The following is a 107,754-nucleotide window of genomic DNA, read 5'->3' on the forward strand; positions in this document are numbered from 1 at the left end:
CAGTTCTGGTGTAGAAAAAGCATCGTCTCCAGAATATCTGAGAGTAGTGCCGAATAGGACACTGGACAGTAAAGCATCCTGGCCTATGGGATGCAGGCAGAGTGAGAGAACACAGGACCAGAAGGCTTCGTTCTTCACCCTAAAAACAAGGGGGAGGCAGGGTGGCATAATGAGGTTTTTCTGTCCCTGACCACCCCATGGAAAATGGAGTGGACCAGTAATGGATGTGGTTAAACCAGTTAAACCAGTGAGTCTCAATCATAACTGTAGATTAGAGTTACCTGGGACATTTTTAATAAGGATGGTGTGGGGCCTACTACCAAAGATTTGTATTTAACTAGTCTGGGATGAGTTTTTAGCATTAGTGAATTTTTATTTTTTTTAAAAGATTTTTCATTTATTTATTTTTGCAAGAGAGAGCATGAGTGAGAGCATGCACGAGTTGGGGGAGGGGCAGAGGGAGAGGGAGGAGCAGACTCCTCACTGAGGATGGAGCCCCATGCAGGACTCAATCCCAGGACCAGAGCAGAAGGCAGAAGTGCGGAAAGCAGATGCTTGACTGACTGAGCCATCCAGGCTTCTGGCATTAGTGGATCGTTAAAGTCCTGCAGGCATATCTAGGGTGAGAAGCCTGCAGTATGAGGATATCCCTTTGAAGAAGAGGAGGAAAGGAAGCTCTCACTCCACTGCAGGTGACTGAAGATGGTGGCTTGGCCCAGCGGTGATGGAAAGCAAACGATGGGTGCTTTTAGGAGGCTGAATAGAGAGCAGTAACCAAGAAGTACAACCTACCAGATTATTGGTTTGGGCAATTCTCTGAGAACTAAAACAAGTTGGAGAAGAGCCAACTGTGGGGTCATAACAAATTCGAGTTTGGATGTGTTGGATGGAAGCTACCTGAGTGGACGGCAGGCAGTTGGATACATAGACCTGGAGCTCAGAGAAGTCTGGGCAGGACTGCAAATTTGAGTGTTAGGGACGTAGAGGTAGTATTTGAGATGTGGTTGGGATTGCCTAGCAAAAGGAAAATGTGTATGATGGGAGGAGACAAGAGGGCCTGTGACCCAGGCTGAGGTAGTCCTCAGCTGGAGGTTGAGGAGTGGCAACAGAATCTATCAATAAGAGGCTGGAGAGAGTCTTGAAGTCCAGAGAAGTCCAATGTTCCTGAAGACCAAAGACAATGAGATCTGGAAAATGTTGATTGGATTTATCAACCTCAGGGTCACGAGTGACTTTGGAAAGAGACGTTTTGGTGGAGCAATTAGGGCAAAAACCAGACTGGAGAGAATGGGAAGGAAGGAAACTGAGAGGTCACCATAAGAGTTTAGTTGTATAAGGAAGAGGGAGAGGATGGTGGTTGCTGGAGGGGTTTGTGGGATCAAAGGGATATTTGTTAAGATGGGATAGAACGGAGTGACCTGAAATGTTATTGGGGAGGAGAAGGAGGGGTTGCAGATACAGGAGAAAGATGGGAGAATTGCAAATATAGGAGAGTGATTGGGGTCAGTGATAGGGAGTCACCCTGTATCGTAAGAAGATTGAGAAATGAATGGTTGAGTGCTGAAGTAAATAGCTTTGTCCCTTTAGGGTGGAAACAGCAGAGATATCCCATCCGATAACTCTTGAAGTCTCTACAAGGCTGTCTACTGGGAGCAAGGGGTGTGTTTATTGGGAAGGAGTCTTCAAGGGTAGGTGGTAAGAGGCCTAGAATGCTGAAGAGAGTTGGGATGATCAGCAGTATTTATTGGGGAGACATGAAGGTTGACGTGGCCAGAGAAACAGAATGTGGGGTTGTAGGATAGTTCTGTGGAAAATGCTGGTCAAGAATTTATGGTAGTATTAAGTTCTAGAGTGCTTTTCTGAGACCTAGTGAGAGGGTATTCTATTCTTTATTACTGTTTAACAAGTTATCTCAAATTTTAGAACAACCAACCTTTACTACCTCAGTTTTGGGTTAGGAATTTGAGTACAGCTCAGCTGGGCGACTCTGCTTTGAAGCATCTCACACGGCTGCAGCCCGCGTGCAGCCTGGGGCTGGGGTCTCTTCTGAAAGCTCCACTAGGGAAAGATCCACTTTCAAGCTCTTTTGTGTAGTGACTGGGGGGATTCTCGTTTTTCACAGGCTCTTGAGCTGAGGACCTTAGCTTCTCCCTGGCACTGGGCCTGCAGCCTCCCTTTGTTCTTAACCTGTGGGTTTCTCTGGAGAGCAGCTCACTACATGGCAGCTGGCCTCCCTCAGGGCGAGAGAGAGGGAAGATGTGCAGGATAGAAGCCATTGTCTCTTGTGACTTAATCTCAGAACTGATACCCCATTGTTTCTGCCTTACTTTGATGGTAGAAGCCAATCATCCCAGCTGGCAACTCTCAAGAGGAGGGGATTACACACAAGTCAGGAACTGGGCTGACTGGGGCCATCTCAGAGGCCGCCTGCCACATTGCGCGGAGCATGCCAAACAGGGGATGAGGCTGGGGGAAGGGCTTTGGTCAAGTCACTTAGGGCTGTGGGTGCCAGACTAAGAAACTAGAGTTTCATCCCACAGACTATTTGGAGTCATGGGCAGTTCTGAGGCAGAAAGGGTTTAGACCAGTTTTTCAAAGGTCTTCTCTGAGGATGGGGGGATGATAGAAGAGGTTCAGGAAGAAGAGCCAGGAGCCAGTGGCAATCATCTGAGAGGATGGGGACTTCAACGGAAGGCGGAGAGTGGTTATGGGAAGGAAAAGATGGATTCCAGGGAGCAGCTGAGTGATATTATGTGGTTCTCAGCCAGCCCAACTGATTGTGGCCCAAGGGGTTGCCCCTGATGAGGAGTCAAGGAGTTCTTTAAACATTGGGAGGCAGGACAGTGGGGAATCTTCCCAGCATGAGATGCTAGCTGTTTACATCTTGGTGACATGAACGTGCACAGGGGTGAGGTAGCCTCCAAGTGGGTAGGTGGGGCTGTAGGTGAGCCAAGTCGTTCAGGGAGGGTGGGGACTTTCATAGAGCAAGGGAGTTTTAGGAAAAATGCAGATTTTTGAGAAGCCAGCGGAGGGTGGGCTGATTCAGAGTAGCCAACTCAAGAGAACAACGTACAGGGTAAGAGAAGGAGGAGACAGGAAGGAGAGCTGCTGGGTGGAACCCCGGCTGGGCTGACCGAGGTGGAGGCTCAGCCACCAAGCTGACTGACAAGGCACCGGGCCAGGAAAGCCACTAAGTCACAGCCCGCAGCTAAGGGAGCCTTGCCTCCTGAGGCAGGGTCATAACTACACGTGCTTCCATGGCATTTCCAACCAGCAGGACACTTGCACGTGGCCTCCACTGTCATTTCACAACAGTGTGGAGTGGCAGGCAGTGCAGGGAGGGTAGTCTCCGCACGAAGAGTGGAGAGAGAACGAGCCTTGGGGCCTTTGGATGATTTGTTCAAGGTGATGCAGCTAGGACGTGGCCGATCTGGAGGGCAAAGCTGGGCTGCCGAGTCCAGGCCCAGAGCCCTCTGCCTCACCGTGCTGCCTAAAGTCCTTGGGGAGCCCACACAGAAGGTCCCACCCCTGTAGGGATGCTGATGGCCAAAGGCAGGGTGAAAGAGTAGCATGAAGGGTTCCAGAGTTTGGGCTCTGGGGTTCACTTAGGAGAAATGAGGAAGAGATGGTAGTAATTACAGAGAAACAGGTGGATTCCAAGGGTAGAAACCGGAGGGGCGTGCTCTCCAGGATGTATGGGAATCAGAACCCCACAGCTGTTAGAACCCCGAAAGGCAGTCTCTATTCCTCTCTCTCAGTCCCTAGCCTCCCGTTTTCTACCCTTATGTCCCTCTGTCTGGTCTTTCACTCTGCCTGTGGGGACCCCTGTCTCAGAGCCTTACCCCTTTCCTCCCACCTACACATCTGCTTTACCATCTCTTCACCAACTGTTTTCTCTGCCTCTGTGTTTGTGTGTATAGGAGGGTGCCAGTGGGCCCACCCCGTGGCTCTTGAGGCCATGCCACAGCTCCCCCTGAGAACAGACCAGACCACTAACAGAACCCCCTGGAACAAAGGATCTGATATGGCCAGCCCCGTGACTTTTAGAAAAGGGGGTCCTTATGAGCTGGGGGTCCTTAGCAGGGACTCCAGTTTGATGCTGAACCAAGGAAACAACTCGTGGGGCCGCGACAGTGACTGTCCTCAACCAGGCATGCTCCAGCCTCAGGGCTTCACACTTGCAGTTTTTGCTCCCTGGACCACACTTCCCAGGTATCCATATGGCTTGGTCCTTCATGCGGCCGGGGTCTTTGCTGAAACGGAACTGGTCCCTGAGATCTCTCCGGACCACCTAATCTACAATGCATTCCCAGCCCCTTCCCACATTCCTTACCCCAGCTTTATTTCCCTCCATTATACATCACCACTGGGCTCATTAGAGGTTTGTCATTTACTTTTTGCGGTCTCTATCCTCCTCCTACAATGTGAGCGCCACTGAGGCAGGGAGTTTTTACTGTCTTGTCCACTTTTGTGTCCCCAGGGCTGAAGCATAGAATGGGTGCTCCATGAAGACTTGCCAAATGTACTCATTAATCAGCGAAATATATCCTGTCTTCCCAAATGCCCTCTGCCCACACCAGTGAACGTGAAATGATGGTCTCATGAACGGGGGGTGATGGGCTCCCTTGAATGGATGAAAAACCAAGACTGTGAACCCAGAGTAGAACTTTACGAAGGAAAGCTTTCCTTGTCTAGTGCTTATGATTTGGCAGAATGAGCTAACGGTTTGGGATTGAGCACGAACAGCAGCTTTCTAGGTAAAACAACTACAGATGTGACAAACTCGATGAAATGGAGGGAGTATTGTAAATGCTGTTAGTGAAGGTGGTCATGGTGTAGGGTTCACCACGATCCCTCCTGGTGATGGCCAATGGGCACACATCTAGCCTTTAAATGACTAAGCCTGGCTTCCCTTGGCTTCGATCCTACCCTAAGTAACACAGGTGTGCTACCAAGTGAGGAAAACTTGGCCAGAGACATTGTTGTCCAGAGTGCCAGCTTGGTCAAGACCCAGGGGGAGGGCAAGGCTTCTGGTGAGGGAAGCCAGGTGCTTTGGGCACAAAATTTCGGGAGGCATACACTCTGGGATCAGTGACAGTGGAGGGTTGGTCCTTGCAGGATTCTAGAGATGAGAGTCTCCTTAAATCCTGTGCTCTGAATAGGAGAGTAGCTCTCAGGATGGGAACCGTGAGGGCTTTCAGGGCCCTAGGCACTTTTTTTGCCTTTGTTCTTAAAATATATATATTAAAATTATATTTTCAAACTGAGTTTACCAAAAGACCACTATGATCCACACTAGATTTTACTCACATTTTTCTTCTGATTTTAAAATAAAACATTTTAATGGCCCCTAAAACTGCCCTGGGCCCTAGGCACAGTGCTGAGTGGCAAAGCTGCTCATGATGAGGGGTTATGCGTGCCTGAGACCGAGTCCTGCTGAATTCTGCACCTCAGATGCCTCACTTGCCTCCCCCAGTCCCAGCCCCAGGCAACGGGAGTATTTACAGTCCTGAAGTTAAAACCTCTTTCGAGTGATTTTATTTCCTCCCCTTCTCTGAGCTTCAGTAGCCTCATGTCTCAAATAGGTAGAATCAAGTAAGAGTTGTTTATTGCAACATAAATAGGAAAAATCAATAAAATCACCATGTGGCCCACAATTCCACTCCCAGGTAATACCCCAAAGGAGTGCAAGCAGCAGCTCACACTGATACTTATTTGCTCACATTCACAGCACCGTCAGCGGAAACCAGGTCAACATCTGGAGGCAGATGGACACACAAAACGCGGCACCATGGAATATTATTCAGCCATAAAGTGGAGGGAAATGCTGACACGGGCCAGAGGGATGAATCTGGAAACATCCGGCTCAGTGAAATAAACCAGACACAAAAAGGACAAATATTGAAGGACTCCCCTTATACGAGGTACCTGGAATAGGCAAGTCTGTAGAGACGGAAGGTCATTCAGAGCTTTTGCGTGGGATGGTGAGAAAGTTCCGGAAATGTATGGCAGTGATGGTTGCACAATACTGTGAATGTATTAGTGCCATTGAGCGAGACACTTAAAAATGGTTAAAATGGCCCATTTTATGACTCTACCACAATAAGAGAATATATACATAAGCACTTTACATGGGGCAAAATGTCCTACAGAAGTAAGACATCGTTTTATTACCATTGCTGACAATTACTGCAATGGCTGCGGTAGATGAGCATTCCGAAGTTCACAGACAGGCAGGCAGGCAGGCATGAAAGTGCTTTGTAAACACAGCCCTCTCCAGCCCAGACCTGTTGCTCACCACCCACGGTAGCCGCAGATTGCATGGATGGTAGCCAAGATTCTCAAAGCCTTGAGTATCACGGAGCGTGCACTTTCACCCTGGAAACCTGCCATTCCCTGCCTTCTAATAGCATTTCCTTTGGGGGACCAGGGCTATGGGCTTGGCTGAGAGAACTTAGATGTTCTTAATGTTGGTGGCACGAGGAATGACCTGTGAGAGGTCGGGTTACCCACCAGGCCCTGACAGTGGGCACTTTGTGCTGAGCTCGGCCCGATCCGGTTGCCTGGTTTGGAAAGAAAGTTTTGGTATGAAAGGAGAGCTCTGGGGGCACAACGGCCTGGAATGGGGGCCCACGGGCCTCAGTGTGGGAGCTCCTTCTCCTTCCATGAGCAAACCCTATTTGCCAAGATGAATCTTACAAAACATACAACAGGGGTGGGATGAGGGAGTCCCAGGACAGAAGGACACTTGACAAACTTGCCACATGGTTTCCCTGGATAACAAGCATGTTTCTAGGGACCCATGTCTCTTAGGGGAGCCTGTGAATTCCCTGGAAATGGCAAGCAATATGCTGGTATTTGTAGGGGAAAAGTTTACAGGTCCCATTGGATTCTCAAAGCAGTGCATAACTAACCCCACCCCACCCCTACCCCCCGGCCAAATGCTCTTAAAACCATTGTTCCTGTGAATTTAGGGACCAGTATTTGACCTATACCCAGTTCCCAGTACGTGTACAGAATGCTTCGAATTGTGTATTGAGCTGCACACATTTGGCAGGAGAGATATGATGCTTCAGGAAGGGTCACTGCTCGATCCTCCTTCTTAAGTGAAGCAATTGGTTTTTAAGCAAGCAAGCTTTACATCTGTGCACTGATGCTCGCACCAAGCGACAGCACATCGACTTGTTGACTGTGATCCCTCCTCTTCCTCCCAGCTTCTGTGCGTGTAAATGGCACACCCAAGTCACCACTGAGCCCAGAGAACCAAGCTCATAAAAGAATGACGCCCCGCCCCCACCCCAAGCCCTACTGATCCCAGTCTATTTTAAGCCCCAAATAGAGTTGTAGGCGATCTGCAGGGACTTCAGGCCAGGCTGGCAAGCATCAGGCAGATGGCAGCTTGCAGGGCCCTATGCTTCCCCACACGGGAGCCAGTAAGGAAAAGGGTCATAACGAATGGGTAATTTCAAGGCTCTGAAGAGTGACTCAGACATTCCAATGGGGTTTTTATTTTTCCTTTTTGTTGATGTGTGAAATGCAACTGTAGTCATTTTTTCCAATGAGCTGATAAACGGTGATTATCCGTGGCAGCCTGCAAGCTAGAGTCATCGTGAACAACTCCACATGCCACCATTTTTCTCTCTCCCGCCCCCAACAGCTAAGATAACCAACCCAAGGCTAAGGTCAGAGGCTTCTCCGTCCCAGGAATTGTAGCAAAGATGCAGGCACAAATAGTCATAGGGGGTTGTCTGGGAAGGGTGGTCCCATGGAGAGGTTGGAAGCTTGTGAGCTCAGGCCTAACCACCACCCGTCCCATCCTCCACTCCTCTGCCACCTGGTATGAAGAAAGAGCAGGGAAATGGTTCATTGTGCATCAGAGAAATGGTCATCCAGAACGGGTAAGAAACATAACATTTGGTGAGCTCCGTCTATGGGCCCAGAGCCGAGCCAACTGTCCCCTTCCTTCCACGTATATCATTTCATGGAATCCTCACAACAGTAAGAGCTGCTTGAACCTGAATGCATATGGAATGCCAGGTGCTATGCATACCCAATCTTTACAGGTGTATTGGGCTGCACACATTTGGTAGGAGAGATACGATGCTTCAGGAAGGGTCACTGCTCAATCCTCCTGGTGGCCCTGTATGCCCAGCTGTAGCAATGGAGTAGAGCTTCCCATGGATTTCACATGTAGCGGCTCCTGGTTTCCTCCTCACCAGCTGTAGAGACACAAGCTTCCAAAGCAAACTCACTTTACTGGTCAACCAGTTCCTGCCGGGAAATGACAATGGTCAAGAGGAGCTGGGAGGGGGAGGGGCCTGCTGGGTGTCACTGCTGCCTGATGGAAAAATCTGCCTTCCTCCAGGTAAGGGGACAGGAGGACAGACCCTCAGATTGGCATTGCACTATGGCATTGCCCTCACTTCTGGGGGGAAACTCTCTTAGGTGGCAGGATCCCAGAGCCTAAGCCTAGCTGGTGGTATTTGGGGAAGGACAGAAACACATAGCAAGACTGGGTGGTTCTTTTGTGGGCTGTTTAAAGCCATTCTCATTGGGCAGCCCTGGTGGCTCAGCGGTTTAGCGCTGCCTTCAGCCCAGGGCCTGATCCTGGAGACCCAGGATCGAGTCCCATGTCAGGCTCACTGCATAGAGCCTGCTTCTCTCTCTGCCTGTGTCTCTGCCTCTCTCTCTTCTCCCTCATGACTAAAAAAAAAAAAAAAAGCCATTCTCATTTTGGTGAGAAGCCCTACCATAGTCCCCGGGTGTGATGATGGGGCCAGGCTGGGGTGGGGTAGGGCAGTAACAGTGCTGAGAAATGGAAGGGGTGTTTGGGAAGAAAGTTCTGGTGAAGGTCTGACTGGGCAGGGCAAGGAATCAGAGCTCTGCATGTGAGCAAGAGACGGGAGGTGAGATTTTTAACATGGACTTTTTTCTGGTTCAGTTTGTACTGGAGACTGAGTGAGGTTTGCACCCCAAGGTCAATTTCATTTAGATTCAAAGCTTAGAAGTCACAATTTTAAAAAGGGGTGGGGAGAGAGGGATAGATACTTCACCCAAAAGAGCCTTGGTGCCTTGGATTTAAAACTGCCACTAATACTATGGGACTTGAGGGGCGCCTGGGTGGCTCAGGACATGATCCTGGGGTCCTGGGATTGAGTTCCACATCAGGCTCCCTACAGGGAGCCTGCTTCTCCCTCTGCCTGTGTCTCTGCCTCTCTGTGTCTCTCATGAATAAGTAAAATCTTTAAAGAAAAATCTTATGGGACTGAGAGCTACTTTCTCATTAAAATGTGGGCTATCACTCCTCAGAGTTGGCTTTGTTTTGGGTGTGGGGAGGGAGTTCAGGAGTCACTTTAGCATTAAATCCCTGGAAGTTAATGCTCTTTTTCTTTCCGGCTGCTTTTAGGATTTCCTCTTTGTCTCAGTTGTTCTATATTTTAATTTGTTGTGTCTGGGTGTGTATCTCCTTCTTTTGAGAGGGAGGAATTCAGTGGCCTTCTCAAATCCATGGGAGGCCGTAATCATTTATGACAAATTCTCATCCACTTCTTTGAACATTGTACCCCTCTCATTTTTTTCCCTGTGTGCTTCCGAAGCCCCAACTGGATGCAGACTAGATATTCCATTTCTGATATGTCTCTACTCCATAGTTTCATATTTTTCACTTCTTTATCCTCAAAGTTGTTGAGGACAATGTTTGGCACATGAGGAATCATTGCACCCTTTCCCTGGTAAAGGTGGGTAAACATATTTACTTTGGCGGGGAGGAGGGGGCGCTTTTGTTTAAAAGACAAACTAGAAAATGAATCACTGAGAAATAGATTTCTATGAAGAAAAATTGGGATGCAGAATGGTCCTCTATATTTTGCTCCTCCAGGCCGTTTCCCTGGACTGGTAACATTGGCCTCACTCAGCAGCTTGTTAGAAATGCAGAATCTCAGGCCACCCCAGGCCTCCTGAATCAGAATCTGCATTTTAACAAGAGCCCCCTCAAAATTCATACACATGGTAAAAGTCTGAGAAGAGCTTCTTCCTCACAAACTTGGCTGAGAATATTAGAATTGCCTGAGGGTTTTCTAAAAATACTGGCACCTGGGTCTCATTCCCAGCCACGCTGATTTCATTAGTGGGGGTGTGGGGTGGGGTGTGAGCCCTGGGCATTGAGAGGTGTTTTGGTTTTGTTTTTTTGTTTTTTTGTTTTTTAAGCTCCCCTGGTGATTCTAATGTGCAGCAAGGACTGAGGTGTTCAGGTGTGAGGGGCATCTGGGCAGGGGGAGAAGCAGAGACAGAGGATGCACACTCACTCTTTCCCAGGGAACAACCATCTAGCCAGCGGGGGTTGGTCCTGGCTTTCCCCCTCTGAAGGCAGCCGTGTGGCTTAGAGGAAGGAAGTTGCCCTGGGATTCTGGGTTCTTACCCCAATTCTGCCTCTTTTCTAAAGTCTATGTTCCTAATGAAGGACTAAGTGAACCATCTCTCTCGAATTCCTGGTGTCCTTACTGGAAAATGAGGCTACTTATTCCCTCAGGTCATAAGACCTAGTGTTTCCCCTGCATGCTCAGTCCTACCCCCCCATCCCCTCACCCTGGCTTTGGGGTCCTGCTGAAGGGGGCCTCTCCCAGCACTGACACCATCAGCAGCTTCAGGACAGGTGTGCCCCTAAAGGGTACAGAGTGCGCGACTCCCTTGACATGAAGGTAGCAGGGGTCAGAATAGTGGACCCATTGGAGTGACAGTGAAGGGGCACGCAGAAGCCTTCTGGGGTGTGATAGCACTCAAGATCTAGACTTGGGCGGTGGTTTTATGGGTGTATAAACCTTCACTGAGCTATTCACCTGGGAATTGAGCTCTTTATGTAAATTATACCCCAATTAAACACAAAGAGCCAGTGGTGCTCGCAGCAGGCCCCAGGGGACTGAAAAGTTCAAGTCACTTGACCCTCAGGAGCTGGGGACCTCAGCGAGCTTGGGAGCTGAGGCAGAAATGGGGTCGAGGGGGAGACAAGCAGAGCCAGAGACCCAGACAGACAGGCACAGATCGAGGTGGACAAACAGAGAAGGTGCTTGTGAGAAGCGGACCCAAGTTCCAGGCAGTTGACGTAGTCCTAGGAGAAAAGGGTAGAGTTTGGCTTCCAAGTAGGGTGACCGGTTTGCCCAGGACTCCCAGTTTTGCCACCAAAAGTTCAGTATTCTGGGAAATATCCCGGGCCAAGGCAGTGGGGACAGCTCAGCAGCAGCCTGCTCCCAGGCCTGACACTGGGCTGGCTGGGGGAATGGAGCAGGCCTCGGGAGAAGCCACCTGCACCCAGAGCCCCCGAGGAGGAGCCCATGATAGGTTAAGTAGGTGGGTGCGCTCCTCTTAGGCCAGAAGTAGCTGAGAATCCCCTGAGAGCCTGAGAGAAGGTAGCGGCCACCTCCTTCGAGGTCCTCGGGTTTCGCCAACCGCCTTCGGGCTAAACAGCCTCCACCTTCGCAGCGCCCATCAGGTTAGCTTGCAATTTTTAGTTGCTTATTGGTACTTTTCTTGGCCCTGAGCCCTCGGGGGTATGGGTGAGGCTTCCTTGCCTTTGCACACTCTTCTAGCTCTGCTGGGGGGTGGGGGCTGCATCAGTGTCTCTGGGGGTTCCTGATCCTTTTGTGCCACAGATCCTTCAGCTTGAAGTTTTGTTTTATTTTTTAAAAGATTTTATTTATTTATTCATGGGAGATAGAGATAGAGAGGCAGAGACACAGGCAGAGGGAGAAGCAGGCTCCATGCAGGGAGCCCGATGTGGGACTCGATCCTGGGACTCCAGGGTCACACCCCGGGCTGCAGGCAGCGCTAAACCGCTGAGCTACCTGGGCTGCCCCAGCTTGAAGTTTTAATGCTCATATCAGAAGGCGGCTTTCTGCATGTAAATAAGACGTGGAGAGTCCGAAAGAACATGCATCATGCAGAGAGTGCTATCAAAAGGTTTTCTTGGAAAGCATTCGTGATCCAGTCATGGACGCCCTCTTTCATTAACGCTTGACCTACCGAAATCCAGCAGCAGGTGGGATGTTGAGTAGCCACGAGGACAAGTGGTCGACTGCGAGGCCTGCAGCAACCATGGCTGAGTGGGCCCCCCTGGGATCCCTGCACAGGCCCTTGCACCCTCTAGCAGGGAATGCGAAGTTCCTCTTGGTAGTTAATGAAGACATAGGGCTAATTTTCACACCTAAGATATAGGGTGAATCCGAGTTCACCCACACCCCTGAATTCTACCTATATACTTCAGGTTAAAAAGTACTACGGAAGTGAAGGAAAGTCAGGAACAAACCGTAGAGCTGGTGCCTGTGAAGGCCTTAGTCCGTGAGGGACGTGGGTGCTTCTGGGATGGGCAGGGGAGCCTCCTAAGCCGTGAGGCCAAAGCAAGCAGGAGAGCCTGGCCTCTGTATTTCAGAGCTGGCTATGGGTTCTCAATAGGCTTTGTGATAGTAAAAATAACATTTGGCGTGACCCTGGCCTCCTCCCTCCATTCTCGTGTGTGGGAGGGCAGCCGGCTGGCAGTGTGGCCTGGGGGGGACCCGGGGAGCCTGTGTCTGCAGCCCGAAGCATGGCCTTTGGGGATCAGCCCTGGGTCAGCCCACCCCCTGGCCCACGGAGAGGCTTTGAGGGCTGCTGGGAAAGCCTCTGCCCTTAGGATTCCCTGAACATCCCCCTGTAGAAGACAAGCTCCAGGTAAGCCCTTCTCTTGTAAAGTGAGAGTCCACCTGAGAGAGGTGGTACAGCCAGGCAGACCTCAAGCAGGATTGATTAGCAGGAGTGATTTTTTTTTTTTTTTTTTTAATATCACCCCATGCAAGAGTGCAGGGGACAGAGACCCTTGGGGCAAGGAGCCCTGTTCCTGGCACCAGCCCAAGTGACCGCCAGCTGGAAAACTGCCTTCTAATTAGCAATCAGAAAATCAAGGCAGAGCAGGACGCCGAGCAGCACGACCCCAGCCGTAGCCGGTGACATCTCCGCCCTCTAGACAGCATGCCCCTGCCCTGCACAGCAAGGCTGCAGACCCCACGAGTTATTTTTATCTGATGGTGCTATTGTTGGTAGTTGAGCTGCTGCTGCTGCTGCTGCTGCGGTGGGTTCCAGCAGCCTTGAGCTCACAGGGACGGTTTCCTGTACGGCTTCCTCCTCCTCCCTCTTGTGAGGTTCCCTCCTTCCGCCAGTGCTCACAAGCAGGCAACTGGGGCTCCTGGAGCCTGCCCCTGGCCCTGGAGGCGGTCAAGGGCCTTGAGACCTTCCCGGGCTCATCCCTACTCCTCCACCCCACTCCGTGTGCAGGGAAGAGGGAAAGCTAGTTCTAGCAGCCTCTCTCACACCCCACAGCTCTAGGAGATAAAAGCACTGCTTTCTAGCAAGCCAGGTTCTCCAAGTCAGTGGCTCTCAAACTGCTTAGACTGTGACTGGTGGCAAGAAAAAGGTCTTTTCTTTCTTTTTTTTAAATGACCCAGTATACACATCCATATCTACATCAGAATGAAAGGTTTCAGAGAATAACAATCTTGCCATGTCTGCTGCACACTGATTTTTTTTTTTTTCCTATTCTATTCTAGTTTTCCCTGTTTAAAGATTCTGGTTGCAATCCACAAGTAAATCCATTTCACAACCCAATCAGGATTCATGATTCAGTTTGAAATAATACTGTACCAGATACCTCTTTCTGGAGCTGGTTCTCTTTTCTGGGTGAAGGACACTGGGGTTTCAGGAGGTCCTCTGAACTCGGCACTGCCCTGGTTTGGAGTTCTGTTCATTTTGCAGAAAAGGAAGCTGAGACTCCACCAGCCTGAGTAGCTTGCCCATGAATCAGCCACAGGAGAACATTTACAGCATGGGAGATGGCAAATGCTGCAACTCAGGGCTTTCCCTCCACCCCTTTGGAAAGCCAGCTCTTACTTACCAGCACTGTTGATTCCCACAGTGGGAATAGTGGGCATTCTTTCTGTTTTTTCTGGTTCCATAGTTGGTATATTCCGAAGCCTTCTGACCTCAGCTTCCTTATTTGTAAATAATATTAAAAACACCCACTTCATGGGGAAAATTATATTCACTGAGTATATTCTGGTAAGTAAGAAGGACAATGACTGGAAGGAAACAAAAATGCAAATAATTATTTGCCTCTGTGATGGGATCTGAAATGAGATCCCAAACTCCACCATCTTGTGTAATATCCATCACTGCTAAATGGAGTTTTTACAGAAAAAAAACAAAACAAAACAAAAAAAACAAACCCAGCTCTATAAAAACCCACACTTTGCAAAAACTGTTGAGAATTTGAAGAAATGAAGGCAACCTGTAGCCCACTTGTGAGCTGTGTAAATCGTAGCCAGTACCAGACAAAAGAGAATTCATGTTTTTCTAATTGGAAATGGCAAAGCAAGTATTCCAAATGGATTGCATTTCAAAGTGGAACCTTCCATGCAGACAGAAGAGAAGGGAGTATTTTGGTAAATAATTCTGCTTCATAGACTATATTGACAAATAACTCCTACATTAATCACTGATTTTCAAAATTGTAGAAATAAGGGCTTTACAGCTTCAAATTTATTCAGTCTGGTGCAGTGGTGCCTCCCGCCTCCCATCTGACAGATTCCTCTGCCTGGTGACACCCAGAGTAGACTCTGAGCCTAGGACTCTATGGGCTCCAGGGCCAGACAGCGGCCTTAGCCTGGCTAGGACCTTCTCCCGTTCATTGCCATCCTGCAGGAGTCTGTATCCTCATCATATTTACAATAACAGCTGTATTAGTTTCCCATGGAGGCTGTCACAAATTACCACAAATTTCATACTTAAACTTATTATCTTACCTCGTTAGAAGTCAGAAGTCTAGAATAGGTGACTCTGGGCTAAAATCAAGATGTTGGCAGGGCTGTATCCCTTCTGAAGGCTTCAGGGAGAATGATTTCCAGGTCTTCCCCAGTTTCTAGGGCCCCTTGCATTTCTTGGTTAGTAGACCTTCCTCCATCTTCAAAGCCAGCAACATTTCACCTTCGAATTTCTCTCTGACTCTGGCACTCACTCTTCTGCTTCCCGGTTTTGTGGTAAGAACCCTTGTGATTAGATTGGGCTCACCTGGATAATCCAGGGCCTCCCACGCCAGTCAGCTGATTAGCAGCCTTCATTCCACCTGCAACCTTACTTAAATGCCCCTTTTACCATGGAACCAGCACATTCATAGGTTCCTGAGATTAGGACGTGGACATCTTTATTCTGTCTACCACAATGGTTAATGTTTTGAGCACCTACTATGTACCTGGTATGGTTCTAAGCATGTTACTCGGAGAGAGGTGTTTAAGTCTCACCACAACCCTGTAAAGTAGGAATCCATTTCATAGAGGAAGGTGAAGCACAGAGAGGAAATGTAAATTGCCCAAGGTCACACAGCTAGTAAGAGGCAGGGCTGAGCTACAGATTCAGGAGTCTAGTCTCCCAGCCCTTTCTCTTAAGCCATAACCACACTTTTTAGGAACTGAAGTACAGACATACAAGTAGAACTCTACTTAATTTAACCCTCACTTGATGGTCCAGCTGCCCCTATAGGATGTGGCAGTGCCTCAGGTCAATTGATACTGACTGCAATTTGCCACGGGGTTAGACAGCTTTGGGTGGGCTGACCCAGTGGATTTCCAGGGGGTAGGATGTCTGATAAGTCAACCTCCTTCCCCCAGTGGGCTTCTCACAATGGGCAATAGTGATTCTAAACTCTGCTCTGTGGTATCTGACCTGAGCTACTTCTCTTTCCCTCTACTCCAGCCATGTTTTTCTGATACATCCCTCAGAAAAATCAAGTCAATTTTTGCCACAGGGCCTTTGTACTTGCTGTCACTCCCACCTGGAATCTCTCCCTAGTCTACACAAAATTCAAGCATCACTTCAAACAGGCTTCTGACCAAGGATCATCTCTTTAATAATGAGCCAGGCATCAGGCCTACCTTGGTAGGAGGTGTCTCCCTTTTCTCTCCAATACTTTGGTGGAAAGAAGATATTAACATTCTCTTCTTTTCCCTGCTTTCCCTCCCTCATGGTGATGAGGGGCAGACTGCAGGAGTTATATCTGCAGGTAGGGAGGTGTCTTCACCTTGCAGTTTCCCTTGACTCTATGTGTACAAGTGATTCTGAGCTAAAAGTAGGGGACAGGAAATCAAGGGTTGGTTTCTTAACTGCCAGATCTTTAAGGAGAAGAGGGAATAAATCTTGACTTATGGAGCACCTCCTGAGTACTCAGTCTTCACATCCCTGTGCAAGAGATACTAGGAAGGGATGCCTGGGTGGCTCAGCAGTTGAGTATCTGCCTTTGGCTCAGGTAGTGGTCCTGGGTCCTAAGATCAAGTCCTGCATCGGGCTCCCTGCATGGCACCTGCTTCTCCCTCTGCCTATTTCTCTGCCTCTCTCTCTCTCTCTGTGTATCTCTCATGAATAAATAAATAAAGTCTTAAAAAAAAAAAGAGGTACTAGGAAAACAATGCTGCAGATGCTGGACATTAAGAAATTGGCATTAAGAAATTGGCCCCAAGTTACATATGGAGGGGCTGAGTAGGCCTTGAATGCAAGTCAGCCTGAATAACATAGTGAAGTTGCTCTTCCTTTAGGGAGAGAGGAGGTGAACTGGGATAAAGTGAGGACAGTATTGAAGCAATTGGCCAAGTATAGAAAAAAATTTTTTCTAAATGATTAATTATTCTATTTAGAAACTTACATGGAGACAATGGGAAACAGAAGTGAAGACTTTGTTTCTGTCCCCAAGGGGTATTTGCATATGGCTACACAACTGTTTTAGCACCATATGTATAAACGACTCCTTTCTTCACTGAGTTGCCTTGGCAATTTTGTCAAAAATCAATGGACTATATTTGTGTCTATTTTTTGACTCCTTCGTCTGTTTCATGGATCTATTTGCCTATCTTGATGCCAATACCATACTGTTCTGATTACTGTAGATTTGTAATAAGGTTTGAATTTGAGATTTGGGTCCTCTAACTTTGTTCTTTTTCTAAGTTGTTTTGGATATTCTAGATCCTTTGTATTTCCACAGCATTTTTAGCACCAGATTGTTAATTTCTGCCAAAAAAACTTGCTGGATTTTGACTGTTAAATTTATAGGTCGATTTGGAGACAACTGCCAACTTAACATTGAATCTTCAGATCCATGAACATGGTATACCTCTCTGTTTATGTAGGTCTAATTTAATTTTTCTCAGCAGGGTTTTGTAGTTTCAGTGAACAGGTTTTGCACATCTTTTGTCAGATTTATCCCTATACTTTTCATTCTTTAATGCTAATATAAGTGATATTTTAAATGTCAATTTCTAATTATTCATTCCTAGTATGTGGAACTATAGTTGAGTTTTGTATAACAATCTTAGATCCTGCAGCCATGCTGAACTCCACTTAAGTTTTAGTAGGTTTTTGTGTTAGGGTTTGTGTGTGTGTGTGTGTGTGTATTTAGTAAGATTTTTCCATGTAGATGACATTATATGTGAATAAAGACCAGTTTATTAGGGGCTATCTTCAAGAAGGCTGCGTTCTAGTAAACTCCATCCTCAGGTTGTTGGAAGGAAATAGATAAACAATCCAAGATGAAGATGGTTGAGGGCTGCAAGTTGTTCTCAGGGCAGCAGGTCCATAAATATAATGGTTTTATTTAGGCTAATGTTAAAATGGATTCATATACCATCAATACTGGAAAATATCCTCAGTGTAGATCAGTTGATTATCTGTACTCACCATGGTTATGAGCACAGATGTGGACTGAGTGAAGGCAAAAAATATCCAGCCTTACGTTGGAAAATGTCAGAAAACCCCTTCCACAAAGCATCCTCCTCCACCTCCCTGAAGCCTCCTTCTTGATCTCTGGGCCTTCCACCTGGTCCCTTCCAATCTCATCTCCATAGGGTCAGATTGTGTAAAAATGTTAATGATACTGTTCTATACCCTGCATGTAGAATAAAATCCAAACTCTTCACCCAGGCATTAGCAGCCCTCCTGTCACTATTTCCCTGCCCTTACTAGATAAAGGACAGCCTAAACTATTCCCAGCCTTCCATCTGCTGAAAGCACTCTCTCCACCTATCTCACTCCCTTCCTCAGATGTCTATCTTGGCCCTTCCAATAGATATTCTCAAGGCATCTCGTTTTCCTGTGTTGCACTCATCATACTTGCTATTTAATTTTCCACTAAAGTAGTGCAGTGAGGGCTGGGACCACTGCTATGGTGTTTATACCAAACTCTTAACAATGCCTGACAAATCATAGGCATTCAGTAAATGTTTTGAGTGACTTCCAGAGTTCTTTTTAGCTGTACACACGCCCATCCATTCACCCCCAGTCTCTGTGAATGACCTTACATGATATTGTGGGTGTTTCTCTTCCCTTAGAAAGGTGGTTTAAAACTGTGGCTGTGTGTTAAAAGCTCCCCATGATTCTAAAAAAAAATAGTGCTTGGTCCTCGTCCTAGCCCACTGAAATCCAAGTTTCTGGGGGTGGAACCCAAGAAGTTGTAATTTAAAAAAGCTTTCGTGGTGATTCTGATGTGCATCCAGGGTTGAGAGCCACTGGCACAGAAGGAAAGGCTGCTTTCACTCAGCTGGGTGATGAAAAACCATGGATGGGTTCACCTGGAAGGGCCAGCAGCCAAGATACATCAGGAATCTTGCTTGGAACTCCTGACTCAGCCTTCCATGAAAGTTGCATCTTGGTGCTCTGCTGTGCCAGTTCCACTGGAGGTGGAAGGAAGAAGGAAACCAGACCAGGGTGGAAAGCATTTTCAAACTTTATTTACAACTGTCACAGTGACAAAAAGTAGTTCGGAAAAAAAAAAAGCTAGTTTCTCCCTGAGCCTCAAAAAAGAACAGATAGAAGTTACAGGAGGTTCATCTTACAACAGGCATTTTTACTGAAATACTAGGGTTTGTTTTTTTTTTAATACGATCAGTTAGAAATACACACAAGTTACTTTAAAAAAAAAAAAAAAAAGGAGGCCAGACAGGAGCTCAGCCACTTGTCCAAGAGTGGCTGGGTCCCTCCAACAGGCTCGCCGCTGCAGGTCCTGACTTGAGTGGTCAGCCCCCAGCCTGCTCAGACTCCAAAGGGTCGCACAAAGGTGTCTAGCGACCAGCAAAATAATAAGTCACCCCCATAAACACACATATACACAAAGTAGATTTGTTATGCAGTTTACAAGCACGTTCCCATCACACGGCAAGACCAAGACAGATGAAAGGGACACAGAAACACAGGATTTTAAAAGGCAAGACCCCATCCACCAAGGGAGGCAGGTGTGGGATGAGAAATGCTGCTGCGAGGGAATAAGGAAGGAGGGAGGATTCTCTGCAGCCAGAACAGAACCAGCGGGGGTACAAGAGAGATGCCCTGGCAGTGCAGGCTTCAGGCCTCTCCCATTCCCGGGGAGCTGGAAGAAGTTATTGCCATCAGTGTGTGGAACACAAGCAGACAACATAGGGGGAGGGAGTTGGGGGAGGGAGGTGAGCGTCAGCTTCCCAGAACCAAATCCTGCTGAGATGTCAACCGCGCACCTTCATCTTCCTGCCCCAGCTCCCCAGAACCACACTAACCTTGAGGTATTAAATACAGATCTATACACAAGACTCAAACTGGGGTCAACCGAGACCCCCTGGAGAACTCCAAGGGTGCCTCTGTTGGCCCAGTTTGGCCTCCAGGAGGATCTTGAGCTCATCTCTTGGCTGCACACACGTGCTGTGAGCTAGAGAAGGTTTGAAAAGTGTGTCCTGCAACCTGCTGCTCCAGATGGTTCTTAACTATAAGAAGCTCTAAGTCCAAGGCTAGCTTTCTCCTCAACTGTGCCCTTGCAGGGGACAGGTGAGGTGGGGAGGGATGAGGACAGAGGCTTAGTGCTCCCTCACCTCACCATGCCATTCACCCCTCAGAACACAAGGAGAAGCCAGGGATCTCACGACATCTTCAGTTTCAAACTTGATCTTCAGACTTCTGCAGGAGATCTCTGTTATCCCCCTCTGATAATTCCCAGAACTAGGACCTCCATTAAAGTTCACATCCCCATCACAAGAAACAGAGCCTCCTCTTCTCTCCACTCAGCTCCCACCAGAAAAACTGGCCAGGGGCCCACGTGGAAGTAGGCACCTCCTGACTGCTCCACCCAGGGGCTGTGGAGAAGGAGGGCCGGCCTGGTAGCGCCAGAGCTCTGTGCCTCTGCTCAGAACAGAGCAAGCCTGGGGGAGCAGTGGGGAGGGATCTTCATGTCCAAGCGTCCACTGCGCAGTCCTCCCATGGGGGTAGGAAGTGCTCCCTCTACTCCCAAAGGGTGGGGGTGAGGGGTAAAAAGATAAATCAGGAGAGAGAAGCTCAAGAGCCCTGCCTCTTAAGAAACCTCCAGATTATGGAGGGTACATGAACCTGCCACAGCTGGAGTGGAGGGTGGAGGAGGAACAGGGTGGAGGAGGAGCAGGGAGTCCTTTCCCACGCCTGCCTCCAGCCAGCTTTGCAGGCAGCCAGTTTGTACTGCTCTCCTCTCCCGGCCTCCTGTTAACAGACCCACACAGCTGAATAAAAGCAAAGGTGGTGGGCAGAACCGGAGAGAGAGATGAACGCGCTGCTTGCTGTCTGATGCCCCAGCAGCCGCTGGCGGGCAACTTCCTGGCTGCACTCCTCTGCTCGATGCTTCCTTTCAAGCGCATATTCTCTCTTCGGACTCCTGTCTCCTCTCTGTTCTCTTACCCCGAATGTTCCTTGCTCGCGCTGCACCCCCCCATTCCCCCCACCCCCCGGAGCCCACTGGAATCCCACTGCTGCCTCTAGCCTGCTCGGGTTCGGATACCAATTGCGAAGATGCACCACTTCCCCGCCCCCCACCCCTGCTCCAAGCAGCTTCCTTTCTCAGAAGGCCTTGCAAATTGTCGCAGAGGGCTCCACTGCCCAGCACATTTCGAAAAAAGAAAAGAAAAGAAAAGAAAACCAACTCGGTGATTTGCAGGTGCAAAACGGAAGCCATCATTTGACATGTTCGGAACTACTGTGGCTCACTCCCTTCTTCCATCACAATGGGAAAGAACACAGTTCAGGGACAGATGCCTTCTGGTGTGGCCCCCCCCAAGGGAGTCGACGGGGGGCTCTATTGCTCCTTGTTGTCTTTCTCTGTCTCTTCACAGTTGTCCTGCTCATCCTCCTGGACCAAGAACTCCTCCGGGGGCCACCGGAGCTCCCCACTCTCCACCTCGCCCTCCGTGGGCTCCACCACGATGGAGGGCAGACGGTCTTTGAGCTTGCAGCAACGGTCAAAGTCTGAAGGGTCAGGAAAGATCTGAAAGAGAAGCAGAGCAAGTCCCCGGTCACCTACAGTACAAGAGAAGAGAAATCCCATTCTCCATTGCACGTGGAGAACTGAGCCCCTGCCAAGTGCCAGCACCCGTGCCAGGCTCTCAGGACACCGGGAGGGAGTCCTAAGTAAGCCCTAAGCCCACAGAGCAAATTCTAAGGAAACTGGTCCCTCCGCAGACTTTAATCCTGAAGCTGCAAGTTTTCAGGGCAGTGCCCCCAAAATTGTGGTGTCGCTCTGTTAGTACATTTCCTTGTCTTTTATTTTCACATAAAAGAACTTAACGTCACATCACTCATGGTAAGCCACACCTGCCTGCAGCCAGCACTTTACCCTGGCAGTCCAAAGCGCACCATACGTCCCGTACCACTGAATTCCTTCTAGGGCAACGGTCGGTGCCTAGTAGTCAGCTCCCAGGTGCTTCACATATATCGTTTTGTACCAGTACGGTCGTGCTGGAAAATAGGTGTTGCTAATACTACCTGAAAGAATCTCAGGTTTGAAGGAAGAGGTTGCCTAAACCATACAGCCTGGAAATGAGTGGTGGTGGAATGAGATTCAAACCCAGATCCGTCTGACCCCCATGCCCATGCCCCAATAACACCTTGCCCCTCAAATAGATGGGTCCTGATCTTGCTGCAACCATAAAGTCAAGGCCAAATCAGGGTGGATTTGGGACATTTGCTGGCATGGCTCCAATCACAGGCAAGCCACAAACAGAATTCTAGACTCCTTTTTCACCTGTGAGCTGCTCTGTGCTCCTCGATGGTTCTATACCTGCAAGAGTCTTTTCAGCATCCCATCAGTGAGGCTCCTTTTTAAAATGCTTACTGTGTGTCCTGCCCGGACCTGGGAGAAACCCACACCAGGCTATAAAATTGAGGGCCTCAGGGGCCCTGCGGATTCCCTGTACACTGCCCTGTGACTACAGCTGACCTAATTCCTGGCCAGGCAGCTTAAGTACTTAATCGGATGGGTCCCTTGCCATCCGCAGCCCTCGCTGACACACCCAAGAGCCAGAGAAAGGAGCCTCTGTCTGGGACACTGAGGCTCACAGAGCACAGATGTTGAGAGCCGCATGGCACCTAGAGGCCACCTCTTTCAATCTCTCCATTTGGTAGATGAGGACACCAAGGGCCAGAGGGGTTGAGGGGCTTGCTCAAGGTCACACAGCTTGTTAATGGCAAGAGAAAGGAAGGCAAAATTGGGAGTGGGTGGAGACAACATTTGGAGAGAGCCTGGGCGTTGCCTGAGCCAGGCACGGAGCAGGATAGGCCAGCAGCAGCCGGCAAGTATCCTCTATTCTCGGGAGGTGGAAGAAATGCTCTCCTACAAACTCAGGCCTTCCCTACTTCTGGGGCGCCCAATCTGACTGCACCGCAGCCCTTAAGAGTGCTCAGTCACAGGCCACATCACAGGCCACGTCACAGGCCACGTCAAAGCCATGTGGGGCTTTCGGGAATCATGGGCTTCAACAAAACCTCCCCAATCCCTGCAGACAAGTGATTATTAACCATTTATCCAATAAAGCCCTATTGCTGAGGATTAAGCCTTAAGCCAGCTGCACAACCAGGCATCATTAAAGACTTAACAGGCTCATAAAAAGTATCGTAATGGCAGCCAGGAGGAAAACAAGCCAGAGGAGGGGCTAGACTAGTTGGGGTGACAGGACGCAGTGGGAGAATGGACCCCCACTCCGGGTTTTCTCTTCCTGCTGTGGCCCACCCCGTGGAGTCCTTGGACCATGCTCTGCGCACAGGCCTGAGTTGCTGAGCAGGGAGAGGCTCAAGGAGTTTATGTGGGCTCCTCCTCACTTCTCACGTGGAGCTGGGGCCCCTCCACGGGGGTGAAACACAGGTGCTTTCCACGCATGGGCTTTGGGAGTGAGCAAGGGGAAGCCCAGCAAGTGGAAAGCACACTCCAGTTTGCAAACCTCTTTCAGACATGGCCTCATTCAGGCCTTCCCACACCCAAGGAGCAGTGAGATCCTGGGCTCTGAGGGACACCTGTAAGGGCCAGGGTTCTGACCTAGATCTGCTCTTTCCAGTGCCTATGCCTTTTGAAAAGTGAATGGATGCCCATTTTACAGTCTGAAAACTGACCAGGGAGGGCAGGCAAGACTTTGGGCTTCAACAGCCCATCCAGTTCAGGTGCCTGACACGACCTCTGGGCAGCTAGGTCTAGAAAATGAGCTTCCCAGTCTGGAGAGTTGTCCTAAATCATCAGGACTTGAGACAGAGCTATGAAATATCACAAGGAAATGGACATTTGGCTTGGTGCAGACCTGGGCCCCTGCCTCTACCCTCTGCCCTCATTCCCAGGGTGGGGCGTACCTGTGATGGCCCAGCAACTGGACCATAATTATGATCACCCGTACCAGGTAAGAGTGAAAGGGACAAGATATAGTGAGGCCAGCTGCAGTGAGGACAGAGGAGGAGGACAGTCAGAGTGGACTTTTGTTTCAGGCTGGGAATAAGTCTTGAACTAAAATTAGGAGGGGAAACTGATTTTTTGATAATGGTAGTAATGGAAGAGAAGCCAGGCCAGATTTGCTGTTCAGAATCTCAACCTTCACAATAATCCTACTAAGTATGTAGTAGGATGAGCCCTATTCTATAGAAGGGGAGACTGAAGCACAGAAAAAGCAAGCGACTTACTCAAGGCCACATAGCTAGAAAGTGACAGAATGGGGACCTGAACTCAGACCTGTAGGACTTCAAATGAGGTGTTCATCTGATAACACATCGTGTAGAGCCACAGACCCCGTATTCTCACTGTCCTTGACGTCATCTCCATAACCCCGATCAAGTCCTCTCGACTGCCCATGACTCAGTTTCTCCTTTTGAAAAGCAAAGTGACCTTTGTGTCTCACTGATGGGTACAAGTTCTTGGCAAACACAAAGAAGATAAAACGCTTTGAGGACATATGCTGAATTAAAATCGGAACGTCCTCTTTGGAGCTGTTTCGATAGGATGACAGTAAGTATTCAATCTCTAAGCAAGAGGTGGTAATACTCACATGGTAATTAAAATAACTCCAAACAATGCCTTTCATACCAGGAGCTGCACAATTAAGTCTTTTAAGTCCTTGGGGAGAAGTCTGCACATTGAACTTCTGATACTGCTCAGTTGCCAGAGAACTTTGCTCCCTGGATCACTCAAAGCAGGAGCCATTATAAAGAAAAAAAAAAAAAAAAAAAAAAAAGCCTGCTCATAGCATTTTTTTTAAATCACCACAATAATCTCACCTTTCCATCAAAGATTTTATATTATTTTCAAATAATGCCAATTTATGCCTCTGAAAATTGTAGCTCTCTCCAAAGACAAACAAGATGCACCCAGCACCAATCAGCTTCTCATTTCCTCACATGCAGACAGACAGCCTTGCAAAGTGTTGCTGAGCATTCTGCGAGCACAATCTTATCTCCAACAGCTGCTTAAGAGGCTGACCCTAAGGAGGTTGAGATTTTTCCACTAAGTCATGCTTTTTAATCATCCAGGCAGCAGAAAAATGAGAGGTTGCAACTGCAGTGTGACAGGGTAGGGAGGGCAGTGGAAAGAAGGACTCAGGTCAGAGTTGCCAAGCACATGACAGGTAGGGCTGGGGCGGAGGCCAGCCCGGCATGCTGTTTGCCTGCAGGAGCTGGCAGGGAATAAAGAACTGCCCCTGCTCCAAAAAGAAACTGCTTTTGCTTAAACCTCTTGTTCCAATGTGCTCCTTCTCTCTGGACTGGGAAACAGAAATGAATGAATGAATGAATGAATGAATGAATGAATGAATGAATGTTCTTTTCTCTTCCCTCTGCACTAAAGACTCATCTCCAAGAGGTCCAGAAAGGAAGATGGGAGGCTCTGATAGTCATCTCTCACCCTGACCCCCACAGAGCCACCCAGGGCAGGGCAGATCTAGAAGCATCCATCCCCAGCTGTGATTCTCTCAGCCTTGCCCTGCCCTCCCTCTGCCAACACTGGACTTCTACTCCAGCTATCCAACTGCCACACTCGCTGCCAGGGCTGATGGCTTGGATGACACGAATAGACACCAAGTTCCTTCCTTTGCAAATGGAGTGAGGTCTTGAAGATCACACACAGCATCCCGGCTGGGTCCTGTGTGTCCCACTGTGTAGGAACAGCAGGCATGCAAACTTGGCACTAGTGAGTCTCACAGAAGACACTTCTTCAGAGGCATCCTTTGCCAGGTGGCTTCTAACCCCAACAGGCCCTGACATGTTGAGAACTCAAATGGGTTCACTTCAAAGGTCAAGGAGGACCTTCTATGAGGAAGAAACGGTCTATGAGATGAACTTTGGATGCCAATATACTGGAATTTCTCGCTGTCTGGATTAGAGCTGTCCATTAGAACTTTCTGTGAGAGTGGAAATGTTCTCTATCTGCACAAGCAGTAGCCAGTGGCCACATATGGTTAATGAGCACTTGAAATGAGTCTAAATTGTTTTCTCTCACATGTATTCATATAAATTTATCTGACATATGTAAATATGATATAACTTTAAATAGTTGCATGTGGCTAGTGGCTGCTGCACTGGACAGCACAAACATAGATAAATATGAGGACCATGTAAGCAGGCTGTCCAGGAAAACGGTCAGGAGGTTTGGCTGATGGACCAACATGGACAGCCTCCCAGCAGAGAAGTCTTGGGTTGGGGGATTAGTCAGAAGGCTTTTTGCTTAAGTATAAGAGTTGCTGGTCAGTCAGCTTCCATTTCACCCTTGGAGAGGAACTGAAAGGTAATATCAGATCTCCAAAGGCCTGAAATTTGGGGGCCTAGCTATCAACTGTCTGCCTTTAAGCCAGGTGACCTAAACCTGGCTGCCTCTGCGGTGGGGAGAGAAGAGAGATGTCTGGCACCTGGGATGGAAAATGTGAGCAATTCTGGTTGGAGCAGCCCTCCCCTGAGTGCATGCATCCCTCAGCCATCATTCCTGACAAACAACTCGAGCTGGCCACAAAGAGGGTGGAGGGCTTAGCAAGGAGCTGGGAGATGCTAATAGAGAAAGCTGATACCACCCGGAGCAGGAGATGAAAGGTGGCTAACTGGACACACAAAGGGCTAATTACCAGCTCTGCAAGATGAGACCTCCAGAGCGTGGGCATCTCGCTCCTCTTTGCTGGGCTGTAACAGGGGGATGAGGGGTGCTGGGGTGAGGTGGAGAGGGGACCTAGGGCAGAGGGCCTGAGATGAATAACCAGGCAGTCCCCAAGGCACTGAGAGGGATCTACTTCTCCGCTCTCTTGTTCCAGAGAAGGAATAATCAACCTCAAGCCTGCAATGGAAACTTGCCACTCCCACAGGTGGTAGACCAGGAGTCTGAAAGATTTGGCTTTTACTTTGTCCCTATGTCTTATCTCTGTGATTTTGGTCAAGTCATTTTAACTTCTCTGAGCTTCAGTTGCTTCCTGAGTAAAACTAGGAAAGGATTTATACTTTAGAATTGTTGGAAGGATTACATGCTGCTGCATGTCGAGTACCAGCACAGTACCCAACGGGCTTGAAACTGTGGTGGCCCATTTCCCTCCTCTCTTCATCTATAGATTGGGATTAACGTTAATTCCCATTTTATAGGGCTTTAGAGAGAATCAAACACAGGAATGTGTGAACATGTTCTGTAAACTTTGAATTCCTGAGCAGCCCTGGTGGCTCAGTGGTTTAGTGCCACCTTCATCCCGGGGTGTGATCCTAGAGACCTGGGATCGAGTCCCCACGTCGGGCTTCCTGCATGGAGCCTGCTTCTCCCTTTGCCTGTGTCTCTGCCTCTCTCTCCCTCTCTCTCTCTCTCTCTGTCTCTCATGAATAAATAAAATAAAATCTTAAAAAAAACACAACTTTGAATTCCTAATGATGGTTCTTATTAGGTAAATCTGGGGTGCCCAAGGAGCATTTAGAGTGAGGGACTGAAAAGTCAAAAGTCCCAATGGCTTGGGACAGGAACAAGTGAGTAGCGCTCCTGGGCTTGCACTCAACAATTCTAGACCAGGTTCTTTGGAGAAATGGGTTTGACTTCATCACTTCTCCCCCATGTTTCTGTTTTCCTAGGGCATGGGATAGGCCAGGAGGAACGAAAGCCACTGTCTTGTCCAGATCCTGGTCTTCAGTGGAAGCCCCTGCACTAGCAATCTTCCCATTATGCACCACCCCACCCCCACCCCTTAGCCCACTCCAGGGGCCTGCTACTGGGGCAATCAGACCCCTCCTGCCCCTCAGCTTCCCAAAGTCTGGGTTTCTTATTTTTCCTGCAGAACAACAATGGATTGGCCTTGTGTGTTTATTCCTTCCTAGGAGGGGCTGGTTTCTAACAATGGGCAGATCTCTACCAGCATCCTGCTCTGCCAAGGGCGGAACGAATGAGCTGCAGCTAATCTAAATGAAAAGTCATCCTGCTTTTTGTCCCCTAACAATATGTGAAGGCAAGGAATATATGTTCTTCAAAATACTTGCCTCAAAAAAAAAAAAAAAAAGAAAAAAAAAAAAAAGAAAAAGAAAAAAAGAAACAAAAAAAAAACACAAGAAAACAACTTGCCTCCTGCTAATTTATCATCATCATCATCATCATCATCACCATCACAATCATCGCTATTGTATTTTACTGACTTTTCAAAGTGAAATGTGGCTAGTAAGAATAGAAATAATTAGAGCAAAGGGGAAGAGAGACTCCTATCTGGATTCAGGGAGGAAGAAGAGAGGCATCTTCAGTCCAGTGCCAGTCACCTCATTCTCCATTCCTGACACTCTCACTCTACTCAAATCCCTCTGGCCTGGGGCTCTGGAATATCCACCTCACCCTCTCCTACCCTTCTCTGGTGTCTCTAATCCTATAGGAGACTTGAGGAGAGATTTAAGGCTTTGTAACAACTGTTGGATCTCCTTCCTCTGGATTAAAGATGCTTAAGCCTCCAGCCCTGAAACTTAAAAGAAAAGGAAATCCTCCAGATAAACACCATCCTTCATAAACATCTCTCAAACACACACCCATCCTGCAAGTCAAGAGTTCCAAATTCCAATTAATTAGCACTAATTGCTACTGATAACTCTGGGCCCAGTATGCTGATGGAGCTTTTGGAATGTTAAATAACATTTCTTAAAGTTCTCTGGGGCAATGAGAAAAAGAGTAGTTATCTGGCATAGATGATTTAAAATACCCCAATCCTATGGACTATATTATTGCCCTTTAGAAAGAAGACATGCTTCCCATCCCCTTTGGGACTCTGGGGATGACAGATCCCTTTCTCCATCCTCCTCCATTGGTACTAGCCAAACATCCCACAGCCACACCTCCCCTCTCTCAGAAAGCCCAGAATGGCACGGCTGCCATTTCCAATCATTCTCTCATTCTTTGTTCTGGAGCCACAAATCTTGAATGTTTGGCCTAGTCCCATAGCCTTCCCATCCTTGGCTGGAGTCCACCTTCCTAACCCCTACCACGTGGCTTCCAAACACATCCCTGCATGGAAACAACTCTTTCAAGTCTCTGAGGATTCCCTTACAGCCCTGCCCCATTGCCTTTGCTCAACCTTCACTCACCACCACCTCTGCAGCACACTACCAGGCCATTCCGCCTATTTCAGGCTTCATGGTCTCTCCTGATTCTTATACCCCTGCCCTGATTCACGATTCACTTGACCCACTATCTTCATCTTCCCTGTGCCCTCCCTAGACTAAGTGTCATCCTAGGCTTTTCTTCAGACTCAGCTTCCTGGCTTCACCTGTCGATCACAGGTGAAGGATTCCCCTATCTATAGCTGCACTTCCACCTTCCCACCTTCCATGAAATGTCTCCTTTTGGATGACATCCATCATCTCCAACTCATCTTGTCCCAAAGTGGGGTCATCAGCTAATAGACCCATCTTTCTTTAAGTTGAAAACATTTTTCCCCTCCCAAACAGGAAACCTTGCTTGACAGTAGGTGCCATAAAAGAGGCCTGGAGATTTTAGTAGGTCAGAACTGCAGTATTGATGCTACAACACTGAAATGAACAGGGCTGAATTCCTAGAAGCAGTCTACACCAATAGGGAGGTAATGGCCCTGCTGGCCTCTGAGAAGACTGCTTTCTGTTTGGTATAGAGCAGCGGTTCTCAAAGCTCAAATCCCAAGGCCCTCTCATGAAAGGAGTGTCTATGGAGTTGAAATACTTTCTTAATAATACTAAGATGTTATTTGCCTTTCTCCCTGTGTTGACACTTGCACTAATGGCATAAGAAGCACTGATGGCTGAAATTGCTGGCCCCTTAGCAGGGAATTAATGAATGCAGCAGCAGCAAACTGGACTTGAGGTCATTATGTTCTTTACCATCTCACACAATGAAAAAAAAAAACTTCATATCCTTGATAAGGTAGTTAAAATTAAGTTTTATTAAGTATTAACTTTTAAGTACATTTTGCTTTAGTATTCCACGTGATAAAATGGAAAACTAGCAGACAGCACTCTGCTGCATCTCAAAGTACAATGGTCATCTTGAGAAAAGCACTCGTGGGAAGGAGTTGCCAGCTGAACTAACCACTTTTCTGGTAGAACACCATTTTTACTTGAAAACATGATTACCCAACAAACCAAGTTTGTTTTGACTTGGGTGTCTGGGAGACATGTCCTCAAACGTGAACCAAACAAGCCCACCGCTTTATGGAAAATGACTAATAATATTTGTTACCAATGATAAAAATCAAACTTATAAGCATAAATTGTATCACCCACCATGAACTTGTCCACCCTCTATTGAGGGCTTTCTGATGAGACTGGTAAAGACATTAATAAATGTGACTTTCTGATGTTTTATGATGCAATGCGTCCATATTTGGAAGATCTATTTTACTCAATGATCAATGTATTTTGATATTTTTTTCAAAAAAATATTTTGAAATGTATTTTCCAAATGATCAATGGACCGCATTATAAAACCAAATGTGGGTGAAAGACTCATTCAAAGTGCCAGACAGTCAGACTGCTGGATTTGAATGTAAGAGCACAAAAACTTCATTCATAAGGTTTCAGATTCTATGTTGCTAACCTTTAAGAAGCTACCACTTGTTGAGTTTTGGTGAAATAGCAAAGAAAAATATCTGAAGAAGGCTATTAAGATATTTCTTCCTTTTCTTAACTTTCCTAACAGATCTTTCATAGGCCAGATTTTCTTCATTTAAGTCAACCAACACATATTGCAACAAATTGAATGCAGAAGCAAATTTGAGAGTCTGGCCATTTTCTATTAAGCCAGATATTAAACAGATTTGCAAAAAAATGTGAAGCAATGCCTTTCTCTCACTAAACTTTGGTTTGGACTTGGTTTTGAAAAACATATTTATCTTTATTAAAAACTGTTATTTATATTAACATGTAATGTTTTTACTGTTATTTTAAAGGAATTAACACATGAAAAATCTAAACACTCCGTTTTAATATCAAAAGATGTAACCTACATAAATAAATATCTCTGGGGGTCCTAAATAATTTTTGAGAATGTAAAAGGGGCTGAGATCAAAACATTTGAGAGCTGCTGGCCTACAGAAAAAAAAAAAAAAAAAAACACCCTCCAGAGGAATGACCACATTAAGTCAAGATAGAAGGAGGGCATGTTTTAAAACTGGAAAAGATTTGAGGAGACCATAAATTTGCCTTTAAACAGCTGAAAGGCTGACTTGAAGAAAAGAAAGCAGATTTTTTTTTAACTCCAGTGGGAGGATCTAGGATCAGGATGGAGGATTTCACCTCATTATACAACATTCTAACAAAAATGATAGAATCAATTCTCTTCCCTATAGATGGGGACATCATGGCCAAAAGAAGTGATGTGAGTTTCCATCAGTGACACAGGTAGGAGCAAAGCCAAGATCAGAAACCAGTTATCTAGATTTGTAGTCCACAATTCCATGTGCTGAGTGGTTCTGAAATCCACATCACTGGTTATGTCCAAAGAGCACCTAAGTGACCCAATGCCATGCTGCTGTTATGTGCACTCCCACGTCTGAGATGCTATAGTGCCACAGTTTGACTCCACATTTGTCTACTCCTTAAAAGAATTTTGAAAAACTCCATGTCCTTCCACGTGTTTTTAACTTGACATTGAAAACTTCTGATCTATTACAAACATTAACATTTTAAAATAAAACTTTTATACTACTCTTTTAAATATACCAAATGCCTTATAAATACCAAAGCAACTTGGTATCAACCATCATCCATTTTTAAAAAATATTTTATTTATTTATTCATGAGAAACACAGGGAGAGGCAGAGACATAGGTAGAGGGAGGAGCAGGCTCCCTGCGGGGTGCCCGATGTGGGACTCGATCCCAGGACCCTGGGATCACTACCTGAGCCAAAGGGAGATGCTCAACCACTGAGCCACCCAGGTGCTCCTCAACCATCACCCATTAAAAAACTCATCAACAAGTTCTAAAATCTTATTCTTTTCTCTGTTTGAAACTGTATCTCCAGCCTACTGTTCTATAGAATTTCAATTTAATATAACTTTTTAATCATTAGGTTTTTTTTCATACTTCTCTGCAATAAAGAGATGTGTTTATGTATGTAATTTGACAGTTCATATTTTTTTGTCAATGGCCCTAAGGCCCGTAGCAGCAACAACAACAACAACAAATCTAGATTGGCTCATTGCAGTTATTAGTATGTAACTGATCAATAAACATACCACAAATAATTGTTACACCCAAATATAATCTTTTTATTGGTTTCTTAGTGTGATAGACAGGTGGGATTTATGGAGCTTCCTAGACAATAACATTCTGAATGGCCCATTTGTTGAATGCCCCTGTGGTTTCTATACCCTGGGGAAAGTCACCTTAAAAGAGTGGGGGGGGGGCAAGAAGCAGGTCATTCTCTTATAAAGGGGGAGGAGGGCAAGCTTGACAGGAAAGGTAGGCAAAGAAATTGGTGAGGACTGGCTTCAGGAAATGCGATTTAAAAAAAGCAATACAGAGAAGCTGAAGATGTGGAACTAGGTTTCTGAAAATGTTCTCTGCTGTCATATCCCTTGGAAAGTTTCTGTGAACCCCAGGGGCAGCTGTCTTCTGCTTTTAACACTTTGTTAAAACATCAAGTAGTATATACATGGAGCATTATTAAGAAGTAATTTGGCATGAAAATCTCTAATATTAGGCTGCCAAGGGAAACAGCCAGGAAGGATCCTAATGCTTCAACTGCCACATGTGAGGGGGCAAATGACCAAGAAATATGAAAATCGTGATTTAGTGTTAGCTGATCTTTAAGAATGCTTTCATCTAAGGGGATACAAGAGTTGAAGAAAAGAAATTCCTTCACGTAACAATAGTGATGCCAGCCTCAGGAAGTTGGACACTACTGTAACTAATCCTCCATGTCCAAATACACAGTATACACACACACAGTATGGTTCAATTATATTTTTTCTTTACTCATTTTTTAAAGACATATAAAAATGAAACTTTATAGCACTACACAGATGGAAAACTAGCATTATTTGTCATAGATAGTAACCATAAAAAGACACTAACATTTCTAAAGTTTGTGTAACATCTCAACTGACTTTGTAAAAACACCAGGAGTCTGTGGACCCTACTGAACATTGGTGTGGGCTGTTTACTTGTTGCAAAGAACCTGAGGCTTGCACAGCTGTTGGGTAAAAGACCCCTGCGCTCTGAGCCCAAAACTTCTATTATGTTCAGATCTACTTCTAAGAGCTCAGTCCATTCTGGATTCCAGAGAAGCAACATTTCTAAACTATGACTATTCCATGAGCCAGACCGGGAACCCCAGGAGACCAAGATGGCTTAGGAGACTACATGTACATCAGTCCAAACTTTGTGGGTCTTCAGTGAAGGTGAATTCACTGGTTTCTCTCAAGGTTACATGGTGCTCCAATGTCATTAATAGGATAAAGGAGACAAGTAGGGCAATGATCCACCCATACGCATTTGTAATCCAGTATGTCATTATACCCATGATGGGATGAAAATATGATCACCAGCTATTTTGCAATGCTGGCGTAATGCTGCCTAAACATCATTAATTGTTATCATCTCTGCTCAAAATAAGCGATTAACAAACTAGAAGATGTACAACAACTTCCAAACACTCTGAAATAACCAAACACCTTTCTGACTCTACCCACAGAGTTCTCCCATTATCTCATCTCTATAGAGTTTACACCCCTGAAATTCTATGTGCTAGAGCTTTCCATGCCAGGAGCTTATATTTTGACTAACTCTTCTATTTGTTTTTTTTTTTTTATATAAAGATTTTATTTATTCATGAGAGACAGAGAGAGAGAGAGAGAGAGAGAGCGAAGCAGAGACACAGGCAGAGGGAGAAGCAGGCTTCATGCAGGGAACCCGACGTGGGACTCAATCCCGGGACTCCAGGATCATGCCCTGAGCTGAAGGCAGGCGCTAAACCTCTGAGCCACCCAGGGATCCCTCTATTTGTTTTCTATCTTTAAGGTAATATATAATCAAGAGGCTTAATGATGTTGAATCTCTATGATTTAGTAACTGTGCTTCCAAGAATTTATTCCAAGGAAAGAAATCAGGTCTGTGCAGAGATTTATATAAAATGATGTTCAGAGCAGTGTTCTTTGTAGGAGCAAAATATGCCACTACCTAAATATTCAGCAGAAAGAAGTGGCATGTAACAAAATGAAATGCTTTTTTTTACAAAGAAAAGCAAATGGACATAGTCACAAAATTATAGTAAGTGAAAAAACGATTCACTAGAGCATACATATTTATCTCAATTTTATTTTTTTAAACAAATGCATACAAAAATACTGGAAGCAAACATATCAAGATGTTTCACTGATAGAAATATGGGTGGGTCTTTTAATTTTAAATTTTTCTAAATTTCTAAAAGGAATAACTATTACCTTTATAATTATAACACACACACACACACACACACACACACACACACACCCTCAGACACTTAACAACTTTTACTTAGAAACTCTGTCCTAAGACTCTACTCTGAGGAAACGGTGTCAACTATGGACAAAGACTGATATATAATGTCATATATAAATTATTATAAGAGGAAAATATATACATATTATATGTATATAATCTAAAAGTTTTCAACAACTGGAGAATGGTAAAAAGAATCATGTCATAACTTTAGGATCTAATACTGTGCACTTATTATAAACGCTGGCTTTGAAGCATTTTTAAGATAAGTTGTAATGATGTGATGGTGATGACTTACACTCTGTTAAGTGAAAAAAGCAGGACACAACTGTGATTTTGGCTATTAAGTGCACTGGAAAAGAAGAGAAAAGATGCTAAAATGTGAACAGCTATGATTTAGGCATTGTGAGATTATGGTGATTTAGAAAACAAAAAGGTTAAAGAAAATTAAAATTCCATCACGGGCAGAGGTTACTTTTAAAATTTGAGAAATTAGCATGAGAGCAATAAAATACATACTTTATCAGTAAAAACATGAAATTACTGGAAAGGAGAAAAGGAAGAGAAAATTTTCCTATCATCTCAACACTCCAATCTAAAACAACCACTATTAATATTAATATTCCACTGGCTGTCCTTTGGTCATAAGTGAGTGTGTGTGAGTATATATGTGTGTGTGTGCATGCATGTGTGGGTGTTGCGAGTGAGCGTGTGTGTGTGTGTGTGTGTGTGTGTGTATGAGTCTTAGCAGGTATCTCAGGCTCTGTCCAGAGATCAATGGCTGAGCTCAGCACTGCCCACACACTTTGGGCTAATGGTGACCTACTAAATTAGAGCTTGTACACAAGGCTTTGTCTGGAAAAAACATTTGGGAATTTGGGAAAGCCAAGGATGCCTCTCAAATCCAGGATGGACAAGTGTTCCACAAAGTGAAGGCAGGAGGTGAGTTCAAAGTATGCTATTAATTCTATCTGGGAGCCAGCCTGAGATTCAAGTTAGGATAAGGTCAGACCTAGAAACCAACCACCTCTGAACTGAGATCTGTGAATGCCCTCCGTGCTCAGGCCAATTCTACTTTGGATGAGAGATCGAGAACCTTCCTTCCCATTGGCTCCAGTAAAATTTGTGGCTGAGAGGCAAGTAGTCAATGCTGCTTCAGCTAACTGCTCAGGTGCCTCTTCTCTAAAGTTCACCTGAAAAAGGAGTTTCTGACAGTACAAGGCAACTAATTCTAGCAGTCAGAGGGCCAAAGGGGCTCCCAAACTTCCTTTAAAATCAAAATGCTAGCTGAATAATAATCTGGAGAAACTTCTGGCAAATTGTAATTTCTTTCTAACACAGATCTGTGCAATAGGGGGCCCTCCCCCAGCCAAGGAATGAAGCAGCAGACACTGGATCTGATTTGTTGATCAAGAATCCTCCTTGGGTGGGCTCAGGGACGAGGGAAGGCCAGGTGGTGAGGTGAGAGGTAGCAGGAAGGGTCCAGCATCTCTGAACTGGAACGGAGTGAAGCCCTGACAACTCTGAGCCCCATGTGAATGAGGGCCTGTTTTCACATTCTCCGAGGATTATTTCAGGATTCGGACCTGAAAGATTATTTCAGGACATTCACTAGACACCCAGGAATAGCTCTTGGCTCCGGTCACAAGATTTGCCACCCAAACTCATCCCTTCCCCTCACGGTACAATCCTTCTTTCTATTCAACTTGGAAGACTGGGCTGATGTCAAGAAGATGCTGATGCTATAAAAATCTATGCCATGGGATGGCCAAGGTAGAGGGATAGTTCTCAGCGCAGTAAAGGGAGAGAAGAAAGGTCAGGTCGATCTGCCCGCACTCATTACGCAGCACCACGCAGGACACAGTGGCCGGCACCTCAGGAACAAAGAACCATCTAAGACACAGCCCCTGTCTCCGGGGAGTGAGGAACACACCACCACTTGAGAGGCGTCGGGCCTAACACAGGCCCTTTGAGAGAAAGCTGGGTTGCTTGGTTCTAGTGTGCAACATGTTGGCCAGGAAAGTGAAGAAAGCTTGTTCACTCCCTGGCCATGCTACAGACTCACTGTTGTGACCACAGTGTGGGTGTGTGTTTGGGGGGTGAGGGAGGGGGTCCCCCAGTGGAACGATTCCAGCCTTCTGCAGGCCCTCACCCTGGGGGCATTCCAAAACAGTGAACACGATGTTTGTGTCAAGGCTTCGGGCCTAAGAAGGAAGGTGCTGGATCCCTCATGCAAAGTAGAGTTGATCTGAACAAGGTGGGTACTGACTTAACAAGAGGTGTGTAGACACAAGCGCACTCAGAAACGGCGCACTCCTGGTGCTTGTGCAGCCGGTGGCCCTAACTGCCTGTCTTGCCTCATATCACTATGCTTTGTAGCAAGGAGGGAGCGAAGTGGAGGGGGCAGGGAGCGGAGAAAGAAAACTTGCTGTGATTCCAGTAACATGTCGTGTCCGTGGCTGGACGTCTCCTGCCAAATGCTCTGCAATTTTAGCTTTATTTCTCTCCAGGGACAACAGAGGCTTTTTAAGTCTGGTGCTGTGAAAGATGATTTCCTAGTGACCATGGGACTCCGTGAGGCCACTCAGTGGGGCCTCCAAAACTCTTGAGAACACGTGGGGGTACCACAACTGGGGGTAACCATGAGGAGGAGGAGGCAGGTGGTGGATGAGCTACACTTGGAATGGCCTCCCCAGCAGGGCTGGTGGGGGACGGAGGCAGGGACCAGGAGCTTGAACCTCTCTGAGGGCTGACCCCCTGAACCTCTCTGAGGGCTGACTCTGAGGGGGAAGCTCAGCCCATCACTTATTTCAACACGTGCCTTTGCACAGGTGGGAACACACGGGGGGGGGGGGGGGGCAGGCTCAGCAGGTCTTCATAAAGAAAGGTTCCGCACAGAAAGGGTTTCAGAACTGCTGCCTGAACTTAGAGGTTAACCCGAGCCCGCTCCCTGAGACGGGACTTGCTGTTCTCAGTAATGGGAAGCAGCGGGAGTGGGATTGGGGGAGCCCACTGCTGTTGGGCCTTTGCAGGGAGGAGAGACTGAGTGATCCTGTCCAGGGAGGGGCAAGCTCTCAGCCAGCATAGTGCTTTACTCCCATCCTTAACACTGAGCTAAAACTCAGGCTCTCGGTCTGCAAGAAACAAAGACTGTGGGAAGAGTCCTCCTCCCACCCCCTGCTCTCCCTCCTCCCTCTGGTGCAAAACCCAGGCTCTCCCCACCTCCTTGGTCCAGATGCTTGAGAAGGGGCAATTTTAAATGAAAGTCAAGGAGCCAGACCTCTGTCTTGGACTCAGTGAGGGCAGTAAGAGTGTGGAAGCCTCAGCACACCGTGTGAGGGGGCAGGTCAGGCAACAAGGCCAGGATGCCCAGAGCCTGGAGGTGGGAGCAGTGCCAGCGTCTACAGACAATGCTCAAGACCCTTCCCCACGCAGGACCCAGGCCGCTTCAGGTACAGCAGGAAAGGAGACCCAGTTAGAGAGGCATTCCAAAATGCCACATACTTAGAGCCCCTGGAGCTGATGGAGGGGCCCACGAGGCAGCCCCTGACCTGCTCCTTTGATTTGGCGCAAGTATGAAGGTGTAGGCGGTGGACATTCCTGTGCTGTGGGCGGGTCTGAGAACAGGAGGGCCACAGATGGACGCAGGGTGGGGAGGAAGCGGCAGCCATCGAGGACCTTAAATGTCCTCAAGGGGACCCTCCCACTCAGCCCCAGTGGACCAGCTGCTCCCCGCAACCTGCCCAGAAGGTACTCAGACTTTCGAGGAACCGTGTCCTCACCCACCCAGCAAGGTGCCATAATACATGCCGAGTGGGTGTGCAGACATGAAGTTCACGTACTGATTGAGCGGACTCTCTACATAAATGTTAAGGTGAAACAAGGCACTGGCTCTGTTGATTTTTATACATGCCCACAAAAGTGACACTAACTTCATAAGCCCCCAAACAGGGCTCACCTCAATTTTTCAGGGGATAAAAAGATATTTATCTGAAACCTTGGTGGGCATGAGCTGAGGAGGCCCTTTAAAAAACCCAAAGTAGAAGTGAAAATGGCCAGCTTTGGGATCAGGAGCCTCAACTTCACTAAAACCAGCACCATTTACTTGGCACCTACTCTGGGAAGGTCTGGAGTGGCTGATGGGCACCTAGAGGGAAATAAGGCATCCCCTGCCCTCAGGGACCTGAGGCCCGGGGCAGCATCACTTCAGAGCACAAATGCCACAGGTGTTGAACGAAGGAAGAGGTCACATCTGGGGTAGAGAAATTAGGAAAGCTTCATTCTTGGGGAGGTCTGGAAGGTGGGGGGAATGATTGCCGAAGTCCAGCGTGCCTACCTATTTTACGACCTTCTTTCAAGGTCAGATCACAAGCCTGAGACTCTATTTCATCTGCCAAGTAGGGATTGATGTCTCCTTCCCACTTTCAGTTCCTTGGAAAAGCAGGTCCTGGTAAAAGCCACGTACTATTATTATCCTCAGGAAGGATGCCAAGAACAGAGCTCTGAGATATCCCGCCCCAGATCTGAGCCCAGCCTGAGCATGCACAGCCGATGGGCTTCGGCCAGTGTGGTCCCGGCCAGTCCCCAGAGCTCTGGTGGGAATGTGTTTAATTGCATGACATTGGCTCTGAGTGGGCCCAGAGGATATTGGTCATATGAAAATTGTCAGATCAGCTGGCTGCAGAGCCCCGCACCTGGCATAAACAGGGGCAAGCCAGAGGGGGCATCTGGGTGCACAACAAAATTAAATTAGACATGGAGATGCTCTCTCCCAGTCCTAATATTCTTTCAGGCCCAGCCCCTGTCTGACTGGCCAAGCCTTCTCGTGGCCATCCGTATCTGGAGTGCCCATGGCTTTGCACTGCTGCCCCAGACTACCTACCTTCCAGGTATTATGCACATACCACTTTCCCATAGGAGCCCCGGGCCCCCTCTAGAGTGCCCACCATAGCACAATGCATACAGCAAGTGCCCTGTAAACATGTTGCTTGGTTAAAGATTACAACCTCTTCTCTTTCTCTTCATTGTGCCACCAGAGGAACTTTCTGAAATCTGGTGACAAGAGTGCTTTGAAGTTCCAGGTAAGAGATTTTGGAACTAGACAGTAGCCCCCACCCAGATAGCAGGAACAGATTTCCTGAGGACTCATGGGAATGGATCCTATAGGCCAGCACCACTGGGAAGATTTAGGGCCCTTTTCTCAGACAGCATCATGACATCTCGGGAGCCCAGAAGCAATCTGATATCCCCCCTGCCACTGCAACGCCCATTCCACCTCCCTCCCTCAGCGCTGCAGCCGTTTCTGCCCCAGTCAGCGGTGTTGGCCCCCCCAGGCTTCAGCAGAGGGGCCTGAAGGTGGAGACCAGGACCCAGGAGGGCCTGGCCCCCTATCCTGGGACACGTTCCAAGAAGGAATATAAAATGCACACACAAGACGTACTGACGGCTGTTTGGAAAGGTTCTGTGATGGAACTCTCAAACCCAAAACTGAAAGAAAATCTCACCTATAACCACAAAGAGATTCGGTCTGATTCAGCGGCTTGGAAACTGGAATCCAAAAACAGCCCAGCCGGTGGGCCAGGAAAATTCTACCCTCCCACTGGCAGTGGGGCTTTTGATGGTCTCTTTCAGACCCACGCTGGGGGTGGAGGGTACAAAACCAACCAGGAAAGGGTATTCCCCCTCACTTTCCTCATCTCCTTGGGCTACATGAATACTCCTTTCCAGCCAGCAAAAGGGGCTTGGCCAGAGCCTGACACAAAACAAAGGGGCCTTCCTGAGCCTCTCAGTGTGTCTCAGGTGACTCTGCTGTCACCTACCGAGTTACCTTACCTGAAATCAGCTTTCATCTCAGCTCTTTGATCAATCCTCACCCCACCCTCCCCATCACATGCCTGGAGTTCTCGATTGGTTTCTTCCTTAACAAAATCAATGCCCTGGAATGGTTCTATAGAATGACCAGCCAGAGCAAGTCGAGATTTTCAGCAAGAACCAGCTCGAGGTACAGACACATGACAGACATATCAGAAGAGCTAGGCTTCGGAGTTTGGTTCTACTACAGTCTGAGCCTGTTTCTGTATCTGTTAAACAGAGCCAAGAGCTACGGTCAAAAACAATGGTCAAGAGCAAATGAGTAACGTCTGTAAGGTACACGGCTCACGGCAGACATTCAGTTAACATCTACTGGATGGGCTCATCACACCCCATTCATCTTCCCCAGGCCAAGCACCATATGTACACAATCTCCCTAGCTCCAAGGTCTTCCCTCAAAACTAGAGTCCTTCCTCTCCCCCATGTAATAACCTCGGAACGCTCCTTGGAAATAAGAAAACAGTTGGCTGCCCCAGAGACATCTAGAAGCTGTGTAGCCAGCCGGGGGCAGTGGGCATGGCAGGCGAGGAAGAGCACTGTGTTAAGAATCTGAAGGTGACAGGCCACTTTTTGAGGTCCTTGTGTATTTTGGATCCATCACTCAGGATCCAAATCTCGAATCTAAATGCCAGAAATCACATTCCTGAGATAGCCTGCCCCTGGGGACGCGAAGGGAAGCGTTGGTCTGAACTGACTGTACAAATCATGTCTCCCCCTTGCTGCTGTGAACATGAGAATCCCCTGTAGCCAGGATGACTAATTAATGACATCGGCTCACACTTGCTGAACCCTTACCGTGTCCCGGGCACCATGAATGCCTTCTACACGCCAACTCATCAAGTTGAATCTTTACTACAGTTCTCTGAGGTAAGGACTGTTATTGTCCCATTTTACAGAGAAAGAAACTGAGGCTTACAGGCATGAGGGGATTTTTCCCAAGGTCACAGAGCTGTTCCAAGTAGCACTGGGATGCAAAACCACATCTGCCTCCAACCCCAGCAAAAGTCACCAGTCTCCGAAGCACCAGAGGAACCCAGGACTGAACTCACCTGATAAGAGAGGCCATCCTTTCGGGGGTTGAGGCCAATCTCCTCCATGGATGGGGTGTTCATCATCACTTCAGTCATCTCGGCAGATCTCAGATAGTCGGGGCTGCCAAGAAACCCAGACCAAAAGTCAACAAACACACGCGCTTTCACATTCCTATCCTTGGTGCTTTCTGCTGTTAGATCAGGGGACTGTCTGGAGGCAGGATGAGAGGTGTTCAAAACAGAAATCACAGAAAAACAAGCTCACACCCTAAGGAAGTCCCTTATAAGCCCAGGGCATCAGGGTGCTCAGCCTCACCAACAGAGCCCTGAAACTGCCTGAAAGCCTTTCTGGCAAACCTCTCTTCCCTCCTTTCCTGTAAAAGTCCCCACTGGCAAGGCGCAACTCGATTTTCTTTTAAGTGACAGGACTAGAAAAAACCAAAACAATAGGTAGCTGAGTCCATCTGTCTATTTTAAAACCAATTCAACCCATCTCTAGGGGAACTGCATATTATTATTACATAATGATAACCGGTCAACCATAGGGAAACCAAGTCCAATAACTCTCTCTTCCTAAATTTCTCTCTCTCTCTCTCTGGTGTTCCTTTTTGCAAAATGTCCCACTTAAAGCCCCAAGGGGTCAGCTTTCTGCAAGCTTCACATCTGCCATCCAACCCCCTTCTCTAGTCCGGCCACAGCAGCTGCAAGCTCATAGCTTGAAAAACATCCCCTGGATTAAAAGCCTTAAGGATGCCCGGACTCTGACTGCAAAGGAAATTTCCAGAGGGGCCAAGCTGGCCCACCAATGGCTGACATGTGAAAGTGCTTTGTACTGTGTAAGCAGGATACAAATGTTCCATTATCCTCACACAAACCCCGGGCACATACAGGGTCCCGAATGCATAATGCCAAATAGCACATACCGATGTCAGTGTACTCTCTACACAACATCCAATATTTTCACCACCATGTCTTTACACATAGTAACAACGACAACAGCAGCAGCAACAACAACAACAACAACAACAAAGTGGGCAAGGCTTTAGACTGATTGCATCTAAGGAAACGGGTTTCCTTAAGGTTCTTCTTCACTTAGGATTACTACAGAGTAGAAATAGTATTTATTGGGTTTGGAAACAGAAGCATTAGGTCTGGTCCATGCTCTGCCACTGAAGAGCTGTGTGATCTTGAACAAGCAGTAGAACCTCTCTGAGCCACAGGTGCCCTGTTTCTTACCATGATGCTAATAATGCCTATTATTACAGTTATGCTAAATGGCTAATCTCTGGCAGGGGTGGGGGGGAGGTCGGGTATTGCAAACTATGAAGTGCTAATCAACTATAAAACAGTTCCCAATTATTTTATCTTCCTTAATTTCTCAGGGGATTATAACCCCAAGGGGCCCTCACACCCCCCTGGCCAGTTCTGAGCGGCCAGGGGCACAAGCCTCCACCAGCCGTCAGTCTCACCCACATGGCACCTGGCTGTTCACACACCACGGGGGTGGGAGGGAAGGGGCGCGTGTAAGGAGGGGGTACGCAGGCCTCACGGGTAGGGGAATTTTTACTTTGTTCTGAGAGTTCATTTCTCTAAACAGAGCCACAGTGGGGGAGGAGAGACAGAAGATGCCGGGCTTCCGGGCAATGGTTAGGGTCAGGAAGGGGGGGGGACTCCAAGGCGGATTCACCGCGGGTCGTGGAAAGGCTGCAGCCGACCCCCAGAGAAACGGGCCAGAAGAGCGCCCCCGGGGCTCCGGCCAGGCGCTTCGCCCGGGGTAGGGCGCTCGCTCCTCGCTCCTCGCTCCTCGCTCCGGGCTGCGGGCTGCGGGCTGCGGGCTGCGGGCTGCGGCGCGGGCCCCAGAAGTTGCAGCGAGAAGCACGAACTTTCCGGTTCCTGGGCTGAGCCCGACCGCTCGGCGCTGGAACCCGTGGGTCCGGCCGCCGACCCGCACCCGCACCCTCACCCGCACCCGAGGGCTCCCCGGCCGCTCCCCCTCTTCCCGGGCGCAGGGAGGAAGCGGCGGCCGCCGCGGCCGGGGGGCCTCGCTCCGCAGCCAGCGCCGCGCCCGCCGCGCATCCCTCCCGGCCGGCATCCTGGGTCCGTGCGAGCCTTCTCTGCGCGCCGGGTCCGGGGTCCCGGAATCTTCCAGCACCGCCGGCGAGGGCGGCTCCCCGGCCCCCGGCCCCCAGCCCGGGCCCCTACAGAGGCGCATCGGGTTTTACGCGTTCTGGAGAGGAATGAGCTCGAGAAGGTGCAGCGTGCTGGTGCTGCTGCCTGCGGCTGTGATCGGGTTCCGCGTGGGGAGAGCGTCTCTCCCCACCCCTCGAAGCTCTGCAAAAGCGCCGCTGCACCAGCTCAGCCCCGCGGCCGCCGGCCTCGACGCCGAGACTTGCATGCAGACAAAAAGGAGGGGAGGGAGGGGAGCGGCGGGGGGCAGCAGGAGCCCCCAGCGCCGGCCTGGGCGCGTGCCTCCCGCAGCCCTCCGCATCGGGGGTTTCCTGGGCGGGATTCGGGCGTGATCCCCGATTCTGTCCCCCACCCCCACCTCGTCACCGGCACCAACACACCCTCCCGGCCGTCACTTGAGCGAGGCTTGAGTTCACTCCCTTTGTCTGGATGCTCTCGGCGCCACCTCCCCCGCCCCCACCTTGCAACCTTGACGTTGCCTCCTGCCCGGGCCGGGCGGCGGGTGGGTGCGGGCCCCCGAGCCATGGCCGCGAGACGGATGCCCGCGAGGGCGCGCGGTACTCACCAGTGAAGGGGGAAATATACAGACATGAAGTCCTAGGGGAGGCTGACCCACGCCCGTGTGATCTGAGACGGTCACAGCGTCCCGAGGGAGGGCGCGGGGCGCGGGCGCGGGGCGCGGGTCCGCCTTCCGGGGACTGCCCGGCTGCCGGCCGCGTCGGCGGAGCGCTCCGAGCTCCCGCTTCTCCACCGAGCTCGCGGCCCCACAAAGAGCCCGGGAAGCCGTACTTATAGGGGCGGGGGCGGGGCCCGGCCCCGGAGGCCCCGCCCCCTCGCCCACTCCGGGAATAACGTCACCAAAATCATGAATGGCTTCGGCGCTCGCGGCTCCTGCGGGCGGCGGCTCGGGGGCGCGCTCGGCCCGGCTCCCCGGACTCACGCGCGCACCGGCTGTTCGGCGGCGCCCGGGTCCGCGGCCCTCCGGCCGAGCGGGGGCGGGGGGGCGGGGGGCTCGCTCCGGACCAGACGGCGCGCGGGGGGAGGGCGCCATCCCCCGACGCGGCCCGGGATGCCCGGCGCCGGCCCGCTGCTTTGCACCCCTGGCGCCCCCAGCCCGGGACGCGCGACCCCCTTCAGCGTCCATCCCCCACACTAGGCCTCGCCCGCGGACACCTCGGTCGCTGCGCCCCAGGCGCGTCCTCCCGTCTCCCGAGAGCTGCTTGGAAAGGGGAGCAGCGCCAGGAAGGAGGCGGTGGGATGGAGGGAGGGAGGCGCGCAGCTTGGCGGCCGGCGCCGGTGGATGGGGGTCCGCGGCCCGCAGATCCGTGGAGGGTTTTATTTGTGTGAGAAAGGATGTGGTGTCTTCGTAGGGTTTTTCCACTGGACACCTACACACACACACACACACACACACACACACATGCGGCGGCAAGGGGCAGGGGGTGCGGGTGGGCACCGCACAAGCACACCGCACTGGCCTTGGCTCCGCGTCTGCTGCGAGGAAGAGAGACAAAGAGCTTCAGCCAAACCCCTCCCACAATGCCCAGGAATTACAGCGGGGGGGGGGGGGGGGAGCTGTCCAGGTGGTCAGGCTCCATCCCCCAGAGCCAGGATGGGAGTCTGCCCCTCTGTGGCTGGAGCGCGTTGCTTCACACCTCTGCTTCAGAAACTCCTGTAAAATGGCTTTATAACCCTGATCTATAGGTGTACTGGGGGGTCCAGGGAGTGTGCGTGTGTGCAGGAGAGAAAGGGGGAGCCTTCAAAAACTTGGCAAAATTAAAGGTGCTTTGAAGTCAGTCAGCTCTTTGAAAGGTAGTGAATGTATTAAATCCATCTATATATATATATACATACATACACTTACAAGTGGAAATACATACACTTATCTCGGGTGAAGGGTGATAGGATTAACGGTGGGGGTTTATTAACAGTGGCAGGCCCTCATAATTTTCATCAGCCCTCCCAAGCTCACCCAAATAAAAATAACGAGAAAACTAAATAAAAACAACTTTGCTATGTTTAGTCATCCACATATACAACCGGGGTAATAAACAGTGCACTTCCTCTGAAAACATAGCTTTGAGACAAACCCTCACACCCTGCCTCTCCCCGCTCCCCCAGTTCCCAGGTGTTCCTTCCAACCAGAGAAATTCAGGAGCTTCTCCCCACCCCCATCCCACTCCATAAAATAAATCAGAAATTGATTCATGCTGCCAAGTACCACCTCCATGCTGCTCCTCTGGAGGTAGCGCCCTGATGGAGATCAATGCTTCTGCGGACAGGTGATAAGGGGAGATGCTCCAGTACGGGATTGCTGCTAGCAGAGGGAGCTGTTTGTGCCTTTTGCACAGGGGGGAGAGGGGGTGTGACATCTCGTCATCTACATAGTCAAAGGAGAAGCCACTGCTTGGAGAGCTAGTTTCCAGACTGTGACTTTCCAGGGACTGGAAAGGTAGGCCCTGGGAGAATAGGACTCATGTCCTCTGCCATTTGTCCCCAGAAGCAATCCCTGGCAAGGCCTGGGATGAAAGGCTGACTCACCACGTTTACACTTCAACACGTTATGTATTTTTTATTATCGCTTGTGAAACTTTCTAAACTCAGAAAGCTACCCCCCCACCACCCCCTGCAACACACACACCCTTAAAATGTCAAAATGGCCTCATTTTGAAGAAGGTAGGATGTAAGATCTCCAACAACAGATGTCTGGCCTCCTGAAAAATCCCCTACATTGGAGAGAAACGAGAAACTGATGCCTGCTCTTGAGGAAACTTTGCATTAATGCCCATTTTAGCTAAAATTCACCTCCCCAAAACTACACTGTTTCCTCTCTGAAACCATGGCGACGCATTCATTCATATGAAAATATGGGAGGCACAGGGGCTAAACTTTGGTGTAACTATAACAACTATGCCGTTTCTCAATCATAATACTTTATGTAGTGCCTTGAAGGTCTTCAAAGCATTTTCATGATCTCGGTTTTCAAAAGAATGTAGTAAGATTACCATAGCACAATATACAGTCCCTAGCTTACAGGGTACACACCGAGTCTGAAATAAATTAGGGCACTTGCCAAAGATCACAGAGCTACTCTGCTACATTGCTCTGATCATATCTGTAAAGACACAGGGTCCTTGAACATGCAGCCTGGCCATTGCTTCCCAACATCCTATGAGCTAGGTTTCTATCCCTACCTCCTTCGAATAAAGAAACAGAAATACCAGTGAATGAAGTTAACTTACAGCCCCAGAACCCTAGAGCTGAAAGGGAGACCTTCCAAATCACCGAGTCTGGTCTCCTCATTTTACAGGTGAGAAGACACCGAAGAGATTAAATGGCATGTCCAAGGTCACCAGGCTATTAAGTGGTGTAGATGGAACCTGAACGCAGGCCTTCAGACCACTGGGCAAATGTTCTTTCCACCACAATCCTATGCTTCTGCCAAGTCAGCAGCAGAAGTCAAACACATGATCTGGACCCTCCGAACCCAGTTGGCCCACTGCTGACATTTACTGAGCACCTACAATGTGCAGCTCAGTGAACTAAACAGCCCTCTGCACTCCCTCCTTCTGCCACCTTTGTCTTCAGAAACTCAAGAGTTGAACTGCAATTTCTGCTTTAATAAAAATCCACCCGTAATCAGAACTGGCTTGCTTTCCAGCATCGCATAAATCCAGTTTCCCAGCTCCTTTTCTCTCACGCCTAAAATAAGAATTATAAAAAGAATACAGGTACTGAGTTGCCTGTGGCACCAGTGTTCCGAGTGCGTAGGCCCTGTAGCAAATTATTCATTGAGTACAAAAGTCTCCATCTAAATTCACTTAGCGATACATTCCCATGCTTTATCTACCTCCTGCCTTGCAAAAAGACAATATTGCATTTAATTTGCTTAGTAGTGGTGAAGCTGGTATTTTGTTTAGCTCTAAGGGACTTCATGAAGTAGCTGTTGGCTAATGTGCACTTTTGTCTGCTAGCATGTTTATGCCTCACGATGACTTTATGACATAGGCACTATTGTCCCATTTGTCAGACTAAGAAAGAGAGGCCTTGAGAGGTTAAGTAACTGGGCCATGGCCCAAAGTTCTCGAATTGACTGAACCAGAATTTGACCCTGGGCCTTGTTGCTTCTAAAGCCTATGTTTTCCCTACAATATTACACTTAACCTGGTCCTTGTGGATTTATTTGTTTAAACAGATAAACTACTGACCGAATAGAAAATGTTAGTTCCAGGGGCACCTGGGTGGCTCAGTCGGTTAAGTGCCCAACTCTTGATTTGGCTCAGGTCATGATCTTGGGGCTGGGAGATTGAGCCCCCCACCCCCACCCCCAAACATCAGGCTCCGTGCTTAGTAGGGAGCCTGCTTCTCTCCCTCTCCCTCTCCCTCTGCCCCTCTCCCTGCTCTCTCTCTCTCTCTCTCAAATAAATAAATCAATCTCTTTTAAAAAATGTTAGTCCCAATAGCAAAGACCAGGACTACTGGAGTCCATCCAGTGGGGTAGGACTGGCAGTATAAATACATTTCCCACCCTGGGAATCTGGGAGTTTCTTAAAGATATCAGTCAAAGGCTTGGGGTTTTTAAAAAAAACTGAGTAGAAGAAGGGGAGTTTCTAGCCAATTTTTTTCAGTGAAACTCGTTTGAGTACATAAGAAATCTGAAAGGCAAGAATGTGTGTGGGTTGATGTGAGGATGAAATGAGATAGTGTTATGAAAACAGTTGGTAAGCTGGAAAGCACTGAGCAGACGCAGGGCTTGTTTTTAAGGTGTTTGGGGGAAAAGATGGGGTTCAGCAGAGTCGATTGCATCTGCTTTGGTTTTTCACTCATTTCAACCACGGACCGCCCCATTTTCCCCTGGAGTCCTTTGACTGAAGTTTCCAGCGCGCTGCAGGGTGGGGGCAGACATGAGAGGAAAGTAGTGAAGCTCTGCCCAGTGGGCACTGCTGTGGTGCCAGTGTCCCCACATCACCCCCTCATACCCCGCGAGTTCCACCAGTCTTTGATGCCTCACAGCAAGTGTCCAGCTGGGTTCTGGACACACAATGAATGCCCGAGGCCTGAGTGTGGGCATGCTTATGCTTTCCCACGTCAGCTGTCAGGAAGCTAGTCTTCATACAAAACCACCCGAACCCACCGGACAAAATCCTCTAGCCTTCGACTGACTTTGCTGTAAGTTCTCAGGCACGTTGCATGGCTTCTCCGTGTCCCAGACTCCTAAAGCGATAAAGCAGGCAACAGGCATCTTTTCAGCTCTTGGAAGGCTAATAAGGCTAAGAGAAATTGCTTCTATAAATGCTTAAGGGAAGTGCTTTGCATCCTATCATCCGGGCTCTGAGACCCGACGTAAACGCCTGTGGGTACTCTTGCCATGTGCCATCTTAGGAGGAACCTCCTTCCTTCCCACCCAGAACCCACTCACCCCCTAAAAGAAGCCAGATATCTGGCAGCCCACAAACTCTTGCCTTCCCAAATATCAAAGAGATTCAGCTCTGGCCTTTTCTTTATTTCTATCAAGGGGCCTTTGAACCAAAGGGATTTTTGCAGAAAGAAAACTCTATGGAATCTTTAGGGTCCAGGCTCTTGAAAGAAAACACCAAAACTGGAACCAGTTCAAGGCCCTCATGTCCAATTAAGGAAATACTCACATTCCTATCCTAGCTCCGGCTCCAGCATGCTTTCTCTCTTTCCACATCTACACAGGAATGCACTTTAACAGCCAGAAGAGAGGTTCCTATCACCAGGACCCATATCATATAGCACGGGGCTCCTCGGGGTGGGCTCCAGCAGGCTGATATCTTCCCTGAATTAGACAAAGAACACGCACCACGGAACAATCCAAATTCCCTTCATACCTCTGTCTCCTCCTCCCCCCAACCCCGTGTTTCACCCACAGCTCCAGACCAGAGAAACCCTGTCATACCTGTGGGTTATGAAAAAAAGAGGAAAACACAATAATTTCTTGTGAAGAAAGGCACTTTCAGTTTTCTTTTCAAGTATACAGGATGTCGCCCTGCTTCCTCCAGGGGCAGCTGCGTCCCTCCTGGCTTCATACCCACCCCTCCTCCTTGGAGGAGTGAGCAGTGAATTATGCACCAGGGAGCAGCTCCTTCAGACCGCCTCTGCCAAGTGTAACCCGAGCTCACACCAGCTTGCTGGAGTCCCAGGTGTGCTTCACACCCACACAGTGCCCAGCCTTGGGATCCGATAGCTAGGTCCATATTACACTTTCTTGCCCTTTCAACAACAATTTGACCAGGTCTTAGGCATCTTCTATGGGCCAGATGGGGGTGGCTCCAAGGAATTGCTTTAGGGGAACTGTATCCATCACACCCCCCAAAGCCATTCCAAATAAACACGCTCCTGGGGGTAACAGTGTGTCTACCAGGCCAACACAGCTTTAGGATAAATTCCCTAAGTTGCTTTCATGATCCCTCACACAATCTGCGTAAAAAAGGCACACACACCATGCATACAAGTTTTGCGGAGTTTGCATATAAGACCCCTTGTCTCTGCCTTTCCTACAGATTTGATGCACTGAGTTCCTTGTATAAAGAAATCAGGGGCTGCCTCTGGTGCTTGGCAAGGGGTCCATCATTGAGGAGACTGGGAGAACTCCAGACACCAGCCCCTTCCAAGACAGTGTGATAACCACTGCAGTAGAGACATGTGACCATGAGGGTAGGGGGGTGGTGCATGGGATCACTCTTGTTCAGAATATACTCTCTGTGAGGGTAAGGACTGAGTATGTTTTGCTTACTGCTGGACTTCATCGCCTGGAAGAGTGCCTTGCACATAGTAGACACTCAAGAAACCTTTGTTGAATGAATGAATGAATGAATGAGCAAATGAATGGCATCAGGGAAAGCTAAAGAGAAAGGGTGCCATTGAGCTGGCCTCAAAGTTTGAGTAGAAGCCAGAGAATGGTAATCCTACAAGAACAGCGAGAGCAAAGGCTTAGGGGTGAGAAAATGCAAGGAGCATGCTGGGAACTAGGGGTGAGCAGAGGAATCCCGATCTTGGTCGTGGGCACCGGCACCTCCCGCAACTCCAAGTTTGCATGCTGGGTGGGATACCTATTTGTTAGAAAAGGCCCCTGTACTCTGCAGAATGGACTGTGCACAGAATTCCTCGCAGGAGAAAAAAAAATCCCGTCACCTCCATCAGCCAAACCCATGCAGTTTCCCTCACTGCTCCATCGTTGGAGTGAATATCAGCATTTCTTTTCCAGTGAGGCAGCGCCCAAGCAGAAGTGTTAAGTAGGTCAAATTGAGTTTATGTGAACTGTGTCTTCTGAGACTTGCCCTTTCCACTCCCTCTCATTTCACACCTCTCTCTGACCTGTGCACCCATCTCAAGAAACCCGTGCTCCCTTCATAACAGCCTTGCAAAGCTGCGAAACCACGCTTTTCTTTTCTGTGGGAGAGTCCATCCTTCAGCACCCTAATCCCAGGCAGCTGCTAGGCAAGCACACTTGATCTGCCAAATAGGTTCACACACACGGTGAGAGAGGCACGCTCACTCATGATACATCCACGGCTTCTGCCGAACAATGGCATTTCAGGCAGGGTAAGTGGGTGAGAGGAAAGAGCTCTGTGATCACAGAGGCCGATGAGGTTGATTACAAGAGTCTGGGGGGGAAACCATGCCATGGCAAGACGGAGCAGCAAGTGAACCCCTCAGAAGGGCTGGGGTGGGTGCAACCCATGGACTTCCCTTCTGGAGGGATCAGATTGGAATGCTTGCCCCCAGCTGTAATCTGGCAACAGCCCTCCTGTGGATTAAATCTGCTGGTCAATGGGAGGCTGGGGGAGGTTCTTAGCAGACCCTTTTTGCTAAGGGGCAGAACTTCAGACCAAAGGCGACTCCTCTAGGTGGGCCCCAGGCACCCAGGGCCCCTGCCCAAGCCCAGGCCAGGCTGAGCAGCCCAGGTGTGGACCAGGGGAGAAAACCTGCACCAGCCTGAGTGAAGCCGATGACATGCTTAATGAGGCTCTCCGGGTAGCAGAGGCTCCCACACGAGGCTTCGAGGTCTAGTGAGCAAATGGAGTGGTACAATGTGGCTTCAGGTGGGAGCATCGCAGCTACTGGGGACAGGGGGACGGCTGGGCACTTCTGAAGCCTACACTACTGCAGAACCTTGCCTTGCACTCTCTGCCTACCCCAAGAGTAGGCCCCTGTCTCTCTCCTACCTGTTCATCCAGGCCTCCTCTTAGGAACCAAAAACCAGAAAGATGGAAGGAGATTCTCCTGAGGCTGCTTTCTAGCTTTACGCTTTACCGTCCTGGTGTTACTATTGAAAAAAGCTAGCATCATCTGCACTGGAGTCTTTGTGGAAGGGGAGGAGGGTGTGGGTGTTCCTTGCTCCTAGCCACCTGCTCTTTTGAATTTCAGAGTGGTTGGAGAGTGAACCAATGAGAGCTTTGACTCACTTTGTTTCCAGTTCTACCCCAGGGAGTGTCCCCTTCTTTTTAAATTGAGAATTTAGTAAGCATTGTGGAAGATTATGTCCTGCAGATGAAGGCAATAAGGATAACCCTGGGGAATATTCTTTAAAAAGAAGGACACACACACAAAAAAAGGACACATAAAGACTAATGAATTATACTCCAGATTATGATATTGTCTGATTCCTTTTTAAAAATATTTTTTAAAGATTTTTAATTTATTTATTCATGAAAGACAGGGGTGGGGGGCAGAGAAACAGGCAGAGGGAGAAGCAGGCTCCACGCAGGGAGCCCGATGTGGGACTCGATCTCAGGTGTCCAGGATCAGGCCCTAGGCTGGAAGCGGCGCTAAACTGCTGAGCCACCCAGGCTGCCCTTGTCTGACATTCTTTTTTTTTTTTTTAATCTTTTATTTATTTATTTATTTTTTATTTTTATTTATTTATGATAGTCACAGAGAGAGAGAGAGAGAGAGAGAGGCAGAGACACAGGCAGAGGGAGAAGCAGGCTCCATGCATCGGGAGCCCGGCGTGGGATTCGATCCCGGGTCTCCAGGATCGCGCCCTGGGCCAAAGGCAGGCGCCAAACCGCTGCGCCACCCAGGGATCCCTTGTCTGATATTCTTAACTAGAAAATGAACAGGTCTCTTCAATTGGCCTCACACTACTCATCTGTATAATGGGCCTCATGATCCCTGTCCTCAGCTCACTGCACAGTAAGGATGCAAGAGTGGCAAGCACTCCGCTTCCTTGGCAGAAAAGTGCAGTATCAAATTATCCTCCATTGGATCTGCTTGAAAATGAATAGTCAAAGGAAGGGAAAGTGAAACTCACATTAATTACTTCATTTTGTTGCTTGTTAACAGGAAAACATAGCAAGGGCAGCAACCCTCTCTTGGTTTCTGAGAAAGAAAGGCCAAGCCAGTTCTCTTAGAAGAGAAGGATGCTGAATCTAACAGGTGCTATCCCATCTCTCCCTCTTTCCAGCACATTCTTGGAATATCTGCACTGGCTTTTGCACTTGCCGACACCCTAGCTAGAAGCATACAGGTGTGTGAGCCACTGCTTTCCCGTGGCAGTCCAGGTTGGTTATACCAGCTACCAGCTTCGCCGGCAGGTATACTGTCTCCCACATGCACGGCCTGCCCGTCTAAACGAGGGGATGTAGCTATTTGTGTCACAGAGTATTTCTCAATACCCTGGTATCAAGTGCTAGCAAGTCACCCAGCTCTTTGGTTGTTCTTGAGATTCTACATGTCCACACAAGCACATGCACTTACGTGCCAGCGACATCTCAGCAGCTGAACAAGTGCTCTGTCTTCTAGGTCTAAGGGAAGGAAATAACACTGACCCGAATCCAAATAGCAACAAAAACTTCTCCAATTCACATTGTTTTATCACCTTTGTGTTTTTCTTATAAACAGCAACGAACACCTCCCAGTGACTTCGGGGGAAACAGGTGTGAGGGACCCGTGTGATTCCAACATTTCCAGCATTCTCTTCCTCCTACAGAGCAATGACGGGGAGCAGAGTCGAGCATCACAGTGATAGGAGGTTGCTCGAGGAGAGTCAACTGACAGAAAGGAGGGGTGAACTGGGGAGGGAGGTCTGCAGGGGGCTGCTGTGATGGTCCAAGGAGGGGGTGGCACTCAGGGGAGGTGCAGGTGATGGCGGGAGGCAGTGCCGAGGTGGAGACTTCAGAAATCAGGACTTGTTTAGATGTAGGAGCAGGAGAGAAAGGGAACTGGACAAGGCTTGGATTTCTTGAGCTTGAGGAACTGCAAACCACCTGCAGGAAAACCTAATTGCAGAAGGGGCTGGTCTGGGAAGCAGGCGGTCCTGCTTTTTAGGTGGGTGGGGCTCCCACGAGATGACTGTCCTGAGCTGTAGCTATGGCTGCATGTGCTGTCCTGGTGTCCACACGCCAGTCGTTTCTCTCACTCTCAGGTCCGTGGTGGCCACGGCTTCTGTTCTGAAGGTTGGTGCCTGGCCTTTCTGGGTGCCGTGGGTGCTTCGATGCTGTTGCAGATGGTTCTTCAGAGGCAGGTGGAGAAACAGGGTTTGGGACCAACACCAAGGAAAGGCAGGGGATGAAGTAGGAGTAGGCCCAGAAGGAAGGCTAATGGAGATGCAGGCTCCCCAAGTCTCGGCCAATTCTACAGGGAACTTTGGAGCAAATATTACCTGTCAGAGTGGCCTGTGTTGGGACAAGATTCCAGGGTCTGCCTTCCTTTGCCTTGCTCAGGTCACAGCGTGGGTTGTCCCGGAGAAGGATGTGGTCTCGGGAGAGGTGGCTCTCTTTGGCTGGAGCTGACAGCTGGAGGCCATCTGTTGACCCCACTCACCACAGCTGGGCAGCAGGTCTTCCTCTGACAGGGGATCTGGGTGGCACATTTCTAGTTTTGCCACAGACCCCAAAGCTTGCAACTCCACTTTGTGGCCTCTCTTCACTTTACCGTGCACTGCAGAGGGCTATAGCTTGGCGAATCCTCAGGGAGGGGACAGACTGAATGCTAGCCCATGCCCTCCATTTTGCAGGCAACAGAACAAAGGCCCCAAGAGAGGAGTTGCCTTTCCTCAGCTCCAACAGTCAGGGAAGGGTGAACTCGGGACCAGCACTTGACCAGGCCCTCTGGCTCCTTGGCCTGTGCTTGTCCCATGAAAGGAGCCTGCTCCGTGCCCAACGGCTCATGGCAGGAAGACCACTGTGGACAGGCTGCATGTTGTGCCCTCCCCAACTTGCCCATCAGTGTCTGCAGGTTTGCTGGGGGCACGAGGGGCTCACTCCCCACAGCACCGAGTGAAGGTGACCCCAGACCCAGGGAAAAGACTGCACTGAGATTTCCAGAGAAGCAGGGCCTAGAGGTCCTTAGAAATCAGCCTAAAGCAATTCCTAGCCTCTGCTTTCTATCCTGGGATTAAGCTAGCTAAGCAGGGGTCATTCTGGAGTCTTCTTCCATAACTGCTCTTTGTGAACAAGGCACCATCAGGGCCATCAGCTTGCAGTGGGGTGTTACAGGAGATGTCCCCAGGAAACAGCCCGTGGAGTTTCCCATAGAGTAGTGTTGCCGATGCTCTTCATGACGTTCCGCTGTGTCTTCTGATTCGCCCCCATGGGGAGCCTCAGCACCAAGAATGGAATGGATGCACATCTCTGAAGCTACTGCTTCTTATTTGTACACGGTGGGTGCAGTGAATGCTGGGTGTGCTTTCCTCTACACCGTCACGCTTTGGGTTAGGGAGTCAGAACTTGATTCGAAGATACCTTAGCCCAAGTATATGAGACCTTATGGTATATGAGAAAGTATTAACCCCAATTAGGCTTTATCCTCTTTTCCCTTCATTTCCCTTTCCTCCATATTCTCTCATTTTTAAGAACTTTGTTCTATTTTACGTGGTGTCTGTAAGTCCTCTCAAATGCTTCCTAGAATGATGTTATATGTAAACAACAATATTAATATGACTTCTTTGGAGGCCTCCATTGTGTCTAGGGACTTGCTCCTCTGAGTGTTTTCTTCTGTGTAACAACTTCCCAGGGTGGAGTTGTGATGGATCTCCAGGAGGGCCTGAGAGATCCATCGGGCCCTTTTTTCTTCTGGTCCCTTTTTTTCTTCCCTTCCCCAGCCTGCAGTGCAGATCAGGTAAGGCTCAAATGCTAATAGTGTCCTGGGGGAGCCCAACTAGTTGAGTGGCCATGCAAAATCGGGTCTTCCGAGAGTCTGCAGGGGAGTCTCTCATTGCTCCTGCTTGGCCCTGTGTGTTGGTGCCTGGCCAGGACCAACCAGTAGAGCTGCCTTGCTCCTTAAGATCCGGACATGATGCAAGTTCATTGCTGGAGGCAGACTGGGTTTTGCAAGGGCACATCACAGTTCTTCGAGGTATTTAAATATCTCCAGGTCGGTCAGTCCAGGTTATAATTGCCTTCACTTTGGTGTTTCCACAGGCTGGGGCATTTTTTTCTTCTTGCAACCCTGAATGGCCCTGAAAGACATTCTTTCCAAACTGATGCATCAAAGCATCTGCTCCAGGTATTAAGACTTTCAAAGGGCATGTCCTTTGGGTGAACACATCAGCACCAGAGGGATTTAACACAAGGCTTGTCCACCTTTCTGAAGAGCTGTCTCTACTGAGGCTAGGACTTACTGGACTGGATATTGATTGCAGGATTCCGAAATTCCTGTGCTTGGCCCTGTGCTTGGCCCTGTACAAAAGGAATTGCTCATTCCCGGGCATCAAGAGGGCAAAGTGCCACAAGCAGAATCACCCCGCCCGACTACAGACTGTTTATTATCCTTTGTCTTTGGGTTATTTCAGACCACTGGGAAGGTGGGGGGGAGGGTAGTGGAAATGACAAGTTTATGGTATGAATTAACCTCTCTTAAGCCTCTATTTCCTTGCCTGTCAAGGAGGGGTGGCAATAAAAGTACCCACCTTGCAGAGCTGGTGTGAAGGGTAAGAGCCAGATGATAAAAACACCTGTGACAGAACCTGTCAAGGCAGAGTCAAGACAGAACTCCTTAAATGGTTACTATTTCGACCACGTAAAAGGCACACAGTCATGTGGACGTTGAGACTTTGTTAACTCAGTGTGGTCTGTGGACCAGCAGCACCAACAGCAAGGCCCCGGCAGCTGGTTAGAAATGCAATCTCTCAGCCCTGCCCTAACCTGCCCAGTCAGAAGTTGCATTTTCACAAGCTCCCCAGGTGACTTTGTGCACATTACAGTTTGAGAATCATCAAATTAAGGGACCTTGATTTTACCTCTGAATCTGGTGGATTTGATGGCATTTCTCCTGGCAACCGACAGAGTAATGAGTCTGTCAATCAAATCTGGGCAATATTTACCTAACACGGCTGCCCCTGGGCCAGTCTGGCTCTGCTGGTGGTGGCGCTGGCCAGCCTGCCGCTTGCCCCGCTCACCTGCCTCCTGCGGTCACCTGTGCGGTGGCCAAGGCTCCGGGGAGATGAGGGCTCCTTGTTTACTGGGCAAGCACAGATAAGGTTTCTCACAGCCCCACCTGAGTGCTAGTGCCAAGGTAAACTTGCTCTCCAGAATTGCTCCCTGACTGGAAAATGTGTCAGTCTATTTACTTCTCACTCCCACTGGAAAAAAGGTTGGGGGGGGGGCAGGGAGTGGTTGGCCATGATATCATTCTTTCCACGGAACTTCTCAAAGGCATTGCATTTCACGGTGACTTCCAGGCACCGTGTGCGTTTTGCTGCACAGTGTGGAACAGAACTGGCCAGGAAGTTTCTCTTCCTTCTCCAAAGCTCTCTGCCCCCTTGCCCCCCACACCTCTCTCTGGGGTTTTGACTTACCCTTGGGTTTTGCAGGCAGCCCTGGAAAGGAACCTAGAAGCCAAGAGGTGGGTGAGAGAGTTTTCCTGGCCTTTCTTGCAGAGGTGACCTGCACCTGGGGACACAGTTGCTGGCTGGTGTGGATGGAGGGCAGGTGCTTGCTTAAAGGGGCAGGAAAAGAACTCCCTGGGAGCAAAGGCTGCTGCTCTCAGACACATCAGAGAATTGGGAATGAAGAGCGAAACAATTTTTCTACAAGCCACACAAACGGTCAGCAACGGTTGGCGGCCACTGCATTCATCACAATTCTTTTTTTTCATCACAATTCTTACTTACACTTCTCTAGATAAGAGCTGAGATTTTCTAATTGGGTCTCTGGTTCCCACAAGCCACTGAGAGATGCTGTAGGCTAGCACACAGCGCTGGAGGCCATCTGGACTCAGGCAAGGGGAAGGGAACCCATCATTCATTCCCCTTATCAAGGTCTCCTGAAGATCAACATTGCTTCCATCCCAGGTCAGAGGTACTTATTAAGAAAATACAAGTGGGGCAACTGAGTGGCTCAGTTGGTTAAGTGTCTACCTTTGGTTCAGGTCATGATCCAGGGTGCTGGGATGGAGCCCCACATCAGGCTCCCTGCTCTGTGGGGAGTTGGCTTCTCCCTCTGCCTCTGCCACCTCCTCCTGCTCATGCTCCATTTCTCAGTCTCTCTCTCTCAAATAAATAAGTAAAATCTTAAAAAAGAAAAAGGAACTAAGAACTAATAAAATAAGAGCAGGGCCTTGCACAGACCAGTAAAGATAATGTGCTATGGACTGAGAAATATGATTCATCCGGTCCAGATTCAGGACTTGAAAAATTTTATTTGTAATTGTTTCAGATTTCACAAATATGACATAATTTTACAGATTTTATTTGTAATTTTTCAATATGTAGATAAAGTCAGAGACTAACAATACAGGAAACCCCCGTAGACCAACTTCCTGGCTGTATCAGTCAGGAAAAGACTTGGTTGTGCTGTGCTAACAAACATCCCAAATCTCAGTGGCTGAGAGCAACAAAGGTTCGTCTTACCAATCCACCCATCCTCCATGGGCTGCTTGGAGACATGGTGTCTGCTCGGGGACCAAGGAAGTGAGAAGATTTGACTCTGTGCTGCCATGTTGGACAAAATTTTTGTGCACTGGTTCATGAGGCCAGAAATAGAAGTCACTTCCACTCCAGTTCATTGGCCAAAGTCAGTCTCAAGGCCACCCCTAACTTCAGAGTGGATGGGAAATGCAGTCCTACCATGGGCCTGGAAGGCAGAGAGCCAGATATACTCGGTTGGTGGGCAGCGCTAATGATGGCCACATCAGCTTTAGCAAATATTAGCATATTGCCTTATTTGCTTCAGGTCTGTCTACTTCAAAGAAAGTAAATATTAGAGATACAATGGAGTTCCCCTCTGTACTCCTCTCCAGCCCGTCTCCTCCCTCATTTCCCAGAGCTAAACATTGTTTTGAATTCAGTGTTGGTCATCCTCATGTGTGTTTTTATATTTTTTACTATTTTTATTGCATTTTTAAATGTTTCCATAAACATTAAAAAGTAGTACTTATTATGCCCTGAAAGCTATGAAGCTACATATGTGTGTGTATGTATATATATATATATATATATATCCTTATTTTCTGCAATATTCATTTCTCCCTTGGCATTACAATTGTGAGATTTTTATCTATGTTGACACATGCTGTCCTGCACTCCACTAAATAACTATAATAAGATTTAGTTATCCATTTTCTTGTTGATGGACATTTAGGTTGTTTCCAAGCAATAGCAAACATCTTAATACACGTCTAGATGCCTAGGAGAAGAACTTCTGGACATGACCACCTAACAACTTTACTAGTTATTGCCATATTGCTCTCCAAAGTACTTGTACCAACTTACAATCCCACTAGCAGGGAGTGAGTTTCCATGATTTAACAGCTCTGCCAACACTTGGCACTGGCTGACATAAATTTTTGGTGATCTTGTAGGTGTGAATAATATTTTATTGTTTTGATTTGTATTTCTTTGATTAATAGGGGAAGCAAGCATCTTTTTGTATTTCTATTGACCTTCTGGGATTCCTCTTCTACAAATTGGTAGTTTATATTCTTTGCTGATTTCTTCCCAAGTGCTATTTATCTCTTTCTAATTCTTTTGAGAGATTTCCTTACATGTTACACTCATTGCAAGTGCCTTCTCTCAGGCTATGGCTTGTTTTTCACTTTGTTATAATGGCCTTTTGTTCTGAAGAAATTAATTTCAATAAAGTCAAAATTATTGATTTTTTATGTTCTCTCTTTTGTTCATTTGCTTTCTTGAAGAGAAATTGTTCTTAAGGTCATGAAGAATTTTTCTGTATTTTCACCTTATGCTTAAAAGGTCTGCTTTTTGTCTTTAGTTCTTTAAGCTACATAGGGTTGATCAAAGTAAGAAATCTAATTTCGTATTTTCCATATGGATAAAAGCTGTTCCTAGGACTCATTTATTAAATAGACCACCCTTCCCACATGGATTTGTAACGTCATCTCTGCCTGGTATTGTTTCCAAACATGGGTGGGCCAGTGGCTAGGCTTTCTGTTCGGTTCCAAGGTTTATCCTTTTGCCCAAAGTCTGTTGTCTTCATTACAAAATATTTTGATAATAAATCTTGATATCTGGTAAGGCAAGTTCTTCCACGTTCTACTTTTTCAAAATTGCTTCTCAGTTATTCTTGGCTCTTTGCTCTTCCAAATCCATTTTGAGAAATCAATTTCTTCCAAATCAGATTGTCTAGTTCCAAACAAAACAAAACAAAACAAAACACCCTGTTAGACTTCAAATAAAATTCTATTGATGAATTTGACAACTTTATGATTTTGAGTGTTCCTATTCATATTCTTTTGTATGGCATGTGCTTATAATTTTGTAGCCCTCAATAGACTCTCATTTCCTTCTCTGCTCCCCTCTCCTTCCCTTCTGACCTTGACTCAAACTTTGCTTACATCCTGTTTCTTATTATAGCTTCAGTATCTTTACTTCCAGTACTCACCTATTTCAAAGGTCTCCTAATTCTTCTCTTTTCAGTGTGTAACAGGTAAAATCCAGACACACATTATAATGATAAGGAGGTAAAAGAAGGGGTTCTCATAGTCTCTGGGGAGGAGATATGATGGCATAATTACATATGAAGGAGTGTACAATAATCTTTTCTGAGCTTCAGGAGGTAGCATGGGTAGTAGTTAAAAGGCCAGACTGCTAAGTTTGAATCCTAACTCTATCATTTACTGACTCTAGTCTTGGGCAAATTACTTAGTATCTCTATGCCTCAGTTCTCCCTTCTATAATGTAGGGGTAAAAATATGAATTATCTCATAATATTATTATGAGAAATAAACAAGTTAATGTATTTAAAGTTGGGACAGTGCCTATACTGTGTGTTATCTATTATTGTCCTTACTAAGGATTTCCAAAGCACATTGGGAATACGGCCAGTTTGAATGTTCCAACTAGACAATGTCAGAGTAACTCATTAAGCTTAACAGGGAACAAAGAAGTTGCTGGTTAACATTGTCTCTTTTTAGTAAATAGAAGGGCACCATCCACATAATTGAAGGTTTAATCATTAGTGATCCTCAGTGGTGCTAGTTTACTGTTAACTATGTCATAAATTTCACAGTATCAATGAGTGTAGAGTTGGATGGTGCCCAAGATAATCCAATTCAATTTCCCACCTCATACTTGAAGGCTTTAAAATAAAGCTATACCAGAGTCAGACTTATGAAAGATCAGAAAAGCAAGAATATTGAAAGGACATCAAAACTATTTTAAAAATAAAAAAAGAGGAGATGATAGAAAATCACATGAATTGATAAAGGTTTCAAAGGTTGCTTGAAGTGGCCATTAAGAGAAGCCAAAAGTGAAAGGGTGTTTTCTAGGAGCTGATAGCCTAGGTCTAGGAGAAAGAGTCTTATCCAGAAAAATGTCTGGATACAAATACTCCAATTGAGTATACTCCAATACCCTTGGAGTATTTGTCAAGATTCAAATTACTGCCTATGTGGACTATTTGAGGGTTTGGAAGATGTCCTTCCCCCTCCCTGCCACCAGGCTGCCATGGCCCCTGACATTTCTTACCACTGGTACCATCTTTGGGTTAAGACTCTGGGTGCCCTTTCTCTCTCTCTCTCTCTCAAAAAAAAAAAAAAAAGGCCAGTAGGTGAAAAGGTGCAACATCCCTAGATATCCCCATCTAAGGATACGGATATCCCTATCAACATCCCTAGATAGGGCAATTAAAATCAAAACCACAATGAGTTATCAGCTCACACCTGTTCGAATGTCCATGATCAACAAGACAACCAGCATTGGTGAGGATAAGGAGAAAGATATCTATATCTATATCTATATCTATATCTATATCTATATCTATATCTATATCTATCTATCTATCTATCTATCTCTATATCTATCTATCTATCTATCTATATGTATATATATATATAGAGAGAGAGAGAGAGAGAGGAGTATATATATTGAGGAGTAAACCTATATCAGCTAAGAGATCCTTAGATTGAATTCCTCAGCATAGGCCTAGCAGAGAGCAAGTTCATAAGGTACAGATGTAGTGAAGGAAGTTCTGCTGGGTAGAGGGGAAGGGAAATGCTTACGAGTGTGGGGCCCTCTTTTAGCAGAGGAGACCAGAATGGGAACTCAATGAAACCAAAGGAGAGGAGGGTGGGGAGATGGAGTAGGGAAATACAGTATAAAGTATTTGGCTGAGCATGTGGGAGGGGAGAGTGAAGCATGGGCAGAATCACCAGCCTGGACATGCTGCTCTGGATAGAAGCTGGCTATGGCTCTCAGAAGTTTCTTCCCAATTACCTGGAGAGCCGCAGTCCTGTGGGGTGTCTTGACCACAGACTTCCCTCTGAGGAGGCGGGATTTAAATCAAGGAATCCACATCACCATGGGGGAATCTCCCTTCAGAACTCAGATGCAAGAGCTAGAGATTCTTAGGTGCATTGTGATGTGTCCCTGATGATAGTCGCACCTTGTTATGTGCAGTTCTTCACACTTACAGAGCCCCTAAACATCTCTTTTGCTGCTCTTTATACCCTTACCAGTTGAACAAGGCAATGTCATTATCCACAAGTTATTGAAGAGAAAACTGAGGGTCAAAGAGCAGGACAACTTGTCAGAGGTCGCACAGCTGGACAGGAAAAAGTCAGGCCAGCTTCACTTCTGAATCCCCACTACTGTCAGAATAGAGCTAGAGGCCAAAACTGGCTGAGGATATGGCAGGCATTATCTCAAGAGCATTGCTGGGCTAGGCTGGCTGCCCCAGGTGCTTATTCCCACAGGGAGTGATCTGCCAAAGAGTGGGCTGCCACCCTGATAGAGGTTGTGCTTCTGGGTGTGGGCACACAGTATTGTCATGAATCTTGGTTGCCATCCTGGCCCTAGAGCACCACATGCCCTGGCTCTGTGGCCTTTCTCAGTCCCCCATTCTTTTAGTTCATTCATTCACTCATTCACACAGTGGGCACTGATGCAGTAGGAATACAGACAGAAAATCTTCAAATCATTGCCTTTCAGAGTGTGGTGGAGGGAGGTAGTACCTAAATAGACAAGGGCAACAAAATGTTGAATCTCTTTTCAGAGAGGGTGGGCAGTGAAGTGATTAGGATCACAGATTTTGGAGCCAGAATGGGAAAATAAATTATGGAGATAGGATATATTTGAAGGTATAATGACTGAGAATTTCTTAGAAATAAAGAAAATATAAAACTTCAGATTGAAAGTACATAGTGTTAAACAAGATACATAAAAAGAAACACACCTAGATACATTGTAATGAAATTTAAGAACATTCATGACAGAAAATTCTCATCTATAAAGAAAAAGTAGATCAACTAAAAAGGAAAAAGAATCAGAGCACCTGGATGGTTCACTTAGTTAAACATCTGATACTTGGTTTTGGCTCAGGTTGTGATCTTGGGGTAGTGAGATGAAGCCCCAAGTCAAGCTCTGTGCTTGGGACTCTCTCTACCTCTCCTTCTGCCCCTGCCCTGCCAAAGTGAATAAATAAATCTGGAAAGAGAGAAAGAAGAAAGAAGAAAGGAAAGAAAGAAAGAAAGAAAGAAAGAAAGAAAGAAAGAAAGAAAGAAAGAAAGAAAGAAAGAAGGAAGGAAGGAAGGAAGGAAGGAAGGAAGGAAGGAAGGAAGGAAGGAAGGAAGGAAGAAAGGAAGAAAGAAAGGAAGGAAGAAAGAACCAGAATGACATGAAACTTCAATAACAGAACTGGATACAAGACAATGAAGTAAAATTTTAAAGTGTTGATGGAAAAAGAATTCAAATCTAGAATTTTATATCCAGATAAAATACCATTGGCTCAGTGGTTGAGCATCTGCCTTCAGCCCAGGGCCTGATCCCGGAGTCCTGGGATCGGGTCCCACATTGGGCTCCCTGCATGGAGCCTGCTTCTCCCTCTGTCTCTCTCTGTGTCTCTCATGAATAAATAAATAAAATCTTTAAAAAATAAAAATAAAATGTAAGTAAAATAAAAATAGTATCAGGTATATAAGGCTTTCAGATAGCTTATCCCCAAAGCCCTTTTTTAAACATATTTGGAGCTAATCTTTTAGTGCAGGAAGGAAGCTAGAAAAAAGCTCCAGAATAAACAGAAGAAAGAAGAAAAGAAGAAGAAGAAGAAGAAGAAGAAGAAGAAGAAGAAGAAGAAGAAGGAAGAAGAAGAAGAAGAAGAAGAAGAAGAAGAAGAAGAAGAAGAAGAAAGAGGAGAAGAGGAGTACAGAAAGAGAAGAAAAGGAAGGAAGGAAAGAAGGAAGGAAGGAGAGAAGGGAAAGAAATAAAGAGAGAGAGGGAGGGAGGGAGGAAGGAAGGAAGGAAGAAAGGGAGATAGAAGGAGGGAGGGAAAATGTATAGGTAAGGTAAAAAATCAGAGAAACAGAATATAGCAACAAGACATTAAACTAATTGGTATTTTGAAAAGATTATAAAATATACAAATACAAGACAAAATTGATGAGGGGAAAAAAGAGAAGATGTAAACATGGAATAAACACTGAAAGAAACCACAAACACAACAGGAAGTCTTAGGAGCCAATGAAATTGATGTGATTTTGGCAAAATGTGATTTCCAAAATTAGAACAAGAATAAAGAGCACACTGAGTTATAAGTACTCAACTAAGAATTATGACACAATCAAAGACCTCCCCTCTTCCTGAAAAGCCCTAGGCTCAGATGGTTTTACAGGAAAGTTCCACCAACTTCTAAGGAAGAGATCATCACATGAGATATATCAATTGTTCTAGAAACTAGAGATCAGTTTCTCCTTTGTCGTAAGACTGGTGTAACCTTTATTACAAAGTCAGATAAGGATTGTAAAAAAAAAAAAACCCCAAACTATCAGGCTAGTTCATGTTTGAATATAGATATAAAAATTATAAATAAAATATTAGTTAACTGTATCCCACAATGTATTTAAAGAGTTATGACAGATTAAGGTTTATTCTAGAATATGGGAAACTTTAATGTAAAAGGAAAAATTATTAAGGTAATTTTTACCATTAATGAACTAAAGAAGAAAAATGTTGTGCATTTTATGTATTTAAAGCATTTGATAAACACCTTTGAATTTTAAAAAATCTCACAGAACTAGAGTAAATGTATATTTTCTCAACTTGATGAAGCCTATTTATTGAATATTTGTAACAAATATAATATATGGAGAAAGTTTAACTGCATTCCCTACTAGTACAGGTGCTTGCTATCACTGCTGTGGATCAACACAGGTACTGGAGGCTTAGCCAAAGCAATATAATTAGAACAAAGGAGAGCTACAGAAAGGAAAGAGAACTGAAAACAAATAATCAACAAATTATTAGTGCTAGTAAGAAAGCTCAGCAAGTTTGCTGAATAAAGATAATACTCCTAAGATGAATATCTTTCCTCTACATCAGCAATGGAAAGTATGTTAAAATAGGAAATATATTAAAAGTGTACATTTTTTTCAGAATAGTAAAAACAAAATTTGTTTTTACAAACTATGAAGTCTTTGAGAATCATTCTTACAAAGAAGCATCATACCTTTTAACAGAAATGATTTAAACCTACAGAATGGAAGTAAATGTTTGCAAATCATATATATGATGACTTTATTTTTATTTTTTTAAAAGATTTTATGTATTTATTCATGAGAGACACAGAGGGAGAGGCAGAGACATACATAGAGAGAGAAGCAGTCTGCATGCAGGGAGCTTGATGTGGGACTCGATTCTGGCACTACAGGATCACGCCCTGGACCCAAGGCAGACGCTCAACTGCTGAGCCACCCAGGCATCCCTGATAAGGAGTTTAATGTCCAAAATATATAAAGAACTCATACAACTCGGTAGCAAAAAAAAATTTTTTTTAATTTTTTAAAGAGACATTTTCCTAAAGAAGATATACAAATGGCCTGTAGGGGGGTGCCTGAGTGGCTCAGTTGGTTGAGCGTCTGACTCTTGATTTCTCAGGTCATGATCTCAGAGATCATGAAATCGAGCCCCACATAGGGCTCCATGCTGGGCATGGAGACTGCTTGGGATTCTCCTTCTCCCTCTGCCCCTCCACTCATGTGCACGCTCTCTAAATAAATAAATAAATAAATAAATAAATAAACAAACAAATAAATAAATAAAATAAAAGCCAATAGGTGAAAAGGTGCAACATCCCTAGATATCCCCATCTAGGGATAGGGATATCCCTATCAACATCCCTAGGTAGGGCAATTAAAATCAAAACCACAATGAGTTATCAGCTCACACCTGTTCGAATGTCCATGATCAACAAGACAACAACCATTGGTGAGGATGAGGAGAAACAGGAATGTTCATGCGCTGTTGGTGGGAATGTAAAATGGTGCACCACTATGGAAAACAGTATGGAAGTTCCTTAAAAGATTAAAAATAGAACTACCATATGATCCAGCAATCCTACTTCTGGGTATATTGTCAAAGGAAATGAAAACAAGTTCTCAAAAAGAAATCTACCCTCCCACATTCATTGCAGCATTCATCACAGTAGCCAAAATTGGAAACAACTTAAGTGTCCATCAACAGATGAATGGATAAAGAAGATGTGAAAAAAAAAAAAGAAGAAGATGTGGTATATACACACATACACACTGGAATATTACCCAGCCATGAGAAAGAAGGACATCCTGCCATTTGTGACAACATGGATAGAACTTGAGCACATTATACTAAGGCAAACAAGTCAGAGAGAAGGACAAACACTGTATGATACCACTTATATGTGAAACCTAAAAAAGGTAACTCATGGAAATAGACAAATGGGTGTTTACCAGGGGCTGGAGGGTGGGGGAAACGGAGAAATGTTGGTCCAAGAGTATAAACTTCCAGTTGCAAGATGAGTAAGTCCTGGGGAATCTGCAGCATGGTGATTATAGTTAATAATACTGTATTATATACTTGAAAATTGCTAAGAGGATAAAATTTAAATGTTTTTTACCACAAAAAAAGAGATAGTAATTATGTGATATGAGGGAGTTGTTAGCTAACACTATGGTGGTATCATTTTGCAATATAGAAGTATATCAAATCATCACCCCTGTACACCTTAAACTTACATAATGCTATTATGTCAATTATATCTCAATAAATCTGGGGGGAAAAACTTGAGTGTGCATAGAAATCACCTGGAGGTCTTATTAAAATGCAGATCGAATACACTAGAACTAGATGTGCCTGATACTCTGTTCCCAAGTGATGGCAATGTTGCTGGTCTGGGGACCACATTGTGAGTAGAAATAAGTAGATCTGCACTGTCTAGTAGCGACCACTAGCCATATGAGGATATTTCAATTTTATTTTACATTAATCAAACCTAAAATTGAGCTCCTCTGTCACACAAGCCACATTGCAACTGCTCAATAGCCACATGTCACTAGTGGCTACTGTACTGAACAGCACAAAAATATAGAACATTTCAATTATTATGGAATGTTCCATTGGACTCCACTGCTCTATCATTCAACTATTAGAACATGCAAAACTCGTAGAGAGGATCAAGATCAAAGCAAGAGCAGCAGTGATTTACTGTAAATCTTATAACGAGTTAACTTGGACTTTTAGGTGATGGTTGAGGACTGACCTAACTATCAGAGGAAAGCCCTGAACCTCAGTTAATTCTAAACATCACCATCACTGTGTTGGATCCAGGAGTCAAAAGCATGTACAGCAAATAAGCAAATAATATAAAATGAACTGGGAAACACCTCCAAGGTGAGAATTAAAGTCCAGAGCAAAAAAAATAAAAAAAATAAAAAATAAAGTCCAGAGCAATATAAGACAAATCAGAAGCCAGTAAGAATAAAGCAAATAAAATAGGTACAAGTAGCAAGTTATATATTTCAGGATGGCGGGGGTGGGGGGGGATGAGTAAAGCTTATCAATATAAGATGAGAAACCACTAGGAATATGGCAGAAGAAGGACCAGAGGTTAGTTAGGCTCTATGAGTTGAAAACAACAATGTCAAAAAGAGAAACACTTGTTGAAAGCATCACACAGTAGTAGCCAGAAATGTATCTGGATCTAGATCCCAAATGAATGAATGAATGAATGAACTAATAACTCAACCAAACAAATTGGAGGTGGTGCCAAATAGGGGGCAGAGAAAGGGTCTGAGGGAGTGGGAATACAAATTGGAGATGATGGGAAGATGAAATAGAAGAAATTAAACCAGCCAGAGAGGGTCTTTGCACAGCCTGATAATGGTGATATATTCTATGTTGAGAATGATGACCTTACATTTCTATACCAGAAATTTAAAAAGAGAGAAGGATCAGATGGAGAGGGATGGAAGATCTCTGATGCTGACACATTAGTGCAAGGTAGTGTCTTTCGAGCCCTAAGACTAGGTTCTGAGTTTGTTTTTTAACCACCGCGTGACTGAACAGATCAGTCAGGCTGGTGACATTTCTTCATCTTGAATGAGGTTAAATGAGGTTAAAGGCATGTCTGTCCTACCTGCCTCAGGACTGGTGGCCTGATGAATAAAATTATGAATGTGACCTGAAGTTGCACCCCTGGGCAGAAGTATAAAGGGTTGTTCCTGTGATGACTGCCGGCCAGGGTAGCAGTCACAGGGCTTTGGGCTCTGTGGCTCCCTCTTGCCTTTCAGTTCTAAGCTATTTGGCCTGGAGGGGACTCTGTCCGTGGCCCCTGGGGCAGAGGGAGGTGGGTCACATCACTGACCCTCACGCTTCTCAGCTGAGGTTCAGGGCTTTCGTCTGAGGACATAGGACCCCAGGGGATAGAGAGCCCTTCGGAAGCACACCGCACTGGGATGGAGAGTCCTAACATCAGGGCACTCCCCTCTCCCTCCGTGTATCACCTCAGGGCCAGCCAGCGGCCTCACCCCAACTCCCCAGCACAGGTGTCTGCGTGGCCACCTTGTCACCAGCTCACATGCTAGTGAGAGATGATGTTAGGGGAGCAGCCTGCCAACTCACTTCAACTAACCTAACCTGTGTGCAACTTGCAAGTACACTTTATAGTTTGCAAAGTGCTTTCACCCGATGATTCCAATAGTCCCACGAGGCGGTCGTCAGGATCTTCTTTTCCTCCATGTGGGAGCAGGCCGAGAGAGGAAAGATGACACAGTACACCGATGCCCCAAGTCGGGGATTGTTTATATTCCAGTCCTGTGCATGTTCTGGTGTCCTGTGCTGCCGTGAGCCTTCTGGGTGGAGGCCACAGCTGGGAGGGCTCTTCTCCCCGTGCCCTGAACTTCAGGTGTACGCTGCCTGAAATGGGCCTTCCCAGCGGTCCATGCAGGTACGGTCCTGCTTTTCCTCTGGGTTGTCTCTCAGTGAAAAGATCTTACTGTACTTAGTCCCGGGGCCCACCTGGGTTTTAAAGGATGTACGCATCCAGAATGGCAGGTTTCTGCTGCCTCCTGGTGACTCCTGAGCATTGCCCTGGCAGTTAACCCATTGCCCAATTCCACCAAATCCATGCCTTCTTCTTTGAGATCAGTTTCTTTCTTAAAGACTCTGAGGGATTTTTCAGTTTTTACTATATCTGAACAGAATACAAATCATGATCTCATACTATGAGCCTCAGATGAAAAGTCAGGAAACCTGGACTCAAGCCACTTGTCTTTTGTGGGATATTGGACAAATCTTTGAGCCTCATTTCTCTTATTTGTAAAGTGGGAATGCTGCCTACATCCTGGAAGGATTGTGAGGGTTGAGCGGCAGGATGTGCCCGAGTGTCAAGGAGTGGGGCTCCAGGACAGTACAAGTTATTATTTGCTCATCCTCATTGCTCTGCAGGATTGTCGCCCCTGCACTTGTGAGAGACTCCTGAACTCAATTCAAGTATTTCAAAGATTTGTAGAATTGGAAGGCAGTGAAAGGCAGGCCACAAGGCAGTCTTCAGAGGTTCCCTGTAAGGCTCATTAAAAGTAGCAAACACCTCAAGCATTGCTCAAATACTCCTGTTCCAAATCCTCACCTCGTATCCACTGGAAAAAAGTTTCTAGTACAAAACTCACCTCTCAAGAAGCAGTCCATTTCCTATTTGAGCAGCTCTGCCTGGGAGGAGGTGCTCTCTCCCTGGTGGGTGAGGACGGCACTTGACTACACTTGTAGAGTCCCAGAAGTGAGGTCAAAGGGAAGGCTGGGGGCCTATGCTATTTTTCTGCCCAAATCCATTTACTTTACTCTTTGGTGGTTTAATTTAAGTTGGGGGCTACCTGGCTTTCCCTTTATTAAAATATCTCATTCATGAATTTCCCCTCTGTGAAGTGGCTTTTGGAGTAATAGACTTCTGCCTCACAAAGCAGGAGTTCTTGAGTAGGTCTCTTGGCCATTCACAGCTCAGTGTGGAGTCCATACCTGGGAGGAGCCGTGAGCGGACCAGTTGAGAATATCTGGGAAGAAGAGCACCCAAAGCCAGGGGTTGGAGAAGTATCCAGAAGAGGTGTAAGAGAACAGTGGAGAAGGTGGCAGCAGTCATTGGACAGTTTAGCAGAGGAGATGCTGAAAATCCTCTCATACTCAGCTTTGGCCATGGTGGGAACCATAAGAATCACCCAGTCTGGAAGGCTACACAGTTCCTTGCATTCTTATTTTGAACCTGAGTTTGTAACTTCTGGGAGGAAGGGGAAGGGAAAAGAACGACCATGGAGGACCAGGTCCCCTCATTCCTGTCTCTCCTTTTTTATTTGTTCATTACAGCAATGTCTCCCTGTTTCACTACTTGTGGGGTCTTTAGATAAAATTAATTCTGCATGTTTTATCTCCCCTGCTAGATAGTGGGTGCTTTCAGAGTAGGACCTGGGACTGATTTACTCATGTCTCTGGAGCCTCTCAGAGTACCAGGCATACAGCAGGTGCACAAAAAATGTCTGTTGAATTTAAATGGCCAGCAAGGCATCTAAGTCATTTAAGGTTGGAAACTTGACATCAGAAAAAAAAAAAAGAAAGAAACTTGACATCATTTAGTTTAGTACTTCTCAAACCTGGATGTGCATTAGAATTATCTTGGGAGCTTTAAAAAAAATATTAGTGCCCTGGTCCCTACTTGGACCAATTAAATCAGAACCTTGATAGCAAGATTTTCATAGTTTAAATGCCCAGAAAGAGCTCATTACCTGAAGGCCGGATGCAGTGAATTCTTTTATAAAACTGAGATCACTTTCTAATGCATGAAAATTATCCATTGTATTATGTTTGAGTTATCTTGCAATGCATTTTCTTAAAGTGGAGCCCATATACACAAAATATATAGAAATTGAAATTTTTAAAAAGGAAGTAGGAAATAAAAGGAAAAAGGTAATTTTCACTGGGTATTCAGAGACTTGCCCATTCATGGAATGGCAAAAGACTCAGTATAATATAATGCTTGAGCTGTCTTTTTTTCTTTTTTAAAGGAGACAAATAAGGCTAGGGATGGAATGGAGTCAGAGAAAGAAAACACCCACCTTCCAGTAAGAGTCATTGCGTGACCTGTTGGGGTAGACTCTCGTCCATAGACACTTTCTTTGGAAATATGTACATATCTGAAGGTCTTTATGTTGGAGTAGAAGTGATGCAAATCTAAGTGTGAGTCTTAGTTATATTGAAGTATCTGCTCAGAGAAGCTTGCATGAGCGCCTTGCCTATACAGACCCAGCTGCATGAAGATGGAAGAGGCTTTGCTGATCACAGCACTTCAGGACTAGACCAGGGTAGGGACAGGAAGCACTTGACACCTGTTCCTCTAAGCATGGTCCTGAATCAGCAGCATGGACCTCCTCTGCTCATCACTAGAACTCCTGATCTGCATCTGCCTCATAACAATTCCTGGGTGACTGACAACATGTGAAAGGTTAAGAAACATTGCCTTGAAGGATGCCCCTTCTGAGGACTGCCCCTGGCCTCTCATGGAGAGGCTTCATCTCTCCTTATTCGCCCCAGTAGCCAGTACGTAACTCTTCCAATATTTGAACAACCTTTCTGAGCCCTCCTGGTTTTTTCCTGTCTATAGGAAAAAGAAAAAAGAAAGGAAATAGCTGTCATTACTGATCTGAGGCCCAGAGGGAGAGAGGAAGAGATCAGAAGTCAACATCTGTGATTCTGCAAATAGAAAATGAGATGTTTCCCAGGCGGGCTGGGAAGGGATCTCGGGTGCGTGGCTGACCCTCTGTGGTCCCATTGGAGGTGGCTGGGCTCCATCCAGAGCCTTTAGAGGGAACCCCAGGGCTGCCCTTGCTGGGGCAGCAAGAATGCTCAGCCAAGCTCCTGGGGGGAACTTGAGGGAGATTTGCCAAGGCATAGGCACCAGCAGGGTGGGTCACCGGCAACTCTTCTGCTCATTGGAGGCCTTCAAGAAGGAGTAGGATGAAATAGCCCCTGGGTATAGGACACTCTGTACAGGTAATAGGCCACTTACCTCCTCCTCACCCCTAGCTCTGTGCCAGTGCCTTGTCCTTCCTCTGTCTGGGGATCAGGTCTGTTTAGAAAGTGACATAGAGTCTCAAGCCTTCTTTCTGCTGCTCTTGTCAAGTGGCTTTTCCAAGAGAAAAGCCAGAGTGTTAGACAGTAACAGAGCAGCCAGCAAACTGGGCTGGGGACAAATATGGGGGTTGGAGGAGTGAGGGGATTAGTTTCAGAGATTTGCTCTCCCAGAAATCCTTGTAATCCATACCTGGACGGGCATCCCCATCAGGGCTCCCCACACTCTCCCAGTGTGTCCCTCCTCTTTTAACTTTCCACCCTCTAGGTAATCTGTTCTATAGGGCAAAGTGCCCGTGTGTATCTTTGTTCCCCTTCACCACCACACTTGGCTCGCAGCTGTGCATGCCCATCCTTCCCATAGCCACGGACCTCCAACCAGACAGGCTAACCTTGGCTCAGATGCAATTTCCCTTTCCTTGTTCTAGATTCTGGCCAAGAGTGAGCCTCAGGTTCTCTGGCCTCAGGAACATCAATTCCTCCTGGAGGGCTCCTATGGGGAGGGCATTGGGGAAGAGGGTTAGAACGGGTGCTGTGCTATGCCATGCCGTGTCCTCCTCACCCCGCAGCTCCTCTCCACGAAGGTAGAGGAGGCTGGGAGCAATTTTGGGACTAAGAGGCCCTGACCTGGATGCTCATCGCTGCCTGGGTTTGTGCCTTAATTACTTAAGAGGCAGAACTGGGTATTATCAAGCAACTATTCACTTCTGACCCAGTACCAGCCAAACAAGCAAACATGGACACGTTCCCGACTTGCAGTTTAAGAGAGGAAAAGAAATACTTTCTTTCTCTGGATATTTTTTTCTAGATGTTCAAGTTATGGTTTACTGAGGCATAAAACTTTAAATGTTGGTGTTCTTTAACCAATAATTCCATCTTCCTGAGGACATATCAAAAGCACAGGGCCACCCAGATGTCCACGACATTGCCACCCAAGATAGCATAGTGTTCAACAAGCTAGCAAAAATGGTCAATGCAAGTAGCTGGCATGAATGTTCAACAACAAGAATATGGTTAAATAAATTATGACATGGTTTTATGGTGGACAGTGATACCCATTAAAAGTAATGCTTTCCAAGAATTTTAATGACTGGGAATATATAAGAATCAAGTTAATAGAAAAAAGTGGGATTCGGAACTGCATAAAAAATTAATTACATCTGTGAAACTATATATAATATAGATGTGTATATCTCTGTGTGTGTATATATAAAATGTAATAGAAAAAAGACTAAATCCTAAATATTAATAGTACCTATCTGTGGATTTTTAAATTATGGCTTTATTTGTCTACTTGTTTTCTTTTTTCTTATTATTTTATTAGTTTAAGAGAAAGAGAGAGCACAAGCAGGGGGAGCAGCTGAGGGAGAGGGAGAAGCAGCCCTGACAACGTGGGGCTCAATCCCAGGACTCCAGGATCATGACCTGACCCGAAGGCAGACACTTGACCAACTCAGCCACGCAGGCACCCCTACTTGTTTCCTTATTGAATCTTTTCTATATTTTTCACATTTTCTTGTAAAAATTTTAAAATGTGTTCTAGGGGAAGGCAAAGAGTTCTCTTTACTCCCCGCTACCATCAGTCCCCAGAGTGTTGGTGGCCCATGGGCCTGGCTCACCTCCTCAGTGGGGGCACAGCTGAGTCCACTGCCCTCCTCCTGAGTCCATCACCCTCCTAACCCTGCCAGGCCGTCTTTTGCTTCTCCAAATCTGAGCCAGCAGTGTGTGCGGCTCTGCAGGCCACCAACCAGTCCTGCATGTCACCTGCATCATAGAAATAAAGGGAGGCCAATCTTCCCTCCTCACCTGGGGACTCCAGGCCCAACACTGGATGCACAACAACCACTTTATGTAGACTGCTCGACCAGCACCCACAGTTGTCTGAGGTCTAATCCCCCAAAGGTCTTTATTTTGTATCACGCACAGAGGTTCTGGCTCTCCATCAAACCCACTGGATAGAGTGAGGGGCCCAGAGGCACACGCACAAATGCCAAGAGTCTATGAATTTGTCCATGTCCACTGTGGTAAGGGCCAGTGCTGGAGGCGGGCGCCCTGTACCAGGACGATGAGAGGCTCTCGTGCAGAAACTCTGGGTTCTGGTCCACTTCTGGCCACCTCTGCCTCACCAATTAACAAATATATATTCACAAGGGCTGGAAGTAAACTTAGAGAAATGGTAACTCCCCATCTTAAAGATGGAAAACACAAAGGGCCAGAGAAGTGTGGGGACCTGCCCAAAGTCACTCTGGTGGGAATTTGCCATTTGGGCCAGCTGCCATCTAAAAACTTTCCTCTGTTGAGGTGGGGGAGGTCTCCTGAGATTGCTGGGAAGCAGGGCCCCCCCTCCCTGGAAACTGGAAGCTAAGGAACGTCAGATACTTTGCACCTCAGCCCTGGCAGGTAGGGAATGGGCTCCCAGCCCTGGGAGCTCACTTCTTGGTGGTCAGTGCTGCTGCCTGAATCGTAAGGGATAAGATAAAGGTGTGAAATGAGGCAGCAGGGGGGCAGCAGTAGCATAGGCAGCGGTGCCCACAAAGCTAGTGGCCAGTGGCCAGTAGGGATGGCATCCTGAGAAGGCCTTCTTCCTTACTGGGTTGGTTTCCTTTCGCTGCTGTAACAAGTTACCACAAATGTAGTGACTTCAAACAACACAAAGTGACTATCTTATAACTCTGGAGATCAGAAGTCTGAGACAAGTCTAACAGGGATAAATTCAGGGTGTTGGCCAAACTGGTTCCTTCTGGAGGCTCTGGGAAGGATCCATTTCCTTGTCCTTCCCAGCTTCTAGACAAGGCCTTCTCTTGCATTCCTTGACTCATGGCCCCTTCATCTGTCTTCAAAGCCAGCAGCAGAGTACCTTCAAATCTCTTTCTGACCTCTCCTTCCAATGTCACATCTCTTTCTCAGACTCTGACCTTCCTGCTCCCTCCTTGAAGGACTTTTAAGATGACATCAGGCCCACCTAGATAATCCAGGATAATCTCCCCATCTCAGTATCGTCATTTACTCACATCTGCAAAGCCTGTTTTTCCATGTAAGGTAACATATTCACAGGTTCCAGGGATTAGGACCTGGATGTCTGCCAAGTACCATTATTTGGCTGATCACACCCTCCAATAAATTCTCAACCTGTTTCAGAAAACCAAGAACGGTTTCAATTACCATTGACCCTTGAACAACATGGGGTTAGGTGTGCTGACTTCCTGCACATTTGAAAATACACATATAACTTTTGATTCCCTAATAATTTAACTATAGCCCACTGTTGACTGGAAGTCTTACCAGTAACAGTTGATTTACACATTTCGTGTATCACATACTATGTTCTTATGGTAAAGTAAGCTAGAGAAAAGAAAATGCTGTTAAGAAAATCACAAGAAAGAGAATATACATTTATGGTACCGTACTGTATTTATCGGCGACAATCCACATGCAAGTGGACCCCCGTGGTTCAAACTCGTGTTGGTCAAGGGTCAGCTCTGTTTGCCACTGAAACCCCTGACTCGCGTTGTCACAATGCTTGGAATGGTCAGAGCTGGAGCCGGAGTCTGCTTCCTTTGGAGGAAACAGAACCTACAGAGAGTCAGCTGGACACGGAAGAGAGTCATCCCCAGCATCTTGCACACCTGCTGGACTCCCATCCCCTCGGCCTCTGCAGAAATCGGGCTTCGCTTCCTGCTGCCTCACCGCAGGGCAGGTGCTCCTCCAGGGTTTCTGGATAATCGGCAGGCAACACGCCAGAACACGAGAGAACAAATCCACACTCTCAGATTCAATAATGCCCTTTCCAGATAACCAGCTGAGGAAATAGGGACTCAGAAGGCCCAGGAAGGCACCAGGGCCCAGGGCCCTGCAGGCTTCGGGGGACAGGCCCTCTCCACCACTCCCAGGCAGGGGGGCCTGCCCCTGCCTGCCATCAGGCTCACCCTGTGTGCTATGACCCTCTGGGTCAAAACCCCGTCACTCCGTCACCCTGGAAACAGAGGGCACTGTGAATGGATGCAGCAGCATAGAAATCCATGGAAATGGGGATGAGGCCTCAGGTCTCACACAGCAGAGGAAGGGAAGAGGCAATACAGGAGATAGAGAATTTCCTCCCTCGCTCGCTCTCTCCCTCTCCTTCCTTCCTTCTCTCCCTCTTTCTGCTCCATCTCCCTGCTCCCTCTACCTCCTCCTTTCCCCTCTCTTCTCCCTCCTCACCCTCCCTTGACCTCCTTCACTGCCCTCCCCCTCTCTCTTCTCCCATTGTCCCCTTCCTCCTGACCCCTTCTCCCTCACTCTCTCTCAGCATCATCACTTCTCTTCAGCCATCTGTTCCATTCACCTCTTCTGTTTTTCATCTCAATGTGGCCCAACCCAGCTACCCCAGCCCTGGAGTCTCCATGACCTTCTAGCATAGGGCCCACTCCAGGTGATAAGTTGCCTTTCTGTCTGGTATTTAGGCTCAGTTGTTTGATCAAGCTTCACTACTCAGGGGGCAGCATGTGGATGCCATGGCCTAGACAGGTGGAGTCCCAGGGCCTGCTGCTCACCCATCAGCTGAAACACCAGAGGCCCTACACTAGACCTGTTGAGTTGTACCTGCTGGAGAGTAAGGTTTGGGGATGCAGAGGTCAAAGACTCTCCCTAAGTGGCTCCTCTGCCTGGGTGGAGAAACCAAGGAAATTTGAGAAACCCAAGGGGGTAGAGTTGGTCTTCCTTTCCCCACCGTATGTGTTAAACCTGAGTTGTCTCAGACATGCACACTCTGGAGGAAGTGCTTATCTCTTGCTTTTTTTCCCCAGCATCATGGCCCATGCTGCTGCCCCTGGAATGGGCTGACATCTCAAGGCCGGAGCTCCAGGCTGGCTGCCTGCCGTCAAGCTCTCATCTCCTGCGGTGTCTGGCCAGGTGGCTGCCAGTTGGCCATGGGGTGGCAAAGAGCTGCTGACTTGGGCTGGGGAAAATGTTGAATGCGTGCCCTACTTGAGTAGAAGGCTCCCAGTACATGGGGGAACTCACACAGGGCCCCGCATTGGGACCACTGGACCCACAGCCAGGAAAGACCACTTCTGAGTTGAGCCAGGCTTCCCATTGTGATCAGCTGAGTCCACTAGGAATGGTGGGAAGAACTGGGAGACACAGGATGGATGTGAAAGCCTGAAGCTGCATGGGGGCCACACAGCTGAAGAGATCCCTTGGCAGGAGTGTGAAAGGGCTAAGTGTTTTACAGACTTGCACAATCCAATTCCGTGCACGTTTATTAAATCCTTGCAATGTGCTGAATATAAATGAGAGTAACTCCAGGCCCCGTCCTCTGGGGGGTGACCTACACAAAAGCCAGAGGTGGTGGCCCAGCAGCATCAAGTGCTCAAGGCGGAGAAAGGAAAGGGGGACACCAGTGAGGGCTAGTGTACGGTAGGCCGAGGGGGCATCTGAATAGAGCTCTGAAGAAAAAGGAGGTAGCAAAGGAAGACAGTGGGAGGGGGCATCCAGGAGGCAGGGAAAGAATGTCACGTGACCTGGGGACCACTCCTGGCCAGGGGAAGGGCCTGCTATATAATCTGTGGGCTCCATGCAAAATAAAACAGTCATGCTCCCCTTCCCACCAGCTGCTGGCCCCCACCTCAAATCAGAGGTCAGGTGACCCCCAGGGATTATGGACTCTGCACCAGAATGTACCTGTACTCCCACAAGGGGAGGCAGGATGTTCTGGCCAGGTCGCCTGTGCCAGCCCTGAAAGTGGACAACTGCTGACCCCCCATCTCATGTCATGAGATGTGGGTCCCACCCTGACCCTCCCCATGCCTGTACTTAACACCTTGAGTCTGTCCCAAGTGACGTAGGAGCCACCCCAGGGCAGAGGACAGCTGTGGCTGCAGGTCCGGGGTGGGGATGGGGCAGGCCACAGAGGACTGGAGCCCCAGGGCTCAGAGAAGAGGGTGAGATGAGGCTCCACTGTCCTGCCAGACTTCACTTACCAAAGACAAAATGACTAAGAATTTCAGGACAGCAAGGGCAGAGCATTGGATCTGAGAGCAGGGGCCCCCTTAGGAGCCATGGAGTCCTGTGCGACTGCACTGGTCACCTGAGCACGAAGCTGGCCCTCCCTGCCCAGGGGACCCCACCTGCAGCCCTCTCCTCCACCCTCGAGACCTTCATCCCCAGCTTCTGGAAGGCAGAGTTTAACAGCATCCATGCCCATGGGAGAGAAAACAAAAGGAGTGAAACCGGAAGCTGGTACAGATGTGCACAGAGGAGGCAACACTTGGTGTGGGGGGTACGGGGCAGACACAGAACACAGGCCACAGATACAGCCACCAGAACAAACAAAGCCTTCCCCACAAGCGAAATGATGTCCTATTGCTGTTTTTTTTCCCCCCAACAAAACTCTTACTTTGATTTTCTGCAGACTGTCATCTGACATTCAAAACTACATCAGTAGCATAAGGACAAATTGCTTGTAAATAAACGATTTTGGGGAGCTGTGGCAATGCTTTTGTTGGTGAACACTTTGTTGTAATACTAGTCTAAACAAGACTATACGCAAGAATATAAGACTCGTGAAGTTTTCCTAGTTTTCAATGTCAACTTGAAAATTGAGGTACTTTCATTTTTAAGCTGCCTACATTTACAAAGCCCTGTTCTCATGTTGTTCAGAAATGCCCAGTCATTGGTTCTTACAGTAGCCCCGTGAGCTTAGGGGGCGGAGTGCCTGTTACGCTATGGCCGTTGATCCTAAAAGTGCACCCACAGGCCTGGCTGTGAGTCCCAGTTCTGGGATCTAACCTCTCTGATCCTCAGTTTCCTTGTCTGTGAAATGGGAAAATTGAATCTCTCGTCTGTAGTTTTTGGGCGTTGTGCCTGATAAGTAGAAACGTCAGGAGTCACACCCGGTAGCCACACGTGGAGCCAGGCTGCTTGTGCTTGGCCATGCCCTCAGTCACTGGGGCCATGGGCCTCGACTTGCCCACTATGGCCACCCGCTGCCTCAAACATTCACACCACATCTGAATACCTTAGTCCATAAGGCAGCATTTTTCCCCGTTACCTTTTTTTTTTTTTTAACACTGATGAATCATGTGCTTACTTAACCTAAACTCTGCCCAACTCCATAACAAGCATATGCAGTCTTTTGAGATAGGAGGTGCTATTCTCCTAATAAATAATCTTACTCCTGCCTTGAAATCTGGGGATTCTGAAGTGGCTCCTGTCTACTCCTAAGGTGGGAATTGGCAAAGTGCTCAAAAACTGTCACAAGACCATAAGACACCGGTGGGGCAGTCAACAGGAGGGCATGCTAACAGAATTACATCAAAGTATTTTTCTCAGGGTGAATTTCTTATCTCTGCCATCCTCTGGAATAAGTTAGTCCTCTGATTTCTATGGAAAATAAAAATTAAATTAGAAAGGAAGGAAGGTGGTCTGGAGCGGGTGCTAATGTCCCCATTTCACATGTGGGCACGGAGGTTGGGGATCCCACAGCTCATAAGAGTAGGTTCATCCTCAGATTCTCAGTGGAAGATTAAGAAGCCCGTGTGAAGTGCTTAGCACATTAGCTCCATCAATAAGGAGGTGCGGAAGATGGGGGGAAGGGAGGGGACAACCCCCTCTGGCCACAGCTGCCTCCCTCCTTTTCCTCTGGTTTCACCGCCTTCAAGACTGTGTTCTGTACCAGGGCCACTGTGACGTTGCCCCTCCTCATCTCAGAGTCCCTCTTTGCTGGCCAGCCTACAGCCCTGGAATTACCCTCTTACCTGGATGGTGCCCTGCCACCATCCAGGCACTTTCATTTCAGGGTGACATTGAGGAACCCATCTGCACTCCTATTTCAGGGGAAGCATACAGTGGTAGGAGCTCGTGCCACCAAAGGTGCCCCCTACTGACCCCTCCTCAAACAAGACCCATGAAGAGAAGAGCACCTTCATGTCGTCAAGCTAACAAGCTCCAGATTGCAACCAGCATTTCTTCTTCCTTTGCATATGGACATCTCTTCCCCTATGCCTGGAACTCGGGGTAGTCCCATCCAATGGCCACTGTTCATAGGAGACAGTTTGGTGACCAGAGAAGGGAGAGCTAGGAGAGGCATTCTTCAGTTTATCAAGAGATGAGCCCTGGCATCTCTTTTTAAAAATAGATTCTTGTTTTGCAGTTTTAGGTTTGCAGCAAAATTGAGCAGAAAGTACAGAGAGTTCCTATATCTACCTACCTCCACTCACAAATAACTTCCCCCATATTAACACCCCTTCTAGACTAGTAGGTTGGTTAAAATCAAAAAAGGCTATTTGAAGCATCATAGTCATCCAGAGTCTAGTTTACATTAGGATTCACTCTTGGTGTTGGATACTCTGTGGGTTTGGACAAACATGTAATGACGTATTTCCAGCATTATGGAAATATAAAATATATATAAAAATATATAAAAATATATATCACACAGAATATATATTTTTAAAGTTTTACTTATTTATTCATGAGAGACAGAGAGAAAGAGGCAGAGACATAGGCAGAGGGAGAAGCAGGCTCCAAGCAGGGAGCCCGATGTGGGACTCGATCCCGGGTCCCCAGGATCATGCCCCAGGCCGAAGGTGGCACTAAACCACTGAGCCACCCGGGCTGCCCCAGAATATTTTCATTACCCTAAAAAATCTTCTGTGCTTTGCCTGTTCATCTTCCCCTCTCCTTCCAGTCCCTGAAAACTGCTTTTTTTTTTTTTACACTGTCTATATAGTTTTACCTTTTCTAGAATATCATGCAGTTGGAATCATACAGCATGTAGACTTTTCAGGTTGGCTTCTTTCACTTAGTAATATGCATTTAAATTTCCTTCATGTCTTTTCATGGCTCGATAGCTCATTTCTTTTTAGCTCTGAAAAATATTCTATTGTCTGGGTGTACCACAGTTTACTGATCCATTCACCTACTGAAGGACATCATTTTGGCAATTATGGACAAATCTGCTACACACATGCTGTAATAGGAAAAACTCAGCTTTTCTCTCTGCTTCCCCCCTCCCACCCCCACACTGTGTCATTTTCATTTTCATGTGTGTCTCCTTTACCTTCACAGATAACACTTCACTTCTGATACTTCAGATCACCCAATGTGTGGAAATTTTTCCCTACGTGAAGCAATTATCCATGACACCAGGTGGGGGTCCTACAATTTAACTCACTTCTAACACTATCAACTTGATGACAGTGTCAGATCCCACTGGCTACACTGGCTAAGGGCTCAGTCCCACAAGACTGCTTCCACCCCACGTCAGATGCCAATCACAAACTGTAGGTTCCTAGGTTATTCACAACTTTTGTCTGGTTGGGCTACAAATCAGAGGTTTGCATGATTCCCTCCTCAGGTTTGATTAATTTGCTAGAGTGGCTACAGAACCCAAGGAAACACTTGACATTTACCAGTTTATCAAAAGATATGTTAAAGGCTCTCTGATCACCCAGCCAGCCTTCAAGATGACGCTGAAAGACAAGAAGCCTAAGAAGTCAACCTTGAAGTTTAACTTGGACCTCACCCATCCAGTAGAAGATGGAATTTTCGATTCTGGTCATTTTGAACAGTTTCTTCTGGAGAAATTTAAAGTCAATGGAAAAACTGGAAATCTGGGGAATGTTGTTCACGTTGAATGTTTCAAGAATAAAATCACAGTTGTTTCTGAGAAACAGTTCTCTAAAAGGTATTTGAAATAGCTTACCAAGAAATACCTTAAGAAAAACAATCTTTGTGACTGGCTTCGTGTGGTTGCGTCTGACAAGGAGACTTATGAACTTCGTTATTTCCACATTAGTCAAGATGAAGATGAATCTGAGTCTGAAGACTAGTGAAGCTGTCCCTTCCAGGGTTTTGCTTCCTAAGAAAACAAATGTAGCATGCAAAACAAAGAAACATCTAGAAATGGACTTCTGGTTTATTGGTGAATATCAAGCATTATACTCTGTAAAAAAAAAAAAAAATTAAAGGATAAAGATGAACAGCCAGGTAGGGTGAGGTCTGGGAGGGTCCAAGCACAGGAGCTTCTATTGTTGTGGATCTGGGGTACGTTACGTTCCTGGTTTGGATGTGTTCACTAACCTGGATGTTCCTCAAACACTAAAACATATTGGGATTTTATGTAGGCATGATCAATCAGTAACTCCATTTTCAGTTCTTCTCCCTTCTCAAGAGAATGGGGGACAGGGCTGCAAATTCCAAACTTCTAGTCATGACTTTGTCTTTCTGTGATCAGCCCTCCCCAGGACCCATCCAGGAGCCTCATTAGAACAAACACATTCCTATCATCCAGGAATTTGCCAGGTTTTCAGAAGCTCTGTGTCAGGAACCAAGATCAAAGACCAAATGTCAGATTGAAAAAAAGATGTTCCTAATGCCCTTAGTATCCAGAGAATTTCAAGGTCTTCAGGAGCTCTATGTCAGAAATGCAAAAGGAAGCAAAGACCAATATATATTTTTCTATTATATGTGTCCATGTACAAGTTTTTCTGTGGCCATGTTTTCTAGGCACCTCGTTTTTAAGAAAGTATAAAGCAGGGATCCCTGGGTGGCGCAGCGGTTTGGTGCCTGCCTTTGGCCCAGGGCATGATCCTGGAGACCCGGGATCGAAGCCCACATTGGGCTCCCGGTGCATGGAGCCTGCTTCTCCCTCTGCCTGTGTCTCTGTCTCTCTCTCTCTGTGTGTGACTATCATAAATAAATAAAAATTAAAAAAAAAAGTATAAAGCAGAGGGAGGTCAAGGTTTTTTCATAGATTGTGGGTGAATTGGAGGTGACTTGATAACTTGTGACACCTTGAGACTGGAATCACTTTTGACAACCAGCAATGGAAAGATGACATAGGATTTCCTCCTCTAAAAGGCTTTCTCTGAACTTCCTTCCTTCTATCTTCAGCTCCAGAAACCCCAGCTCTTTCTCAGCAGGCTCACAGCTTCTGAAAGTTCTCATGAGCCCATAACTTACAACATTCCATTTTCCATACCAGATCGTGAGGACTCGAGCATAGAGGACTGTGCCTTATTCATCTTTGTGTCCTCGGATCCTAGCGATTACTCCAAAAATATTTCATGGATGCATACAGAAAGGAGGAAATTCTGCCTTCTACTCTAGAAGCTGAATCCAAATTTCCACCTGTACCTATAGCTGAATTGGTTTGTGTTTTACTAACTCTTTTGCCCCATTATTCAAAGGGCTTGTTAAAAAAAAAAAAACAAAAAAACTCATCCATTTATTGATGAAATAAATATTGATAAAAAAAACAAAACATTATTGATGAAAAAAAACAAAAAAACTCATCCATTTATTGATGGCTTGCTAGGCAGAAGGTGGTATTGTTTTTCCACTGGGTTGCAAATTCCAAAGTCACAGAACATGTTCCTAAGCCAGGAATAGAACCGAGGTCTTCTATCTCAAAGCAATCTGTTCTGTCATCAACTTGAGCCCAATCTCTCTGGAGCAGTCACTCTTTAGACAAAGAGTGAAGTTGTTATAATATCAGAGAGGGACAAACTTCAGCCAACAGCATCATTATTCTACAATATGCCAGCTACTACTGGAGGTTAATTGCAGCTGAGAAGATGAAGGACTAGCCAGCCTTGCCACACAAAGCACTGTAAGGTGGAGCAGAGGGGCTCCAAGCCTGTTGCCCAGCCTGGCCCATTCCCTTTCTCATACGGCAGCTAAGGGATTAGAAAGCTGGGTGCCATACCTGAATTACCTGGTTTAGTCTTACATCAGGTGAGATGTTGCTGTTGTCCTGTTTCACAGATAAAAAAAATCCAAGGATCCAGTTTGATTTGCCCAAGATCATCCAACTTGTAAATAGCAAAAACCAGGTTTTACCCCAGATCTAACAAATCCAAACCCATGTGTGTTACTGTCCCATGGCTGCAATAACAAAGTATTACAAACTGGGTGGCTTAAAACAGTAGAAATATATTCTTCTGTAGTTCTGGAAGGTATGAGTCCAAAATCAAGGTGTCAGCAGGGCCATCTCCCTCTGAGGCTCTAGAGAAGAATCCTTCCTTGCCTCTTCTAGCTTCTGGTGATTGCCAATAATCCTTGGTGCTCCTTGGTTTACAGATACATCACTCCAATCTCTGCCTCCATCTTCATTTGGCCTTCTCCCCTGTGCCTGTATCTCTGTGTCCAAATTTCCATCTTCTTATAAGGACACCAGTCATATTGGGTTTAGAGATCACATTAGATTTAGAGATTATCCTGTATGACCTCTTCTTGACTTGATTACATCTGCAAAGACTAGTTCTAAATAAGGTCACATTCATAGGTTCCGGAGGCTAAGATTTGGACATATCTTTTTTTTTGGGTGGGGGACACAATTCAACTCATAACACCATGTTTTCCCCCATTCTATCAGCTGCCTCATATGAAACATGACTAAAATGGCAAAGGCTTTGCTCTCAGGCATTATTTGCTCTCAGTTCTGCTTGAAGACTTCACAATATGGCGGAAAGAAACAAGACTGGTTCTTGGGCTGTGGGTTGGGATCACAACTCTGCCCTACCCTGAGCCTCAGCTTCCATAGATATAGAGGATGACAGTTAGACTAGATAAGTATCAAGGTCTCATTAGAGTCTGATGTGATGGGCTGCAAAGACACTAATGACAAAATTTTAAGTAGCACCTCTCTTTGTCCAGATTATAGCGATTTTAACCCAATTCAATAAATATTTTCTTAGCACTTCTATGTACTCATCTCTAATTATATCATATTTTCCACAACTAGAAGTGTTCCTTTGAGCGTGATTGTGCCTAGAACCTAATGTGGGCTCAGGAAATGCTTATTAAATAAACAGTGTGATAGAGTGGTAGGAATACAGGAGACAGAAGATGAGAACATTGAATTATGTTGACATGCTCACCAAGTGCTCTATGGGTTTGTGCCTTATTTCCCCGAAAGGAGTATATCCTCTGGTGAGGAGATTCTTCCTCTGTTCTTTGCAATGCTGGGACCAGAGATGCAATACATGGTTTACTTCCCTGCCTCCTTATTCATTTTTACATAAACACACACACACAAACAATCACATCATACTTGTTGGGTGTTTTTTGTTATGGTTTCCTTTCTCCCCCACCCTCTTCAGTCCTCACTAGCACTCCATATCCTTCTGGGGGTAACTATATTAACAACTTGGTGTGTTTCTTTCCATATATGTAGACTCATATACAGGCAATGTACATAAGTACTCATGCACATAAATAGGGAGGTTGTTTGTCATTGTCTTATATGATAGGATCATATTTTAGATACTTGAAAAGCTAAAATATCTTGCTGGTAGAAATCTACCCACGTTCATTGGTGGTGACTCTAACTGTAATTTTCATTGGATGCACACTGTTTCATGGTGTAGGTGTACTGCACCTGTAATTTATTTAGCCATTCCATGGCAGATGGACAGTATTTGATTTGCTGATCCCTTGCTCTTGAGAAAGAGAGTTGCTGAGAATTCTCTGATCTTACTGCCAAATTATATTGTCCTCATTTACCACCTTCCTCCCCTCTCTCCCCCCAGGTGTCCACATGAGCCCAGCTGGTACTCAGAGTTCTGTCTTCTCCCATTGAATCTGAATCCACATAGTTCTATTTCATCTTAATGGGATCTGAGGCTTTTAAAAATGGAATCCAGACATTCTGGGCTGTTTCCAAAAGAGATGACTTTTTACTTAATGGCATCAACCCCACTAATCTTGTCTGAAATGTAATCACATCAGACAAGAGAAGAAAATGCTATTTTTTGAGGGAAATGGAATGAGTTGTCTACAATCAAACACATCTCCTGTTGATCAGGTGCCCTGAAATAAGGGAGGGACAGAACCTGACCTGGAAGCTGGCCTTCTGATTTGAAGTCACTCTGCCTGGGGATCCTTCTCAGAGCTCCAGTCTTCAGCTGCATCAAGAGAGTAACAACCCAGTTGCTTGTTTGTTGAAAACTTTTTAAATTGCAAAACATAGCCATATATGTAAAAGTGTATAAAACATAAATGTTATAATGAGCTTAATAAATTACTATAAGTGGTCAACTGTGTGGCTACTTCCAGGTCAAGAAACAGAATATTATCTGCATTCCAGGAGCCTTCTCCTGCCCATCTCTGGTTATAACCCCTTACCTCCTCCCCAGAGGCAGCAGTGTCCTGATTCTCATGAGAATTACCTCCGTGCATTAAAATAATAACTTTTGCTCAAAAAATGTATATTTTTTTAAAAATTTGGCCCTTTCTTACCAAGCTATAACATACATATAGGAAAATGCACAAATCTTGCTGAACTTTTGCATAGGAATATACCTGTGTAATCACTACTCATCTTAAGAACATTTCTAGCACTCTAGCAGACTCTTTTGTGACCATCCTCAGCCAATACTCCCCAAAGGCAACTACCATTCTGATAAGTTTTATCTGTTTTTAAACTTAACATAAATGGAAACTTGTACTTGGAGTCTGTTTTTTTCCCCACATTCAATAATACCTGAGACTCTCCCATGTTGTTGCATGTAACAGTAGTTGGTTCTTTTTTACTGTGGTGTAATATTTCATTGTATGAATATGTTCCCCAATCGGGATCCCTGGGTGGCACAGCGGTTTAGCGCCTGCCTTTGGCCCAGGGCGTGATCCTGGAGACCCAGGATCGAATCCCACGTCAGGCTCCCGGTGCACGGAGCCTGCTTCTTCCTCTGCCTGTGTCTCTGCCTGTCTCTCTCACTGTGTGCCTATCATAAATAAATAAATATGTTCCCCAATATTTATCCATTCTACTGATGAACAGTGAGTTGTTTCCAAGGTTTTAAGTATTATAAATAAATACGAGTAAAGCTTCTATTCTTCTTCTTCTTCTTCTTCTTCTTCTTCTTCTTCTTCTTCTTCTTCTTCTTCTTCTCCTCTCTTCTTTTTTAGTTTAAATAACAGAAATTTATTTTCTCACAGTTCTGGAGGCTAGGAGTCCAAGATCAAGGTGTCATCAGGAATGGTTTCTGATGAAGGTTCTCTTCCTGGTTTGCAGATAGTTGGTTGCTTTTTCGCTAAGTCCTCACATGGTCTTTCCTGTGTGTGTGTGTGTGTGTGTGTGTGTGTGTGTGTGTGGTGTCTCTTCCTCTTCTTATAAGAACACTAGTCCTATTGAATTACGTTCTACCCTTATGACTTCATTTAACCTTAGTTACCTTCCCCCTACTTTTGCTTTTTTTTTTTTTCTATGCACATTCTTATGCATGTCAATTTGGGACTAATATGCTTGTTTCTTTTGGGTCTGCTGTACCCAAGAATGTAATTGCTAAGTGACAGAGTAGGAATATATTTAGCTCTTATAGTACTTCAGATGGATGTCCAAGTAGTTGTACCAATGTGTACTCCCACTGCTATTTTATGAGAGTTCCAGTTGTTCCACATCCTCTCCAACATTTGGTATTTTCAGTCTTGTTAAGTTTATCCATTCTGGTGGGTATGTAGTGATACACTGTTATAGTATAAATTTGCATTTCTTCTTTAGTAGCCTTGAATACTAGCATGTATGGCTTGAAAGAACCTAAAGACTACTCCAATTCCTCCTTTCAGAAGAGAAATAATAAACAAAATGGACCCAAAAAGGTATTACTTTTCCAGTATCCATAGTTAGTTCAGAACTCAGTCTAGAAGCTTAGAAGAGCTCCATCTGGCCCAGAGATTATTTCTATAGAGTGCTACGTTACCCTCTCATTGGCCCAACCCTATTCAAGACAGCCAGCCATCTGTGTATTCTCTGTCTACAGTTTGTCCACCCACTTCTTCTGTCCTTTGACCCCAGAGATATATATAGCTTCCTGGCTTATCCATTTATTAGCTGTGAAATTATGTCCAACTCACTGTGATGATTAATTCTGTATCAAGTTGGGGAGACTATGATGTCCAGTTGTTTGGTCAAAACCATTCTAGATGTTGTAGATATATTTTTAGATGTGATTGACATTTACAATCAGTAGACTTTGACTAAAGCAGATTGTATTTTATAATGTGAATGGGCATCATCCAATCAGTTGACAGCCTTAAAAGCAATGTCTGAGATTTCCAGAAGAAATTCTCCTTGGGACTGCAGCATAGAAACCTTGACTGAGTTTCTAGCCTGCTGCCATGCTGAATTCAGACTCAAGACTGCAACATCAGCTCTTACCCCAATTTCCAACCTGCTGGCCTGCCATATGGATTTCAGATTTGCTAGTTTCCACAACCACATAAGCCAATTCCTTAAAATATCTTTCTCTCTTAAAATCTCTCTATATAGAGTTTGCTTATCTACAAAATAGGATATAAGGAAACCAATCTTGAAAAGTTGTTGGAGGGATGCCTGGGTGGCTCAGTGGTTGAGCGTCTGTCTGCCTTTGGCTCAGGGTGTGATCCTGGAGTCCCGGGATCGAGTCTCACATCAGGCTCCTATGAGGAGTCTGCTTCTCCCTCTGCCTCTGTCTCTGCCTTCTCTCTGTGTCTCTCATGAACAAATAAAGAAAAAAAATTTTTTTTTTTTAAAAGAAAAGTTGTTGGAAAGGGGCACCTGGTGGTTCAGTTAGTTAAGCATCTGACTCTTGATCTCAGCTCAGGTCTCTATCTCAGGATTGTGAGTTCAAGCCCAGCATTGGGCTCCACGCTGGATGTGGTGCCTACTTTAAAAAATTCCTAACACCAATATTTAATGGCTATTTAATAAATGACTATTTAAAACATAAAGCACTTAATTTATGGTAAGTAGGTTGGGAAGGTGGTAAATACCGAGGTTGAAGAAAAATTTAGTAGAACCAAAGGTTATAAAATGAAAAATAGTCTTTCTCAGCCCAGAGAAAACTGCCAATGGTTGCTTGTATTTCTTCTAGAAATTTTCTATGCAAAAATATGCACGCATGTAAGAATGCTGTACCAACAGCCTTAGTTTTACTTAAAAATATGTAACATATATAAAATATGTAACACTCATAAGACTGTCTCCACATGGTCCAGACTCTGAGTAGTGCCTGACCAAAAAAAAAAAAAAAATCCTCAACGACAAAAAGTTAAAAATAAACTGAAGCTCATAATTGCATTGTTTATCCAGATGAAATGTTTGTCTTAGAAAATCTTTTCTCTCCCGTCCACTTGGCTCACATACCTGAGCTATTCTGCATTTTGTTTTTCAGAATTCCCTCAGCATGAGTCCTGGTTTCTCTTCCTCTTCTCTTGAACCTTCTCTCACATAAGAAGAGCTCATAGAAACATACCAGGTAAGGCAGGACCCTTCAGAGCTTCCAAAAGAGAAAGAAACAGAGTCTTTTTTAGAGGTGGGAGAGGGGAAAGGCTGACTTTGGGGACCTTTTCTTTTCTTTTTTTTCTTTTTTTTTTTTTTTGGAGCGGGGGGATCTCTTCAAAGAGATGCCCAGAATCTAATGATGCTTCCTATGAAGTGTCCCCATTTATAGGCTAAAACTTCCCTTCCTCACATCATGATCTTCTTAGGACCATATCTAATTCCTTTCTGGGAATTCTGTGGCTACTACTGGCTAGAGCCTGAGTGAGTCCTTCTGAATCTCCTTCTTATTAGTGTTGCAAGGCTTCTTTGTCCGCAGTTCTTCAGTGTCTGCAGTTCTTGGTCACACCACTTCAAAGAATGAAGAGGTAGACCAGTCGAAGAGCGGTAGGCAGCAAAGCAATGTTTATTGAGCGATAGTACAAAACTCCCAAAGAGGGAGGGGACCCGAAAGGGTTGCCCTGGGAATTTCTAAGTCTAGGGGTTTTTATGAGATTGTTGGTGGGGCTATTTTAATCTGAATAGCCCTCCATGCACCTGTCATCTACTCAGGCTTTTGTCCATGGGCTCATCTACCTATCAGGGAGTTGTTCACATGGGGAAAGGGTGAAGGGCTCCCTCTAGGGTGGTGTAAAAGCCTTTTATGGGTGGCTTCCTCCGGGGGTGGGGGAGGCTTGTCCCTGCCTGCCTTTTTTCTAGCTATCCTTCATTACTAGGCTAGGGCTGGAATGGTACCATGAGAGCCAAACTTAATGATACCTCCAACCCCTACCACCACCACCTTTGAGCTTCAACATCTTAGTTACAGTGGAGAAGAGAGAATGTGGGGAGCAACAGCCTTTAAATGTTTCTATTTGCCATTATCCATGTAACTATGAGGCCTACGGTAATTATTTTTTTTATGGTTTATTCATTCATTTGAGAGAGAGAGAGAGAGAGAGAGCACGCTTGGTCTCACAATCCAGAGATCACGACCCCAACTGAAACCAGGAGATGGATGCTTAACCAACTATACCACCCAGGAATCCTGAGGCCTATGGTAGTTTTAAAATACGTCCGCAGAAAAATGGAGCCTAATCTTTCCTTTAAATATGGGTTAGTGACTTCTAACAAATGCAGTATAGTGAAGCAATACTATGTGACTTTTGAGGGTAGTACATATAAATGATACAATGTCTGCTTGGCTCTCTTTCTCTTAGGCCCCTAGTCCTTGGTACCTAGCCACCATATTCTGGGGAAGCCCAGGCCACATGGAGAAGCCATGTGTCAGTTTTCTGACCAACAACCCAGCTAGACTTTCAGCCTACACTCAGCATCAAGAGTTAGCCACATGAGGAGATGAGCCTCCTGATGAATCCAGCTAAGGCCCTAGACATAGTGGTGAGTAAGGGACAGGCAGGGCTAGGTGGGGAGGGATAGGTAGGGAGCCATGGAATCAGGTTCACAAAATCCCAAAAATGCAGAGATGGAAGGAAACCAGAAATAAACCAGAACATCCTGTCTCACTCAGCTGCCAGAGGTGGAGTCTTGCTGTAACAGCTACTAATGACCAACAAAGAATTACCTACAGGACCCTAAAAATGAAGTAAGCCATTACAGATGTTATCATGGTCCTTATGGTAATACCACGATGTTAAAAGGATTTCGGTTTCCCTGGTTGGCTTTCAACAAAAGACCAACTCTATAAGCCCCCAGTAGCAACCCTGTCGGGACTCCTCTCACTCCTGAGAGCTTTCTCTGTATCCTTGCTTAATAAACCTCTATTGCTTTACTCACTCTTTCATCCTCGAGATTCATTCTTCAACTCCATGAGACAAGAACCAAGTTCTCCGCTTCAGTGGGGCAGACGCAAGTCATCCCCACAGTGCTCGGTCTGAGTTTCTGAGCCACAGTGATGATGAGAAATAATAAATTATGATTGTCTTAAGGTACTAGTTATTGGGCTAATTTGTTACTCAGCAATAGACACCTAATACAAAGCCATTCCCAATCCCCTCATTTTTAGGGTTATGGAATTCACACAGTGAAATGTCAGAGGGGGAATGACTAGAATATAATGTCCTCACTGACTGACTAGCCTGCCGCATGGGAAGCAAATCGCTGGAGAGTCCTGGACCTGGGTCCCTTCTTGTCTCCCCCCAGGACACCTGGAAAGTCAGAGATCTGTCTTCAAAGGGTGGAGCCACACCCACCCTGGCTCTGACTGAGGCCTACCTGGACTTCTTAGATCCGAGCTCCATTTGTCACTCCTGCTTCTTTCTGGCTGCTGAGCAGCTTCTCTTTCTTCCTCAGCACATTGGCACTCACATCGGATAATACCCCAGGGTAACAAATAAGGGCCAATAGCCTGTGGCTTATTGATTTTTAGCTGCATATCATGGCAGCAGGAACTCAGTGAGAGCATGCACGGCCCCCCATGCCTTGTTCTTTGGGTCCCAGGCAGAAAGCACACTGCAATAATTTCGGGAGACATCAACATTCCCCAAGTTCCTGCTGTAAGGTTACAAATTCAACATACCCATCCAGTTGCTATCGGCCCTGCCATATGCTCATTTGAGAGCACCGAGGGCATCCTGCCCAGAAATGCCCTCCTGCCAAGTCCCGTTTGGGTGGGGCCCTGAAAAGGCTCACAGAGGCGCATCTCCCGATTCAGCCTTGTGCTGTTTCCGCAGCGTGCTCTAACCCCTTCTCAAACCTTTCCTGCGCTCCCCAGCACAGAGCTCGCTGCACATCTTTCCAGTGGAAAGCAGTCTGTTCCGGTGTTTCCCAGATGTTCAGTCCCCAAGGCAGGGCCGGTGGGCGAACAGCTTGCTGGCCCTGAACCAGCCTCCTCTGATTCCGCTAGGGAGTCTCAGAGACTTCCTCAATTTAGTGACTCACACAATCGCTCTCCACTTGGAACATCTAGTTCCGAACCGTGCTTGCTCCCAGAAATTGTAATTCCAGCCTCGGCCTCTTCTCTGCAACACCCCTTTGGCTTTGCCGTGGTGTTCCAGGAAACTTGCTCAAGCCGGACCTTTCTCCCTCCAGTGCAGGTGGCCAGGATGAAAAGGCACTGTCGGCTCAACATCCAGGGGCATGACTCGAATTCAAGAGATGCCACTGGGCACTGCCCTGCAGATCCAAAATCCGGAGTAGCAAGCCCCCCCCCCCCCCCCATCCAGGATGCACCACTCCCAAAGCCACCTGCAAGGGTATACAGGTGTAGAGCCACAGAACGATGAAAAGATACAGATACCCCCCCCCCCTTGTTGAAAGGTCGCCCCCCGCCACTTCTCCTTTACGAAAGACCCACACTAGGACCCGTTTCGTGAACCAAAAGAAATCCAAAGAGGATTTTCACTTTTAAGGGAAAAAAAGGCGGAAAGCAAAAGCGGCCTCCAGGTTGCAGGCAGCGCCCCCTGGTGTGAGTGGCGCCACCAAGCGCCGTCCCTGGGAACTGCACTCAGAGCCTCGCCTGCCGAGGCCTGAGCTTTCATGGACTCTGTCCGTGGTGAGCAGGATGTATCCTAAGGTAACAGAAGAGCCTAAAAGAGGTTATTTTGGGGGTTTTGGGGGGGGTATGTGAATTCTCAAAAAATTTTCCATATGAATTAATGGTGATTGCTTCTTCATCGAATGTCATTTCAGGTTTCTTAGGAACACTGCTTTCGGACAGCCGAGGAAACAGGTACAGTGTATTGTTCTACTTCATTTAATTTAATGGCTGCATCATGTACCAAGGATGTACCATAATTTGTTTAACTAACCCTCTATTAAAGAACATTAAGGTAATTATTATTGTTATTAGACGAGCAGCTGAACCTTGGAAACACACTCTTAAATGCTTTGCCTCTGAGGAAAATGAAGAAGCTGTTTCTTATCGAGCTAACCGTGCCCTTGGAGATAATTACACCCCAGCCTGAGACTCCCTGGCGTCCTCAGAGATGGTTACTGATGGGACTGGGCCACTCGAGGGTGCTGGGCTGGGGGAAAGGCTGACAACCCGCACAGCCTTTGAGGAATGAATTTTTAAATCAAGGAAAGTACAGGACAAAGTTCTGAAACATCCGCTCATGAGAAAGTTACCAAGCTTCCTTGTATGTTCCTCTGATTATGATGCTCAGAACCCGGCTTTACCCACCCGTGGAATAGGTCCTGCCGGAGATGCTTGTGGCTGATGTTGCCTCTTCTTCAAGGTCAGGAAGGACTGCTAGCTATAAAGGAGGGGAACCAAGGGACTCAGGGCCTGCAGGGCCGCACCCCTCCTGGCCGTAGCAGGATGCTCACCCCACCTGATAGCCAAAGACAGCTGCCTTTAGGCAGACAGGAGGGAAGGCAGAGGCCCATGAACACTGTCCGTCCTGGAGGGAAGCCGTGTGCTGGGCGGTGACAAAGAGCCCAGGCTGGATGGAGAGGCCACCGAGAGATGGCACAGGAGCGGGGCAGCCATCTGCAGTGGCTGCTCTGTGCCAGATACTCTTCTGGATACTTTACGTGCTCTCACTCCTTTTATCTGGCAGCAGCCGTCTGAGGCAAGCACTACTGTCCCCATTCTACCGAAGCAGAGAAGGAAGCAACAGATTCGAATGTTACGTGACAGCCCAAGTAAGCACCTGGCGGCACTAGATCTGAACCCGGCCTTCTGACTCAGCTCCTGTCCTGACACTGGCTGGTTTCACCATAGTGGGAGCAGAAGCAGTAGGGAGCAGAGTTTTGTGACCATCTGTTAGACTAGAATGGGGAACCATATGGGACCCAGTTGAGAAGGGAAAGCAGGAAGCCCAGGTCACCAGGACAGCATCGGTCCCCCCACCCCCCCCTGCAGGACAGGGAGCCCTTGTTCCCTGCTCCAGGGGTGGCTGGGGGAGCATAGCCTGAGGGTTTTCAGAGCTCAGCCCAGCTCGCTGCTGATGGGCCTCAAGTAATAGCAGCCAGCCTTTGTTTCCCGGGGCCTGAAAGAGCCTAACTGACTTGCTTTGTTCTGTTAATTGTGCAGATAATCATTAAGAGCTAAATGGTCAGAAAGAAGAAAAAAAGATTAGGGTAAATAAACCAGGAGCTCCAGGGCCCAGCTGAGCAGCAGATCAGAGACAAAGGGATTGCAAGCCTTGGGACTTTGGATCAGACAAAGCCACCTCTGTAACTACATCCGCACTACTGCCAATTGAACTTCCATTGTGTTTCACAGTATCAATGGTTTCTCCCGTCCTCTACTCATCTGTCACATCAACCCCACGAGGCTGGCTAAACAGGTATCACTATCTGCGTACTTCAGACGAAGGGGCTGAGGCCCAGGGGACCTAGGACTTGCCCAGAGTCTGAGAACCAGAGGACCTCTCAGCAAGAACTGCTGCAGGCTCTTCGCACGCGGTTAGGCCGCTTCCAAGAACAGAGGTAGACCCAACGCAGACTGGTGGGCAGCAAAGCCAAGTTAATTTTTATTTTTTTAAAAGATTTTACTTATTTATTCATGAGAGACACAGAGAGAGGCAGAGACACAGGCAGAGGGAGAAGCAGGCCCCATGCAGGGAGCCTGACGTGGGACTCGATCCCAGGACGCCAGGATCACACCCTGACCCGAAGGCAGACGCTCAGCCGCTGAGCTTCCCAGGCGTCCCCAAAGCCAAGTTTATTGAGCGATGCTACAACGCTCCCGAAGAGGGAGGGGACCCGAGAGGGTTGCCGATTTTGGTCCTTCGATCCAGCGGTTTTTATGGGCTTGTTGGCGGGCTGTTTCAATCTGGCTAACCCTCCCTGCACCTGTCCTCAAATTTGTTTTTTTGGGGGGGTTTTGTCTTCTACGTATCACGTGGGAAAGGGTGGAGGGCCCCTTCCAGGGTGGTGTACAAGCCTTGTGAGAGTGGTTTCCCCTTAGGGCAGGGGCCCCTTTCTTCCAACTGTGCTTTGCTGGAATGAGGAAGAACCCACGGGTTCCCAGTGGCATGTGGGGGCTTGTGTCACATCAGCTCTTCGGAGGTGTGTGCCTCTCTCCCCAACTCCAGTGAGAGTATTTACACCCTGGAAATCAGCAAACCGGTCCAGGCTCCCCTGCTCCCCCTGCCACCGAGAGCTGGCTGTGAAACCTCTACCAGCACACCGGTGAGAATGTCCCAATCATGTTTGAGGCTGGTGCTCAGGGAAATGTTATGGCCCTTGAGATAGAAGCTAAAGCATAATCACTAAGGGAGGAAAGGCTGTCTTCCCAAATCCTTCAAGTCCCCCTTTGAAGGGAATGTTCCTAAGAAGGAACATTTATTTGGTGCTTGCTAGGTGCCAGGCTTTGTGCTATGGGCTTTATGCATCACCGAACTCCAGCCTCATCACAGCCCTTCCCTGACAATGAGGACGTTTGAGAAGTAAGTTGCTCAAGGTCGCAGAGCCAGAAGGTAGTGAAACTGGGATTCAGATCTAGGTTTGTCTGAGCCTCTTAATCGTGGTGCCGCTCTCTTAGTCACATTATTATTTCATAAGGAGAGTAGACTTTTCTTCTCAGTGCTAGAGCCCCCCTCCTGTTCCCATCTTGTAAACTTATAACAGAATTATAACTAAAATCAATCAAGGCAACTAATTTCTAACATACAATGAATATTTTAAGGGCCATCTGAAATCTCAATGAAATTCCATAACCTATTAAACCATTTTAGCAATTTATAATCATGGCCTATAGAGAATGTCAGAATTCACATTCTGCCCCCTTATTATTTCAGCCATCGAAGATATCTTATGTGATAATTGGCTCTTAGCAGCCACAGTCTAATTTAACTTATTTATGAATACCTTGTATTTATATTTCATGGATATTGTTTTAATTACTAAATCACTACATCTTAGGGAGAAATGTAATTTTGTCACAGGGCAAATGTTCTTCACGTCAACATCTGTAATGCCATTTTGAAAGTGTCTAAGGATGAAAAAGATTGCCTAGGTTTCAAAGAGAAAATTTGTTGCATTTTGCTGGAAACCATTTTGTCAGAAAATAAAGATTACAGCGCAGAACTATCCGGAGGTCTAAAGCAATGATCATGAGGTTAAAGGGACAAAATTCACCTGTTGATGCACTTGAACACGCAGTATCCATAATTAATATTCTAATTCAGAGAGGTGGATCGACTAAAAGTAGAAATAAGCCATCGCAGAGTCAATGGAACGTGTCTGTAGGGTTGGTAGCAGGGTCCTGGCGTCAAATCCCACATCTACCATTTCCTGCCCCTATGACCTGGGGCAAGTTACTGAACCCACTCTGAATATCTATTTCCCATTTCATAAGTGTGATTGACAATGTCTACCACGTAATGGAGTTGTAGTGAGAGCAGAACTGGATATGGTTTGCAGAGTATAGTGGAAAATGAAAATGCAGTGTCCTTTGCTCGAAAGTTGTTAAAAATGTCAAGACAGCATCCATTGAGCAGTAAACCAAGTGTGGGGGCCCTTCTGAGAGTGGGCCCCTCTGAACTGCCTGGATCTTCTGCCCACGAAGCCAGCCACAGGTAAGGATAACGTGAAATGCCAACTGTGTCCCACTTGGGAGGGGCCTGAAGAATGTTAGCTATTTGGGTTCTGGCTGTTTGCCACCTGATCTTTACACAGCTTGGAAAAGAAATCTAAAAATTTTGTTTTGAAGATAGGTACAGGCCAAGCTTCACAGAATGGGTTTCGTAGCTATCTAGCACTGAAAGAGTTCAAAGTCACAACGGTCCAGGCAGAGCTGGGCACAGAACCCAGGAGAATGACACCACCCCCCAGGCCAGAGTGCCTACCTGCCCCCACACTTTAGATGTCTGTCAATTTTTGGAAGAGGAATAGAGAACGCGGGATTCTGTTTCCAAGCAGAGGTCTTGAAACCATAAAGCTAATCTCATTGGGTTGTGCCCTACATTGAATTAAAGTCCTAATTCTAATTTCTCCAAATAGGGTTACCGGGAGAACAGGAAGTAAAGCTTCATAACTGAGTTCCACTGTCCACAGGGAGTCAAGAGAGAACAGAAAATCAATGTTCTGACCGTGGAGAAGTGGGGTAAAGCTATTCCAACCTGTTGGGAGTCGCTCATTTCTTTGTGAGGAGGTGAAGACATTTCTGGCAGAGACTTTGCATGGCGGGGGTGGCATATGGTTTTCTCCTTTTGGCATCCTCCTCATCGTGGACTGATGGAGCCTCTGCTGATTTTCTTAGTTCTTAACCTCCTACAGGTGAGAACACCCCTACTAGGCTGGAGACTGGAAAGGTAAGTGTCCCTGAGGTGGAGGTATTTTTCCAACTCACCTGGGTCTTCCAGGGAGCTCCTTTTTGGAGTTGCTTTGTTTTTAGTGTAACAGCACCCGGCTTCTCCTCAAGGCCCCCACTGATGCTCACCGCTCCCCACTCTCTCCCCTAGGCCACACGGGACTGCCCGCCCTCCTCAATGGTTTCAGTGCACTTTTCATTCTGTTCACTGCCAAACATTTCTACCTGACCAACTGGGAAATGTCTGGAACTTCACAGTCGCGACACACCTCCTCCAGCTGGTAGACCCAGGTCTCTACTTCATTCTGTGTGCCCTGAAGGTGGGAGACAGCAACGTGGCTTATTTTCTCAAGCACACGTGCTTGTGGTCACTCCTGGGACTGTTCCCAGTTTACCTTAGACTCCTCCACAGCATGGTGCCCAGCACCCTACACATGGTAGGTGCTCAATCATTATTAGTTGAATGAATATATTCCTATGACACCATTTCTTTTATCTATTTAGTTTTCACATGCCGTTGAGACCAAAGGCCCCTAGAAGCATTCGTTTATAGAAATAGTTGTTGAGTGCCTGCCATGTGACAGGAAAATTGCAAAGACAAAAGGAAGGAACACAATTAACTCTATCAGATATTAACATATACAATAACAACATGGTCAGTCTGGAGAAGGAAAGTGACCTGCAGGGCAGACAAGAGCAGGTGCAGTCATCCGACCACAGATCCTCTCAGGGACTGGAGTTTACCTCACTGCTAGGACCTGGATTTGGGAAAGAGGAGGGTCCCCGTGCAATACACTGGATGGAGACTGGCTGTGGGGTATTTTATGATCATAACTGCAGATTTAGTCTATCAGACTTGTCAACTGGGGGCTTCCCCAGAAAGCTATAACCTGAGGTGGTTCAGGCTGCTATCACAACAATGTCATAGACTGGGGGAGGGGGAGTGCATTCAACAACTAACATTTATTGCTCACAGTTCTGGAGGATGGGGAGTCCAAGATCGAGGCTCTGGTGGATGTGGTGCATAAGCACACCACATCAGAAAGAAAAATGTGCCTTCCCTACATTTCTCCAATCCCCTAGAGTAGTGTGGTCTTGCATCCTCTCCAGTTTTTCTGGCAAAAGAAGAGGGTACCAAGGATCATTCCTGGGCCCAGAGGCCAACAAACTCACAGTGCATTGATCTTTACCTTCTCACCCCATCAGATGACCTCTCCCCATCAGCCCCGACTCTGACCTCATTCACCAACAAGGAATGGGATGAAGTGTCCAGATGTGTGTGTGTTTTTGTTTAAAGATTTTGAAAATTTATTTATTCATGAGAGACACACACAGAGGGATAGAGAGAGAGGCAGAGACACAGGCAGAGGGAGAAGCAGGCTCCATGCAGGGAGCCTGATGTGGGACTCGATCCCGGGTCTCCAGGATCAGGCCCTGGGCTGAAGGCGGCGCTAAACCGCTGAGCCACCTGGGCTGCCCCCAGATGTGTTCTATCCCTCTTCTCCCTCCCCCACAAAGCCCTGCTTTTCCTGGGTCAGGAAGAGGTATAGCAGGACTCCAGAGGCTTTGCTTTTGATACCTTAAGTCTCTGGCTCAGAGGAAATGAGGGCCATTCTTTTTGGAGAAGATAGAAGGAGAAGAAGGAGGTGTGTTCAGCCATCTTGCTCACCTCCCAGTATGGCCCTGCACTCCGACTCCAGCTGTTTCCAGCTTGCTGTGTGGCCATCTTTAGGGCTGGTATCTGGTCCTGAGGTATGCTCAGCTCTCCTAAAATTGGGGCAGACCCAGTTGACAGGTCCTTACTCCTTGTATGTGCTGAGGGGCTCCAAAGCCTCAGGTACAAGATGGGTGAGGTCAATGGCCCTCCTGAAACAAGACCACCCCCACCCCCACTCCCCAACCTGCTGACCATGAGAATCACAAGGGTACTGCTGACAGGGTGGGCTGGGGTTACCAGGACAGCAGAAGGACCAAGCCATCACTTGGGTCAGGTTCCCTTTCTCCTCAGTGGCAAATAGGTCATTTGGAAGACACATAGAAACCCTTCCCTAAACAGTACCCCACAACCACAGCACCCTGACCAGGGTCTCTGCCTTAAGCCCAAGAACAGGCGGGCCACTGAGGAGCTGTATCCATGCCTGCCTGGAAACTTGCTCTAAAGCAGTGAAGCAGGACTCTGAGCCACTTTCTGGGCTTCCCGCTACAGGGGTAAGGGGCCTGCTCTGAGCTCATTCCTGAGACTGGCTATTCTCCTGGGACGATCATCAGCTCTGCCCACGAGGAACAGGGGGCCTGAGGTAGCTGACTTGTTTCCTGGCCAGTCTAGGCCATTCCTTTTACCTAATCTGCATGTGCCTGCTGCTTGAGGAGAAAAATGCTGGCCTGGCCAGACCAGAAGATGGTCCAATGGCGCTCCCTGCTGTTCACATGCTAGGTTGTATGGATTTGCAATGGAAATGCCAATTTGTTTTGGACTCAGAAGAGCCCTTTTTTTTTTTTTTTTTTTTTTTTAAGCACTATGTTAGTTAACTGTTGCTGTGTAACAAAAGTGTGGCCTACAACAAACAATTTATTATCTCCCCCTGTTTCTAGGGGTTAGGAATTTGGTTTGGCTGGGCTCCAGGTCTCCCACAAGGCTCCCATCAGATGTTAACCAGGCCTGCAGCCATCTCACAGATTGACCAGGCCCTGGGAGCTCCACTTCCAAGGTGGTAGACTTTTGTGGTTGGCACATCGGTGCTAGCTGTTGGCAGGAGGCTACAGCACCTTTCCACGGGGGTCTTTCTATTGTCTGTGCAACCTCATGATATGGCAGCTAACTTTACCCAGAGCAAATGATTCAAGAAGCTAAAGTGGCAGCTGCAATGACTTTTCTGACTTGGCCTTGCAAGTCATGAGTCACTTGCACTGTATTCATGCTAATTCACACAAGCTGTGATTTGGTGTAGGAGGAAATGATACAAGGGCATGACTTCTAGAAAGTGAGGCTCTCTGAGGACCGTCTTGGACACTGGCTAAAATCAGTACCTACCATGTGCTAGGTAGTATATAAATAATATAAAACAACCATACCATACAGTTGACAATTATTTTATGCTAAGTACATGCCCTGAATTAGCTCATTGATCTTCACCACAACCTGACAAATTTGGTCTTCTGTTACCCATTTGAGAGAGGAGGAAATTAGGGCTTTGGGACGGTCACATAGCCAGTAAGTAGCTGATTGAGCATTTAAGACTTTGGTCTGTATTCACTATGCTGGGATGCCTCCCTAGGCATTTAGAGCCAACTGCCAAGGAGGTGGGCACAGAGAGGTCAAATAACATGGTCAAGGTTACTGAATCAGCAAATGGCAGAGCCAGGGTTGCAATAGAGGCCTGACTCCAGAGCCCATGCTCTGTCCAGCCCACTGCACTGCTCTGCACTGGGGAGGGAAGAACACAAAGAATAGGATCAGTGGCCCATCCAGTGCCTCTGTGCTTTTCAGAAAGGATGCTCCCCTCTGGGCGACTATAGCTCTCTAGATGCTTCTGGGCTTGGCAAGCTCTCCCCACTTTCTTCCTGGTCCACAAAATCTGAGTGTGGCAACCCTGGCACAGGGTTAGATAACAGATAGACAAATGGGAGAGATGTGGTTATAGTGTACAAGGGTGGTTATAGGGGCTAGAAAAAAGAGGGTAAAAAAAAATAGAGAAAAGAAGAAGAGAGAGAAAAAATTAGGAGATGAAGAAAGGGGAAAAGAAATGGCAAAGGAAAACCAGACCAAGTACATGGGGTCTGATTAGCCATCCTAGGCAGATGTTGGGAACCTTCTCGTTGAGTGGCCGGGAGCTCCAGCATGACTTAGCTGGGGAAGCAGAAGATCAAGTGCGTGGGGTCCTTGGACTCCAGTTCACAAGCTTCTCATCTCCTTCCCCACTTCCGTCACTAGTTGAAGGAATGGGGAGGAGAAAGCATGTAACTGGCCTGAGGAAAACCTTGTTAACAGAAAAATGGGGTGGTAGCAGGGTAAGCCGCCTCTGGGAGAGCCAGGGAGCCCTGAACTAGATATAATGCTTGGAGTACCAGAGAGCTGATTGACAGATTAACTAGAGATAAAACTGGGAAGTATCACTGGGGCTTCACCATTGTGCTTCCCTCTGTGGTTTGATCCCCAGAACTACTTGTTTAATTGGCAGGTTCAACTTTGTTAGTGGCCATTGATCAAGTAATGTCTGTTTACCTTTGCATTTGAATTTGTCAAAGATGACTTTCATACCAGGACATGGAGTCAGAACCCACCCAGAGTTGCTGATCACTGGAAGTACAAAGGTTATGAGACTTGGAGGCAGAAAGTCATAGATGTGAGTCCTAGTTTTAGCAGAAGCTAGAGATGAGGGATCCCCCTCCCCCAACCCCAACAGTCTCGAGTGCTCTTGCAATCAAGCTTCCCTTGGGCTGCCTCTCCGAAAAGTTCAGCAGCCTCCCGGAGAGGCCAGTCCCTGGCAGGAGAGGGAAACAGAAAAGCACTTTTTTCCTGCCTCCCAGCCTCTCCCCACTCCAGTAAGATCTCAGAGTTGCTAACTGGTTTTCCAAAAACAGATGTTTATTTATTTTTTTAAAAGATTTGAGAGGGAGAATGCGCACAAGCAGGGGGAGAGGGAGTGTGTGTGGTAGGAGCAGACTCCCCACTGAGCAGGGATCCCCAATGTGGAGCTTGATCCCTGGACCCTGGGATCATGACCTAAGCTGAAGGTAGGTGGTTAACCGACTGAGCCACCCAGGGCCCCCCTTCCCCTCAAAAAAATAGATGTTTATTTTACCCTTCTGCTTATACTCTTCTAATGCTTTTCATCTACTTACAGCAGACTTTAAATTCCTAAGCATGGCAAGTTGGGTCATTCCTAGTCAGCCTGCCTGCTACCTTTCTAGCTTGATCTTCTGTGAGTTCCTACATACTTTGTTACCTTCGGGCTTTTGTTTATGCTGTTATTTTTTTTTTATTATTAGAAATTCTTCTCCCTTTCTCTGCATGGTACTTTCCTTTTCAAACTTCACCCTGATTATCCAACCACTCTTCCAATTATCCAACCACCCTGCACTCTAAAACTCTACTTCAGTGCTTCCCAAACTTGTCTGCACATTGGATCACCTGGGGAGATTTGAAAAATATGCTGATGCCCCATGTCCCATCTTCGGGGGCTGTGACTTTATTGATCTGGAGTATGGCCTTGGCTTGAATTTTTCAAAGATCCCAGGTATTTGTAAAGTGCAGTGCAGACCAGTTTGGGGACCACCGCCCCACTCTGTACCAGATACTGTAATAGCCCTTGGTGACTTAGAGGTAAAAGTTGGTTTAGGCTAGATATTTAGTGTAGAAGGAGAAATACATCAATGAATATGTAATTACCCAAAACATATGCAAGTGTTATGAAAGAGGTTAGCCATGGTGCTCTCAAGACGGCATAGGAAGTACACGTAACCCACACCGGTGATATTGAGGGATGGGTGGCAGGAGCTGCTGAGTCTTCAAGGACAAGAAGGGGTGTTCCAGCCCAAGAAGGGGGTGTGTACCTTAATCAGAGAGAAAACTGATCACAGCACAGTGAGCTAGAGAGAGCAGGTCACTTTCTTTTTTTTTTTTTTTTTTTTAAACATTTTTTTTATTTATTTATGATAGGCACACAGTGAGAGAGAGAGAGGCAGAGACACAGGCAGAGGGAGAAGCAGGCTCCATGCATCGGGAGCCCGACGTGGGATTCGATCCCGGGTCTCCAGGATCGCGCCCTGGGCCAAAGGCAGGCGCCAAACCGCTGCGCCACCCAGGGATCCCAGCAGGTCACTTTCATAGGTGGATGAAAGAGTGAAGTGGAAGGCGAGACAGTAGGAACCAGTAAGAAGCCCTTCCCCTCTTCAGGAAGTCTCCTTTACATCTCCACCTGCACACTGCAGCCCACAGAGGACAGTGGACAGTGGACAGCAGACAGCCTGTCTTTGTGCCCCTGGCCCACAGCGAGCTGCCTGGCAGAGAATAATGGCTCATGCCTCACACCACAAGGTAACGTAGAAAAGGAACAGGCTCCAAAGTCAGACCAACTTGATTCAAGACCCGGTTCCACTCCGTATAGTAGGTGCGATGTTGAATAAGTCAGCCCCATTCTCAGGTCTTGGTTTGCTCCACTAGAAAATGGAGGAAATGACAAACTCATACGGTTATTTGGAGAACTAGAAAAAAAGTATGTGGTTCTTATAGTGGAGTTCCCAGAACAGAAGCTACAGCTTTAGCTGGGAATTTGTTAGAAATGCAAATTCTCAGGCCATACCCAAAACCTGCTGAACCAGAAACTTTGCCCATAGGGCCCACAAGGTTGTGTTTGAGCACAACTTCCAGCTGATTCTAATGCAAGCTAAAGTTTGAGAAACACCAGGGTATGGAAGCAGCTTCACCTCTGGGTTTGCTCTACTGGAAGCCTACACTACTCCTGAAAAGTGGAAAAACCCACCCTGCCAACGAGCACTGGCCTGTTTTAGCCCCTCCTTTTGCAAATTTTCCCAAGTTGGTCATTGCAGATGTGAGGCTCTGGAGCTTCAAAACAGCATGTCTGAGGGGGAGTGCCATACCAGCTGTGTGTGCCTGTGTACATGTGTGCTGGCAGACTTTTGACCTCTTAAGATGTGTTTCCTTGTCCATAAATGGGAGGAATAGTACTTACAGGCTTAGTCCTTGGTCTAAGCACTTTCCACACATGAACTCATTTTATCCTTACAACAGTCCCATGAAGCTAAAACACCAGAGAAGCTAAATCATCAGAGATGATTATCACCACCATTTTAAAGATGGAGTCAAGGCACAGAAAGCCTAAGTAACTTGCCTAAGGGCACACAGGGTAAGTGTTGGAGCTGGGATTCAGGCACAGGCCCTTTGGTCTGCAGAGCCCAAGCTCTTAACCAGTCTGTCTCCCAAGGCTGCTTTCGAAAATGTTGGTGTGTCCAGCCTTTAGCCTACTCCCATTGGGCTCTCTGTTGAAACACTTCACCCTGAACATAGTTTCTCTGCTACGTATAATGAGAACTCGGCTTAGTCATTTCACTTCACCCTACCTTAGTTTCCAAATATTTAAAATGTGTGTTTGGGCTAGATTAGGGATGTGAGCTGGAGCCTCAAGGCCCCAAATAAGCTGTGTTTGTCCAGCTCTCTTGATCTGAGTCGAAAGTGACAGTCTTGAAGTGGTAGATGCTTTGCCTCTCCAATCTGCAGCCCCCACCTTCCTTCCGTGGCCTCACCTTAATGAACCACCTGGCTTCCAAAGGCACTAGAGTTTTGAGATCATGCATCAGAAAATGCCTAAATCCGAGGGCCTGTGAATTTAAAACCCCTGCCCCACCAGGCCGTGCTTCTCCAACTTAAAGAACACTTTACCTGGGATGTTTCTTGTGCAAAGAAGGCCCTGAGCCTTGGCTCGCGACTTTATGAATGTCCTCTACTTGGGGTGCTGTCAGGTGTGAGCTAGGTCCTTTCGTATTGCCACATACGCTGGAAATGCTGATTTATATTTGCTTCTGGGAGACAGATGAAGCTTGTTTTAGAAGGGAAGTTTAATCCAATTTCAGAATCCACTGCACTTACAGAGATGATTTCTGTTATTTTCATTTAATCTGGAAGGTACCTTCTGTTCAAACATACATATATATATATATATATACATATATATATATATATGAATCAATTGCTGGAAGAATGAAGGCACTTCATGAGCTTTTGCGCCTCTGTGTCAGACACCTTTCATTTCACAGCAGGGATATATTTAGTATTGATAAAGCAGCATTTTTATCAGGCTTTGCATAGATCCTTCGTCTGGCTGCTGGGGAGTGGGGGCCAGGTGTTGCTGACTGTTAGCATAATGTCTTACAGGGGATAGGCAGTCAAACATTGCTGAGTGGAGAAATGAACGCACAGACACTTTCTAGCAACTGGAGGCTATGCAAAGTAACTCACTGAATCTAACTCAATTTATAGGAATGTATTTTATTTTTAGAATACCGTATGGCTTATAAAGAATTTTCACACACATTCTCCATAAATTATTTTCCCTATAAAGTTGAGGAAACGAGACTTCAGGAGGTTAACTAGCTGCCAAGTCACACTGTGGTGTTCAGCTTAGGACTTGGGTTATCATTTTCAAAATAAAAGCTAGTATTTAAAAAGTTGCTGAAAAACTATTGCTTAAAGCTGTAGAAGATAAAGCTTTTAGATTCTAAAACACAGCAGAAGAAAAATCACTTATCACAAACACTGGAAACAATACTATATAATCTTTGTCATTTCCAAGCATATTCTCACATCTGATTTCATTTGGCCCCCACAACTCTCCTGTTGGAGTAAAATCCTCTCTCATTCAGGTGAGCCCACTGTAAGAGACACCCCAGGTGTTCTTTCCAAAAGACAGGTCCGAATGACAGTTAACAACTTCTTGCATGCTCGTGCCATCTACTGGTGCTTTTCTGGTAGCATGAGTTTCACCTGAAGCTATATTAAAAACTTTTTTTCTTCAGTGTAAACTTTGGCAGGGCTGCTCAGATGTTTTACTCCTTATTGGTCAAGTCCTTGAAAATACTGCCCTCCTCTCAATCCTTAAGACTTTTCTTTCTCTTCTTTTTTCTCTCTCTTTCTTTCTAGATTTTTATTCATGAGAGATGCAGAAAGAGGCAGAGGGAGAAGCTCGAACCCGGGACCCCAGGATCACACCCTGAGCCAAAGGCAGATCAACCACTGAGCCACCCAGGAGTCCCGAGACTTGTTTTCTAAGGAACCTACTTTAAAACAGGACTTACGATTTACTCAGGACAAGTACTGAAAAGCTTCAGAATCCTTTTGGCATTTTGGCAGGTTTTAGAAATGCCTCTGAGCACCTTCCAATTGGTTTAGAACCTGGAGGAAGGGAGATGGCTTAGCTAAGGGAGAGAACACTTGGAATCTTCCTGGGGTCATAGTAACGCCTCCACTTTTCCCGTTGTTTTCTAGGATGGCTACAGGTAGAGTCTGTTAGCTGAGAAGGTAGTGCGGAGGGGCAGTGGGGGGCACACAACCTAGCCAGGTGCTGACAGCTCACTCCATGGAACCTCAGCAGTTGGTGGAAGTGAAATACTGGAAACAGCTGAAGTCAAACCCCCCACCCCCCGACCCAGGGGCACACCAGATGAGGTTTCTCAACAGCATCAGTCCATGAAAATCTCTGGCCAGTCCTCAGGAACATAAATACCTCCTTTTTCAAAGCTGGGCTTTGCTCTGGGTATGTTTTTTTAATCAGATGGAATTGGGTTTTGCACTTTGCTTTAAATCCAGGGACAAGAGATAACTTGTTCATCCTTAGGGTAAAGCTAGAAGAGGATTAAAATGAGATGATTTGGTATATAAAACCATTTTTCTCATAAACTTAGGACTCTAAAAATTGGACTAATCCCATTATAGCACTAGTGTGAAATAAGCTAAAACAAACACAGGAGAAAGAAAATTAGTTTTGGAAAAGAACTAGTCAATACCTGTTAGTGAAAATTCTTAACAGGATTCTCAAGTTACCGTGTCTGGCTGGGGGGAAATGGAGGCTTTTAAATTTTACTTTATCATTGAGATTGTACTCAATGAACCTTTTACCTTTTCTTCCTTTTGTTCCATGGTAGGAGAAAAATAGGAGCTTTGATAATTTTTGAAAGCAAAGTAAAACATCTTTTGTAGCAGATTATGAAAGGTTCCTTATAGCAAAAGGTCAAGATGGTAACATTTGATAAACAGATTTCCTACCCTAATTTGTTATAAAGGCATATCAAGCCCCGGGAGGTTTTAAAAACTTTGAAAGCATTCTGGTCATTCGTTAGAGTAAAATTAAATTGTTAAGGATTGTGAAGGTTTACTGGAAAAAAGTGTAGTTACTCCATACATTTACATAATATGCTTACGTTTTTAAGCCATGTAATTCACTGTTTTAACAAGAATAATTTAAGATAGGACTTGTTTTTATAATTCATACTTGAGAAAACGAAGGTTAAGAGATTCAGTCACACACTTCCCAAAGTCACACAGTAAATCACACTTGGCATTGAAGACAGGTCTTTAAAGTCTAGTGATCTTTCTAGAAACTTTCCCAGAGACTTCCTCTCCTTTAAAGTTTATCTGAAAAAAAGTTTGGGTGCTTGGGTGGTTCAGTTGGTTAAGCATATGCCTTCGGCTCA

The 107,754-nt window shown here is 46.6% G+C and overlaps 1 protein-coding gene, 4 long non-coding RNA genes and 1 pseudogene across 8 annotated transcripts; 2 read left to right on the plus strand and 4 right to left on the minus strand.

Moving 5' to 3' along the window:
* Positions 1 to 7,488: 7,488 nt before the first annotated feature.
* LOC144324686 (uncharacterized) lies at positions 7,489 to 13,870 on the minus strand. The gene is made up of 2 exons (XR_013390117.1): positions 13,673 to 13,870; positions 7,489 to 8,271 (listed from the first exon to the last, which is right to left on the minus strand). It is a non-coding gene; the product is annotated as an uncharacterized LOC144324686 (long non-coding RNA).
* A 4,896-nt stretch (positions 13,871 to 18,766) lies between these two features.
* On the minus strand, positions 18,767 to 44,098 carry LBH (LBH regulator of Wnt signaling pathway). Its single transcript, XM_077843709.1, has 3 exons — positions 43,889 to 44,098; positions 41,155 to 41,257; positions 18,767 to 21,310 (listed from the first exon to the last, which is right to left on the minus strand). The coding sequence occupies exons 1-3, from the start codon at positions 43,912 to 43,914 to the stop codon at positions 21,122 to 21,124; spliced, it is 318 nt and encodes a 105-aa protein (XP_077699835.1). The 5' UTR covers positions 43,915 to 44,098; the 3' UTR covers positions 18,767 to 21,121.
* A 3,631-nt stretch (positions 44,099 to 47,729) lies between these two features.
* Positions 47,730 to 49,427, minus strand: LOC144324687 (uncharacterized). Its single transcript, XR_013390118.1, has 3 exons — positions 49,244 to 49,427; positions 48,969 to 49,123; positions 47,730 to 48,537 (listed from the first exon to the last, which is right to left on the minus strand). It is a non-coding gene; the product is annotated as an uncharacterized LOC144324687 (long non-coding RNA).
* A 2,719-nt stretch (positions 49,428 to 52,146) lies between these two features.
* On the minus strand, positions 52,147 to 62,442 carry LOC144281029 (uncharacterized). Of its 4 annotated transcripts, XR_013349481.1 has the most exons (5): positions 61,961 to 62,114; positions 58,139 to 59,869; positions 57,647 to 57,798; positions 56,198 to 56,254; positions 52,147 to 55,967 (listed from the first exon to the last, which is right to left on the minus strand). It is a non-coding gene; the product is annotated as an uncharacterized LOC144281029 (long non-coding RNA). The 4 variants fall into 4 exon arrangements; XR_013349483.1 differs by lacking the exons at positions 52,147 to 55,967; positions 56,198 to 56,254; positions 57,647 to 57,798 and having other exon boundaries at positions 57,908 to 58,361; positions 59,000 to 59,869; XR_013349482.1 differs by lacking the exons at positions 52,147 to 55,967; positions 56,198 to 56,254; positions 57,647 to 57,798 and having other exon boundaries at positions 57,908 to 58,469; positions 59,000 to 59,869.
* A 13,173-nt stretch (positions 62,443 to 75,615) lies between these two features.
* On the plus strand, positions 75,616 to 77,374 carry LOC144281031 (uncharacterized). The gene is made up of 2 exons (XR_013349484.1): positions 75,616 to 75,800; positions 76,888 to 77,374. It is a non-coding gene; the product is annotated as an uncharacterized LOC144281031 (long non-coding RNA).
* Positions 77,375 to 81,537: 4,163 nt separating this feature from the next.
* On the plus strand, positions 81,538 to 81,915 carry LOC144324688 (ribosomal protein eL22-like pseudogene; annotated as a pseudogene).
* The last annotated feature ends 25,839 nt before the right edge of the window (positions 81,916 to 107,754 follow it).

This window comes from Canis aureus, chromosome 12, assembly GCF_053574225.1.
Source record: "Canis aureus isolate CA01 chromosome 12, VMU_Caureus_v.1.0, whole genome shotgun sequence".
In the NCBI taxonomy this organism is placed as follows: Eukaryota; Metazoa; Chordata; class Mammalia; order Carnivora; family Canidae; genus Canis; species Canis aureus.

Excerpts from the sequence above, each read along its gene's own strand:
- LBH (XM_077843709.1), bottom strand. The coding sequence starts at position 43,914 with ATGTCTGTATATTTCCCCCTTCACTG. Across the intron at positions 41,258-43,888 it reads GTATATTTCCCCCTTCACTG|CCCCGACTATCTGAGATCTG; the intron begins GTGAGTACCGCG and ends GTTTCTTGGCAG. Across the intron at positions 21,311-41,154 it reads AGGATGGCCTCTCTTATCAG|ATCTTTCCTGACCCTTCAGA; the intron begins GTGAGTTCAGTC and ends CTTCTCTTTCAG.